The 143,188-nt window shown below is 50.0% G+C and overlaps 1 protein-coding gene, 1 long non-coding RNA gene and 1 other non-coding gene across 6 annotated transcripts; 2 read left to right on the top strand and 1 right to left on the bottom strand.

Annotated features, from left to right (window-relative positions):
* Positions 1-18,399: 18,399 nt before the first annotated feature.
* On the top strand, positions 18,400-82,414 carry Vwa5b1 (von Willebrand factor A domain containing 5B1). 4 transcript variants are annotated; one of them, XM_052716503.1, is made up of 22 exons: positions 18,400-18,653; positions 38,816-38,983; positions 40,860-41,003; positions 42,594-42,864; positions 45,359-45,504; positions 46,355-46,486; positions 46,994-47,118; positions 51,680-51,856; positions 56,964-57,074; positions 59,008-59,210; positions 59,737-59,851; positions 60,204-60,389; positions 62,623-62,794; positions 64,174-64,364; positions 68,769-68,970; positions 69,314-69,628; positions 72,250-72,387; positions 75,994-76,128; positions 78,317-78,391; positions 79,004-79,073; positions 79,876-79,993; positions 81,413-81,526. In XM_052716503.1, exons 2-22 carry the CDS (start codon positions 38,845-38,847, stop codon positions 81,491-81,493), a joined length of 3,246 nt encoding a protein of 1,081 aa, XP_052572463.1. In that variant the 5' UTR covers positions 18,400-18,653; positions 38,816-38,844; the 3' UTR covers positions 81,494-81,526. The 4 variants fall into 4 exon arrangements, with proteins under 4 accessions (XP_052572463.1, XP_052572462.1, XP_052572459.1 ...); XM_052716499.1 differs by lacking the exon at positions 81,413-81,526 and adding an exon at positions 81,533-82,414 and having other exon boundaries at positions 18,401-18,653; XM_052716500.1 differs by lacking the exons at positions 18,400-18,653; positions 81,413-81,526 and adding exons at positions 18,899-19,262; positions 81,533-82,414.
* On the top strand, positions 63,581-63,687 carry LOC128098021 (U6 spliceosomal RNA). Its single transcript, XR_008214068.1, has one exon. It is a non-coding gene; the product is annotated as a U6 spliceosomal RNA (small nuclear RNA).
* Positions 82,415-105,774: 23,360 nt separating the features above from the next.
* LOC128097624 (uncharacterized) lies at positions 105,775-112,585 on the bottom strand. Its single transcript, XR_008213918.1, has 3 exons — positions 112,279-112,585; positions 111,526-111,615; positions 105,775-108,788 (listed from the first exon to the last, which is right to left on the bottom strand). It is a non-coding gene; the product is annotated as an uncharacterized LOC128097624 (long non-coding RNA).
* Between the last annotated feature and the right edge of the window lie 30,603 nt (positions 112,586-143,188).

Consider the following 143,188-nt stretch of genomic DNA (forward strand, 5'->3'; position numbering starts at 1 on the left):
GCTCACCCAGCAAAACTAACCACAGCGTCTTCTCCCCCATCCACAGTGCTTCTGAAGTCTCCTCTCGTATCACGTCTGCTGACAGTGCAGCAGTAAAGAAGTCTGGAAAATGTGTTCTACGTAAAGAAAGCCCTAGCAAGAGCCAGGAAGAGGAGAGAACCTAAGGTCAAAAATACCACCTCCAACACCTGGGCTGCCATAGTAGCTCACTGGGCAAAGGACATCCTTCCCAGGAGTACTAGAATATCTTTGTTTTGAAGGAGAGTTTTGATCAAGTTGGTCTTCTGCTTAAACTGTTTGGGGACAGTCCAGATTCCCAGTGGAATCCTTCAGGGTTCTGCATAGTCTGAGTCTGTACACTGCCTACTCTAGTCATGGCAGTCCCCTTGTGATGACCTGAGTTCAGTGGGAGACCTCCCTGCTCTGGACCCTTGATTCCTGTTTCTCTCCATTCATGTCTGTCTCCATCCCTACCCCTTCCTCCCTGGAAACCTTTTCTAATCCTTCAAGACTGTTCCAGGATGCCATTCCTTCAAGGAGGACTGCCCGACCCCTTTCTCACCCACAACCTTGGATCCTTCTTCTCCATTGTGGGCTAGACTATGCTGCCCACAAATTCTCAGGACCTCGGAATGAACTCTCTTTGGAGGAAAGGGTCTTAAAGAAATATTCAGTTTAAATGAGGTCATTAGGGAGAGTTCAGATCCAGAAAGACTGGTGAATATAAGAAAAGGCGAAGGTGATTAGGATACACATGGGGTGGGGGCAGGAGAAGCTGAGGAGAGATAGTGAGCAGGGAGCACCAAATGAAGACCTGAGGAGGAGGCCATCTACCAGCCAAACAGGAGAAGCTAGCCCTGCTACCCCTTGATCTCAGACTTCCAGCCTCTAGAATCTTAAGAACATAGATTTCTGTTAACCCCCTCTAGTCTGTGACATTTTGGGGTGGCAACCCTATCAAATTAACACGTTTCTTGTGGTTTCTGTCAGAGCCCAGATCAAGGTGGCTGTGCAATTGTGTGTTCCTGTCTCTCCTATAAGACTAAAATGTCTGCCTAGCCGCTCTGGAACCACACATCTGTTTACCTACCATAGCATGCAGCACGTAGTAGGAGTTCCCCAAAAATCATTGAAATGAGTGTGAATAAATGAATGAATGAACGAATGAGTCTCATCTAGATGAGGAAGCAAAGAGGAAGGGGGAGGCTGGCGCCAGGCAGATCCTGCATGGACTCTTGGCATTTCTCAAAAGAGCTGCTCAACGCTGAGATCTGAAATTTGATTTACTCCTGTATGACATCACAGCCATCACCATGGCAACACCCAGCGATGCCTGTCTGCCAGACAGTGTCTCTGCCATCAGCAAAGGGCAAAGGGACTCAGAGGATGGAGAAGAGCCATGTACAAGGCATGAGTGTCAGGTCTGCTACGCTGCAGCTGGGACCCAGGGACCTGCTGCTGATGTAACCTGTGCTCCCAGGGGCAGCCAGGACCACCTCCTCTGACCCAGAAGAACTCATCCTGAGGACAGATCAGCCTGCAAAAAACCAAAATTACAAAGAAAAGGCAAAGTCACATTGGTGGAACCCTCACAGAGCACACAGACAGACATGGAGTCTCTGGTCCCTTGGCTTCGGGTGAACGCTTCCCTTTATCCTCAAATTAACCTGAGGAGTGAACAAAGCTATTCTTTCCAGTTTTATATTTCTTCTGCTTCCTGGACTTCCATACTCCTTACAGCCTTCCTACCCGCTGCTTCTCTTTCCGCCAGCATCTATTAAAAATCTACTGTAGATGTGGAGTGGTAACCGGTGTTTGGAGGGTAAACTCAGTTAACCACAGGACATAGTTCCTAAGGGAAAAGAGTTCATCTACTCTTGCCTCCTGTGGAAGCTCTGAAGCACAACTTTTGTTTGGGGACATTGGTGTCATGAGCAAGCCCCCACATACAGTTCTTGCAGCTGCAAGGTCACAAGTGGCACTGGATGAGGGTGACACCCTACTAGGGCCTCCAAGTATTTAGTAGTCAGGAGTATGGGTGACCAGTCTCAAAACCCAGGCACCATCTTACAGAAGGCCAGTGGAATCCAGATCCCAAGCACTGGACACTGTGAGCTATACTTGGAGGTCTCCTTTTGCCTCTCTCTAAGCCCATCTTACACCCCAGAAGCCAAAGGATTGGAGACTTAGATGTTTGATACAGTGTTGACTCCCAAGCCAGGCAGCCTGACTGTGAAACTATGGCACTTTGAGATGCTAACTAGGCACCCCCACCCTAACACTGCCATTGTCTGGGTGTGAGAGCTCACTCCATTAGCCTCAGTATTTTGATCTGTAAAAAGGGTATTAGCTACATTCCTGGATCATTGTGGGGAACTGGGCCATCACATGTAAGGATATCGGTCCACAGAAGACACAGAACAAATGCCAGCTGTTCCAGTAGCTTCTGGAGGGAGGGTAGAGCTTGCCTTTCAGTCACCCTGCTGGCTGAAGTGTCATTAGAAAGAACAAAGTGTTGAGAGATGCCTCCTGAGCTGAGCTGATGCTGACAGGAGCTGTGACCGTCTGCCTCTAGAAAAAACTCTCAGCAAGCTGTCTGGCCCAGGGGAAATCCAGCCCTGACAATCTGCCCAGACTCTGCAAGATGTTTCCTGATTGTTGGTGTTCTTGAGGACATGCAACAGCTGAGCTCACCCTTCTTCCCATCATTTTGCAGCATCTGCCCCAGTCCTTACCGACAGTGAAAGAGTAAGGACACTGGGGGCATGCCTTTAGACTGTCAACCTTTGACAAGTTAATGGGGCCTCTTACAAGTCGGATTCAATAACAGCTTCCTGCCAAAGCACCAAGAGGTCTTGGTGTATTTCGTTTGGTTGGTTAATTGGTTGGTTTGGGGGAGGGATCTGTAGAGAGCAGCACTGGTCTTCGGGCTCTGTAAGGTTCCTACCCTTTGTTCTGTGTTTCATTACTATATAGTAGGGCATGGCACATAGTGAGCATTCATAAACACTAGATGGATGGATGCCTGAATAGAGGATGAGTGAATGGGTAGGTTGATGGATGGATGCCTGAATAGATGGATAAATGGATGGGTAGGAAGATAGGTGGATGGATGGATGGGTAGATGGATGAGTAGGTTGATGGGTGGGTGGGTGGGAGGGTAAGTGGATGGATGCATAGATGGATGGATGGATGGATGGATGGATGGATGGATGGATGGATGGATGGATAAATGGATGGATAAATGGATGGATAAATGGATGGGTAGGTGAATGGTAGTTGTGTAGGTGGATGGGTAAATGTATAGGTGGGTAGGTGGATAGATGAATGACCAGAGTATTGAGAATATAAGTGAAAATTGTTTCTTTCCTGCTAAAGAATTCCAAAAGCACATAAGATCCTGGCCTTAGGGCACCGTGAAATGTGGGCTCTGGGAAAAGCTGTAAGGACCCTTGACATGGGTAGACCCCTAATAATCTTTAGACCCAGATCAAGCCATTGCTCAGACATATGTAAGACATATATTATAGAGGTTGGGACTGCAAGCCAGCCCAGCCTCATCTGGTTCATTGTAAGTGAAGGTTTGAGCCTCTGTTTCTTCCCCACAATGAGGATATAGATATGGCACCTCCTTGTAGGGTCTTAGAATATTTTTCTGATAAAGCAGTCTGCATAATCTGACAGGTACTCGTCCTCAATCAAAATGCCCTTTCATTTATAATACAAACACCTTGTAACGCACAAACACCTACTATTAATATCATTATCTGGAGCAGAGAACCTTGTAGAAAGAACAAGACATTTGCCTTTATTTCCTTGCATTGTTTCCTGATGCCTTCCCTTCATGATCCTTGGGAACCCCAGGAGACCAAATGGCACCCTCATTCCACCTATCTTGGGGAGACACAGTGACTATATTGTAAAAAGCATGGTAGAGACCCCAGCTTAACTGCATACCTGCTGAGTCAACTTGCACCTCAGTTTCCCCATCTATAAAATGGAAATGACATTGTGCCCTGTATATGACTTTTTTTTAACCAGCTGTTAACAGTAGAATCATCTAGGGACAGTCTCAATGAGGGCTTGCCTACATCAGGCTGGCATGGAGGTGGGGTTGTCTTGGTTGCTTTAATTGATGTGGGAGGACCCACCGTGAATGTGGACGGCACCTTCAGGTCCCAACCAGACAAACGGGCCCAGAAGGAGGAAAGCTTCTCCTTTTGCCCCCTTGGCCTTCACTCTGGCTGCGGAGTGCATCTACCCCATTGCTGCCATCACGGTCCCTTTGCTGATTTCAGAGCCAGCCTCTCAGAGCTTTCAACATGGACTGAAGACCAGCAGCATGTCAGGTCTTTGGTACCATATTGGGATGCCGAGGCATCCAACTTCAGAGACTGAGCAACCATCAGGTCCTCAGGCTCAGGTGTGAGACAGCCATTGTTGGACTACTCTCTCTGTATTGTGTAAATCAATTTAATAAATCCTCTTTTCATGTATGTTAATTCTATTGATTCTGTGTCTCTCCCATAAGCCCACCCAGAAAACCTCAACTAATACACCAGGTGGGTCAACTACAAAACACCTGACAGGAACAACTTCAGGAAGGAAGGGTCTATTCCGGATCACAGTTCAAAGGTGCACAGTTCATCATGGCAGGGAAGGCGTGGCAGCAGACGCTTAAGACAACCGGTCACATCGCATCTGCAGTCAGGAAGCAGAGAGAGATGGACACTTGTGCTTGGCTCACCTTCTCCTGTAGGATGATGCTGTCCACATTTATGGTGGGCCCATTCACCTAATTAGCCAAATTTAGGAGACTCCCTCACAGACATGCCCAGAGGCTTGTCTTCTAAGTGATTCAAGATCCTGGCAAGTTGGCAATCAGTATTAGCGATCGCATCAAGATTAAATCAAGACCCTGGTCTGGGTAGATGCTCTGGCTAATCTGCCCTTTGCCCTAAAGAGGCAATAGGAAGTGAATTCTGATTTGGGCCAAAGTGCAAGAAAGAGGCAGCCAGAGAGGACTCTTCTCTCAGGTGAATCTTACAGGATGGGGCACAGGCTTCAGACAGAAAGCAGCCCTTGGGAGTTAAGTCACCGTGTGTTCCGGAAGCTGGAGGGAAGGGGGACAGAGAGGGAACTCTGGCTACTCAGTCTGTACGTGGTGCTGTAAGCAGGTGGTCACAGCCTATACTCCGTAGGGTTCGTGGGGTTCTATCAAAGTCAGGCTTTTGACTGGAATGCTGCCACCCCAGGCACAGCAGATGATAATCAGGCAAGATCAGATGTCCCAAGTCCAGTGGGGTGGGGGCTGGTCAGAGCTGTGTGAATGATATATAGAGGCCTGAGTGAAGGGGTATGGGGGTGGATTTTAGATGCAGGGTGTCACTACCTCCTGCCTTCTATCCCTCCAACTCCTCCCTTTGTGGCCACATGACCATTTTAAAAAAGATCGGACCACATCTCTCTACTTAAAAGCTTTCTGATGACCCTTAAGTTTAAAGCCAAATTCCTCAACCTGTTCCATGCTGTTTCTTGTTCTCTCTGCTCCAACCACACTGTCCCATCCATGCATCCCATCACAGGGCCTTTGCATATGCTTTCCTCACTGCTAGGAGGCTGCTCCTCCTCCTCTTCTGGTTAACACACACCCATTGGGACCTCAACTCGAATAGATTTCTCAGTTAGGACAACTTCTGTGGCCAGCCAGCACCATATAACTCTCCAGGCATTAATTAGCAGTTCTCTCTTTCACTGAAATGGAAGCTCCATGATGGCGGGCCCTGGGATGTTTTTTGGATTTTTGTGTTTTTGTTTGTTTGGTTTTGGTTTTTGGTTTTTCGAGACAGGGTTTCTCTGTGTAGCTTTGGATCCTATCCTGGAACTCACTCTGTAGACCAGGCTGGCCTCGAACTCACAGAGTTCTGCCTGCCTCGGCCTCCTGAGTGCTGGGATTAAAGGTGTGCCCCACCACCGCCTGGCCCTGGGATGTTTCTTACTCCTTCATTACAGCCACAGTGCTGGACACTAAGCACCAGGTGTGGGGATGCACGGAAGCCAGGTGCTGGGTCCAGCACTGTGGAGGACACAGGCGGGGACTCTTTCAGAACCAGAGCTCAGCCTTGAGAACAAAGATGTCACTGTGAACCCTGTTCCTACCCCACCATTAGCAGCCCCAGAGCCTCTTGGGGGCTGGCATCCTCTGGCAATGTCGACAGCAGCCATGCATGACCTGATGCTTATCTGAAACATATCGGCTGGACCCAGTTGCAGAGGAGCTAAGGAAGACACCATGGCAACGGTCAGCTCCTCAGAGGCCCAGAACAGCTCCCAGGGATATCCAATCAGATTTCTCTGCTCTCTGGAAATTGGCCCAGGGTCCGAGTTTAGAATGATGAAAGTCTTTGAGGGAGTGAATGCACCTTTAAATTGCTGAAGAAACGTCACTGCCACTGATTGCTTGGGAGAACCCAGGGGAGCCACTGGAGCTCTGGCCCGACCCACAGACCTGTCCACAGAGACATTCCTTCAGGGTCCTGAGGTTTCTCAGGCAGGGATAAGGAGCCACACCCTAGAGTAGGTCAAAAAACACTCCCTTCCTCCACACAGATTAGGTGGGGTCATGGAGACAGGTGGGTGTGTCCTTCCACCTGCCTGTGTCCAGGATCCTCATTTACACAGGGAAGATCAAAAGCAAGACTCTTGGGGAGCCATTGTGAGGCCCGGATCTGTTACTTAGGTGAGCACCCTGGAGCATGGAAGGCATGAGTCCTTGACTGTCTTCACTGCCTGGCTGCTGCTGGTGTGAGCAGGACGCTGTGAGGACGGACTGTGACGTCTTCTGTGGAGTCTCCCATTGAGTCAGCAACATCCCAAGAGTGGCCTTCCTGGTGCTCTCAAAAGGCTGGAAGCAAACATTGCTCTTCTGGGTGCTGATGAATGTGGCTCACATGGCCTAGAGGAGGAGACTCTATCCAATTCAATCTCTTAAGTCTTGGGCGGGCTGGGGGGGTGGGAGGGCAGGGATCTTCTTAACAACCACTTTCCAGAGCAAGATAGTGAGGGTCGGAGAGCTCAAATAACTTCCTGGGCTGTCAGGCCATGAAGTCAGACATTCTCACCAAATCAACCATGAAGGCGTCACTGGAGTTGTTCATCCACCTACCCACCACCAAGGACCACTATGAGCCACCCTTGGCCTGAAAGTCATAGCTTCAGGCAGAACGGCTTCTGGCTTGATCACCTTTGCCTGGATAACTATATTGGCTGGCCCACGTGGTTCCCTCAAGTCACCATCAGGGATTAGGAACCTCGAACAAGCGAGGGCTACTGGCAGAATGCACCAGGACAACATCTGGGTGAACAGACACCCCTTGCTCTAAGCACCCCCTGTCTTCACTGTGATTAAGAAGACTCAGCACAGGCCGGAAACAGCCCCCTACAGCCAGCCGATGGTCCTGCTTCCAGCCACGGTGCGTGTGCCACTGTGAGTGCCAACTGTGCTCATGACTAGTCCCCAGAAGGGAGTTCTAGGGCTTTCTGGTCTCTGTCTAAGCCAACTCCAGAAGTGTAGGCTATGCCTAAATCCCCTTTTCAGGATGCAAGAATGGAAGGAATAGAGATGTGTTTACTATGTCAGAACAACTTGATTGTCACCGAGAGCAAGGGGTCATGGTGAAGTCGGCCAGTCACCGGTAGATGTCATGAACATGATAGACATGCTCTAGTCACCTGGACTCCCTACAAGTGGGCAGTAGGGACGTCTGATACCCACAGTTGGAAGTGCATGGTGGGTAGGTGGGGGTTAGCCTAAACATTTTCAAACAAATCTGTTATCTGGTCAGCAGCATACCCTTGGGTTACTGACAGAGGGATGTGTACAGTTTTTTGTGGGTGCTCAAACCAAGTTTGAACCTACATTGGGGTGCTATAGCCCTGGGTTCCCAAAATAAAGGCTCGAGACATTGAGATCATGTCTTTCCCCCTTCTGTCCTTCGTGTGTGACACCATACTGGAGTGACATGGGGGTAGAAGATTTGTTCCTGTGATTCCTAATTGCTAAGTGTCTGTGACATGCCAGGCCCAGAGTCAGAGACAGCCTTTCTGAGGAAGATATAGATACAGATATATAATTTTTATTTATTTTTGTGTGCTTGCTTACTTGTATGCACCACATACATGCAGTGCCTGCAGAAGGGGGTATTTGATCCTTGGAACTGGAGTTACAGGTGGTTGTGAGCCTCCCAGTATAGGTGCTAGGAACCAAACTCGGGTTCCTAGCTCTTAACCATGGAGGCATACCTCCATCCCCAAGGAAGTGGTATTTGTGCTAAAGCTTTAAGGAGCCATCCATACAAAAAGTGAGGAGCAGAGCATTCCAGGAAGGGGAGGCAGGGTCAGAGGGAGACCCTGTATGTTGGACTTGAAGGACCAAGAAGGAAGTAGCTGGACCCCAGGTCAGAAAGGGAGAAAGAGTCGGGGAGGGAGGCGAGGAGAAGAGAAGAGAGAAGAAGAGAGGAGAGGGAACAGGGTTAAGTTCTTCAAGAACATGGCGAGGGCTTTTTTCAGTGTCGTTTAATCCCCAAAGTGTTTAAACAGAGCAGAGGAGTGATTTAATTTTGGTTGTTAAAATGTCTCTCAGCTGCTGAGCAAGAAGTGCGCAGTGTGAGGAGGCTCAAGGGAAGAACAGCAAGGGATCTCTGCACAGGGGCCCAGGGAAGAGGTAAAGGCACAGGGCTCAGTCTAGCAGAGGGCAGGGAGGATGGGAAGAGCATGGATTTAAGAGAGTTTGGAGAGTGAACAAGCATGCTTGTTTATGGACTAACTTATTATTATTATTATTATTATTATTATTATTATTATTATTATTATTATAAAATAGGGACTAGGGAGATGGCTTAGTAGACAAATACTTGCCATGGAAGCGTGAGGACTGGAGTTCAGATCCTCAGCACCCATATGAAAAGCTGGGCAGTTGTGGGCGGGTGTGGGTGGGTGGGGGCAGGTATGGCAGCCTCCTATAGTCTCAGTACTCAGAAGGCAGAGACAGGGCCCCTGGGCTAGTGAACTGGAATTCCTGGAATCTTGGGACTCCCTGTTCAACAAGAGACTCTGCCTTAACCAACTGAGAGAGACACCTTATGTCAACCTCTGGCCTCCACATGTACACGTGCAAACATCCATACGCACATGCACAGGTCACACACATATATACACATGCAACAATTATCATAATACACACCTGTTGTTTCAAGGCCCTTCTCAACACAATGCAGACCTGGCCCATGTGTCTATGCGCAGGACAGGTACTCTACAACCTCCCCTGAACCCAGACCTTGGCCCCCAAGGCTTCTATAAAGTCACCCTTTTCCAAGCAGAGACTAGACCTGCCTCCATGACATGTATGACACATGCCACAGGGAGCAGGACACAGACATTGAGGACCACTTCCAGGCCATGGATAGAAGTCAAGGCCCTGAGAGGCCCAGAGACTGATTCCAAGTTCCAGAGTTTCCATTCAATGAATTTTCAAGCCACAAATTAGAACCACTCGACCACACAGGGCACTTCCAAGAAGCATTACCTAGAAGGCATCCTGAGAGAATTCTTTTCAATAAATAGCTGAGAATTCACTAGTTTCATAAAGCCAGCAAGTCTCTACTGTCTATTCACGGACATCGGCTGTCTGCTGTGTGTTGCTTGTGAGGCACTGGCTAGCTTCTGGAGCCAGGAACACAGAATGGACACAGTCCACTCCCTTACAAAGCTGCGAGTCTGGAGAATGGTAGGCAGGGAGATGGAGAGTTAAGAGAATCTCACCAAGGGTTGGGGACTGAGCTCAGTGGTAGAGCGCTTGCCTAGCAAGCACAAGACCCTGGGTTTGGTCCTCAGCTCTGGAAAAAAAAAAAGAGCATCACCAAACCAAGGGGAGACAACATAACATCCAGGTATGGTATGCTCCAGAAAAACAAAAATTGTCCCCCAGTTCATCAGAGGAGGTCTATTAACGGCATACCACAGGGTCTCACTATGTAGTCCAGGATGGCCTTGAACTCAATTCTTTTTGCCTCTGCTTCTCACATGCTCGGGTTGCAGGCATGCACCACCATGCCCAATTTATAGATACTTCCTAAGGGCTTGAAAAATAGTATTTCTTGGGCTCACTACATTTTTCCTCAGAAGCACCTTTAGCCTGGGAGTATATGCCATGGTAGGGTCTGTGAGGTCAAGGTCAATGGCATCTCCATCTCACCCTGACTCTAAACTGGTCATGTGACTCTGTTTCGCTTCCATGTGGCCTCATACAATAAGGAATCCCCGAAGGAAGGGAACACACTTTTGGATGCCTTTGTCTCCCTCCATTAGTGTTTTACAGTGACTGAACAGATGTGCGTTATGGGCTGGATTGTAGGCGCTGGGCAATGAGCTGCTCAGACCAAGCTTCCCACCCTCACAGGGCTTGCAAGTGGTGCTCAATCAACCCTCTAAACCCATTTGGCATCCTCTGCACTCCAAACTCATGTACAACTTTAGGCTCTGTTGTGGAATATTAGCTTAAGATGTGTTATGTTCATTTATGCTGTGGAGTATTTGTTCAATGATGCAAAGATGTGTTGTATTCTTTTATGTTGTATTTGTTTAACTCTGTGAAGCTGTGTTACTTTGCCTGTCTAAAACACCTGATTGGTCTAATAAAGAGCTGAATGGCCAATAGCTAGGCAGGTGAGAGAAATAGGCGGGGATGCCAAGCAGAAGGAATAAGTAGGAGGAGAAATCTAGGCTCAGGGGAGAAGCAAGGAACGATGAAAGGAGGAGAGGAGGATGCCAGGGGCCAGCTACCCAGCCACCCAGCCACCCAGCCACCCAGCCACACAGCCACCCAGCCAGCCACGGAGTAAGAAGGAAAGAAAGATGTATAGAATAAAGAAAAGTAAAAAAGCCCAGAGACAAAATGTAGTTAAAGAGAAATCGGATAATTTAAGTTAGAAAAGCTGGCTAGAAACAAGCCAAGCTAAGGCTGAGCATTCATAAGTAAGAATAAGTCTCTGTGTATTTATTTGGGAGCTGGGTGGCAGGCTCCCAAAGAGTGAAAAAAAAAAAAGCCACAACTACAAGACAGTACTTGGACGCGTGCTTTGCCATAACTCATGATGTCCGGAACAGATATCTAGATCCCCACCATCATTATACAGCCTGGTCCTCCTTCATCTATCTCACTACTTTAGTGCAGAGCCCACAGCCTAGGAAGCATCCCTGATTCTTTTCTTTTCCCTCCCCCACCCTCATCCAATCAGCCACCATCCCTATCACCTGCACGGTCATGCGGCCATCCTTTCTCTTTACCAGTGGCTTCCCTGTGGACCTCCCCATGCTCTAACCTATGCTGTACAGCGGCCAGGAGGGTTTCATAAAATGGAACCCAAAGCATGTTTCTCTCCTTTTTAGATCTTTTCAGTGACTACATGTCTCCAAAAGCATACATTTCAAGTCTCTCAGGGACCGCTACATTTCCTCACTACTTCTTGCCCGTCACTGTCCTCTATGGACCCCTCTCATTTTGTTCCAGCTCCCTTCCCTGCCGGGCTCTGAGACTCCTTTTCACCCTCTGCACCTGCTGCCCCTGGTTCTGATATTCCTCCTTTGCCCTATTCCTCAAGTAACTGAGATCCCAGACCTTCCCATTTAATCATGCTTGTCATTCCCTCCTGAACAGCCCCTCCCTCCTGCCCCCAACTTCCTATGACCCAGTGACTATAACATTTTACTCCAGTGATTTCCTTTATAGTATCCACCTCTTCGTGGTACAGGACTCCTGATGGAAAGAACAGTGGTGTCTTGCCAGAGCCCAGAGTCTAGCCTGAAGGAAACACTGTGTTTATTGAATTCGGACAGCAAAGGCTTCCCAGGTCTGTTCTGAAGATGGCCTGAGTCGGTGTGGATCAGAACACATGACATGATGCTGGGTATGCTGGAGGTCATCGGCATGTGCACGGCATGTCATGGATGGCCTGGAGACTACAGGGACTGAGCATGCGTTATCCTTCCCTCCATGGAAGAAACACAAGAGACAAGGAGCCACAAGTGCTCCCACACCACATCTGAAAGTCTCTTCCTCTCTCTTTTCCTCTTCACCCTTTTTTGCAACATGTCTATTTTTACAAAGCTGGAGGAGCGTGCTGTGAGATTGACAGCTTCGGAGACTGGCCCTTCTTGTTCCCTGAGCAGCCTCCTGCCTCACTCCAATTTCTTTCCAGCAGCCACCTGTTCTGAGACAACCACCTCTGCCCCATCCCTTCATCATCAGTGAGCTGCCAGCTCCCACCTCACACGAGGCCAGCTGTGTTACTGCTCCCAGGACAGCTTTGAAGCCTGGAATTGTTGCCGTTCATTTGTGTGTACCCAGGCACCACTCATGGCAACAGATCATGAATAAGGAACAGACACCTGACAGACACACAGCTGTCTCCTGCCAGCCCTGACCCCTGTCAGCCAACTGTCTGCAACCCCAGGCAGCCCGCCTCCTGCAGAGAGAATAAGGTGTAGGCAATCGGGTACTGGAGTTAGCAGTAAACCCAGTTCCACTCAGTAGTCATGGAACAGGCCCCTTGATGTGCAAGGAGCTGTACCTGATTCTAGCCTTGGCTCTGCCACTAACCAGGAAATGGGCAAGTCCCTTAACTCTTCTGACCTTCTCTCTCCTCATTCGTCTACAGTGGGTACAATGATAATTCTAAATGAGTGTCTATCTTTATTTTTGAGAAAGGTCTCTTTTCACCATGGGTTCATTTGGTTTCACTCATTCAGCTGTTTGGCAGGTGCCTCACTCTCTGCCAGGATTTAAGCTAAGCACGGTAGATACCTAGCAGTCCATACTGTAAGGTGTTGACTTCCAGGGAGCTTGCACTAAGGCAAGGGAGAAAGACTTCAATCAAATGATCTCATAATAAAATGCTAACTTGTAGTCACAATTAATGCTATCAAATCTACAAATGATAGATACCAAGAGGCCTGGGAATCTGCAATGGAAGATGTGAGCTTGAGGCCCCATGGGAAATAGATGGTTGAGCTGACACCCGAAGAAGTAGAAATACTAACTGAAGATCAGCCAGAAAGGAGCATTTAGGCACAAGGAACAGATCTAGTTGAGGATAAGCCCAGGGACCACAGGGGAATCCATTGTTTCCCAGTTTGCAGAGTAGGTAGCTAGACAGGGAAAGGGACTGGAGAATTCGATGGTGTAAGACCTATGGGTCCCTGTTTAGTTGAGGCCAAGGGCATCGTGTCCTCCTGAGCCCCAGGAAGCCATGTGCGGGTCTCATCAGGTGCTGTGCAAGGCTCACTCTGGCTACTATGTAGAGATTGGAGGTCCCTGGGAGAACACAGGAAGTGGCAGGCTGCAGGAACTGTTCTAAAGAAAATGAGGGTGATGAAGGCAGAGCTTGAGAAAGCATCCACATGGCCAGACACATACCAGTGAGGAAAGGCGATTTGCCAGAGGCATGCAGTGACATTATGGGTCAGCAATCCCCACATATAACCATTGATGGGACCAGAACTCACATTAGCTACGTCATATAACCCATTGGTTGTCACTTTCACTGAGTTCAAAGTAAAGGGGTAGGAGGCACCTTTTACCTTTGGATGAAGAACTGACAAGTCACGTGATAAAGAACCTGGCTACAGAGAAAGGTGAAGAATCAGAGCTTTCTATGCAATTTCCTCACGCAGATAAAGTATTTGATGAGTTCTTTCTGTCCCCTAAAAGTGACTTTTATCTGTTCAGCTGCCTTCAAGTTTGAGCCTTGAAGACCCCACAGTCACACTCAATGGACCCTCAGTAACCATACCGGAACAGAACCTCTCCGGGACACTGTCTGTGCTGTTGGCTCCATGTTCAGAGTGTGGGGAGAGCCCTCTACCATTACCTTGGACTACACACACACACACACACACACACACACACACACACACACACACACACAGGCACACACATACATACAGGCACACACACAGGCACATAGACAGACAGACAGACAGACACAGACACAGACACAGACACACACACACACACACACACACACACACACACACACACACACACACACACACACACATCATGGGCCCTGGTGCCCTGCCAGGCCTGCTCTGAATCCTCTGCCAGCCTTGCCTTGGCCCACCAAGGTGCCTCCCCAGGGACTAGTTTTTCTCACTAAGTCTCTGTTGATCACACATTCCCCAGACTCCCTTTCCTCTGTGTGGGCAGAGACAAGCACATGGCTTCAAGTCCTGAAAGGAGAGGGTGGGTGGGGAAAGAGGTGTATGTTCCCAGGCAGAAGGAATTCTCCTTGGGGAACCCCATTTCTCCTCTGCACTTACCTCCTCCCTTGCTGCCCTGCCAGGCTCCTACCTTAGCTTGTTGGGGAAGGAGACTGGGAGGAAGGGAGTGTGAATTCCCCATACCCTCCCTGTCCACCCAGGTGACCGGGGGAAGTTACCTCCCCATTCGGCATCTCGGTTTTCACACCTATAAAACAGTAGCATTTGTGGAAGGAACATTTGGTGTTTAACAAACACTCGTATGGTGCATACTAAGTGTCCTGCTATCTGAAGTGCTTTGCAAATATTAACAGCGGGGAAGTTGCTGTACAGAGAGGGTAGACCATTTCCCTAAGGCACACAGCTAGAGAATGTCAGTGTCAGAAGCTAAACCCAAGCAGTCCAGCACCAGGCCACACTTAACCTGCTGTGTATGATATCACCTTGCCTCTCATCTTCTCAGGATTTCTGTAGTACAGTGACAAGACCCCCTTGGTGCCCTCCCTGTTCTGTGTCTTTCTTTAATTCCTCTGAATGGATATTGTGGGTTGAACTGTGTCACCTGCCTCACGGAAAGGGATGTTCAAGTCCCAATCTCTGGTTCTGTGAAATGCGACTTGGCTCCTGTGCACACATCATTCGGATATAATGAAGCTGCACCATCAGAGTGAGTCTGATCAGCATCTCTTTCAGAGATAGGAGGGTTGGGGAGATGGTTCAGTTGGTAAAGGCGCTTGCTGCCAAGCCTGATGATCTAAGTTCGATCCCTGGGACCCACACGGCAAAAAGGAGAAAACTGACTCCAGCAAGGTGCCCTCTGACCTCCACTTGTGTACCATGGTACATGAATCCCAATACATACACACGCACACACACACACACACACACACACACACACACACACACACACACACACACACACAAATAAACTGTAAAGTTTTCTTTAAAAAAGAGAGGAGACAGACATGCTGGAACCAAGAGGAGATGGTCATACGAAAACACAGGCAGACATTGGAGTGGTGTGGTGTCGAACCAGGAGCTGGATTACCAACCAGCACAAGACAATGGGTGGGAACCAAGAAGAAGTTTTTGGTAGAGCCTTCAGAAGGAGCACGCCCGCCATCTTGATTTCAGTCCTCCAGCCCCCAGAATTCCGAGACAATAAACGTCTGTGTTTTGAGCCACCCAGGCTATGGAGTCCCAGGAAGAGAATACAAGGGGGAAAAAAATCGTACAGCCTTCAAGAGGAGGAGGCTCTGGAAAATACTTTGAAGGTAGTCATTTGCTGTCCCCAACCAGTGGCTTCTCTGATCTCGCATCTGGCCACATCTCGTGTCATTTTCATGAACCTGTAGCCACTCAGTCAGGCTAGCACCATCCTGAGATGCGCACTCTGGGCTTGGTGTGGCTGAGTAGGCGGGGTGATGGTGGGCGTGCATGCTGAATGGAGCGCCCATTGCAAAACAGATATTTCTTTTTCTTTTCGATCTTTGTGTATGTCCATCCCTGGCTGTGAGTGAAGACACAGCAGTACCACAACACACATGTGGAGGTCACAGGTCAACCTCTGGGGCTGGTTCATTTCTTCTTCCTTGTTTGAGGTAGGTTCTCTTGTTCACCAATGCATACACCAAGTTATCTGGCATGCAAGCTGGTGGGGTTCTTCCTGTCTCAGCCTCTTGTTTCATCATGGGTTCGCCAGAGCTACAGAAGTGCCCTATTGAGTCCAGTGGGGTCTAGAGATCCAAACTCACATCCTTACACTCACAGAGTGTCCTGGTTACTCTTCTAATGCTGTCATAAGACAGTGTGTCTCCGTTAGGGTTTCTGTGGCTATGACGAAACACTGTGACCAAAAGCAAGTTGGGGAGGAAAGGTTTCATCTGTCTTACACTTCCACGGCATTGTTCGTCATTGAAGGAAGTCAGGACAGGAACTCAATCAGGGTCCTGCATCAGCGAACTTGACCTTCATGGGGCCTGAGAACTGGAGAGTTTTGGGGGTCGGGGGGTGGGGTAGAGTTATAGATGACTATGTTCCCTAATCCCTGGTCCTAGGGAACCAGGATCCTCTGTACTAATAAAGGTTTCGTGAGCATTCCAGGCTGCTGGAAGCCATATGGCATCGCTGCCTGGACACTGGACTTGGGGAGTCTCGGGGACTGAGTTTGAATACGGGTCAGATTTCTCCCCCCACCTTCTCAAGCTTGCTCTACACTGGATGAGGGTGAGGGTTCAACAGGCTGGCTACAGGGAGCAGCAGAGTAGCACAGAAGCCTGCTGGGTAGTCAGTGCCTTCATTTACCTCTCCCAGGTTCCTGGGAGTCTCTGTGTTTATCATCCAAACACCAGCCCAGACTGGTTTGCGGTGGGTGAGTATAAGAAGCCAAAGGGAACTTTATCTTGTGCCTCAGGCTGTCCTCAGAGGTTAGGGGAAGCTTGGCATGCCTCAGACCATCTGTCCTTGCCCATGACAGCAGCTTCCTTCTCTGTGGAGGTCAGTACCCCACCCCAGGGACTAAGGAGAATCCAGATGAAGTCATCAATTCTGAACAGGTTGTGTTCCACACCAGGCAATGCTCCCTCCCCTCTTCCTCCCTCCCCCCCACCCCCGTTGCTTCTCCCCAGCAGTCCTCCAAATCCCTCCCTAGACTCTTCTCCCAAGTTCTTCTGGTGTGACTCTCAATATTTATCAAGATGGACGAGACCTGAGACTCCAAGTGGCATGTCTAATGAAAGTCCCTCAGAATCCTAATGTGGCTGTCTAATTGCGGAATCACCGGCTCAAGGACTTCCGGGTAGAACCAGATCATCTATGACCACAAGGAGAAAGCCGTAAACTCTCTATTCCCTTACACCGAAGCACCCACTGTGTGTACTGCCCCACCCTTAGTAGACCTCCAGAACCCAGCCTCTCCAAGCAAAGTCCAGTAAAGTGTCAGATGGGGAAGGCAGGGGAAAGAAATGGAGAGGCAGACCTAAGTGTGAATCCCGGCTCTCAACCTTTTCTACACCTTCAACCAAGAGCCTTCCCCTCTCTGCATTCATTCGTGAAAGAAATGTAGCAGCTACGTCCAGTGTTGATAAGAACTCAGTGCTCCCCAGCCCTGCACACAGGGCTCCCCAGCCCTGCACGCAGGGCTCCCCAGCTCTGCACGCAGGGCTCCCCAGCTCTGTATACAGTGCCTGGCACATAGTGATGTCTGTTAAAGGCAATCGGATAGAATGGGATGTTTCCAGCAGAGTCTGATGGGTGAGCTCGGGCAGCCCTGCTCAGTTTGCCATTGCTGGGCTGTGTGCCTTGGGCGAGTCGCTCTGCTCTCTGTGCAGTTTCTCAATAGCACCAGGAGAAGAACTTTCTTCTTGGAGTTTTCCTTATGGAGTAGTGAGTTGGGGCACACAGCCATTATTCATCCCACCTCGTGTCTCTGGATAGTTGATGTTATTATTATCGGTCACCCTTTGTATCCTCACCTTCGGAATCTTTACTTTGGGGCTTGAATTTCAGATTTGGTATTTCTACCTGTCTGGCCACGTGGATTCTAGATCCACCTGGCCTGATCTTAATAAGCCCTTGGTTCTCTGAGTCACCCAGATTTCTACCCGAGAGGCCCCACTTCCTGGAGCTGCCTAGAAATTTCCCCCCATGACTGGCCTGGCCCTGGGTAGCCAGTGATGGCTTGGGACTCACCAAAGACACTGGCAGATCTGCTTACTGCCTGGGACCACGGTACCCAGGGCCATCTGCTTGCCTGCATCATGGCCTCTTGGGGGGAAATGGAGTGACAGCTTGTATTAGTTGTCTCACAAATGGGCTTGCAGAGGAACAGCATTGGGATGTGGGGGAGGTTGGGTCCAGAGTCAGGACCCTGGGGGCTCTGTCCAGCACTGAATTGCCTCAAGGTGAGATGACCTATTCCCCCCTCCGCCCCGGGAGGGGCTGCCCAAAAGCCTGATGTCCCTGGAAGCCAGACATTTGCTATCAGCCCCTGCAGGGGTTAGCCAAGGCTGCTCCGTGGCCTCCTGCTTCCTCTTGTGCTCAGGAGAAGCGGGGAGGGAGGGCGCAGGGTGGGGGAAGGCTGCACAGCCGTGTGAGCCTGGGGTGATCGTCATGGTTACGCTCCGGCAAAACAAATGGCTGGCTTCCTGCAGGCCACCTCAACAGCCATCGCAATGTTGGCATTGATCAAGCCCGCTGCCAGCGCAGCCAGGCACTGGGCTTGGGTACCAGAGCCCTGCTTGGGAGCCCTCTCCAGTAGCTTGGGGCCCAGGGAGGCAGCTGCTGCGGTTGTCGGGAGAGGAAGTGTTCGCCCTCACACATGTTGCTTCTGGGACAAGGTAAGGGTTGGTGCAACCAGTGGCTGCAGTGCAAGGACAAGGGGAGACGCGTCCTAAGTGCAGAGGGTGTGCATGAGTGTACATGCACGGGGAGTTTGTGCGAAAGTGAGTGTGTGCTGTGTGCTCACTCTGTGGGGAGGGGCTCAGGAGGTTCCAGCATCAGAAGTGAGGATGTAACCACATGTTGCTCCCATGGCTCCCAGGCGAGCTCGCTCTCTCTCTCTCTCTCTCTCTCTCTCTCTCTCTCTCTCTCTCTCTCCTTCTCTCCCTCCCTCTGTCTCTTCTCCCCCTTCTCCCTTTTCTTCCTTAGTGTCTGTTTTCTGTGTGTAATTCTCTCAGCATCTCCTCTGTCTCTGTCTCTGTCTTTCTTTATCTCTCTGTCTCAGCCTCCCATCCCTGCCGCCTCTTTCCACCATCTCCCTGTCCCCATCCTTTCTAATCTGTCCTCTAGCGCTCCAGAGCAGCCAGTGCTCTGCAGGCTGCCCACCCTCGCAGCCAAGCTCCAGGCTCACGCCTGCTGCCCTCTGGGTGCCTGTCGTGTGACTGTCTCCAAAGCTGCTGGCTGAGTGTGCATTCTTCTCTGAGCTCTCACGTCCTGGGGTCCTGGAGGTAAGAAGGTTCTGAACAGAGAGGTCATGCTTGGGTAGTGAGAGGTGGTGGGGCGGGGGACTTGGACTTGGCACTGTGAATAGTGATTTCTGCTAACACATCAAGCCCCTGCTGGAAGTCCCTTCATATCTCCTGCTGCAGCTCCGGAGGTCCTAGGAAGTCCTAGTATTTTATCCTGATGCTCCTGTCCCAGCCAGTGGCACAGGAGGCTTAGGAGTTGGGGGGCCAGAACCCTCTAGCCCCTCCTCCACTCTCAAAAGCAACAGGCATGTCTCTCTCTCTCTCTCTCTCTCTCTCTCTCTCTCTCTCTCTCTCTCTCTCTCTCCAGACAGCGCTCTTCTTTACTTCCTCTGCTGGGACTTAAGCCTGTTTTCTGTGTCCACCCATCTAAACCAAGCAAGTCAAGGAAACTGGGCAGAGGCCAAAGGGCATGGGGTGACCTGCAGCTCTCTCACTCACGTGGAGGAGGGGCACCCAAGGGCACAGAACTCTGTGGCTAACTGGGATCAGACTGGGGGCTGAGCCCAGGGGTACATGATGTATGTGGGCTCTGTCCTGGGGAGACATATAGAAGCACACTTCAGGAGGGATATGTCCCTGGAAGTAGTGATGTGACGTGTATGGAGCAAGCCACATGAGTAGATAGGGGGGTCATGGACACGTCTATAAACATGTTCACATTTCGGGAGTGCACATGCAATATGCTTTTTAACCAGTGATGTGAAGGGAATTATGAGTGTGTGTACGTGCCTATGTGTGAATTAAGATTGTTAAGACTGTGGGTTAAGCCTGACCATGGGGTGACTGAGCAGGACCCCCAAGGTCTGACATATGAATGCAATGTCCTTCAGCTTTGGGATGTTTATTCATCTCCATGGGCAGTGCTTGGGCTGTTTCTAACCCAGCTCAGGTCATAGTCCATGGCTCAGGGCAGTATGGGAACTGTGTCCCCCTGGGTAACCTGTGGACCCCACTGATTTTCAGGCTTGAGACAGGCCAAGATGCCTGGCATGGGGGTGGCTTGGACTGGGAATATCCTTCTACTATAGCTTTAGGAGTTAGGGGCCTGTGGCCTCCTATCATAACCACTATTCCCAAACCTGGGCCAGATGATGCTCTCAGGATATCCTCTAGCCATTGGCCATCTGGCTATGAGTCAAGTTGTCCAGGCTACAAAGAGAAACACCTGGATGGCAGCAATATGCCCTGGTTAGAGGGATTGGGGTGCCCACTGAGATGCCTTTCTGAACTAACCTGGCCAGTTTTGGACTTTGGCTATCTGCCTCTCAGAGCTGTTTTCCCAGAGAGTACCTCCTCTGACTGGCTGTTCTCTCATGGCCAGACAGGCGGTGTTGACTGTAGCCCTGGGGAGGCCATCTATATAGATAGCCTGAGGAAAAGGGTCAGAGGAAGGGGCACCTGGGGGTCCTGGATAAAGACCAAAGGTCTTGGGCTTCTACTTGGTTCAGGTTTTGCTGGGTGCTGTGGTTTCTCACAGGGCCTCCCTGCCGATCCCTCGCAAGAACTTAGCTTCAGAGCCCAATAGCTAACCCCTGTAGACCCTCCTGGTTTCAGGCTCCCTTCCTTCAGCCAAACTTGGCAAGGCCAAGCAATGTCAGTTGACATTCTGGCAGCGGCGGATGTGTGTGTGTGTGTGTGTGTGTGTGTGTGTGTGTGTGTGTGTGTGTGTGTAGAAATGGGTCAGTTGAGTCAGTGGACCACACATGACTCCAGCCCATAGTGTGGGGTACACAAGTCTTTTGATCTTGTTAACTCCCTCCAGCTTCTCTCCTTAGCCTCTGGGGCACTTACCTAGCAGTAGAGTTGACACTTGGGACTCTCTGCATGCCTGGATTCTTTATGGAAAGGAGATTGGGGTCAAAGGTGATCAATGAGGGACTAAGATTGGGGTCAAGGGTACTCATGGGGAACTAAGATTGGGGTCAAGGGTGCTCATGAGGGACTAACAAGGCTTTCAAAGGAAACGGTGTTAGTACAGAGGTGTGGAGGAAGCAACAGAGGCATGTGGCCATGTGGAAAAAGAGGCAGGGAAGTGTGTTTTCTAGGGCTGGCCTGTGTGGATCGGTCCAGAAGGAGAAGAAATGTTTGGTTTCAATAGTGTTGAGTCAGTTTGCAAGATCAGGCAAGGCAGGGTGGGAAAGGGGACAGGAATGAAAACCACTGAGTCATTGAATGCCACCTGATGCCAGGTTGGCTGGGTGTTGGGTTTCTCTTCTCGAGGAAATAAGGGCTCAGTTTGGAGAGGGAGGTAATCTATTTCCTAAGCTTATGTCAACCAATGCCCACAAGAAGGGCTCTTGAATTTGAGCTCTGTGAGCAGGTCAAGAAGCAAGTGACTTAGGGCCGAGACAGTCTGTGGCACAGAAGCCATGGTATGTATTCATGGATCGTCTGCTCACTCCCTGCAGCAGGGAGAGGGTGAGCCACTTAGAGAGAGAGCAGAGAGTTGGTAAGTGGGAACAGCTTGAGACAAGAGTGTGAGGGATGCTCACCTCCAGTCCCTTGCCTCACTGTCTCCTGGCCCTGGGAATGAACTTGCAAAAGCAAGAGGGGACAGTTGGAAAGGAGGCCAGTGGCTAGTGTGTTCCTTGACTGTGCCAGATCCTTACCCTGGTGTCAGACTTCATTCCCATTTTGCAGATGTTAAAAAGGTATCTATATACATACACTCACACTCAAACGTGCATATGCACACACACAAATACACATATGCATACACACTCACACTCACACACACAGTGTCTTATGGTTTCTATTCCAGTGATAAAACACCGTTAGCAAAAGTAATTTGGGGAGGAAAGGGTCTATTTCAGCTTATGACTCTCAGGTCACACTCCATCACTGATGGAAGTCAGGACAGGAACCCAAAGCAGGAACCTGGAGGCAGGAGCTGATGTAGTAGCCATGGAGGAGTGTTGCTTACTGGCTTGCTCCTCGTGGCTTGCTCAGCCTGCTTTCTTATAGCACCTAGCCCAGGAGTGGAACCACCCACAGTGGCCTGAGCCCTCCAGCATCAATCATTAATAAGAAAATGCCCAACAGGCCAATCTTACCGAGGCATTTTCCCAGTTGAGAGATCTTCTTCCCAAATGACTATAGCTTGTGCCAAGTTGACAAAAAACTAACACACACCACACACACACACACACACACACACACACACACACACACACACACACGTCATATACAAAATCCACATCACAGAAGAATACTAATGAATTGAGTGCTTATGCAAATGATCAGCATAAGCACCTGCCCTTGCTCAAAGCCCATGTCAATCCCTGCCTATCAGTCGGCACCTATGTCCATCGGCATCTCAGAGGCTGTTGTATAGGAGAAATGATGGCCATAGAAAGCCAAAGGATTATACCATGGAACCAAAATCTCATGGAAGCCATGAGACTCAGTGAGGAGATTTAGAGGGGATGTTGGATCTTTTATCCCACATAATGCCATAGACAAAGGAGAACCTGGACACTAGGCCAATGAATGACAGAAAAAGAGAAAATTGAAGTATGAAAAGTCACAGTGGGCTAAACAGAGAATTCTCTAGAAAATTCATGCCTACCCAACTCAATACTTGATTTGTTCTTTGTTGAAAGTTGTTTGTTTGTTTGTTTGTTTGTTTGTTTGTTTTGTTTGTTTGAGACAGGGTTTTTTCTGTGTATCCCTGGCTATTCTGGACTTGCTCTGTAGACCAGGCTGGCCTCGAACTCAGAGATCCACTTGTCTCTGCCTCCCAAGTGCTGGAATTAAAGGCATGTGCCACCACTGCCTGGCTTCATTGAAAGTTTTAATATACAGTTATAATCTTATTTTGACCCAATGTAGGATTCTGTTTTCAAGTTGTTGTTTTTATTTTCCAAATAAAATTCCAATGGAAAACTTTCTTCACCATTTCCCGTGAAACCTGGTCACTGTTTTAAGTGGATTCAAGCTTGATCCGGTTACTGGGGCGTGGGGCTGGGGGAGGTACAGAGCCCTTCTGCAGTCTGTGTTTCAGCCCCTGTGAGTTGAGTAAGTGAATGGATGAGCAGGGAACTGTGAACTGTCCCTGGAATCAGGCACTTTTGTCTATTGGGCTGATTGCTTTCATGTGGGCTACTACCACACCTCGCCTCATGTCCTCTGTCCATTCATTCAGCATCTAATGAGCACCCACTGGGTGCTAGCCACTCTCCTGAACACTGTTGAAAACAAATAAAAGCTCTGTCTTTGTGGAGTTTATATCATAGTGAGCCCACTGGTCAGTGTCCTCTTCTGCCACACCTTAGTCTCCTGGTATTGTGGCTTCTGCCCCTGACCATCATTTGCAGACTGGAACATTCATGGCTTCACTAGCCAGGTTTGATTACGCTGCAGTAAGAATAAACACATGTTCCTGCCACATGTCCAAAGCAGGTCACATGTCATCATGGAATGCCATCACTCCTCCACACGTGCTTCCAAGGTTGCTATGGCAGGAAACAGGACACCACTCAGCACACACTGGCTTTCAAAGCCTCTAATCCAGAAGGGAAGGAGTTCACTTCTGCATAGCTCACGGGCTGAAGCAAGATACACCTCAGGTTTTCAAGGGGGCAGGGGCGTGCAGCCTGCCCTGTCTCTATGACAAGGAGAGCCCAGATCTGCTCAGCAGCATGCGGATCATTGTAGGTTTAACCACAAGAACATGGAAGCCTGTCAGAACACTCACAGGACATTGGGCAGAATGGAGAGATTAACCTGGAAGAGCCGTTTCCAGAATCTTAGCTCCCTATAGCAACCCCAACCACTAGCTCTCAGCTCTAATCAGCAATGAGACTTCAGCGGAGTCCAACTCCAGCCGCTTGCAGGTCTAAGCTTAGCAGGGCAGCAGATTAGCTTTAACAGAAGACTCAGGCCTCCTTTGCATCCCATCTGAGCCCAGGTCCACTGACCCTTAAGATAGATCACAGGGCTGCTGGCTTTTGTCTCTTGTTTATTCTCTCTCCTGGATCATAGCACTTTAACATTTATGGATGAGGAAGTGCCTTGAGTACAAATTGCATGAGGTATGAATGAATGAACAGCGGTACTCTGATGACTCACTACTGAATTTGAAAATGTTAATTGGTCACAAGGTAAAAGCTCCCTGGACAACTTTTAATTACATCATTTCTACTTTTTTAAGCCACCGGAGATTTTTCTGAGGTAGTCCGTGTTGAAGAGATCACGCACAAGCCCTTTTAGAGGTCTGAGCTTGGCTACCTTGGCCATGTCCTCCTATGACCCCTACACAGGAAGAAGCCACCAACGTGCCTTTAAAAGTCAGCCAAAACTCTGGGTGTAGAGGTGCACACCTCCCATCCCAGCACTCAAAATGATAGGGCAGGAGGGCTGATCATGAGTTCGAGGCCAGCCTGCACTATATAGCAAATACCAAAACAAAAAACAAAAAACGGTGAGCTGGTCAATGTGTGCAGTGCATCCCAGGCCCGTCGCACTTCCGCCTGACGGCACCGGGCAGCAGGCTTGAGTACTGTGCCCTTCCCACAGGTCAGAAAACAAAGGCTGAGCCAAGTGAAGTAATGTGCCACATCCCTGGATGGCACACACCAGAGCCTGGCTTCAAGCTGAAGTCCTTCGGGGATCTAAGGCAGAGCTTTTGGCTTCCAGGCCGACTGAGCCAGCTGCCTCCTCTCTCACCTAGGACGCCGCTTGGCTTAGTCTCCGTTGCTAACACCTCCAGTTGGTATCTGGGCCTCTCGAAGAGAAGGCTTTCTCAGGTGGCTAAGGGATCCCCTATCTCTGGGTGTTGCTGTGACATCATAGGAAACACAGGAACATGGCATTGCCAGGGTTCTGTTCCCACATCATCACCTCCTACTAGCCCTCTGACCCAGGTGGGTTTCTTAACTTCTCTTATATTTACTCCAATCATCTCTAAATCATAACAAAGTGATGCTCACATTTAGAGACTCCCAAGGAGCCAGGTGATAATCCAGGCACACTGTTCCCATAGCAGCAGTCTGTTTGGAGTCTGGTGGGGAGGGGCTCTGAATCCACAAATCCTGTTTTCATAAGCCTAGTTGGCATGGAGGGCATTCAGCATCCCAAAGGCAGTGACTTCCACCTGTGACTTATTAACTTTATGAGGGCTCACAGGAGCCAAGGGGCACAGCAGACCATGTCCCAGGTTGGTTCTCCGGCAGCTTGGTGCCAGCTCCTGGGGAGAGCGATGTGGAGACTTCCCCCTCCCTTTCATTCAGTCACTCTCCCATAGAGGTCACGTGCTGACTGCAGGAGGAGAGCAATGAGGCTGACCTGCACGTTAGAAACCTTCACCGCACCCCAAGGACGGGAACCAGGGTGAAAGGAATCCCGCGGGGACACCCAGAATCAAGTGAAATCTGAGTAAGAGCAAGCTGGCTGCAGGGACACTTACTGAGCCATGAGACATGAACTGGTTGAAGGCTGCGGCGAGCAGCAGGGGGCCATGGTCCAAACAGTAGGTTCCCAAACTTGGGTTCAAATCCTGCCTCTATCACCATGTGGCTGTGTGACCTGGAGGCTTCCTTAACCTCTCTGGTATCGGTTTCCTCTCTTGAAAAGAGATGATCTGTCTTATAGAAATCAAATGAGGTCATGGAGGGCTCTTCTGAAACTTGCCCCAATCTGACAAACAGACTAAGTAGTGAACAAGCAGTTCCTCAAAAGGTCAGGATGGTGAGGATGCAACACAGGTCGTGACTTCTGGCCTGACCTGTGCTATGTCTCCAAAAGTCCCTCAGACCCTGGACTGCCCGTTAAGGAAGAAAGCATGGCATTCACTCTCCTATTAGCTGTCATCTGGCCTGGGCACAGCTCGATGGGGTCATCCTGTCCAGGTCACTCATTCACTCATTCTGTAAACAAGCACTGAAGGGTGATATGGTTCAGTGACCACCCAAGCCAGAGACCCACCATCCAAGGGAGTGCCACCTTTGGCAGGGGATAGAACCATTCCAGGTCTCAATTTTCTTGCCTGAAAAATGGGGGTGGTAGGATAGTAGCCATGCCTCCTTTCCTGGCTTGGCCTGAGGATTACCCACAACTCCTCATGGAAAGTATTCAGGGTTATATCTGGCTTCATGCCTGTGTATCATTGTTTCTTTTTTTTTTTTTAACTCTTTCAGGCACTGTTCTGTATGCTGGAAAGACACAGACAATGGCATCTCTGGTTCCTACCCCTAGGTCTCACACTTCTAGAAATATTAGGCAGAGAAGACCCTAAACCTGTAACCCTCCAATCTCCACGGCCCACTCTCTATGCTGTGTGTGGCCCTAAGAGGCCTGGTCAAGGTAGTTTGTGTGATAGCAGGAATCCCAGTCTGGGGTCTATACTGAGTGCGTGGCAGATCTGGCACTCAGGCCTGGTGACTTTTACTGTCTGTCCAGTGTTCTCTGCCACCCAGATGGCCTCCCTGTGCCATTTGAACGGGCAGCCTGTGATGGAGAGAGGCCTCACAGCTTGTCACTAATTGACCTAATATCTCAGAGGGAAGCTAAGACAATGAACATGTTCTGATGCCAGCACATGTAGTCAGGAGCCCTGGGATGCCTGGGTGCAGATCAGGGGTGGGGAACTATGGGTGATCAGGGTCACCATAGGAAGTGCCAGAAGTTCAGGGGCCCAGGTAGAGTCTAAGTTGGGGGTTGAGTGAGTGAGATAGCATCCTAAGAAAAGAAGCGATAAATCAGTAGCCAGCCATGGCTGGGGACCAAAGCTAAGTGAGCATCCTATGCACAGCCTCTCTCCTGCATCCTCCCCATAGCCCTGCCACCTCACCATTGCGTGGAGTAGAGATACTGAATTTCAAAGATACTCGCAGCTGGGGAGTGGTAGACATGGAGACAAAGTAAGATTCCAGGAGTAGAAATCAGCTCTCTTGTCTGTTTTTCTACATCATGCAGAGGTGTTTGGAGAGGGCCACAGGTCAGTGATGACTCTATTTTCTTTAGCATACTAGTGCAAAAGGCCACCTCTAAAGGGCAGTTTCAGAATAGCTCTTCCTCTGTCCATCATCCTGTGCACTTCTCCACAGGCAGGTCGGCATGGGCTAGAGACAGGGACAAGGCTGGAAGCCACGTAAGAATCCATTTAGTGACTTTCCACGGGGCTCCAGGGATGCTGGCAGCTCGGCGGGGCCGGGGTGGTAAGTTCACCTTTAAAGACACCGCAGAAGGGCAGCTTAAACTGGATTTGTGGAGACAGAATCCAATTTTCCTAACAACATGTGGTCTTGTTTGAGAAGGCTCTAGCACTGCCACCTTTCTGAGGCCCCAGGGAGCAGGCCACCTGCCAGCCAGCCACATCTGCACCTAAGCCATGCCTCCAAGTAGCTAAGAAAGTTGATGGAGACCCTCTTGGTTCTGGAGTTTTCAGATGCCGCCTGCTCGTTTCTCCCTTCTCCAGCAGGTCACTCCCTCTTATCCAGAAAGTTCAGGAAGTGTGGACAGCCTGGGCCCCTGCCTCCTTGGAGTTGACTGTCCTGGACATCAGCACTGGCCAGACTCCACGCTCCCAAGCAAGTGGGAGGACACCAAGGACAGAAAGGCTGGGCATTTTTCTGTCTTGATCATTTCTCCAAGGAAGTCTACAGATGCCTCTGGGATAGGGTCCTATGAGCTTTGGGCTTCAAGAGAAAATGTTCTCTACTATTATACATGAGCTCACAGCCAACACCTTAGTCTCATCCCTTGATAATGCAGTCTATCCTATCCACTCATCCACAGATAGAGTACATGACATCCATTTATTATTTTTTCGCTATGGTGTCTTGGTATACGGTTCAGGCTGGCCTCAAGCTAAGGTCTTTCCTCCTTTGTCTCCAAAGAATTGGGATTACAGGCATGTGATACCACATCCTGCCCACTCACTATTCAGTATCAACTACTGGTCCACACTGAGGTGGAAGACAAGCATCGTTTTACTATTTAATTTGGTAGGTTCACATACAAAGTAATGGGCTGCATCTAGGCTTCTTCACGCAGATGTGTTGGTATACTTTGTCCTCACTGTTCACTGTCAGGAGCCATTATCACGAGCTATTGTGGGTGCAGGATTATGCAGTGAGAAATTCAGCCATCATAAAATGGCGAGAGAGAGAGAGAGAGAGAGAGAGAGAGAGAGAGAGAGAGAGAGAAGAGAGAATAAAGAGACATGCAGAGAAGGATCACTGTGTGAGCAGATTCATTCCTTCGCCATCAGATATTAGTTTTTCCCTCGCTTATTGTAGTTTCTCCTTTGGACCCTGAGAGGTCTTTAAGGCTGGCCCTTGAAGGCCCCCCACTAGTTCCCCTCTCCCATTGCCTCTGATGCACTCTCTCCATATCCAGCTTCTTGGTCCTTTCATATTCCATGGATATTCCATTACACTCCATTTCCCACCTCCATGAAGATCTCTTCCCACCTGTCATAATCCCCTTTCTGGTTTCATGACCTCCACACATGCATGCAGACCCTACACCTATATGTAACTTTAAATCTAGGTTCTGCATATGTGAGAAGATGAGGTGTTTGTCTTTCTGAGTCTGGCTTACTTCGCTTAACATCATGATTTTCTACTCCACCCATTTTCCTACAGATGTCATGATTTCACTTTTCTTTATAGCTGCATAACATCTGCTATGACTATGTACCACATTTTCTTTATCTGTTCATCTATCGATGGATATCCAGGCTGGTGTCATTTCCTAGCCGGTATGAACAGTGTAGTGATCAATATGGGTGTGCAAGTGTCTCTGTGATGTTTTAACCCGGAGTCCTTCAGGGGAATACTCAGGAATAGCGTGGCTGGGTTGTATGATACATAATTCTGCTTTTCCTTTCCTTTTCTTTTTTTTTTTTTTTTTTTTTGAGGACACTCTGTATTGATTTCCATGGTGGCTATGTGGGTTTCTATTCCCAGAAGGCATGAAGGGTTTTCTCTCTTCACATCCTCACCAGTGTTTGCTGTCATTTGTCCTTCTGACTAGAGTGAGACGGTCTCACAACAGTTTTAATTTGCATTTCCCTGGTAACTAAGAGTGTTGAATATGTCTTCAACTGTTTATTGGCCATTTGTGTTTCTTCTCATGAGAACTGTCTGTTCAGTTCATTAGCCTGAGTACTGATTGTCTCATTTAGTTTTTAGCATTTATTTCTTCAGTTCTTTACATATCTTAGATATTAATTTTCCTGTCTGGTGTGTAGTTGGCAAAGACGTTTTCCCTTCATGTAGGTTGTCTCTGTTGATTGTTTTGTATAATTCTGTTGTATAATAAGTGCTTGCAATTATTTCTCATGCTGTTGGGATCCTGTCCAGAAAATCCCTGCCTGCGCCTGTAGACAGAGTCCCTGCCTCCAGTTCTAGGGGAGTGGGTCCTGGTTGGGTGACTGAGGAAGGGGACACAAAGTATGAGAACAAGGGCCATGTCTGTCTTGACTCTGGCTGTCCGCTGGGCCTGGCACAGACTCTAGCATTCAGTGGGCATGTGTGTGCTTCTGCTGACAAAACACAGCACACCCAAATGAAATACAAGACATGAGAATTGCTGGTTCTCTCTGCAAGAAGGACTTGGAGGGCTCTTTGGAGATGGGAGCCTTGGTGCCGGGCCTTGAAAGTGACTAAGATTCCCTCTAGGGCCCAGGTTAAGCCAGCAACACCAGAAGATAGAGCCCAGTGTAGCTAGAGTTTTCCTGCCTGGCCCACAGTCAGGACAAATCTCTGTCACCCACCAGTCCCACAGCCACTCAGACCCAACCAAGTAAACACAGAGACTTATATTGCTTACAAACTGTATGGCCATGGCAGGCTTCTTGCTAACCGTTCTTACAGCTTAAATTAATCCATTTCTATAAATCTATACCTTGCCACATGGCTCATGGCTTACCGGCATCTTCACATGCTGTTTGTCATTGTGGCGGCTGGCAGTGTCTCTCTGACTCAGCCTTCCACTTCCCAGCTTTATTTTCCTCCTTGTCCCGCCTATACTTCCTGCCTGGCCACTGGCCAATCAGTGATTTATTTATTGACCAATCAGCAACACACTTGACATACAGAACATCCCACAGCAGCCCAGAGTAATGGTGGGAGGTCTTGGTGAGCTGTAAGATGAGATAAATGCAATAGAGCTGGGGATCTGACACACGGATGTGTGATCCTGGAATAGGGAAGCTTAGAGCCTGGAAACCAGAATGTGAGAACCCTAAAATTCTAGAAGCCTGGTACAATTGACTCAGACTCTGGGAACACACTGACTGTGGTCCACTTTGATGGAAGGATTGGGTTGCCAGTCCGTGGTTGGGGCTTGAGCTCCCTAAAGAAGTGAAAGGGCTTTCTAGGGGTAACAGAAGGAATAGGCCCCCAGACTGAGGTAAGAGGATTGTATTAAGCCCAGACTCAAGTGATGAGTTTGTACTCTGTCTAGTACTAGCCCGACTGAGTCCACTCAGTCAAAGGACTCCACCCCTTTGGAACATGATCTGGGGTGGGGGGGATCTGGCCAGGTTGGGGGTGTGAGGCTTCCAGAATGCCAGGATAGAGCCAAACGGCCATATCTGAGACAGTAATGGGTTGAGCTGCTATCAGTTAAACATTTCATTTCCAACATGAGACCCTGATCAGAGCTCTGATCAGCAGAGATCTGTGGGAACTTCTCTACTCTGCATGTATGGAGAAAACTAAGACCCAGAGCGTTAAGTCAGATATTCAAGACACATAGTATCAGAAGAGCAGAGCTGTTGGACCTGTTACTTTGTTAGCAGCTCCCTGGGCGCTAATGCCCAGCAGGGCTCCAGCACTGCTCTGAACACAGACCCAGCCACACTCAGGTAGGTTCCTGTCTTCATGCTTGCTTTTTTTCTTTTTGGACAGTGCCAGGAATCAAAAGGCCCTGCACACATGCTGGGCAAGTGCTATAGCCCCAGCCCTTTCTAAATCTCTTTTTTAAATTGTCAAAGTCCCCTAGCAAGAGAGTATGGACACCCCTGGGCCCCAGGAGCCCGGATGTAGGCACTCCCCATCTTGTCTGTGAGAGCTGGAAATTCAGATTCCAGAAATCTTCTACCTGCTCCTTTCTGTCCCTGTTGCTTTTCCCATCCTCGGCACAAACTGAGAAGCAGCTTAGGATAGGGACAATGGGCTGTAGAACGGGGGTGGGGGTGAGGGGGAGGTGCCCATCAAGGTTGGCCTCTGGAGAGCTGTGACATACTAGGCTTGAACTTGTAAAGTGGTGCATAGATATGAGCCCTAATAGTGTCCGTCAGCACAGAGGGCCTTTAAGGTACCCCTCTGAGAGTTCTTTCTTTGAACCAAGTTTAACAGAGGACACTGGGACAAGAGGCAAAGAGGTCACAGCCAATGCTCTCAGAGAACTCATCAGCCTGTACATGATGGATGGATGGTTGCCGTGCCTTGATATGGAATGTGATAGACGAGGGACCGTGGATATGGAAGCCATGGAGAGACAATATCAGATGGACAAGAGTGTCTAGAACGCGTTTCATGGGGCTGGAGAGACAGCTCGGCCAGTAGAGTGCTTGCCATGTGATTAGGAGGACCTGGTTTTGATTCCTGGAACCCGTGTAAGGAACTGTCCAAGCATGGTGGTGTACATTTGCAGTCCCAGTGATGAGGGGGTACAGACAGACGAGTCCCTGGGGCTTGCTGGTCAGCCATCTAGTCAAGGCAGTAAGCTCCAGTTAACAGTGAGAGACCTTGGCTCAAAAAAATAAGGTAGAAGGTGGCCTTGGGTACAATACCTGGGGTTGACTCTGGCCTCCACACACATGAACATGGACCTGCACAATACACTCCACACACACACACACACACACACACACACACACACACACACACACACCATACAGATACATATACACATATTCAATACAGATATGCACAAATACATACACACATGCTCCAAACAAACACCTACACTCTCCCTCACACACACATACACACACCCATGCAGATACACACACTTCACACAGAAACACATACACTCCATAAATACATACACACTCCATATATAGACACATACACATATTCCATAAAGATACACACACACACACACACACATACACACACTCCATACAGACACACACAACACATACATACACACACCACATACAGATACACACATCCATGAACATGCACGTACACATACTTCACACACACCATTGGAGGAGGGGTTGGGAGAATAGGCCTTGCATGATGAATGGGACTTCGAAAGGCAGAGAACTGTCCCAGAAAAAGGCTCCAGGGTGGCAAAAAAAAAAAAACCCAGCCTGTTTGGGCTGCAGTGAGGTCAGAGTGTCTGGAGGAAGGTTGATATACAGGACTTGGCTGGAGGTGACACTGGTCAGAGAGGTGGGCCCAGACGGAAGGCCTTAAAGAATGTTCCAGGTTGGACAAAGGCAATGGAAGACGATTCAGGAGAAATGGAGGTGTGTGTGTGTGTGTGTGTGTGTGTGTGTGTGTGTGTGTGTGTGTAAGCACACACTCATGTGTGTGGTGACGAGGATCCAAAAGAAAACAGCTGGATTAAAGGACCACTTAGGAGGTTATAGAGGTGGTCCAGAGGACAGCAATGAAGCAACAGGCTTGGGTAGAGGTGGAGGCAAGAGAACCCTCAGGTAGACACACCAAGGCTTAGAGGAAAGCTCACTGCAGAGAGCAGTGTAACCTCAGGGTTAAGCATATGGACACACCACAGCTTAGAGGAAAGCTCACTTCAGAGAGCAGTGTAACCTCACAGTTAAGCAGGTGGACTCCGCAGTCCGGCTGCTTGGGCTCAGCTCCAAGCACCATCACTTCCCAGCTGTGGGATCCCGAACAAGTCCTCTAACCTCTCTGAACCTTGGTGTTTTGTCTGTAAAGGAGGGGTAGAAAGGGGCCAGGAAGAGAGGGAAAAGGTGTTTACAGGCAAACCGGACCACCTGAGTTTGATTCCTGGAACCCACACGGTGGGAGGAGAGAATCGACTCCCTCAGGGTGTCCCCTGACTTGCACGGGCGTGCTGCGTCATGCACACACACGGTAAATGAAACATAATAAGAGATTTTAAGGAATGATGGAAAGAGTAGGTGCCTCTAATACACGTTGCCAAATTATATGTTGAAGGCACTTGGAGTGGGTTTCATCCATTCACCGAGCATCTGCTGTGTGCCGACACTGTTCTCTAGGTAACAGAAACAACAGCAAACAAGGTAAAAGAAAATCCCACCCTCATAGAATCACACTCTGGAAGGGCGCAGAGGCACGTTCAACAAGATAAACCAAATACACATTTGAGCAGGCGTGTGCACTAAGGAAGAGACTCCACACGGGAAGTTGTGAGCAGTACCACAGAGCCGTCACCAGTGGGGTCTGAAGCTGAGGGTGTGCGAGTGGAGATGGAAACAGAGCAAGAAAGGAGCAAAGGATGCTGGGTCAGGACGAAATGCAGGAGCAGATGCATTGTCCCCAGAGATGCTGATGGATGGAGCCAGGATGTCAGCAGAGCTGGAAAGAGAGGCTCCGAGTAAGGCTACGGAATGTGTGATCGGAACCTTGGACACAGAAAACGATAGAAAGAGGGGGTAGCTAAAAGGCACCAGGGCTCCCTCAGAGAGTTTTTTTGTTTTTCAGGACACAAGAGTGGTGTTCTCAGAACAGTATGGGGGACCAAGAAAGGCCTCCTTCTCCTGCTACCACTGAGGTACCAGCCCAGGGAGTCAGTAGCCCATCCTGCAGAGAGTACAGGTTAGGTACATCCTAACCCAGGATGCAGAGTCCCAGGAGCTGAATGGGATGCCAGGACTGGTGGCTGTAGTGAGACCGTGAGAGACGCAACGAGATGGGCCATGACCGGGAGCTGGTCCAGGGACCTAGAACGACCAAGCATCCCCTCTAGGAAACAATAGGCTGTTACAAGAGAGTGGGGCCTGGCTGCAGGAGGAAAGGAAGGTTTAGGGACTTGGTGACGCACACTGGAATGGAACTTAATGATTTAAGCCTCAAGGGTCCCTCAGAGGAGTCAAGGAGGAATGTGGTAGCCACTTCTCTCCCTCAGGAGACCCAATGGCCAGCTTGGGATTGGGATTGTGGATGAATTCATAATGAGTATTTCCTTACTGCCTTATCAGTACAAGGCCGGTTCAAGGAGCTTGGGATTTGGCAATGAGAAAAACCAGGCTCTACCCTGCCCTTTGGAGGGGAAACGAATGCTAAAGAATAGCCAGAATAACCATTTATCTGTAATGTGCCTGCGAGACTGCTACAGAAATACAAAGAGAAAGTCAAGGGAGTCGTGGAGGGAAAGGTAGACAGAGGGCCTGCAAGACTAAATGAAGCAGGAAAGGGGGCTTCTCTGAGTATGTGCCTGCCTGAGCCAAGGCCTGAAGGGGAGCGAGTCATGTAGACATCCAGGAGAAGACTGTTTCTGGGTGTGGAGACAGCCGGTGCAAAGGACCTGAGACAGAAGAGCTGAAGAGAAGAAACTGAGGTGGGGGATTGGGGGTGGGTGGGTAAAGGAAAACTAGTCTGAAGGGTCTTAAGATCCATGGAGCACATCAGGGGATTTGAACCACGGCAGTCACACGACTGGGCCCTTACCTTCAAAGGCTTGTTCTGACTGCCCCGTTGAGCCGTGGCGTGGTGGCTGTGGAGTCAGACTCCAGATGTGCAGTCTTACATCTGTCTCTTGCACTAGTGTCTGTAGTCACACCTCCTTGTTCCCCACAGGAACCCAGAACCAAGTGTCCTTTAGTGTCCTTGCGGCCGCTGACACTCCTCATTCATTTTAACTTTATAAATATTTATTGAACCAAGCATAAACACAAATCATGTCCCGACCAGGCAGAAGGCCATCCTTTGAGATCCAGCATTTCTAAGCCACCAAAGGCCACTTTTGATGCCCTAGAAAACCACACAGCATTCATACAGGGATCTCATCCCGCATGAGATCCAGAGAAAACTGGTCTAACACCCCATGCCATTCCCATTATTCCATCTGCCTCTCAGGGAACATGAAACAGCAAACAAATGATAACTCAGAACATCCCTTCTCTAAAACCCTTCTTCCTGCCTTCCTCGACCTCTCTTAAAAATTTTGTTTTGCGACAGGGCCTCACTAGCCCTCTCTGGCCTAGAAGTTTGTGTCGGTCAGGCTGGCCTTGAACTCACAGAAACTATGAGTACTCATGTGACGCCAGCTTTCTCCCTTTCATTTGTTCTGAGACCCACACTTGGGAAATGGTGCCATCCACTTTTAGGGTGAGCCTTCCCCCACCTAAAATTAACCTAATCAAGATAATTGACTATCACACCCTGACATACTGAACTTCCACTCCATCCTGGATCCCATCTTCAGGCCGGACCAGGGTCTCTCACACATGGACCTGGAGACATGTGGGTGGGTTTGCCCCTGTCTCTCAGGATTTCCCAGAGCCTGCTGCCCACTGCAGGCCCAGGCTGGGAAAGGACATCCAACATAATTGCTTTCCAATAACACCGGCTCCTTCCAAAAGAACATCAGACATGGTGTCCATTGTGGCAGCATGTGTTTGAGATACCACCAAACTCACACCTAGGGCCAAGCATGTCTCTCTCCAGGCCTCAGTGTCCTGTCAGCAAAAGATGAACACCTTATCAGTTCTGCAAAGAGTAGATGAGACAATATGCATGCTTGGTATGTTGTCGCCGCTTAATAAATTCTCCCTGTCATTTGCTGCCTTCGTGACTCCCCAGTTTCATCTGTTACAAGATTATAAACTCTCTGAGATAAAGCCGTGTCTTATCTTCGGCTCCTCGGAGGCTATAGAGGATCTGGAACACAGCAGAAGCTTACCAGCACTGGAAAACGTGCATGAATAAGGGCCCTTGAGGCTTAAAGTCTACCTCTCCCGGGAGGTTCTTTTTAAAATATATCTATTATTTTCAAGCTTTTGTACATGTATACACTGTTGAGAACCCTACATACTTCTGTTCCTCCTTTTTCTCACCCTTTTTCCTTCCCTTGGTCCCCTTTGCCGTCCACTGACAATTTTGCTTCACTTTCACAATACATGAATGAGCATATACACATACGTATATATGATTGTGTGTATAAACATAAGATCTAGGACCCACAAGCGAAAGAAAACTGTCTTTCTGTGCCTGGCTCGGTTCCTGTAATGTGATTATCCCTGGCTGCATCCATTCTCCTGCAAATGATGTGACTTCCTTCTTCTTGATGAATTTAAAATTTTCTACCATGCTACGCACCACATTTTCTATGTGACTGCCATTCTGGTGGGTGGGATGGACTCTCGGTATGTTTTACATTTCTCTGGTGGCTGGCGAAGTTGAACATTTTTTAAATGTTTCCGCCATTTGTAGTTCACCCTTTGAGTGCAGTTCGTTTCCTTGAGTCGTTTATCCATTGGCTCATTTTATTTCTTGTTGTTTAGAGTCCTGGATATAGTCTATATATTAACCCTCTCTGTCAGATGGATGGAGATTTTTCTCCCATTCTGTTGGCCAACCCTTCATGTAATTATTTCCTCTGCTGTACAGAAGCTTTTAATCTCATGGGTCCCATTTGTCAAACATAGGCCTTCCTGTGGGCCAGCATCCAGTGGGTCTTTTTAGCGTCAGCCTGGTCTTGGTTAGCAAAATCTTCCATGCACACCCACTCTCTGGGTGTGAGGTACAGTGTGGGAGGAGTGGGCTGGACAAAATGCCCTTGTCATACTCTACCCAGAGTGTACCAAAGCTTAAGTCCAAGTTCACTGCACATCTGGTTTCCCCCATCCACATTCTGAACAGTAGTGTAACTGGAAGAGAAGAAGGACCACATAGAGGGGAAGGGGATGTGGCTCATACAGGAAATGAAGTCTGGCATCTTTGCTTGCCTCCTGCAAGAGGTCGGCCTCTGCTCTGGCCACCAAGATAGACAACAAAACACTGGAACCAGCAGTGTGCTCCCAGTTCTCGGCCTCCACTTATCAGTCAGCCTATCAGCAGATAAGCCCAGCCGAGCTGTCTGGGCTCCAGCCACAAGGGAGAAGATAATTAAAAAGATGACGCTGGCCAGGCCATGGGGGAGCACCTGACAGTCTCAGTGGGGACATCAACAGGACTGAGACAGGAAGCACGACCTTCCCTGAGAAGGGGCAGAGGAATCAGCACTTAATAGTGCCATCAGATGGCAAAAGGTCATGGGCCGTGGAAGCTTTGCCTGGCTCAGACATAGAGAGGAAAACCCAGAGAGACCCTCACCTCCATGGATCCCACTCCCTTTGCTCCCCACCATTCAGAAGCATCTGGCTATGTGGGAGGTCCTCAGAGACCCATCAGATCTCCATTCACGGCCCTGAAGACTGAGCACCCAGAAGGTCTATATGTTAAAAGGGTGAAGCAATTTGTTATTCTTTTCACTCAGTTGGCGTCCAGAGGCCAATGGAGAACAAATTAGATCCTCCCCACATCCAAGCACAGAGAACAGTTACGAAATAACCTTGCAGGACTAACGGTGCTCCGATGAACTGATAGAAATATAACACAGGAGAGAAGATGGGATGGAGAGAGGGATGAAGGATGCTGGGCAGAGATAGTCTGGCCTCTATCATCCTGAAGGATGAGGAGGAGAAAGGTCCTGGATAAAAGATGGGAGTGAGGCCAGACTTCCAGGCAGTGTGGCAAACACTGTGGGGACGAGGGCAAGCCGCAGAGACGCCAGCCTGTTTGGACTGCACTGCTGAGGGGTGGGGCTTAGCTGAGGACCGGGCCCTGGACTACTGTAAGGGGTTTGGTTTGCATTCAAAGGGCTTTGGTAGCCATTGGTGGGTAAAAGAGGGCGGCAGGGATGATGGGGAGTGCTCACTTGGAGTGCTGGAATGGGCCTGCTGGCCACTGGCACCCATCAGGAAGAGTATGCCAATAAGAGATAAAGTCCAGGTAGAGGTGGCATCTTGGGACCCGTGTGCTGATGACAGAGAAGGAAGACCATGGATAGAGTCAAGGGCTTTCCCTGAGAGAAGTCCCAGCCCTAGCCATGGGTTGGGTATGGGGGATAGCAAGACCCACCCAGAAGGATGGCAACTGTCCTGATTTGGGTGTCTTTGGTGACTTAGACCCCATAACAACCCAAGTGTTGACTGTAGTGAGTTGGTTTTCTGTAGCCAGAGGAAGAGCACATAGAGAGCTATCCCAACCAATACCTTCATTTTGCAGAGAAAAAAAATGTGATGCTCCAGAGATCAGGAGACTTACGGGATGGGGTGAGAAGGGAGTCCCTCATTCCCACCCACACACAGACCCTGGGGATAAGTAAGTCCTTATTGTTTGATCAGCCATTTCAGCACTGGCCCCGACGGTGGGTGAGCGCCATCAGGTTTTAGCTTTTCTACCTGTGATGTGAGATGCCAGTGACCAACTCCCATTCTCTCAGGACACTCACTAACTCTGAAGTCCCCCCAAGGTACATTAAGATCATGAGGCTCCAGTTTTTAGGGCACTCAAATGAGATTAGGCTTGGTGGGTTGTGGGCCTCTCCTCAGTACCCACCTGTCCTGTCTCCTGCAGGCCCTGAGCTGAGCTGAGGAACGAACAGAATGCCCGGCTTGCTGAACCGTGCCACGGGGGCAGCCCTGCCTCTCACGGCATCCGACGTCACCACCTACGTCAGTGGCTATGCCCTGGGCCTGACGGCCTCCCTCACCTATGGCAACCTGGAGGCTCAACCCTTCCAAGGTAACCAACACCATGTGGATTTCCCGGAACCGCCTCCTCCACAGTGAACGCTTGTCCTGTGGTTTACTAGCTGGCCGACACTGGGCAAGTGTGGGACCTTTCTGGTCTGCTCCCTTCTCTATAAAGTGGGATTTCCAGCTCTGCCCCACAGCTTTGAAAGTGAAGGAGAGTGGAAAGCAGGGAGAGTCAAGATCTGGGTTCTGTAAGGAGGGGCAGATGAAGTAACAATACCTGAAGAGGAAACAGGTGGGTGGAAATGTAGCTATGACTCATCACTGGGGAGTAGTCTGGGTAAAGGACAGGGGCTGGCCCCCACACACTCTCTCCCTAACTCCTTTTTGGTTTGCTTCCTTATTTGACTGGTTGGCTGGGTGTTTTGCTTTTAGACAGGGTGTTACTGTATAGCTCTAGCTAGCCTGGTACAGACTACGTAGTCCCAGCTGGCCACATACCTGCAGCAATCCTCCTGCCTCACCTGCTCATTGCTGGATTACAGGCATGTGCCGCCACATCTGACCTGGATCCCCTTCTTATTCAGGGTGATGGAGCCTCCAAATGACTAACTCATTCTCCCAGGCCCTGTCCCCACACTCTGCCCTGAGTGCTGCCCTTCAGTGCTGCCCTGGGGGCCAACACTACCCAAAAGAAACCCACGTGAGAACTTTCTTCTCAGGGACCTGGGCTGCTGAACAAAAGACCTTACTCTTCTGTTCAAGGGAGCCTAGAATTGGTGACTGAAAATGGCCTACCTAGGGTCCCTGGAGACAATACTGAAAGGCTTTGAGATAGCCCCCTCAGCTTTCCTCTTACAGGAGGGACGGACAAGTGTTCCATTTTATAGATAAGGAAACTGAGACTCTGGAGGACAGGAAGTCAGGGTTTGTGGAGGTCTCACCATGGTTCCTTGTGCTGTTTCCATGTTAGAGAGGAGATGAATTCTAAGAGATGCTTCAAGCTCAGCACTGCTTAGAAGCTGAACAGAAATGCAGAATCTCAGGCTACACCCCAAATGAATTCAAATCCAAACACCAACAAGACCTCTAGGACTAGCATATTCTTCACACTGTAGAATCTAAAAAGGTAGCCAGGCATATTGATGCTAGCTGGCAATCCCAGATACTCCAGAGACTAAGGCAAAAGGATTGAAAATTCAAGATTTAGCTGGGCTATGTAGCAAGTTCAAGACTAACCTGGGCCACTTAGCGAGACCCTGTCTCAAAGTAAAAAATAACAAGAGAGGTGGGAATGTAATCAGCGGTAGATCACTTGCTTACCTTGTAAAAGGTCCTGGGTTCAATCCCTAGAACCTCAGGAAAAATAAGGATATAAAAATGTGTGACACCTACTATGTGATACACAGCTTAATAAAGGGCGCCATGAGGCTTGCTGTAGATGGGGATACTAGACTTGGAGTGTCCTGTCCAACGTAGCGGGGTTAGGAAACAAGAAAGGCCTGCATTTGGACCCTTCTCTAGCTCTTTCGCAGCCCCACCCATTGGTGGTCCCAGTGACAACTCAGTGGCCGTGGACCAAATTCACCACCCAGACCTGTCCAGACCTGTACTGTTAGGCCCAGACACAGCCCACACGACAGCCCAAGTTATTTTCCTTGGAAACCGGACTTTCTGGCCCCAGAAGCTCACACATCCAAGAGTAAAAGCTGGTGGGGGTTGGACACAGATGCACTTTTTCACACTGCCTGCTGTTGCCCTCACCTGCTGGCCCCAGCCCGGGGCTGCTCTGTCCCCTCGGGGGCAGTGAGTACAACCCACAGATCCAAGGACAACCCCAGCAGATCCAAGGCTGACCCCCTTCTGGGAGTTGGGTGTGTTGGGTGGGGTTGAGCACTCTGTGACGCTGGGCCCCACTCTGCCAGGTCTCTTTGTGTACCCGATGGACGAGTACACCACAGTGGTTGGTTTTGAGGCGGTCATTGCCGATCGTGTTGTGACCATACAGATCAAAGACAAAGCCAAGCTGGACAGAAGCCACTTGGATATCCGATCTGCCACCGTCACGGGTAAGAAGTCCCCACAGACCATGGTGAGGCTGGCCTGGATGGAGGCCACCTGAGCCAGAGCCTCAGGCACATGGCAAGGCAGCATGGTGAAGGTCTATCATGGTGAGGGTGCTGAGCTAGAGCCAGGAATCCTGAGCTGGAATTGTGTGCCCTCGAGCCAATCATAAATCCCGTGGTCCTCAGCTTCATTGTCTCCAAAGCAGACCATTGTCCTTGTTTTCACATTCAAGGTGTGACGAGGATCCAAAAAGGGCAGGTTACAGATCATTCGGGCTCAGAAGAGGCTGGGTGGGATGAGTCACACTAGGGACCGGCTCCTATCCTGTTTGCACCAGCAATGTGAGTTTAGATTAAAAAAAAAAAAACAAAAAAAAACCCACAAGACTTGTCTGAGGGCTGGGGAGATGGCTGCATAGTAAGAGAGCTGGCTGCATAGGGCATGGAGACGTGAGTTCAAATCTCCAGTATCCAAATAAAAAGCTGGGTGTGTCTGTCTGCACTTAGGACCCCAGCACTGGATGGGGGTAGAGACAGAGATGGGAGTATCCCTGGGGCTTGCTCATGAGCCAGCTTAGCTAAAAATCTTTAAGCTCCAAGTTCAGTGAGAGACCCTGCCTCAAGAGAATAGTGGAAAGCGAAGTGGAGGAAGGCACCCAGCATCCCCTCTGGCCTTGATGTACTCATGGGTGTGTGCACCTGTATACAGGTATGCATGCATGCTCACACACACACACACACACACACACACACACACACACACACACACACTGTAAAATGGAATAATCAGACCCACTCAATGCTAAAACGATGCATACCAAGAACTTCTGGCGCAGTAAGCTCTGACAACACAGCTGGTGAGTCCTGTGAGTGAGGAAGCTGAGGCTTAGAAAGAGACTAAGTGTCAGACTCAAGGCCACACAGCACGGTGGCGGCTTGGCCCAGGCCAAGTAGTTCAAAATGTAAGCCAATCAGACCGCTGGCTGTCGTGGATCCAGATGAAACTGAAGGTGTTGACGTGAACATCCAGATGTACACTGATTTTTAAATTAACACTCATGACGGCACCTTCTGGTGTGTGTGTTGTGATCTTTCATGACCTGGGGGAAATTGCTAGAGTGTTCCCAGGAATGGCCATGATGGGACATCAAAAGTGGCTGTGCTTGGAAAGGCTGGTGTTAGAAGAGGCGGGGAGTCCTGACTGGGGACTAGGAAGGCTCTTATGGGGGGGAGGCAGGTGATGGATGGGACTTTGAGCCTTTCAGATGAAAACAAAGCTCCTGAGCAGAAGTGGGAGGCTTCAGCTGGAGTCTGGGTGGGGTTTGTGAGGTGGGCATGTGATCCCGTGGCGGGGTGCTCTTTGTGGTTCTGAGTCTTCTGATGGAAATCCACAGCCTCCAGTCAGACCCACGAGGGCACAGAATCCAGCCAGTGAGCTAATCATTGGCTGAGCAGCTTAGACAAGCCAACCCTCCGTAGTGGGCCTCAGTTTCCCCAGCAGCAAAAGGGGGCTGCTTAAAGCTACCTCGCAGTAAGACTAGAGGGGGTCAGAGACGAGGTCTGCACAGCACCTGACGCCAACCTGGCACTTAGGGAACATTCCACAAGAGGGGGTTCCCATCGCCCCTCACTCCTGCGCACCGGGAAAGGTGGCCTTGGACGAGGACCTGGAGCGGATTCTGTTCGTGGTCAACCTGGGGACCATTGCTCCCATGGAGAATGTCACCATCTTCATCAGCACCTCCTCGGAACTCCCCACGCTGCCCAGCGGGGCTGTGAGCGTCATGCTACCGGCTATCTGTGCCCCGACCGTACCTCAGTTCTGCTCCCACAGACCTGACTCCTCCAGCCAACAGGCTCAAGGGTAAGGAGGCCCTGCTCAGACCAGAACCTGGTCAGGGGCAGAAGGAAGGAGACAGGGAGGGGCAGGGGAGGCTTTCGGACACTTTTTTATTTCAGAGTCCCCTGAACAATCTACCAGATATGCCCATTTTGGTACTGGCAGAAGTGTAAGGCTTTAGAATTTCCAGGGGTTGTTTCAATGGACGTAAGAGGGATTTTTTTAAGTATTTACTATATGGTAAGCCCTAGAACTGAGTGCTAGGGATAGAGAAAGGACGTGGAGGGGCCTGGCAGTGGTGGCACCCACCTTTAATCCCAGCACTTGGGAGACAGAGGCAGGCATATCTCTGTGAGTTCGAGGCCAGCCTGGTCTATAGAGTTCCAGGACAGCCAGGGCTACACAGAGAAACCCTGTCTCGAAAAACAAAAACAAACAAAAAAGAAACAAACTTGGAGGGGAGCCAGGTGTGGTGGCATGCACCTTCAATCCCAGCATGCACCTTCAATTTCAGCATGCACCTTCAATCCCAGCATGCAGGAGGCAGAGGCAGGCAGATGAATCTTTGTGAGTTCAAGGTCAGCCTGGTCTACATTGTGAGTTCCAGAACAGCCAGAACTACACAGTGAGACCCTGTCCCCAAACAACAACAAAAATTTGAAGGGAAGAGATCATTACTATCATGCAGCAGTCACAGGGGTCTTTCTGTCTGTGGCTTGAATGCATTTCATAATTTCATAAACACTGTGGTGTGCGGGAAGTTCTTTGGGCTAAGACGATGAGGAAGGGGTCTGATCCTGGGTATCCAGAGATCAGACCACGCTTCATCGACAGCCTGACAGTGAGGACAGGGCTCTAGGGAGGAGCTGACACAGGGAACAGATGACAGGAGGCAAGGCTAGGATAGTCCGGGCTGTAGGGGGCGTCCTTCTACAGTGTGGGAAGGGAGGGGGTGCCAAGGCCTGAGAGGTACCTGCCCTGAGACCACTATCTGTGAATACCTGCCCTAAGGCCACTGTCTATGAAAGCAACTGTGGGGGTGGGGGTGGGGGGAGGGGCTTGCAAAGAGGACAGGATGGTGTGGCTGCTGTCTTACAGAAGAGACCAGGATTAGATAGCAGCTATGATCTTCCTCCTCTTTCCCTTCTCTCTTCTCTCTCCTCCTCTTCCTCTCTCCCCCTCTCCTCCCGCTTCCCCTCTCTGCCTCCCCCCTCCTCCTGAGCTGTGGGGATGGAACCCAGACCCTCACACTCGCCATATCAATGCTCTAGTGCTCAGGAAGCTATGGAAATACATTCTAGAGGGGCGCTGGGGCAGAGAGCGCACAGAGATCCCGAGGCTGCAGCGGGTTTGATTGGCTGTTGTCGGGCTGAAAGTGGCTATAGCAGAGTGGAAGGAGGAGCTGGGCTCACAGGGTGGCGGAACAGATCATGTAGACCTTGAAGACGCCAGGAGCAGGTGGCAAAGCTGACCTGGGCAGGTACCATCAGCCCATGAGTCACTTTACAAGCACTGCCCATGGGGCTACAGTGTGGGTTTGAAAGGCAGCATCTTACTGCGGCATTCCAGACTTAAGTAGACCAGAGACCCCTGGTGAGCTGGCCCCTCATTCCAACTGGCAGAGTTGACAGTTACGCTCTTGAGACATCTGTATCAAACCCCCCCCCCCACCTGCCTCCCATGAACCTCACAGCTGCCTAAATCGGACACAAGGAAAATTAAAAAGTCAGCTGACACAGTGTTTGCCAGGGCATGGGAAAGAGGGGGCTCCCATTCACTACCAGGAAAATGGGAATTTGACTATGAACCAGGAAAGCAGTTTGACTATGCTCGGCAGGTGCCCTTTACCTGGGGACCCAAAGAAATGTTCTTTATAAGACCAAAGGAGACACAGCCAGGATATTAGTGCTGGTGGTGACATTGTGAGTCTAGGAATGAAATGAATGCACGGCAATGGTGGCCCTGTGTGACTGTGAGTGACAGCCATACGGACCGAGCTTAGGAACAGAATGAGTGAAATCTTTAAGGGGGTCACTGAGATGCATGATCGATCATAGACACAAGCCAGTGTGACAAGTGACAAGTCACTTCATACCGGAACCAGGCAAACCCGAGCCAGCTCTGCCAAATCCTAACCAAAGGCCCGTGGGTGAGTGGCCTGTTTGCTGGGCCTCAGATCCTCACATGGGAAGTGTTGGGTGCTGATGTCCTGCTCCTGGGTTTGTGGTGAGAAGGATGAGGGCTGAGGCACTGGGAACCCATGCCTGGGTCTTGACCCATCCCAGGTACTCCCCAGCAGCAGTTATAAATTCTCTCTGTATCCAAGCCCTCACTGGAGTCAGGTTGAGTGAGATGACAGATGTCCTGGGCTGGGAGGAGGCTGAGCTATTTGAGACTCATAGTCTTATGCTTGCCTCTGTCCGGGCTTCTTCCTCCTCTCCCTTCTCTCCTTCCTCCTCTTCCCCCCTCTCCTCCATCTTCCTCTTCCTCCTCCCTCCCCCTCCATACACCTTTCTAGCAAAGACCCACACTGCTTCGGCATCCAGACCATGGACTCCTTGAATGGGCTGTGTCTGGCCACTCTCCTGGATACAGAGGTGACCAACCCAATGGAATATGAATTCAACTTTCAACTGGAGATCCGTGGGCCATGCCTGCTCGCAGGTGAGAGGGAGCTACCCAGGCACAGAGAGACTAAGAGGAGGTGGGGCTTTGGGCCCAAAGCCTCCAGAGAGATTGGGGGAGGCAAGGCAGAGGTCGTGGAGACCACCTAAGCCAGATAGAAGTCAAGCTGAACCACTCAGAGCGGGACAGGCAACCTTTTCCTAGGACAGCTTTCAAGTTAACTCAGTCCTACCTACCCTGTGACTTCCCTGGGGAAATACCTTTCAAAGAGTGGGAGGTTGCTCAGCCTTCTCCAGAAGGCTGTGGCTGCAAAGCTGAGCTCTGTTTCCCTCCTGGGGAATATTCAAACCCCCACTACAGCTTCGCCACCACCCCAGAGATTCTGGGGGGCATCCCAGTTATGGACCATTGTAAAATTCTCTGTGTAATTCCAACAAGCAACCAAGACTAAGATAAGAACTGGATTGGATGGTGGTTCTCCCAGCCAGCTTGGGGTTTTAAAGGGTACGGGGTGTGGTTTCTTATCAGTGGGTGTTTATTGTAATGCAAGATACACTTGAAGAGCACCCACCGAAAGTGTCCCACCCATGGAGCATTGAGCTCTTTCTAGTTGCTTAGCAGCATTTGGGGAACACCCTGTGCCCCAAGAGCAAGCTAGATCCTGTGGTCAGGAAAGGAAGGACCACGGGGCACCGTCTACGACATAGTCTACACTGTGGGGAAGCCGAGGAAGGTATCCATGCTCACATGTCAAGACAGGAGTCCATGTTAGTTAGGACTGGGCTGCCAATCATCTCCAGCCTAGGTCTCATGTCCCCCTCTGAGCTCCTTTCTCTCTTGTACGCTCCTAAACCTGCCCTCCTCTGTCCTGTCTCTCTGTGTTACTCAGGGGTGGAGAGTCCCACGCATGAAATCCGTGCAGATGCTGCCCCATCTGCACATTCAGCCAAGAGCATCATCATCACCTTGGCCAACAAACACACCTTTGACCGGCCTGTGGAGATCCTTCTCCACCCCAGTGGTATGGTACCCCACAAGGGGCTCTGCTGCCCTTGTGGAAGATATCTAGTTAGGGCAAGAACTGGGCTGTGTGGGAGATGGGGAAGAGACCAGATGCTTGCCCCCAGGGAAATCTGTCTCTATCCAGAAAATTCCCAGCCCCACGTATCACCTGCCTGAGAGGCCTTGAACCCTTAGGCTGGCTGAGCAGAGTGCTGTGACACTTCCTATAAACTCTTCGAGTAATTCTTTGCCTCCTTAAAAACTCATAACATGTCCAGCCCTGAAAAGACGCCATAGGCATTTGGCTCAGCCTCAGTCCATTTTCTGTAACTGAGGCCCATGTAAAGAAGGTGGTGCTAGGGCTTCCTCTGCTGAGGAGTCTTCCCCTGGCCCCTACTGCTTCACACGTTCAGGGATGTCACCCTCTTCTCCAATTCAGAACCCACCTCACCCCCCCCATGAAGAAATGGTCCCTAGACTCCAGTCCCCGCCGCGCCCCTCACACGTGTTGATCTCGTTTGTGCAGAGCCCCACATGCCACATGTCCTGGTGGAGAAAGGGGACATGACCCTGGGGGAGTTCGACCAGCACTTGAAAGGCAAAGCAGATTTCATCAGGGGGACCAAGAAGGACGGCAGCGCCGAGCGGAAGGTGAGCCACAGGTGGCAGAGTTGGGTGGTACTGGGGACTTGGTCTCACTGAGCCATTGAGACCTCTGAGCCTGAAGTGGAGGGCATGACTCCCCCGAGGTCATATCCTAGGTTGGTGGCAGGATCTGGACAAGAAGTGAGAGGTGTTTCCTTCTGGGGTCCCAGACACCACAAGGGAGGCAGGAGTAGACTCCCCAACGCAGCAGTCACCCCAGCCAGGCCTGCTGCTTCTAGCACCCTCCAGCATTCCTTAGCCTAGCAGAACTCACAGCTACAGATGCCCTCTTGGCCATATTTCTCCAGGTCACTCTGGCCCTACAGCTCCCTTTTCACCTCCTGGGCCTCAGTCTGCTAAACAGGCTCCCTGTTCTTCCTCTGCCTGGAGTCCTCACTATCTGCTACAAAATGGATGGAAGAGGGCCAGGAAAGCAGGTCAAAGGTCCTTTCCCTTTGCCCTTCCCCAGCCCCGACACTGAAGGGGTACTGACTGTAGGAGGGCAGGGGAGAGGGTGCTGAACCCACAGCCACACGCCGCCGCCGAGCCCAGTGATCTCTCCTCCACACATGGTCCCCCACACAGCGCATACCCTGAATGTCGAGTTTCAGTGTGATGGCACGTCTCTTTCCATCAGCTCATTTGCTGCTAAGTAGCCTGAGGTCTAGTGTCCAATGTTACCTCTAGAGTTAGATCTGGGGATACCGGGGCTAGAGGACTGGTAAAGGCTCCTGGAGTGGGGTACAGTGCCAGGGTGATGAACCGTTCCTCACCTTCTCTCTGCCCTTGCTGGTACAGGGCAGTGAGAAGGGAAATGGGCAGGAAAACGTGCATCACCTAACTGAATGCGCCAACCCCACTGTGGGAGACCCCAGTGGAAACCCCTGCTGGGGAGATGTAGGGGCGTAGTGCCATCAGTGTGCTTACAGAGAGAGGCGGACACTTCCTTGCAGATGAATTTGCTAGAAGGGGAAGTTGCGCTAGGTCCCAAAGATGAGGGCAAGCATGGCATGCCAGAGGGGCCACCGAGCTCCCAGAACAAATGATGGTGTGGAGAGGGTCACACACACACACACACCCACGCCTGGAAATGGCTGTCCTAGCTATCAGACCTCAAATCAATTAGCTCTGGGACCTCTGTGCGAATGAGAATTAATTTACCACCTTGGGTTAGTTATGCAAATAGCCTGTATTCTCACGGAGCTCTGAGAAGGACAGCGATCAGGAGGCAGCTGCTCAGAAGTGATGAGTTTATTGTAATTGGATAATGGCAGCTCAAGGAGCCATTAGGGAATCCGGAGCCAAGCACCCATTCGTCCCTCTGAAAGGCAGAATCGGGTTGCTGGAAGGAGCTCCTGTGGCTGGCAGAGTTGGCTGTTTCTGCTCTGGGCTCTGTCATCCAAAAAGCCAAGCTGGGCAGTGGCCTTTTGGCAAAGGGGGCTCTAGGTGGGCAGGAGAGTGGGACCCACAGGTGGGAAAGAAGTCATCAGGTCAGGGATATTCAGCAGGCGAGCGTCACCCAGGAAGGATGGGTGATGAACTGTCCGTAGCTGATTTAGCAAAGAAAGGGCAGGACACCGAATGGAGGAGATGGAGGAGATGGAGGTCCAAAGAGAAAAGAAACCGAAACAAGCTAAGGAAAATGACCCACAGAGAGGTCAGTAACAGACAAGGCACACACAGAGAGGGGGCGGGGCTGGAGAGAGAGAAAGATCCATTGTCTCTTTTATTCATTCAGCAAACGCTAAATGCCCAACCAATGCCAGCCTCTTTCTCGGTCCTAGAGAAACAACTCTGGAAAGGACACATAAGCTTCCTCCAGGAGCTTATATCCTAGAACAAGAAGACCAGCAAGTGAGCAAGATCCAGAGAGGGGTTGAGACCAGGGGAGAAGTAGGAAGAGGTAATATGATGGCAGGTGCTCTTTAGCCAAGTGCCAAGCAGACGCCTATCTGAGAACAAGATCTGGCTTGCAGAAGGCCCACGAGGAGAGAGGAGCTGGCAGGAAGCACATGCATCAGAACTGCAAACAGAATAGCAGTGTGTGACTGAAGCATTCAGAGCCCAGCAGGGGACAGACACCTGAGCTTCACAAAGCATAGCTTAGCCAGGCAGAGGTGGTGCACACCTTTAATCCCAGCACTTGGGAGGCGGAGCCAGGCAGAACTCTGTGAGTTCGAGGTCAGCCTGGTCTACAGAGTGAGATCCAGGAAAGGCACCAAAACTACATGAAGAAACCCTGTCTCAAAAAAACAAAACAAAACAAAACAACAAAAAAGCACAGCTTAAGCTCTATACCTTAGAGTTTTGGGGGAAGCTGTTGCTGGCTGCTGTGTGTGCAGGGACCCCAGGGAAGAAAAATGAGACAGCAAGAAGTGTCTGTGGAGGCAAGAGAAAAGCCTGCCCCAAACTTGTGCCCCCAATGCCACAGAGACAGCAAACAGGACAAGTTCAGGTGTCCATTAGGTAAGGAGTGTGAGCCGCTGGGAGGGGTCGGGAAGAGAGGAACACTGGGGACAACCACTATGCTGTGTTGTGTGAACCTGGTGTGAGCACAGGATGAGTGCTGATGCCCACTGTTAAGATCGAGAGGGGACAAGGGTGGAATGAGAAACAGACACGGAGAGACTGGTGGATGCAGACATCCTGGGGTGGAGGGAGTGGGGATGGCGGAAACACATCCAGTTCAGAAAGAGATGAGTAGAGAGTCAGAAGAAGGGTTCTGCAGTAGCATGTAGCCTGGGGAAGGCCCCAAACCTGAATAAAAATAAAAGACCAGGGGACAAGGGCACTGCCTGACAAGCTAAGTTTAATCCCCAGAACCAACATGGCGGAAGAAGAAAACTGATTTCTCCAAGTTATCCTCTGACCTCCACACGTACACCCTTGTATGCACATGCACATGCAACAATAATAACAATACATCAACGTAAAAACAAATAAACAAAATAGAAAGTGAGCTATTGAAAGGTTGGCAGTCAAATGCCTGCCATGTAAGCATGAAGCCTGAGCCCCATCACCCGAACCCACATAAAAGCCAGGCACACAGAGGTCACAGGCCTGTGATCCCAGCCCTGGGGAGGCACACACAGGGGGATCCCTGTGGTTTTCTGACCAGTCAGTCCACTTGAATGAGTGATGTCCAAGTTCAGTGAGAGATCCTGTCTCAAAAGCTATGGCGGAGGGCAATTGAGGAAGTCACTCAAAGCTGGCCTCTGGCCTCCGTGTGCATACACACACACACACACACACACACACACACACACACACACACACACACATACAGATAAGATAGAAAAAGAAAGACTAAATTCTCGGTCCCTCTGACGATCACTGATCCATTACCTAACTGAACACCACAGGAATCCCCGGCCATACAAGAGACGAGGATGAGGCCCATAGCTAGAGGGGTGGCAGAGAGCAGAGCAGATGCTGCATTCAGTATGAGAAGTGCCCGAATCTTCCAGGACAGGCAAGAGCAGCCATAGCAACAATAATGGCATTGACTCTGCCAGGCGGCCATCATCACAGGTGTGACATCCCACCCACATGACAACTCCATGGGGCATGCACATGTGCTCACTTCATGCATGAGGAGACTAAGCAAGTATATCCATGTGGAAGAGTGGGGAAGGCTTTCCAAACATGAAAAATGTGAAGAAGGGGCAATTTACCACTAGGGGGGATCCAGTAAGCTGAGGGAACCAAGCTCTTGACCAAGGAGAGCCAGAGAGGGGCTTACATCCACTGTGAACATGAAAGATCATTATTCAGTGAGGGGGTTCCCCCCTCCTATGTGCTAATGTAACTCATCCTCACAACCACCATAAGTGGTGAATGTTTGCACCCCACTGTCCATGTGAGGAGACACCCAGAGGAAGGACTTACCTGATACCACATGGTTAGATGGCGTTGGAGTTGGGGTTCAAACTCAGAAGCATGAAAAGCTGCGCCTTCTGCTGCTACCTGTTATCTTCTAGCAAGCACAGGAGCCAGGGGCAGCCAGCCTGGAAGCTTTTGGCATAGAGTAAAAACTCACTGATGCTTGGTGAGTGATGGGGGGACCAAGATGAATCCCCAGGATCCCTCAATTGCCCAAGTGTTGTATGACTTCTTCTGGGGTGATGTGAACAAGTGTCTGTGCACCAGATAGGCCACCAACAATGGACTAAAGAAATGACTCCATGTAAATGAGTGAATCCGTGAGTATGGGGTTACTTACAGGAGCATGATTGACTCAAAAGCTACCTCAATAAACAGCCCAACTGAGCATGAGTAATGACTCCACAAAGCTGCATCCCTGGAGCTCCCTGAAAAACTTGGGCATATTGAAGAGTCTCTTCTTCCCAGCAGTTAATACTGCTTCTAGAATCCTAGGCAGGTGCCTTGTGAATCCTGTAGGTTTCAGGAACCACTGAGACCTGTGACTTGTGTGGACTTCCCACGTCTTGTAAGTTTAATCTTCTTCCTGGGTCTTAAGGAGCCTCCCTCCCATTGGAGGAAATGTTTTAGCTAGGTGGAAACAGCTACACCCTATCAAATCCAAAAGTGTTCCCTTCTCCTCCAGACAGAAGTCATCCGGAAGCGTCTCCACAAAGACATCCCCCACCACTCAGTCATCATGCTCAACTTCTGTCCCGACCTCCAGTCTGTGCAGCCCAACCTGAGGAAGACCCATGGGGAGTTCCTCTTCCTTGTCGACAGGAGCAGCAGTGTGAGCAGGACCAGCATCCAGTGTGTCAAGGTACTGTGTGTGGGACCCTGCCCCCGGGAGCCAGGGCTCAAGTACATCAGCTGTGCTTCCAGAGGACTTTCTGTTCCAAGAAGCCACTTGTTCGAAATCAGTTTAAGCAGAGACACTTTAACTCAATTTGTTCCCAAAATAAACCCGTCGAAGTGATGGGAACAGAAGTAGAGAAGCTGTCCATTTACAAGTGAGGTCCTTCACTTTCTGCAAACTTGTTCTGCAAGCCTGACCTGGGCTAAGCACCCTCTTAGGTCCTGAGTGGGAAGGGGCACAGAAAGAGGGCATGGGGGAGAATTGTACATGTGCTGGGAGCCTGGAATGTGTGGGATACTGGGCTAGCCCCTCAAAGTGCCTGTTGGTGTTTAATCCAATTATCTTAAGAGACTGCTCTTGTCACCATTTCCACATGAGAAAAATGGTTCTTGAGAGTTGTATTCACCTACCCAAGATCACACAACTCACATAAACCAATGGTTGCCTGACTATACCACCCCACCCCCACCCCTGTCCAACATCACAGAGACACAGGACCTGGCCCCTGCCACCTGTTTGTAGAACCCAATAGAAAAGATTGGATTTGCCAAGTGGCAGTGGTGCACACCTTTAATCCCAGCACTCAGGAGGCAGAGCCAGGCAGATCTCAGTGAGTTCGAGGCCAGCCTGGTCTACAGAGTGAGATCCAGGACAGGTACCAAAACAACACAGAGAAACTCTGTCTCGAAAAACCAAAAAAAGAAAAGAAGAAAAGATTGGATTTGCTCTGGGTAGTAGCCAACTCAGTAAATGCTTAGAAGGACTTGAATTAGATTCCCAGAATCCATGTCTAAAAGAAGTTTCCAGTTGTGGTGGTGCACACTTGTAATCTCGGCACTGAGAGGCAGAGACGGGTGGACCTGTGTGGCTTACTGGCCAGTCAGCCTAGCAAGCTGGCTCCAGTTCAGTGGCAGGCCTTGAGAACAGTGCCCAAGGTTGTCATCTGGTTTCCATGGGCATATGCACACATGTATGCATACACACAAAAATAAAAACATTTAGTTATTCTTTCTCCCAAATGACTAATGGTGGGCAAAGTCATCTTAGGAAGAAAAGAAAAAAACACCCAAGATGCTAACATACTCAATATCCTCCCAGAGCTCACAGTTCAGTGTGGCGTGCTGGCTTCATAGCCAGTCAGAAGGCCTGAGAGTTTGATTTGGTCTCCCTGCTTAGGAAGCTCAAAAAAAAAAAAAATACAGCAGAATGATAGCACCCTCTTCACACACCACGAAGCCCCTCTTTCCTGCTTGGAAATCATTAAGCTTGTTATGAAATTATCCAATGTTCCCTTTTATTGTGACTTCTGCAGGTGTCTGTCTCCCCATCTGGAGTTATGAACTCATTAAGGGAAAGAACTGTCTCGCCCTCGTCTGTCCCCATGTGGCCTAGCTCTTCACTTCTACGTAACCCCCCCTCCATTCTATTTATTGGTTTGAGGAATGGATTGTAGCTCAGGAGAATGAGAGAAGGGGAACCAGAAAAGAGTGGGCTCTCCTGCCACGGAGATTCCATTCTTCCTCCTTACCTTGCCCACGGGGCAAGCTCTTGTTTCCAGAGCAACAGACTCAGCAAGGAGAGGAGAACTTAGGTGGAATCCATGAGGCCAGCAATCTCCTAGTCCTCTTAGTCCCTCCTAGTCTTGAGTAATGGCAGAAGCATCATAGATGGGAGCCAAGAGCCTTCGGGAGGCAAGTGGGGAGCTGTCCAAGGTTCTGGAGTGTTGAAGTGTACTTCCGGATAGTGTGGCTCTCTACATCCTGTTCCATACCCACATTGAAACACCCCCTTGATCACCTAAGACTAGCATTGTAAACCTAAAACAGTCTTTGGAGAGCATTTCATACCCTGTCCCTCATTTCGAGAGTAAGGAAACTGAATTCTTAAGGGGTGAAATGCTTTTCTGAGTATCACAGGGCTGGTGGGGGACCTGAGCCTTCCAGATCTATGCCGGTTTCTCATACACTGCTTATGAGGAGTGAGCCATGCCCTCTGGCTTTACAAAGCTCTCTTGTTTACATATGTCATTTCTGCTGCATGGCATGGTTGAAGGAGCAATCCCGGGGTCCACAATCGATTCTGTCACAATTGCTATGTAGTTTTGGACAAACTGGTTCTCAATTGTGGCCTTCATTCATCCTTTCTATGAGATGAGAAGAAATTGATTCAGAGAGGGCAAATGTGTGTCACGTGGCCCTCTGTTTCCTTCTCCTCAGCCCAGGTAGACAACAGTGATTCATCCTGACCCTTCCCCAACACCCTCCCACCCCTGCTAAGAATGGACTGAGTCTCTGTGTCTTCCTCACGCAAGCACTCCAGGAAGTTATTATCGTTAAAATGAAATTGTTTATGAGCAGGAATCCACTTCATTAGCTGAAGCCCTCTCCACCTTTACCACTTCAGAAATCTCTGACAGTGACTTTCTCTGGTCCCTCCTTCAGTCTCCTTTCCCTGTGGAGTCTCCCCTTGCTTTTTTCTAGTTCCACTCTCTGGGCTCAAGGTCATCCCTTCACAAATGGCTCTGTGCTGGTGCAATCCACTCAGCTGAGCATGACCCTTTCAAAGAAAGGCACAGAAATTACTCGGGGAAAGCCTTGCCAAGGAAAAGGCTGGTGGGGGGTGGGGATGTGTGAGTCACTCATTATGGTCCATTGGGTAGAACTTTTAGGGAAAGCAAGGCTTAGGGAGGAGGCATGGGGTAGAAATGCAAACAGCCCACGCCAAAGGGGAAAGTTCAGGCAATTTAATTTCCGGCAGCTGCTCTCATTCTTCAGCCCCCATTTGCTGCCAAAAGCAGAGCTTTAGAATTCTAATAGGTGTGAGTCGAGACGATCTGTACGGATCAGCAGAGTCTCCTGCCAACAGGAATATGCATTAGTGGCTAATGAAAAAAAGCAGATATTGACTTCTTTTGTAGAGACACTGGCTGAATTGACACGGGCAGTGCAGAGAGGCAGCGGGGACATTAATGGAAGCATTTAATGTGAGTGTTTGCAGAGGGGACAGAGGAGGGCTGCAGGGCTGTCGCGCTTAGAAGGCTGTATGTTGTGGCAGTTGCCAGAATCAACTGGCAATGTTTGCTTCCATATTTTAGTGTATTATGGTCTGTTTCCCTGAAACTATGCTGAGATGCTAGGGAATGGGGAGCATAAATATACTATATGGGAGCAAAGGGGAGACCTTTCATTTCCGCCTCTGTGCTGAGGCGCAGGCAACATAAATGAAGACTTCAGAGCTGCAGTGGGGGATTTTTTTCTTTTTATTATATTTTATTTATTTTGTGGACATTCTGGGGGGGGGGTGTGGATGTCAGGGGACAACTTGTGGGATTCATTTCTCTCCTTCCACCAGATGGGTCCTAGGGATTGGCAGCAAGTGCCATCTGGGCAGACCCAGAGCTGGATTTATGAAAACCAAAGTCAGACTCCCAGGTTTTATGACCCAGAACAATGCCTCAGCTCTCCTGAGCCTCCATCCCCTTCCTACAAAATAGGGGCATTAGTACTAATACAGAACTCATTGTCTTGGTAATGACTCCACTTACTGTTTCCTCTGTGACCTGCCGAGGGTCAGACAGACCCAAAGTCAAGTGAATAATGGGAAGGTATCAATGCCCCTCTGTGCTATAATTCAGGTGATAGTGATTGAGTGAGTGTGATTGTTAGCTGAAGCTGCTTAACACTATGGTGGCACATCCTAGCGGCGGGTATTGATCACCGCATGGTCATCATTGTCACTTTTCCTTCCCACTGTCACACCCACTGTTTTGCTTCCTTTCTATATTTTGGTTAAGAGTTGAGATATGTAGCTCAGTCTGGCCTAGAAGTTCCTACATAGCCCAGGCTGGCCATGCACTGATAACTCCCCTGCCTTCAAATTCCCAGTGCTGAGATTTGGGACATGCGCCACCATATCCAGCCTCATTGATTTCCCCCTATTTTCTCTTTCTCTCTTTCTCTCTCTCTGTCTCTCTCCCCATCTCTCTCCATATCTGTCTCTGTCTCTCTCTCTCCTTCCTTCCTTCCTTCCTTCCTTCCTTCCTTCCTTCCTTCCTTCCTTGTGTGTGTGTGTGTGTTGCATGTATGTGAGATCGCAAGTTCATGCGCCCATGCTCATGCTTGTAGAAACCAGAGCAGAATATTGAGTCCGTTGTTTCCTTATCATTTTCTACCTTGTGCCTTTAATACAGGGTCTCTCCCTGAACCTGAAGCTCACCTTTTCAACTAGGTTGGCTGGCCAGCTGTTTCTCATGATGCCCCTGTCTCCACCCACCAATGCTAGGGTTACAGGTACCCACAGCCTCACTCAGCTTATTATTTGGTGCCGGGGATTTGAACTTGGGCCCTCATATTTGCAGAGAAAATACTCTTCATCTCTCCAGCCCCACACTATTATATTTAGCACTTTTATCACGGTCTCCAGATGGTGCGTAGCTACAGAAGGTAGGGATCTCTAATGTTCAGACTTAGAAGGCCAAGAGGCAAAATTGAATCCTTGCTGCACTGTTTACTAACTGGACGCTCTCAACCAATCATTTGCCCGCTCTGTGCATTGGGCTTCTCATCTGTAGAATGGGGATAACAATGGACTTGCTGCTGAGGCTGATTAGCAAAGCAAATGAAGTCTATCATTTGCATCTAATAAAAGAGAGCTAAAGAGACCTCCTTGGGGATCTGTCACTGGTTAATGACAGGATGACGCTGATGCAGGGGCCTTGGATGGGGGCCAAACACCATTGGATCAACAATGTGACCTCCCCTCAATGTCAAGTTTGCTTTGGCAGAGCGGCATGGGCAGACCCTGCTCTTCTCACCTCTCAAAGTCAGCAAGAGGTGATGGGGAACTCCAAGGCCATTGCAGAGTGACTTTGATGAGTCAGGCCTGCTGCATGGGTGAGGAAACATGCTGATAGCTTTGACGGGTCAGCCTCTGGTCAGGAGCAGTAGATTTTATGATACATGGAGGAGTGCTGGGTGCAGAGAAGGTGACAGGTCCCTGTGAAGGTGGCTCCACGCTGGAAATGGCAGTCTTCCCTGTCAGAACCCTGAGAATCCTTTTTCTTGCCCGGCAGGAGGCCATGTTGGTGGCCCTTAAGAGCCTCAGGCCAGCCTGTCTCTTCAATATCATTGGTTTTGGATCCACATTTAAGACAGTCTTTACTTCCAGTCAGATCTACAATGAGGTAAGGAGAGGGCAAGTCTGGGCCTGGGTGGGTGATGGGCAGTGGTGAGCAGGGGAAGGGGAAGGGATCAGCCAAGAGGTCATGCTGGGGACATGCCTCAGATGCTGCCTACCCAAGGAGAGCCCAGACCACAGCTGGGGCAGCAGACAAAAACAAAACCATGTTTGCTAATGCCTTCAGAAATCTGCCCTCCCAATAATGTCTGTAAGAACATGGGCACGGAGAGCAGGACAGGGGACACATCTGTCATGGCCACGGGCTGCCACCCACCACAGCCCCTATCTCTTGAAGACCGTGGGTTCCTCCAAGGCTGAGCTACAGAAATGAAGGGTGAAAGACAGAACAATTAGATGGCCTAGTGGCTGTGGGAGTGGCGGTGGAACAGAAGGACTCTGGCCGCAGCAGCAGAATGGGGACACTCTACCCAGAGCTGAGAAGAGGGGGGGAAGGAGAAGCGGAAGTGAGGAAGGAGGAAGGGGAGGGACATGATTGGCTACTTACTGCTAAAAGTAAAGGATGGATTTTTAAAATGAAAGAGAAACACATGTTGAGGAAGGGGTGGTGACACATGTCTGCGATCCCAGCCCTGGGAAGGTGGAAGCAGGAGGATCAGGAGTTCAAGGTCAGCCTCAGCTACATAGTGAGTTTGAGGCTAGCCTGGGCTACATGATGCCCTGTCTCAAACAAGCAAGAATTAGAATGTCTGCTTATTGTTAATTTTTAGATCTAGATAATCAAAAGGAAAAAAAATGTTTAAATCTCCCTTAATGATGTCAGTCAGACAAAAACAAAACTGATAAAGAAGTGCTGTTTCCAGATCACCTTCTGTGAGTTTACGCACATTTCCAAGACGGGGATTAGGTCCTCCATACTGTGACAGGATCTGCTTTTCTAGTCTATCAGGAACACATTTTCATGCCAGAAAATGTCCATCTGTGACATCATTTTAACAACTGCCTGGCCCAGGACACAGACAGTGTGGGATTTATTTATGAAGCCTGGAAGCTGGCCTTTCCATGGCCCCCATGTTTTTCTATTTAGTCATTCGGCTTATAGATTTCCTATGCATCTTGCCTGTCCCCTGGGCATGAATTCAAAGCTACATATTTATCATAAGACTTGATATTGACAATATTGACCATTACTACTATTTTTTTAAGATAGGGTTTTGCATAGTCTAGGCTGATTCCAACTCACTATGTCGTTAAGGATAATCTTGATGTAGTGGCCCTCCTGCCTCTACCTTCCGGAGTGGATTACAGGCATGCTCCAGCACACTTTGTTTATATGGGATTGAGAATGGGACTCAGGGCTTGCCTGTGTGCTAGGTGAGCTACCAATTGAACCACATCCTCAACCTCAGTAGACCCTTCCGTCTAAGTCCCTCCAAACACGGTTATAGGAAGAGAATCTTCCTAAGCCAGGGGCAGGAGACAGTATCCAGAGGGAATCAGCTCCTACTGTAATGCCATCTACCTGATGCCAGTAGTTAAAGTGTCACGGGAGTCGGTGCCAGAGTCGGATTCCCATCCCCATGAGGTTGGTCTAGAAGGACAGGAATCTGAAGCCCAAGCTGGAGAAGCAAGTGTCTCTCCAAGTGTCACAGGAGTCGGTGCCAGAGTCAGATTCAGTGTTCATGTCTGAAGACGTCCAGTACTGTGTTCTTTCCTCCATCACCTGCTTCCCTTACCAGGCAGGGAGCTTTATTTGTGCTGAGGAATTAAGAGCTCAAAATTCTTATATTTCTAAAGACGAATCTACAAACGACAATATTTTCATTATTTTGCAAATGGTGACATTTCCCCATGAGTGGGCAGGGGTGTAGCTGAACTAAGAGCCAGAGAACAGAGTTCATCCTCAGGAGGCACTTAGAGACTCCATGCCATGTGGTGAACCTAGGACCTGTCTGCCCTGCCATGGTCCTTCCCTGCAGGAGAACTTGGCCATGGCATGTAACTGCATCCAAAGAATACGGGCTGACATGGGCAGCACCAACATCCTCTCCCCTCTCAAGTGGATCTTCCGGCAGCCAGTGCACCAGGGTCACCCAAGGCTCCTCTTCCTGTTCACGGATGGGGCTGTGAGCAACACGGGGAAGGTTCTGGAGCTGGTGCGGAATCATGCTTCTTCTACCAGGTCAGCCCAGCCTGCAGGTCTAGGGCCCGATTACCCCAGGCTGTCCCAGGGAACCCAAATCAGAACAAAGTGTGCACTGTGCCAGAGGGAGAGGATAGCACCTACATTTCCCAGAATGCTTTGTTCCCAGGATGCTGAGTGATGCTTTTCATGTTTGCTTTTTTTTTTTTTTTAACCTCTCATAAGATGAGGAGGGGCGGGTTGTCCATGGCTCAGCATGCAAGTCCAAGTACAGCTTAAGGAGAGACTGCTGCCAGTGCCTACTGGGAGTTGATTGTAGTGTGCGTGCAGCGTGCGTGCATGCGTGCGTGCGTGTATGTGTGTGCGTGTGCGTGTGCGTGCGTGTGTGTGTGTGTGTGTGTGTGTGTGTGTATGTGTGTGTGTGTTTCATGATAGCTCCTCCTTCTCCCCAAGCTTTTGCCTGAAGACAGAGCCATCTCTACGCTGTCTCTGCTGGGCCATGCTCTGTCTTCTTATCCCACTGGGGACAATGATACAGAGCTTCCTCCTTGTCCCTGTCCTCCAGGTGCTATAGTTTTGGAATTGGACCCAGTGTCTGCTACAGACTGGTGAAAGGGCTGGCGTCTGTATCCAAGGGCAGTGCGGAGTTCCTGACGGAGGGGGAGCGGCTGCAGCCAAAGGTACACCAAGGGGCCTCCAGTATCTCCCAGTCCTGCAGCATCCGCAGCCCAGAGAGGGTGAAGTTGAGATGTCGCCCCAAATCTGAGCTCTATGCCGGGCTGTTGAACTAATCACAGCCACACTTTGGTCCTCTGATTCTCTCCTTTTTAAAATGCTAAGCTCAGGGATGATGGCAAAGGTCCATCCCAAGAGTCTCAGGAGTTCAGAGGTGTGTCTGCTGCTGGGTCAGCTACCCAAGTCTGCTGTGCCTCCCTCCCCTCAAGTTCACATTCTCACCATCTTTTTATCTCCTCATCTCTCCGCACCCTCCTCACACATCCGCCTACTCTATGTTCTCACCCTCTCCAACAGATGATCAAATCCTTGAAGAAGGCTATGGCCCCAATGCTGAGTGACGTGACTGTGGAGTGGGTCTTCCCTGAGACCACAGAGGTCCTGATCTCACCTGTCAGCACCAGCTCCCTTTTCCCTGGGGACCGGCTGATGGGATATGGCATCGTGTGCGATGCCTCCTTGTACATTTCCAATTCCAGATACGTAAGTACCCCAGACCTACGGGAGATGGTCTAAGGAGCTGCCTCCTCGCTGCTCTCCCATTGCCCATCATGGTGGGTTTTTAAGGAGTTACAAACTCAGGGCCTAAAGTATAACATGAACTTGGTGCATTAAAAGACAGGAGGTGGGGCGTGGCTCAGTCAGTAGAAGGCTTGCTGTGCTAGCAAGAGGACCTGAGTCCAATCCTCTGTGTAGAAATGCCAGGTACAGTGGCATGCACTTGTCTTCTGGACTTCACATGCGTGTGTGCACATGTGCACACATGCACATAAGAACACAGATGCTCACTTGCTTGTAAAGCAGATATGTATTAAAATAATAATAATAATAATGAAAGAGGGAAGCCATGAAGGACGGCAACCATGACTGAATGCCTAGTAAGGGACAAGGAGCAGAGAGGACATGTCCAGTGCCTGGGGTTCACTTTACTGGACTGGAAAGCTTCCGTTCACTGTATTGAAATGTTTCCATACTGGGACACAGGCCATGTATTGACTGTGTCTCTAAGAATAATTGGAATGCTATATGAAATGTCCAGATTTTTAATGGTCAATATGAATGTGTTATGGAAGGTGGGCTCTTCAACTATGCAGAGAAAATTCTAAACAAAACACTGGCCATGTTTTTTTTTTCATAGTCCGTGTTTTATTTAATTTTAATTAAACGTGGAGCCTTGAAAGACACTAGATTATCAATACACATTCCCATAGAGGGACTCAACCAAGTCATTGATTCATTCTCTTGGGCTGATGAAATAGTTCAGGCAAGGTAAAGTGCCTGTCTCACAAGTGTGAGGAACCGAATTTCACCCCAGAGCCCACATATTCAGGAAGCATTATGGCTGCTTGTAATCCCAGAGCTGGGGAGGTGGAGACAGGAGGATCCATCCCTAAGACTTTCTGGCCAGGTCTTGAGTCTAATGATGGACTCTAGAACACTGAAAGACCCAGTCTCAAGGAGGTAGACAGTGATGAATGTTGCTAAGGATGACACCCAAGGTTGTCCTCTGACGTCCACACGCAGCCACACACATGTGCATTCTCATGTATATGAACAGGCATACAAACATGCACACACATGCTCACACTATTTTTCCAAGTTGTTTTCTTCACCCATGAGACTGTTACTGGCAGATGTTGGATAAACAGCACCTTCATATGCTGTTGATGTAAGTGTGACTTGCCTTTACCCTCCTGGAAGGCAATCTAGAAATAACTTGTGAAATTAGATATACATAAAATCTTGCAATCCAGAAATGTCACTCCTAGGATGCTGCCCCAGAGATGTAACAGCCATGGAATGTATTTATGACCACAGATCATATGGTGGTAAAGACAAACAGCCATGAAGCAAATGCTTCACACTGAAAGGTAGTGGAATACTATATATACAGATGCCAAAGACGATGGCTAGCAGGCAGGATGCTTTAAGTACAAAATTCAAGATGCTGATAAATGTGTATGGTCTGGTTTTTATAAAATAAAACATGACTTCCATGAGTGTGCTCTGTGTGTGTGTGTGTGTGTGTGTGTGTGTGTGTGTGTGTGTGTGTGTGTGTGATGAAGAACAGAATGAAAGGACACATAATTCATCTATTAGGAGACACGAATGAAATTTAGTATTATATTTTTTTTTAATTTTCAGTGAATGAAGTCAATGATTAAATATCACCATAATATAAGAAGAGATTCTAGCCGGGCAGTGGTGGCGCACGTCTTTATTCCCAGAACTCAGGAGGCAGAGCCAGGCAGATCTCTGTGAGTTTGAGGCCAGCCTGGTCTACAGAACAAGATCCAGGACAGGCACCAAAATAACAGAGAAACCCTGTCTCAAAGAGAGAGAGAGAGAGAGAGAGATTCTATTCCCTCTCTCTTTCTCATTTTTATTTTTATGTTGTGTTGTTGAGACAGAATTGTACTTTATAGCCCAGGCTGGCCCAGAACTCACTGTGTAGCTCAGGCTAGCCTTGTACCATAGTTCCCGAGTTCTGGGATCACAGATGTGAGCCACAGTATCCAGCTCCATGCTCACAATCTCTTGATCAGAAATTCACCTCAGTTCTCCAGACAAGCAAGCAAGCATCCCTTCCTTATGCTGTTCGGTCCTCAGAGGTGGACTCCTCCCCAAGCCCCACCACACACCCTTTGCTGCCCATGGAAGTCCTTGCTGAATCTAGCTTCACGCTCCTCACCCTTCTCTCCTCTCCTGTCCCCAGGACAAAAGGCGAAAGTATGGCATGCTGCATGCTCAGGACTCCAGCAGCTCTGTTTTCTACCACTCTCAGGATGAGGGACTTGACCCAGGCAGCGGGACCTGTGCCAAAATCTTCAACTCGGAGCCGACCCAAGATGCCCATCCATGCAACGGAGACTCCCCCACCCATCACGGTTGGGCCTCTGCTTTCTGCTCTGTTTTGTTCCCTTTTCCATGAATGCCATAATGATTGCTACCTTATAGTGAGCATTTAGAATGTGTTAAGCATTTGATAAAAAAAAAACATCTCTGGGACCAGTTAGCAGCTATGGGTGTGGATACAGTGATACCCACTGTACAGACAAGGAGACAGAGACTGCAGAATCTCAGCAACTGGCTAAGTTCTTGGATGCTAAGGAGGGGTCAACCTAGACCTATGCACCTTTGTAGCGTTTGACGCCCTTTTCAAAGAGAATTTACTGATTATCTGACAAAGAGCCAAGTGTGTGTGGTGGGAAGTAGAACCGCCCCCACCTGGCACCTGCCCTCCAAGGTCCCCCCTTTAGATACAAAGGCACAACTGACCTTAACTCTGATAAAGCAGAGGGACAGAGACCGCAGTTGTGGGAACCCCAGGGAGAGAAAAGCATATAGATCATAGACAACTGAGGGCTGGCTCTTAGTCGTGGGAAGGGAGAGGAAGTGTCTGCCAGCAGAAGTCCTCAAGCAAAGCCGTGGAGGCATGGCATTGGCTACTCATCTGGTAGTTCTAGTTTCCTCTGACCACACAGCATCTCTAAAAGGGGCTGGGAGGGGGCTGGGGAGACAGCTCAGTAGGTAAAGTGCTGTTGAGAAAGCAAGGCCCAGTGTAAAGTCCGGTGTTGAGAGGCGGACTCAGGAGGATCCAGGGGCATGCTGGTCAACCTAGCTTATCGATGGGCTCCAGTCAGTGAGAGAGCCCGTCAACAGCGGACAGTGGGCTGCTCACCTCGGCAGCACATATACCAAAATTAGAGTGATACGGAGGAGATTAGCGTGGCCCCCGCACAAAGATGACAGGCAAATGCATGAGGCATTCCATAGGGTTGAATAAATCCAACATGAAATAAGTGCAAATAAAAGTACAAGTCATAAGAAGATTGGGGCTGGGGAAACGGCTCTGTGAATCAAGTGCTCACCACACCAGCAAGAGGGCCAGAGTTTGGACCCGCAGAACAACCCATCTAAAATGAGTTGAGTGGAGTACAGCTGAGGAAGATTCCTGACGTCAGCTTTGGGTCTTTTGTGTGCGTGTGCGCGCGCGCGCCCACACACACACACACACACACACACACACACACACACACACACACACACACACACATAGGATGGAGAGGATAGAAGAAGACAGTTGTGAGAAGATAGACCAGGGCCAGACATGGCAAGGCTTTGGTTACTAAGGGAGACACCTGCACATATTTCTGTAAGAAAACAGGAACTAAAGACATTTCAAAGCAGGAAGGCAGCATGTAAGCCCCTTTCTTTCCCCACTGCCCTCCACCCTGACAGCTCCTCTCTTTCTGCCCTTGCCCAGGTCTGGATGTCTTCAGGCGACGGAGGGCATACAGTACCAACCAGATCTCCAGCCAGAAGGCCTGCCCAAGGGCCACCACAGCCAGCGATCCCACTGGGACTGACAAGAGACACCCACTTCGAAAAGCCAAGGTGCAGGACCTTGCCAATCAGAGCAGCTCAGGGAGCCAACGGTGGCAGATTGATCTGCAGGTACCCAAGCAGCGTAGGGTGGGAGGGGGTGGGAGGGGGTGGGAGGGGGTGGGAGGAGCTTGGCTTGGCTATGGCTCACACGTAACCACAAAGATGGGGTGTTTATCACACAAACATTGAGTATCAGGTAGAAGGCAGAGTCCAGATCCAGATAATGCCAAGCCTTCTGATGATGTTGGTTTTTATTTGAAATAAATGTATCAATCATCCCTCAGACTGGTCATCTCTGGCTTAGTAAGTCACTCCTCCATCCTTAACTGGACCTTTATCTGCCAGCTCCAAACGACTTCCTAATCATGATGCTCACTGGTCAGTGAGCTTGCCCGGCACAGGGCACCTGTATAGACTCTTGTCAGTAGGTTTTATGGTACCTGAAAGAGAGGGAGTCTGGAGACCATCCGTCCTCACTTGGTACAGATGTGGCAATTGGAAGTTAGAGAAGTAAGCAGACTTACCCGGAATAGCCAGCCACCCTTGGACTTGACCCAGGAAGCCCTGGTCCTCAGGGTTCTTGCTTTTCCTCCATCACACTGCTAGTCCTTCCATGGCTGGACAGTCACCCAAGGCAAAGGAATAGGAGTCAGAGCCACCACAGGAAAGGTCACCAGTGTCCTGTTAGGTCAGCCCTCAACAACCTTAGCATTGTTATTGTCAAGGCTCTGCCATAGGGGTTGGTCCTAAGCATGATAGAATGTCTCTGAGGTCAGGGGGATAAAACAACCCAGTTGAGACCACTATGCTAAACCGCATGATGACTTAAGCATTTTCTTCTAGACAGAAACCATTTGTCCTAAGTGTGCGGGCCAAAGCAGCTTCCCACCATCTCCAGTGTGTCTTCCCGCTTCCCTACCACACCCTCTCCCAATCTACACATATGCGTGGGCCACATGCCACCTGGCCCCTGGGGACTTTCTTTTGTGCTTCTCCAGGGACCCTCAATGTTCTTGGTGTATGTTAGCTAGTCTTGGAGTCAGGCACTCTTCTCATATATTTCTGAACTTCTCTGAACCCCACTGCCTCATCTACAAGATGGGGAGAATGTAAATAGACGAGTGAGTTACCATCAGCCACCAGCCACCATCAGATATGGAATGGGAGCATACTCTGGGTGGGGGAGGCTCCCAGGCTTTAGTGGATGCAGGATGCAGTACTGGCCCAATGTCTGGCTGTAGCTGGTGTTCTTCAAAGGCAGTTCCACTCACTGAGTGCAGGCTAGCTCCTTTCTTCCTCCCATCTAGCTCCATCTCTTTCTCCTCTCCTGCCTGGCTGTCTCTTGCAATCTGTCTCTCCCCAGCACTTCACTGTGTGTGTGTAGAGCCCCCCAGAGACTCTGGCTGGGTGAAAAACTCGCTTGTAGATGCCTCTGTTACCATGGAAACTGTGGCAGAGTTCATTTCTCTCTGACCCATTGTGGGTGGTAGTGAGGTCAGCAGAGAATATCTCAGTGGAGGGGTCAGAGAATCGTGGCTTGGCACCTGCCCCCCGCCAGAAGTACCCTAAAGTGGCCAGTCTCCTTTTCTTTCCATACCTTGAGCTATAGGTCCTTGATTTAGAGACAGGAAGACACCCCTTCTATGGGAGGCACACCCCAATACATACTAATACATAATAATGTGACAAGATTCCCCAAGGTTTACTGATACCCCCCCCCCCAGTTCCATTACACCTGGTAAGTGCTTTTTTCTTCTCATCTTATTTACCTACCAGGTCATGTGTATGGTCTAAGAAACTGGAAGTTCATTTTAGCTTAATATTCTTCCATCACAAAAGTAATGCATACTACTCAGCATTTGGAATTAAATCTTTCAAACAGTTCAGTTAGGTATAAAGTACAAATAAAGTCTCCCTCCCCTACACCAATGCACACTTGATTCCAAGTATGTCTTTCTAGAAATATCATGCACATACTCGTATATACAGAACACATGTATATTTTAATAGCTGCTTATGTAAATTGTGCAATTATGCATAGTGTCTTAATGCTTTTTAAAAATAAATTTTTATTGCATTTGTTTCCTCTGTGTACACATTTGGGTGGGTGAGTGGGTGTGCATGCTTCTACCCTCATGTGGAGGTTAGAGGACCATTTCTGGGAGTAAGTTCTCTTTCTACCATGTGGGTCCAAGGGATCAAACACTGGATGTCAGGGTTGGTAGCAAGTACCTTTACCAACTGAGACATCTCCCTGGCCCTCTTACTGACTTTTGAATTCATGTTTACATACAGTAAAATTACTCTTCCTGATGAACAGTTCTCTGAGCTGATAATCACCAAGTTCACTCTTGGTCATCATTGAGATACAAATCTGTCATAATTTAATATTTAAGGTAATTTTTCCTCAACTGTCTTCTCGCAGCTGTATGAAGAAATCCTTCTATTCAGTATTGTGTGATACTCCATTACATGGATATATCATAACCTACTCACTCTCCCCTACTGATGGAGACATAGTTTCCAGAGTTTTTTAAGTCAGGCTGTCACTGTGTAGCCATGGCTGACCTGGGAACTCACTGTGTAGACCAAGCTGGCTTCAAACTCACAGAGATCTGCTTCCCTTGCCTCCTAAGTGCTGGGATTAAAGGCATCACCACCTCACCCAGCTAGTCTCCTGATCTTTACTCAGACTGTCAATACTACAACAAACACACATGTGTTGCACATAGGCCCTCGAACCCCTATGACTCCCACAGGGTTGAATTTGTAAGAGTGAAATGGCTGTCTTGGGTAGCCTGTGGATTTCAATTGGTTATAGACAGCCCATTGTCCCAGTTTGTACCACTCCCATTTACCATCCATAAGAGACCCTGACATATTGAGCATCATCAAACATTTAGATATTGATCAATCTCCAGTATGGAAAAATGTGACTTGTTTTAACTGCCATGACTCTGAACATTTCCGCTTAGCTTATTGGTATGTTCGATCCAAGCTACTTGTAGATGAATGCTCCACAATTCTGATTTTGTTTTTTCCCTCCAGTTACATGGGAGAGATTTCTTTTCTTTTCTTTTTAAGACCAGAATAAGAATAATTGTTTATTGAGTACACCAGAAGAGGGCAAATAGGCTGGGCAGTAAGTACGGTGCCACCTGTCCCTTAGGGCAATGCCTCACGAGGCAAGGGGATGGGGTGTCTTCCTGTGCTTGGAAGATGTTTCCTTGTGTGTGCTTCTGGGCATATAGTTTGTGTCATGAGGAGGAGGGCAGTCCAGATTGGTCGGTAAATGATCCTAGGATCTTAGCATGAGTCACCACAGACGTGCCACCCAGTCTCGTAGTCAGTCCCTGCCATGCACATCAGGGCAGCCCTGGTCCAAGGCTAAAGTCACCTGGCACTGGACTGCAGTTCCCTCACGATCCTGAGTCCCATATGGTGGAAGAACTCCTTTTGTGTGTGTCCTCTGACCACACATGCTCAGTGGCACACTGCTTTACACACAAACACACATGGTAAGGAAATTAAAATGCATTTTTAAACAAACAACATGATTTTACAGAAGTCGGTGGTTGGGTGGGACTCAAAGGATCCTGAATTCTCAGGAAACCCAAACTATACCAAGAGCATTTTCTTAAAAAAAGAACTCCATCATACATGTTGCAAGGGCATTTCCCATTTACCCCTTGGCTTTTAGACGCTTGTTTATACCAAGCCTAAGAACAGATAGATGAAATCATCAAAACAGACTGAAAAGCCGGTAAACAACACCAAACACACATGCAAGCTTTGTAAGGATAGTGTAGCGAATTGATAAACCACAGAGAGCCCACTGTGTTCAGTAAACAGTGCTGAGATGTACACCATTTGGAAAATCAAAGTAAAAGCTGGTTTCTATCGCCTAACAGGAAAATAAATTGCATATGAATCAAAGACTTAAAACACACAAACAAAAATAACAAAACTTCTAGAAGATTTTTTTGGGTGGGAAAGACCTTTTAAGCGCGACATATGGGAAGACATATGGGAAAGGGTTGGTAATTTTAACTCCACACAAAAAAGGTTTTAAGCTTTATGCCAAAAAGGAAAGCGGGTGTGGAATTCTCCATGGCACACAGTTCTCTGTGCCTTGGAGTTGACCCGTGACCTGGGAGTTTTCTGGTTTCTATTTCTCATGGGTGGTGGAGACAAAGTCATGAGTTCCTGGGTCCCTGAGGGGCCTGCTCTGAGAAGAGAAAGAGCTGTGGGGCAGAGAGAGAGAGAGAGAGAGAGAGAGAGAGAGAGAGAGAGAGAGAGAGAAGGAGGAGGAGGAGGAGGAGGAGGAGGAGGAGGAGGAGGAGGAGGAGGAGAGAGGGGAAGCATTGGGGGGTCAGAATAAGGAGGCTTCAGCCACCAGTCACCATGGGCTTCACCTCCCCCTTCCTCACTTCTCTTCTTTCCCCTTCCCCTGCTCTCTGCTGTCCTTCTTAGCCCTTACTCAACAGTAGCCATGACCTGAGCCAGGGCCCCAGACTGCACGGCCCGGGAGCCCGCAGGCCGTCCCTACTGCCTCAAGGCTGCCAGCGCTCGCTGTTCTCTGGCCAGGAGCCCCAGGCCTGGAGCCCTAAGAGGGAGATGGATCCTGGCTCCAGCCCTAAGTCTGCACCTGATAGCCGAGGCTCTGAGAACCTGGGTAAGCGCCCAAGGTCCAAGATCTGAGGGGGCAGAAAGGTTAAGGCCCAATTTCAGATGACAGGGACAGAGGACCAGGGCCTTCCTCTGTGCCTTCGTGAAACTCTTGCTCTGAGAACCTCTCTAGTCCCATCTTCTCCACTCAACCTGACTGTCCCACCCTATCAATCCAGCTCCTCAGGGACAAGCTTCCTGAAAGGTAGATCTATCCCCCACTGGGAAGTTGTCCTCTACTCCTTAAGCGGGGGTTAGCTTTGACTGCACCCGGGGAAGGGGTAGCATCCTCTATGGATGGCTCCCTGTCTCTGGCCTCAGGTTCAGCCCTCTTGTTCCTCCACCCACAGAGCTACTCCATCACCCCTCCACCTTGGAGACGGAGACATCCTCAGACTGGGAGCCCATGGCTGAATCGGAGGAGCAAGTCAGCCCCTGCAGGCCCGCCACCCCCGGCCCTGTGCTGGGCAAGGCCTTGGTCAAAGGCCTGTGCGACAACCAGCGTCTTCAGTGGGAGGTGAGCTTTGAGCTGGAACCGCCGGCCCTGCAGAGGAGGGACGCGCAGGATGCCGACATGTGGAGCGAGACCTTCCACCACCTGGCAGCGCGCGCCATCATCCGCGACTTCGAGCAGCTGGCCGAGCGTGAGGACGAGATTGAGCTGGGTGAGAGCCCAGGATTGAGGAAGGGGCGGTATGCCCATACCAGAAGCCAGCCCTTTAGCAGCACAGTGCCCAACCCACTGCCCAAGCCCTGTCCCATTCCTTTCCAAAGCCCCACCCACACCCCAAGGCCCGCCCTCTAGCAGCCTAGTGCCCCACCTACCGCCCAAGATCCCCTCCCCAATCTTCAGATTCCTGCCCACACCCAAAAGTCCTCAAAGCCTTTGCTCGAGGGGTTCCAGTAACCCAACCGCTTCTCTAGGTTAGCCACCTAACCAACCAACTCCACCCAGTGTCCCCTCCCATCCCTAAATGTCCACCCTACCTGTCACCAAAGCCTTGCCCTTACCACATGCTCCTCTCTCTAGCCTCCCAAGGCCCTGCCCAGTGGCCTGTGTATGCCCACCCCTCTTCACAGCACCTCCCAATGCCAAACCCATACCCCCCCCCAAACGTTCATCCCTACCCTTCATAAAAGCCCCTCCCACAGCCTCGAAGTCTGCCCTCTGGGCACAGGTTTTGCCCACCTCCTAGATCCACCCATTCTTCATAGAAGCCACACCCCATGCCCTGCCCACTCTTGGAAGCGGAAAGGAGGGATCCTCATTGTGCTGGAGGTCCCACTATTAATTCTTCCTCCTCTGCCTCCAACACTTACCACCGTCCCACACTCCTGCAGTGGCCAAGGCTCTCTACACTCCACACCTCTCCCCAACACATTTAATGGTGCGTGGGCTTCTATCCTCCCTTCTCCAGCCCTGGCCTCCTCCATCTCTCGCACTTTGCTGGTGACCCGTGCTCCTCTCCTCCTGCTGCCTCCTCTTCTGTACTCCCTCACCCCCATGCTCCCTTATACCCAGCACTTTTCTGCAGTGGCCCATGTCTGGTTCTGGAGACCCAGCAGTGATCACGGCTCCTCTGAGACAACCTTTCCTACAGAGTCCCTAGACCTAGCCAAGACCCTGCACTCTCTCATCAGCCCCACTGACTTCCTGGTCAGCTGGGGACCCAACTGGGGGCCAGGCTAGGTGTCTGGCCCTGTTGATGCCTGGCATAAAACAAAGCCAGTCCATCTTTTCCCAGGGGCACCTGGCACTGGCTAACAGAGGCCAGCATTAATCAAACAATTACACAGATAATTAAGTGCTGTTCAGAAACACATGAATCTAAGCCATGTATAACAGGGATGGTTCGGGAGCTAATTTAGCTCAGGAACTGGGGCAGCCTTTCCCTAGAACATGACTATTGAGATCTGGATGAAACACGCTTGGAGAACAGAGATAAGAGCCAATAAGAGTTACATGATTCCTTTGTTCTAAGTTTATGCTTCATTTACATACTATGTGGCTTATATTTAATTTGTATTTTGGGTTAATGCGTGATACTCTTTTCTTCCTGTGAATACTCCTCCACCCCTCATTTCCCTGGGCGGCTTCTTCTTCTTCTCCTCCTCCTCCTCCTCCTCCTCCTCCTCCTCCTTCTTCTTCTTTTTTTTTTTTTTTTTTTTTGGTTTTTCAAGACAGGGTTTCTCTGTGTAGTTTTGGAGCCTGTCCTGGATCTCGCTCTATAGACCAGGCTGGCCTCGAACTCAGAGAGATCCACCTAGCTCTGCCTCCTGAGTGCTGGGATTAAAGGCATGCACCACCACCGCCCAGCCTTCCCTGGGCTTCTTGAACAGCCTCGGAAGGCAATAAGCTCATAAAGAGGACTCACTATTTGGTAGAAAGGGCCTGAGCTTCCTGGTCAGGTCATACTAAATCCTAATCTCAGGTCCTTGTTAATTTGCCGCATGACCCTACATGGATTCATTCTCTGGTTTTCAATCTGTGTGTGCATGTGTGTGGGGGTGGGGGGGGGGGGGGGTGTATGGTGTGTGTGTGTGTGTGTGTGTGTGTGTGTGTGTGTGTGTGTGTGGTGTGTTTGGATGGGAGTGGTGGGAGTGGATAAGTAGATACAGAGGCCAGAGGAGGATGCTGAGTGTGACCCACTCTCTTCCTTATTCCCTTGAGACAAGAGTCTCTCACCAAACTTGAAGCTTGGGACTTTTTGGCTAGGCTGCCTAGCCAGCAAGTCCCATGGGTCCTCCTGTCTCCCCATCCCTGCATCCCCAGCACTGGGTTCCAGGTGGCCATGGTCACACCCAGCTTTTCAGTTGTATGCTAGGGATACAAACTTGGGTCTCCATGCTTTCTTAGCAAGCACACTTACCCATGGAGCCATCTCCCTAGCCACAGATGTTCAATCCTCTCATCAGGGTGGTAGGTCCTGTCAGGCTGGGAACCCATGAAGCCCTGTAACAAGGTTCCCATTAGTCATCCGTAAAATTCAAATATAAAATACAGACAGCATAGACTACCATCTAAATAACCGTTATTTAAGGGAATTCACTATCTTTTATTTTAAGATAATGACTTAATTTTTTACATTAAAATACCCTTTATCTTAAAATGATGAATTTTCTTGTCTGAATGTCTTTAATTAGTACATTCACAGACCCTTGGTTTTTAAGACCTATTTGATCCCAAAGATGGAGACTGCTGCTCAAGCTCTCCATCTTTTAGCTTCCAGAGTCTCCAAAAATACTTTCTGAGTCCCAACAGTGACCCTCACTCTTCCTCCCCCAGGGTCCAATCGCCGATACCAGGTGAACGCTGTGCACACCAGCAAGGCTTGCAATGTGATCAGCAAGTACACAGCCTTTGTGCCTGTGGACATAAACAAGAGGCGGTACCTGCCCGCGGTGGTGAAGTACCCCAACTCTGGTAAGGCATGTACGGTGCAAGGGTGGAGCACCTCAGCGCGTGGGCCTGAGTTGGAGCTGAGATACAGGAAAGAACAGCCCTGCAGACAGGGGTGCCAGGCAATGCAAAAGCCAAAAGGTTCCCAGCAGGTGGCTCGGCCACCAGAGGGAAGAAGAGCGTAAACGCCTTTACTGTCCTTTGTGATGGAGGGTCCCAAAATGTCTCGACTGATGCAGACTAGGTACAGATGGGTCCGAGTGACAGTCACCCAGAAAGGAAAGCTTGTCCTTCCCTGCTCTTCGTCTTCATTCCTCTTGATGGGTTATTCTTGGAGGGAAATCAAGGGACACATAAGGTTGTGTGAGTTAGAACACACTGATACATGCTATGTTTTTCAAAACGTGGGTGTGAAATACTCTATCCCTGGAAGGAACATTTAAATGTTTGTTTTGATAATGTAGTGTATTCCACTGCAGGGAGCTCCCATCATCCATCAGGCCCAGCCTGGGGACACAGGCCATTCATTCTAGCTACTCAGAAGACTGACGCAGAGGATTGCAGGTCAAGGACTATCTGGGCTACACACTCAGTTTCCAAGGCTAGCCTGGGCAACTTAGCAAGACCTTGTCTCAAGATAGAAAGTGAAAAAGAGAGTCAGGGATGTACCTCGATGGCGCTGCTTGCCTAGTGTGGGGGTCCCTGAGATCAGTCCCTAGAACTGACTTCTTTCGTTTTTACACCCATCCATGTTCTAAAGCATATTTTAGATCATCTAACTTTCAGAAAAAGGTTCTACAAAGTGACTCCATTATTGCCCAAAGTGACTTATTATTGGGACATGGAGGTGGAGGCAGAAGAGGTTTAGAAACATGGCCTGAGGTCACAAAGCAGGACAGGCAGAGCTAAGCTTTGAATCCTAGTGGCCTGGTCCAGTCTGTGTTCTCCCCACGCCTCCATACTTTCTCCTAATATTTATTGCAAGCTGGGACTGGCGAGGTGGCTCAGCAGGTAAAGGTACCTGCTGCCAAACCTGAGGAGCGAAATGTGATCCCTGGAACCCACATGGTTTAAGGAACCGACTCCTGAAAGCTCTTCTCTGGCCCTCACATGTGTCCAGTGGCAAGCTGTGTGTGTGTGGTGTCTGTGTCCATGTGTGTGTTATCTATGATGTCTGTGGGTGTCTGGAATGTCTATGTATATCTGTGATGTCTGTCTGTGTAGATCAATGGTTCTCAACCTTCCTAATGCTGTGACCCTTTGATACGGTTCCTCACGTTGTGGTGACCCCCAACCATAAAATTATTTACGTTGCTACTTCATAACTCTAATTTTGCTATTAATATGAGTTGTAATGTGGATATCTGATAAGCGATCCCTATGAAAGGGGCTTGATCCATAGGTTGAGAGCCACTGGTGTGAGGGGACAGTTTTCATGGTTCTTTGCTGTGGTGGTGGTGGTGGTGGTGGTGGTTGTTGTTGTTTTTGTTTTGTTGTTTAACTCTAGGGTTTTTCTTTCCTGAATTCCACTTTCTTGGCATTTGCAAAGCCTTGTCCTGGGTTGGTTGGTGGCTTGTTTTGTTTTGTGTTTATTTGCTAGTCTTACTGGAGATGGAAGCTGTTGTTCAAATGCTAAACGATCTTATAATAAAAACCCTGCACCAGATATTGGGGTGAAAGCTGAAAGATCAGAGAAACAGAATAAGCCACAGCTACCTCACCTAGCCGACTCCTTGGTCGATCCTGTTTCCACAAATCCTCAGACTGAAAGATTCTGAGTCCTCACCCAAAAGGCCTCAGCCAAAAAGAGCCTTTAGTTCCTGTCTCCTCACGCCTTATGTACCTTTCTCTGACCTTTCGGATTACTTCCTGGGATTAAAGGCATGTGTGCTTCCCAAACAAAGGCATGAGATCTCAAGTGCTGGAATTAAAGATGTGTGTCACCACTGCCTGGCTCTGTTTCTCTCCTAGACTGAGTCAATCTCATGTAGTCCAGGGTGACTTTGAACTCACAGAGATCCAAATGGATCTCTGCCTCTCAAGGGCTAGGATTAAAGGCATATGCCACCCCTGCCTGGCCTCTATGTTTAATCTAGTGGCTGGCTCTGTCCTCTGATCCTCAGGCAAGCTTTACTAGGGTACACAATATATCACCACAGGAACCCAGGGCCTTGGCTTGCTGGGTAAGCACTGTAATCCTGAGCTACAGCCTCAGGCCTGCAGTTCTTTTTTTTTTTTCCTTAATCAGATCTCCAGGAAGATGTTTAGAAACCAATCATGCCCTTCCTCTCTCCTTCTTCTGCCCCTCCTCTCTCCTTCCCTTTCATTTCCTTATCCATATTACCAAAATGATCCCTCATTCCTGCCTCCCCATTTCCAGCTCAGACCACCAGCGCTGGACCAGAGGCTGTGGCCCTGATGTAATGTCATTCCTGTTTCAGGGAAGCCTCTCTCTCTCCGCTCACCCAGCTCTTACTCTGTGGCTGGCATGTGTAGCACAGCCTTAGAGATCAAGGACCCAGGCCACTTCTTACTCCAAATCCAAAAGGCCCTGTAGTCTAGCCCAACCCTCCCCACACCCCCACATGTGTGCTAAGAAACCAAAACTCCTATTTCTTAGCCTGTAAATAGCTGTCTAATGCAAAAAATAGAAACTATCAAGTCAGGAAGTGCATTCAAGGACCCTGGGTTAAATAAAGCTAGGAGCTTTCTCTGCTGCAGGAGCCCTCAGAGCCCTTAAAGTGTTAGTTCACATCAAGACGCCAGGGGAGCATGGGCCGCAGCTTTTCCAAATGTATTCCCCGGTGAGACTATTCTTCTGTTCATGTATTTGTAGACGTGTGACCATATGGGTGGGTACATGTGTGTGTGCACATACATGTGTGCATGTGTGCGTGCCCACATGTGGAGGCCAGAGGTCAGCCTCAAGTGTTGCTCCTCAAGTGCTGTTTGTCTGAGACAGTCTCATTGGCTGGAAGCTCAGTGAACAGGCTAGCTGGATGGATGGATGGATGGATGGATGGATGGATGGATGGATGGATGGTAAGTCCCAGGCATCCTCCTGCCTCTGCCTCTCCAGCACTGGGATCATAGGTGTGGACCACTACACCAAGCTTTTTCATGTGGGTTCTGGGACTCGAACTCACATCCTTACACGCTTTCCTAACTGAGCCGTCTTCCCAGAAACACAGCTTCTATTTTTAAGGAACAACTCCCAGGCTAATGTTCTCAGGCCTCCTAAACACATTTTGAGAAACTGACTTCACCCTTCTGCCTTCCAACGGCAATGCTTGAGGCTTTAAGGATCTGTGTAGGAGAGGGGGCTGGGACATTTCACAGTATGTCAGCAGTTATATTCACCTGGTAAGACAATTGTCCCCATTCTCTAGATAGGGAAACTGAGGCTCGAAGTTCACATCCTCTCCAGCTAGTGAGGGATGGGGCTGGAGTTCATACCCAGATTTTTCTGGCCCTAAAGCCCATGGCCTTGTGTTACATCACGCTTGCCTACCTTAGGTTAATTGAAAGACGAAAGAGGCATTCCTTCACTGCCGACAGCCTTGGGAAAATGTCAGAAATCAACAGGCTCACACCCACCTGATCCCTTTTCCCTCCTTGTCCTCCACAAAGGTGCCATGCAGCAAATGGTCAGCTTCCGGAACCTGACTCGACACTGGAAGAGCTCATCTGCTGGTGCTGGAAGGTCCCAGACCGTGCTCAGAGAACACGCCTCAGCTGCAGGAGACAGCAAATTCCAGACCCTAGGTAAACGCCATCTCGTGTGCTCAGAAGTCCAGGCATCCCTACGTCCAAGGCCTCGGGGACCTCTAAGCAAGGAGAGGGCAAGGCCAGGCCTCTCGGGCTCTGGAGGACTACCATAGACGCAGGGGATTGGTATAACTCCAGGACACAGCTTTGTACAGAGGCGGGGAGCAGGAAACAGCAGGCAGGGCTTTCTGCAAGGCTTTCCTGCACAGCATGCCCTCTCACCCTCAGCTGCGGCTCTCCAGCCTCTGGGTTCTCCCCGACACCAAGTTCTGGGAAACCTAATGAGCAGGAGCAAGTGATGATCATGGAGACCATTCAGTCTGCCTGGGTCACACCATCTGCTGTTTCCTCAGTTCCTAGCATCTCCCTTTCGGCCTTCGCCTGATCGATCGCCTGGTGCTTAGGCAACTGTGGCATGACCTTTGTGTGACCTTGAGCTGATTGACAGTCTGGCTGTCCTACATCTTTCACCTATGCCTGTCTTCTGTGCTCGTCCTAACCCCTTCCCTTGCAACCCTGTATACACAGTGGGGACATCCTGCCCTCTGCTGAACATGGGGAGGACACCAGCAGCCACACCCTGACCCCAGGCAGTCACTCACACTGTAAGAATGTTTCCTCAGAGGAAAGAGATAGTAAAAGAAAGACTAGAGTACTGGATGTGCAGAGCCGCTTTCCAGAATTAAGGACAACGTCTTTGTCTCTTTGTGCCCCAAGCACCAGGGACCAGCTGAGCCCAGTCACTGAGTTTCTAGAACTTTCTGGTCTAACCATTCCTTCTCTGCATCTCAGCCCTAGTCAGGCAGAGGCTTCCATGGAAATCGCAAGCCCCTTCCTTCCTGCCATGCTTTGTTCAAGCCCCGTATCTCCAGCCCCTCACCTCTAACACTACCCCTCCTCGTTCCCCCACCAAAGGTTATCAGCACTGCGCTGAGAAGTCCCCTGCACTTAGCTCCATCCTCACTACTCAGAACCCTTCACAAGCATCTCAAGGGACTTTCTGTTCCTTGGTCAAGAGAGGAGAGAAACGGGCCTCGGAGAAGCTAGTGACTCACTCACGGTGGCAGTATGTGATGGAATCAAGGCTTGGGCTCAGTGCTTGGCAGTGAACTGTGACATTAAATGACACTGTGTTTACCTCCTGGTTGCCTCAGTCATTCAGCCACTCCATCTCTAGTTCGCTCTCGTGCTGAGTGCTGTGGCAATGAGCCCCTCCTCATTTGGGGAGACCGAGGCTTTACTGGATGTGTTTGTACACGAACCTCTTTTCTATGATTTAGAGCTTCCCTTATGTCAGCTTGGCCCATCAGTCTGACTCCAGAAGTGACAATCCCAATAGTCATCAACTTGGTTCAGCACTGTATTGGTTACTCTTCTGTTCCTGTGATAAAATACCCTGAGCAGAGCAACTGAGGGAAGAAAGGACTCATCGTGGTTGGCAGTTCCAGAGGGATAGAGTCCCTCACGGTGACAAAGGCAGGGAAAAGAGCAGAGGAAAACAGGGGTGGGAGCAGGAAGTTGGCTGATCACGTTTTCATCCACACACAGGAAGCAAAAAAGAAAGAGAACAGGAAATGGAGCCCGCCCTAGTGACATATATCTTCCAGTTAGACCTGACTCCAAAAGGTTCCATAACCGCCCCCCAAACTTTCCCACTAACTGGGGACCTGGGTGTTCAAATCCATGAGCCCATGGGGAACATGTCTCATTCAAACCACCACAAGCATGTTTGTGGACTATGACTAGCATGTCTATTTTACAGACAGGGAAACTGAGACTCAAAACCTTCTGTTGAGTCGAGGCTATGTACTGGTGCCTCCTGGAAATGAACATCTCGGTGGGCACAGACCTGGGCGGGAGGTGGGGAAATACCACTGCATCTAGACTCTGACTCCCATTCTGAAGCCCTCCCAGGCTTGCCTCAGATTCCCTGTGGGGTCTGTAGTTGAAGATTTCACTGAGTACATGGCTGAGTACTTAAAGCACTAAGCGTTATCTGAATGATGTCTCACTGACTCCTCCAATGTAAGACAGGTACCCTTAGCCCCAGTTTACAATGTAAACTGATAACATTACCAGGAGCCCGCTGCTTAGGGAGTGGGAGTGTTAAGTCTTTGATGCCAGCATGGTAGGAAGAAAGGAAAGGTGAAGGGTGCTCAGGCCCCACTGGCCTCCTCTGTTGCAGCCCTAGAAGAAAGCCCTACTTCGACCTTCAATAAACCCCTGTCCCCCGGCCGTGAGAAGCAAACCGCTGAGGAAGGTAGGTAGGCAGCTGGGGCTGGCCCTCTTTCTGTGTTAGTGGAATGTGAGAAGTACTAGGGGCAGGGAGGCGTCACCAACAGAGTGCCCAGAACTTCACTGATGTCTCAGAACAGTTAGCAAGAGATGGAGGGGATTGTCCCCAGTTTAAAAATGAAGACATGGAGGCGTGGAAGGGGGGAAGCAATTTGCCCAGCGTCACTTAGCAAGTTCGTTACAGAGCTGGGACTAGAGTTGCGCCCCCGCCCCCCCGTTCCAGCTGAGAGGCCATTGTCCCTTGGCACCCATCATGGCATCCTCCAGCAGAGTTGCCACCTCAGTGTCTAATCCAGAAATGATGTGGTTGGTGTGAAACTGTAACAGTCCCTTCAGGCACCTCCCAGAAGATGCCAGGCTCTGCCTGCAAGAACCCTATAGGCTCCCCTGCCCCTTACCCATGTCACCCTTATCCACTGCCCCTGGGGTGTAGCTGCTCAGCAAGCAGTTGACATCCTGGTACCATCTATACATAGGCAAGTTCCTGTCCCACTCAGAACCTGTTTCCCCAGGTGGGAGGTGATTCAGTGGACAGGTCCCCTATCAAGTCTCAGTCTGTCATTCTGTGACTCTCTAGGTCCCCCTCACAACACATCCACCAGTACCCCATCCTCCATGAAGACCTCCGAGACTCTCTTTGTATCCAAGTAAGTGGCGTTTCCTCTGAGAACATGGTGCTTGCTTTCCTTTTCCTGTCAAAGGCAGAGGCAGCCTTACCTCAATGGTGCTAAAAAGTCAGGCCACCTAAAAGATGCCACAGTGTGCTGGGTCTCAAGCTGTCTAAATATTCCCTCCATTTTCAAGGTCTCTTTAAATATAAACACCCATGGGAAGGCCAGAAATAGTTACTTTTTTCTTTGTTGTGAAAAAAAATCACCTAAGCAAAGCAATTTTTAGAGGGTTTGTCTTGTGCTTACTTAGTTTGAGGGTACAGTCCATCACGGTTGGGAAGGCATGGCGGCAGGAGTGTGAGGTGGCTGGTCACATCGTATCTGCAGTAAGGACGCAGAGAGATGGATGCTGGTATTCAGCTCGCTTTCTCCTTCTCATTCAGTCCAGGACTCCAGTCCATGGGATAGTGCTGCCCACATTTAGGGTGGGTCTTCCCTCCTCCATTAGCCCAGAGAGTTGTCTCTTCCTTGGCCCTAGATCCTATCAGGTTGACAATATTAACAGTCACAACTATCTTAGGAGTTTCCCCATCCCTGGCCTTGGGTGGATACAGTATCCACAGATAGTATCCACTGACCTGATCATTACCCTGTTGTGGCTAACAGATGAGTTAGGAATGGACACTCCCCCTTTCTCCAGGCCTCCATTTCTCTGGCTGTCAAATGAGAAGATTGAGGAACACCATCTGTTGGGTCCTTCTGGCTTTGCCTTTCAGTGGCTTCTGGGCAGGCACGAGAGGGCTGGGATGACCCAGAGAACCTGTTTCTATCTACGCAGGTTGAATCTCAGCAAGCCGAGGTTGCTGACCCGAGCCGCCAAAGGCTTTCTCAGCAAATCACTGGCCAAGGCTCCAGAGCCAACTCGGAGCACCCAGAGCTTCGACTACATACCGCTGGTAAGTACCAGACCTCAGACCCCTCCCACCCAGCTCATCCCCTGTCCATGCCTTCCCCTCTTCCAAGGGAAGGAGCTCTTGTCTCAATGCCCCTATCTAAAGAAATCCTGAGCTTCCCAGAACTCCCCACCCAAGTAGCCACCAAGGCAGAGGGAACAGTCAGGAATTCCCATGTGGGGTGTCCGTATTAGCCAGTGCCAGCCTCAAGATGCTTTTCTGCGCTCTGCTATCCTCGCCTTAAAAATTCACGGGACTTGGGCACAGCCGCGTGTCTGTTCTCAGTACATAAAAATAAGCCTTGAAATGACTCTCAGGTGAGTAAAAGTCCCATCCTAAGGACACACCCTTGCTCCAAAAGTGGCTCTGTAGGTGGCCCAGTGTGCCATGGTACTAGAGGAGCCTGGATCTGCAGCCTGCTGCTCAGAGTCAAGGAACAGGGTAAGCAGTGTTCTGCCACCGCTGAGTGTCCCTGAGCTTGGGGTTTGTGGGGTGTGGGAAGGAGAGGCACAGTTTGGCTACATCACCTCATGTCTCCATCCTTCCACACCCAGGCGTGTGCATGGTGTCATTTGGAATCCTCAGAAGTCCAGGGCGACTGAGCACTTACACATGCCATCACTCTACCAGTGTTGACTGAGTCAGACTCAGCGCAGACCCTGAGGAGATGGCCTTGAGTTAGATAAGTGTAGTTCCTGGAAGGAAGCACCCAGTGGAAGGCAGGGTAGGAACCGGGCAATCCCACCCTTTGAGAGCAGTGGGAGGTTCTCTTTGGTGGGAAATACAGGTATGACCCTGAGGCCTGAGGTCAGGGGTCAGGGGTATTAACAGAATGGAGTATGACTTCCTGAAGAAGGCAGTGGCTGAGCTAAGACCTGAATCTTGAGGAGTCATGACTGAAAGCCTAGAAAGGAGACAGCTTGGCATCTGGAGAAGGAAGTGGAGGGAAGGGGAGTGCAGAAAAAAAAATGGAGGCAGGTGGTGCAAGGCTTTATAAATCACACGCTGGACTTAGTCTAACAGAAAACTGAGTAAATTTGAAATTGAGCAGGGCCTTCAGAGAATGTGTAATCTAGGCTTTGTAGAGGGAGGTCCCTCTGAGTGCAAGACAGATGAACAGATGTGGAGGAGGAAAGAGAGAGGGGGTGGGGAACGTGTGAGGAGGCAGACAGTGGACTAAGAGAGTGACCTGTTAGGACTTAGAGAGTGACCAGTCCCCATGCAGGGATAGAGGTAAGCAGGCTAGAGTCTGCAGGACAGGTCTGCACAAGCCCAGTGGCCAAGCAGAGCCTGCACAGGGTAAGAGGCAGGTATGGAGCCGGGAGAGTGAGTGAGTTTGGCTTGGAGAGTGATTAGCCCGCTATGCAGAAGGGTCAATTAAATAAGAGCATACCCAGTTGACTTGGGGTATCCCGAAAATAGGCAGAATGGGCAGGAGAAGATGAACAAGCAGACATTTCATGTGGATCCGGATTTCACGTGGCTTGGGGTTCCATGGCCTGAGAGGTTTGAGACCCACGAAGATGGCTTCCCTGCCCACAGGTGTCTCTGCAGCTGGCCTCAGGAGCCTTTCTGCTCAACCAAGCCTTCTGCGACGCCATCCAGATCCACATGGAGAAACTCAAGTGGACCTCACCCTTCATCTGCCTCCGAATGTCCCTCGTCAACCACCGGCATGATTCGAAGAACCAGAGTCCACAGCACTGCCCTGTTCTGTCATCTCTGTCCCCACCCTGTGAGGACACCTCCCTGGAGTCCCAAGCTGAAGGCAGCTCAGGCCTGGACTCAAGTGCACTGTTGGAGTTCACAGGAAAGCTGTGGGCCACCGTGGTGGCCCTCGCATGGCTGGAACACAACTCAGCTTCCTACTTCATTGAGTGGGAGCTGGTAGCTGCTAAGGCCAGCTCATGGCTGGAGCAGCAGAAGATACCCGAAGGACGCACACTGGGCGCACTCAAGGCCACCGCTCGCCAGCTGTTCGTGCTTCTGAGACACTGGGATGAGAACCTGGAATTCAATATGCTCTGTTACAACCCCAATTACGTGTAGGGGAGGGGAAGAGGGATGGGCCATTTGGGTTGGTAGGGGAACTTTTTGAAAGCTGTAGACAATATAGTGTTGCTAGAAAGAATCTTGGACTGGCAATGGTGGGCTTGACTTCAATCCCAACCTTGCTACCACCTACTAACTTTAGACCAGTCACTGCCCCATCAGGGCCTTAGTTTCCAATCTACAAAACAAGAGGGTGAGATAAGGCCATGTACTAGATCTTTAAATGGACCCAATCTTCCTTTCCATTCAGACCTTCAGGCAGCTTCAGGACTTGCTGCTACTAGGCCATGGCGAGGGAAACACACACACACACACACACAGAGAGAGAGAGAGAGAGAGAGAGAGAGAGAGAGAGAGAGAGAGAGAGAGAGAGAGAGAGAGAGAGAGAGAAGATGAGTTTTCCCTGGAGAAAGACCATGTTGGCATGCACCGGGAAGGGCAATGCCCCTCTCCAGTAAAAAGGTAGATAAGAAAATCCATCAAAGATAAGCAACAAGAACCACAAGCTTATTCCAGACACCAAGAAACCTTCTCTTGTTTATTGCATTGTGGGATAGGTTTGTGTCTCCATGGTAACAGTGCAGGGCCTCCAAATCCCACTAGGAAGCCAACCAAAGAACCATCCCTACCAAGACTTTGCAAGAGATTCTTCCTAGTAGTTGAGTACTGCATGACTGGCACTAAGTTTGGCTTCCTGTCTAAGAAAATGAGGGCAGGACCAGTGGGGGATAGGTTCTTTTCCAGCCAAAATAGTAGATTGTAGCTGCGGTCTGTAGAACTAGTTTAAAATAGGCAAGCCCACAGGAATCGGTGAAGAAACCAGACTTAAATAGTTTCCATGCTTTCCATTGTTGGATAAAGTGACTCCATCCATTTGTACGGAGGGGCTAGAGTGCCTCTGTGTGCATTGCACTCTGGGATAGTCGAGTCTCTATCAACGTGACCATATCATATTGTCAGGCAGAGGGAAAACTTCACTGCAGCAGAACAGGTTAGGCTGCAGTGTGTCTGAGATGGAAAGGCATAAAAGGCTCTCAAACCTTTACAGCAGGAGCTGTGTGGGGCCTCCCCCAATGCAGGAGCACCACGTGATAACCCTGGACTCCTGACGTACTGTCTAGGCACCACCCCTCCCCCCTCACACTTCCCCAGAAGTGTGTCTGGATCTCACCAAGGACACTAGCCTGGGACCCTAGACAGAATCTATGGACCCCATAAATCCCCTATTTCTAAGGTATTAACAACTCATGTTTGTCTCCAAAAATAGTCCCTAAGACCCTCGATATGAAACCCTACAATGTTTCCTTGTTGGTGAGACAACTCTTGATTAAACCAACCCTCGGGTTATGGGCTCTGAGCCAGGTGACAGCTCCATGAAGATTCTAAGGGACACACAGTCTCTATCGAGAGCTAGAGGCAGGGCTGCTTCCACAGAACACCAGCTGAGGGACGGGACAAGAGACAGGCCCAACAGGATTTGGGTGCTCTGCTCCCCGCCCTCACACCCTGCCTTGCCATGGGGCCCCTCGCTGTCTGAACGACCCTCTTGAGGAGGCAAGTCCCTACTTCACTGAATGTTTCTGCTTCCGATTCACCCTCTGGGGAGAAACAGCTCCTGACCTCAGAGGGGGCAGAATGAAATCTTGGGCACTGGCTTAATATCAGTGTCACCAAGAGGGACAGGGATTTAGATTAGAGAGACTTGTCAACTCCCTTGCTCTGTCAAAACCCCCACTACTTTCGCTACACAGCCAACAGCCCTAGCTTCTCCATTATCTGGTCATCATGAAAGGAAAAATGGTCAGGCTGTGAGTCAGGACATGTGGACTTGGATCTCAGTCTCGATGCTCTCTCAGATAATAAGAGACTTCCCTTCTCTCTGTATTCTAGAGTTAGACCCGCTTCTTTCTGCTAACATTCCCAGATTCCCTATTGGTAAACATGGATTTACTCTATTTCTGTGTAACTTTGAACATGTTGTGTGTGCACCCCAGGCCTCTCTCTCTTCCTCTAGCAATGAACAAATTGGACTATCTAGCCAGCACCTGCCCATGAGCTTGATCCCAGAGCCTCAGGACGTGGAGAGGACAATGGCCATGGCTGGGGGCCATCCAGTTCTCACCCAGCATGGAATCAGCACTAGGAGATGCCTAGAAAGATATGCCCATGTGTCAGCTGCCAGAGCTCAGCAGTGTGTTTGATACATAATTGCTGATCTCTGCAGCCCTGGACTCACCCTTCTAGCACCATAGTACCAAGGAACAGATCCCTTGGTGTCCAATAACCCAAGGACTTGGGGGAGGGAGTGTCCGAACAAGAGGCATTTGTCAAAACTACTCCATTTGCAGCCTCAGCACCCCACTGCCTGGCTCACCAAGCAGATGGCCGATGGGTTGGACCTTGAGGAAAAGGTGAGAGCCCTAGGTAGTGAGCACATGCATAGACACTGAAGCGGTATGAACAAAGATCCAGGGGTCCACGGTTGTTCCTGTGATCTTTGTGAACTTGAACTCATCTCATTTAGTTTGTTGAACCAGCTTTATTTTCAAGGTCATGTCAAAGGGACACTGATGTCCTCACTGTGTGAAGAAATGTCCCCTGAGACTGTCCAGCCAGCCTCTATACTGCTTTTAGTGGTAAAAACATGGGCCAAGAATTGAGGAACCTGTGAGTTGGACCCAATCCAACTATCACTGCGCTGTGTGACTTCTGGCACATTGCTGTCTTCCTCTAAGGCCCTGTTTTACTTTTTTGTAGACTGGTAGGATTCTATTAGATGCACACTTCCAAGCTTGTTGCCCACCTACAAGAAACTTCTGTGTGTCAAACACACTGGGGAAACCCCCAGAAAACAGACTTATGCAGGCACGAAAGATAATCGGTAATGGCACCACCACTTACTGGCACCACTACTTTCCAAAGAGATTACCCAGCACGCAGCTCTTTCAAAGGTACCCAGTTGAAAAAATGCCAGTCTTTGGGCATTTCCCTGGGTTGGTACTAACATCCAAACAGCCTTTATAGAGTGCTTGCTGTATGTAAGGCATGTGAAGTGCCCCTGTGAGCACACTGGCTGCCACCCCTGTCCTTTGGAGTTTGACAAGGAGTACTGGAAGAGCTCTCATGACCCCTCTGGCACTCCTTGGTCCACGGCTGGGTTTATCTTGACTGACCATACTCCAGACTCATGGTCTTGCTGAGTGTGAGTATAGCCTCAGCCTAGCACTGCCTGAGCACCGCCGATGCTAATCTGTAGATCTCTGGGCACTCTGACATTCTTGATGGTGTGAGGACAGCTGGTCATGGAACAGCCAAAGAGGAGCGCCCGATGCCCTTCGGGTCTACCTCCTGCCATAGGCAGACCACATCTCTAAGGCTCCTCAGCTGAGGAGGCCAACTCTGGAGCCGGGGGAAGCTCAGCCTCACACTCAGTAACTTGGCTCACACTGCATGTGTAAATATGTGGCCTTGGTTTCCAATCTGTCCCCTGCTTGAGGCAAAATGAGTGTCTGCGGTGACCTGAGCTGGCATGGTTGTGGCTGATGAGTGGAGCAGCCACTCCCAATACCACCAACTGGTGATTTTCATTTGTCCTTTGGATGAGTGAAAAAGCAAGCCCTCCACCCCAATCCCCCTGCTTGCTGGTTCACTCATCCAATAAAGATTTCTACAAGGTTCCTCTAAATCCTGCCTGCACCCCCCACTGACATCTTTATTTGAGGGACAAATGCCTCCACCCTCTCCCTTGGCAGGGACTCTTAAAGGAGAGAGCATAGGCCGGGCGGTGGTGGCGCACGCCTTTAATCCCAGCACTCGGGAGGCAGAGCCAGGCGGATCTCTGTGAGTTCGAGGCCAGCCTGGGCTACCAAGTGAGTCCCAGGAAAGGTGCAAAGCTACACAGAGAAACCCTGTCTCGAAAAACCAAAAAAAAAAAAAAAAAAAAAAAAAAAAAAAAAAAGGAGAGAGCATAGAAAAGGGTCTGCTCCACCTGACCACAGTGGCCTCCTCCCCAGAGACTCGATACCCCATCCGTCTGCCTGGCTGGATGACACCCCAGCACTTGTCATTTGGGGTTCTAAGTCCTGCCTCACTTCTGACACACTGTAACATCTCAGAGAAACCCCAGGCAGAAGTGCATTCTCCATCCTTAGTGCCTCAGGTGGGAGAGGGAAGATATGAGGCATGTATCCATTACCTCAGTACTTGAAGATGTCTTTTTTTTTCCCCATAGCAGGAACTAAGGACAGCAGAGGAAACAGAGAGGCAGACCCCTCCATTGTAACGTGGCTCTCTCTACAGGGCCACTAAAACTAACATGTGTGGCATTGTGCAGCTGAGTAACCTGATCCACAGAGGTCTGTTCCCAGGCCGTGGACTTGGTAACCTTGCCCAGCCAATACTATAGTTCCCTACTAGGGAAGTGCCCTAACCCCTATGTCCATCTCTGCCCTGACCTGGTGACTCTAACCTCACACCAGCACTGCCCTCCCCAGGTGACCTAACAATGCCCGTGTGAGACGCCTCCTGTTGACACCGCAGTTCTCCCAGACTTCTTGGTCCAGCTGTCCTGCCTGGGCTTGCAGCCGCTTCTAAGGCAAAGTGCTGGTCTCCATTCATTCATGTGGTAATGTGGTATAACTTCAACTGTTTGCTCAGGTGGCTTTGGCTCAAGTGGCATGGCTGGTGCTTGTCCCTGTCAGAGCCTCAAGTGCCTATCACATGCTGCCCTGTGTTTTTCTCTGCTCAACCCAATGACCCCCACAGTGCCTGGGACACTTCCCGCTTCTTGGAAAATGCATTACCATCTTGCCTAGTGTAGCCAGTTACACTGATGTTGCCGAGGTCCTAGATGCCAGCTGTCGAATTCCACCAAGACTTTGCCATGCCTACCCTGGGATTATGTGTGTGTAGCTGTTTTCAAAGGAATGGCTGCTTTGCCCTGGTGTCTCCTGTCCTCCTCCAGGCTTTTGGCTCATAAAAAGTGTCAATGTGACAAGATGATACCTGTGTCTGCTGTTTTTGTTCTCAGAGCACAAGCTACCAGGCCAGGGACCGCTCACCTTCCTTAGTGAGCTGCATCTGTCTTATCGAGGGCGCTTCTTACGGTGACCAGTGAATCATCTAGGTTTGCCTGGGACTGAAAGGTCGCCAGGGTATTTTAAAACTGGGACAGTCGTGGTCAAATAGAAGTGGATTCCTGAGAAGTAGATACGGATAAATTGTATGCAAATGCATGGTTTAATTGGGGATCCCAGGAAATACCCTGGGAGAGGTGAGAAGAGGAGTGGATGTTGTGGTATATTTTCTGGAGAGACGTACAGAAATGTCTATTCACCCCAGAAAGGGGAAGAAGTGGGGGAAAGATTCTAAGTCCAGCTCAGCGAGCCAATGAGTTTATTGGGATTACTTAACAGAGGCAAGGATGACAAAGAGGAAGCAATGCCACCAAAGAGTGTCACCGAAGAGTGCCACTGAGGAGTGTCACTGAGGAGTGCCACCAAAGAGCTGAACTTCTGAATGCTCCCCAGGCAATTATTTAGCTTTTATATAACTTCAGGGAAGGAAGAGCCTTAAGAAGAAGCTCCCAAGCCTCCCCACCCCTCCCTCTGGAGGGAGTGTTAATCCACCAGATCCCCTAGGGCCACCAAGGGTGATTGCTTCTGCTGTGGTTTCAAGACTCCAGCCACACCCAACCCAAAGGAAACAGCCACCCAACAGATAAATGTGAAGGGTCACTGATAGAGGGAATGTTGCTGCTCAGGTTACTACCATGGCCGCGGACCCTCATCCTAACCAGGAATTCTGGGAGCCAGAGTGAGGAAAACCTCAAGTTTGCCATGACCAACTGTATGCCCTTGAACTGTAAGCCAAAAAGAACCCACCCACCCCCCTTACATTGCTTCTTGTTGGGTATTTTGGTCGCAGCAACAGGAAACGTGATGGACACAAGCCCTTTGCAGATTACAGGGGAAATGGTTGCCTAAAATAGGAGTTCCCATCAGCCCTCAAAACATCGCTATAAGGCACTACCTGTCCCTGCAGATAGTGTGGGATGCCAGCAGGCTGAGCTAAAACAGTCACCAACACCCTGCTGGCCTGCAGCAGAGAGCTAGCTTTCAGTGCGACCAACAAGCCCTGTCACTGTCCCATCTCCACTGGAGGCCCCTGTGACACCACCTCTGCCATTGGGAGGAACTTGGTACTTCATCCTCTGACCCTCCTGGATTGCGGTAAGGATCCCCCAGCCCCTCACACTGGAAAGATGTGCTGATGGATAATCGGGACTCCTGGGCTATCTCCAGGAACTCTGCAAGACAGGAGTGACTGCACCCCAGATTCTGGGCCTGCTGTATTCCCTCTCCTGAGACAGCCTGTTCCCTGCAGGGCACCGTTACCCCTGTCACTCTACAGCCTGAGCTGCCCTGGGCTCTCAGTTCACCCTCACCCTGATCTGCCAGGTGGACTCCAGCCCCGCGTTTTCAGCCTCCATCATTCTGCTGGAAACTCCAACTGTACTCACTCCCCGACTGTGACCCTCTCCTGGGAGCACCCAGCCCACCCACACCCAAAGTCCAGCTAGCCCAGATCTAGGGCCTTGGAAGAAGAAAGGGCCACATATCCTCTATTGCACAATGAACCCTGAGTCATCTTAGTGACACGTGATGGAAAGGGGTCCTTTCCTATCCCAGATACCTCCGATGTTGGCCAGACCCCACTCTTAAAGCCAGCTCAGAGGACAGTGTTTACTGTGGCTTTCTCAGCCATCCTAAGACAAACTGGTCCCAGAAAGGCCTCAGACCTTCCACAGAGCAGATATGCAACCTTGCAGGTGTTGGCCCATTCCCTGTGTACCCAGCACCAGTGCCCTCAGAACCTGGGCCTCCACAGCAGGAAAGCAGGGGCTGTTTTGCAGGCCTTGCTGTGTTCAAGTCGGCAATGTCGTTCTGACATCCAGCAGAGAGCGCTGTGTACGCTGTCTTTCCAGACCAGGGCTGTGTGCCGGCCTGGATGTGGGAATTGAGGAGCAAGCACAGGGGTGGAGGCCTGCAACCCAAGCTGCTCCTGCTAAAAACAAGCACTTCTGCAGCCCAGAAGCCCCCTGATGTGTCGTATGTACTCAGCTGTGAGTTCAGACCCCAGGCTGGCTCACCTATGCCTAGAAAGGACAAAGTGGCCATGTGGTCCTTGCCTGTTTGGCCTAATCCTCCTTCTCTCCTCCACCATACTTGTACCACTCCCCACAACCTCATGCAATGCCTGTTTCTTTCAGACAAGCTTCCCAGATCTCCTCTCAGTAGCCACTTCATATTTTACTGGGGCTGGATAGGGAGCTGGGAGCTCCCTATTGGACTGGGAGCTCCCAGCTGTATATATTCAGGGAAATCCTTCAGGGCTAGTGTACCTGCCCAGTGCTGTGTACCAGCCTGCTCTCATCAGACTGGAGGTCTTCCAAGAGCAGGGCTTTTATGTCCTCCACCAGACAGGGGGGTTCTCAAATAGAGGTCTCTGTCTCCTCCATCAGACTGTACATCCTTCAAGGCGGAGCTCTCATAGCGCCTGTTCAAGCACTGTCTCCAAGCAGTGATCAGTTTGAGGACAGTCTCTTGGTCATTCACTCAAGAAGGAATCTGAAATGACCCAAGTCCCATGAGCTTTGCACGCTGCGTATAGGGATTTAGACACACAAACATTACCAGTGTAGGGGGAGAAAAGGAGGGGACAGATGGAATTTTAAGAGTGGAGACCCTGGCTGTCTTATACGTGCCAGCCTTCACTCTTCCCAGACAGATCTCCTCCATCCACGCTGTCACCTCACACTGTGCTCACATCCCTGCTCACCTATGCGACCTATTCTCCCTGCCTGCAGATGATGGCTTTGCATCCAGCCTCCACAGTGCCACCAGGGAAACCTCAAACACCCTCCATGGCTCCCACAGCCTCTGGAGGGAAAATCCGAACTCAGTCTGACATACAAGCTCCCTCGCATAGACTGGGGGCGGAGGTCTCACTATTTTTTGTCACTTCTTACATGTCATACCAGAGTCATTCCCTTCATCTACAAGCCACGTTGCCTTCTAAACCACAGGGTCCATGGTAGACTTGGAGATACAGCTAGAAGCAAAATGAAATCCCTGCCTGCATTGTGGCTGGACTGCCACAGCAAAGCACCCCACCTGAGAGTTTAATAAGGTAGCTACCGTCCCACAGTTCTGGAGCCCCCCAAGTCCAAGGTCACAGCTCCATTCTTCACACTGCATTCTCCACAACAGTTCCTGTCTCCGCTACTCCCTTTTTATAAAGACACTGAGTTAGCACCCACCTAGATGACCTCAATTAGCTAAACTGCCTCTTTTCTAAAATTTACTATTATTATTATCATCATTATTATTTATAATACATTAGTGTGTGTGTGCACACAGGCTTGTGTGCACGCATGATAAGAGAACATGCACATGCCATCACACAGGCCCCAGGGATAAAATTTAGATTGTCCGGCATGCACACCAAGCACCTTTACCCACTGAGTTCTCTTGCTTACCCTAAATTATCACTTTAATACCACATTCATACACCAAAAAAATGGAAGGAAAAAAGATCTTATCTCCATATCAGGTCTCATTCTGGAAGTTAGAATTTCAGTGTAGGAATTGAGAGCAACACTGAACCTGTCCGCTGTCTCCATGGAGCTGATGTTCTAGGAAAGAGAGACAGATGAGCAACACAAAACCAAGTCACTATATACCAACACGTCCTGGTGAGGTTTTGGGTTTTGCCATTGATGTTTGGGTTTTTGTGTTTGTTTGTTTGTTTTTGTCAAGTTGACACACACAAGTGTCCTCTGAGCAGAGGAAATGCCCCCATCAGACTGGCCTGTAGGCAACCCTGTAGGTCATTTTCTTGATTACTGACAGCTACAGAAGGACCCAGACCACCGTGGGAAGGGCCACCCCAGGATAGTATACAATAGTGTAGTATAGTATATGGATGGATAGTATAAGAAAGCAAGCCAAGCAAGCCACGGAGGCAAGAACATGGAGGCAAGACCATGGAGTTCCGCCGTGATCTCTGCTTGTGTTTGACTTCAGATTTCCACCTTGAGTTCCTGCTCTGGCTTCCCCTCATGACAGACTGTAACCTATGAGCCAAATAAACCCTTTCCTCCCCAAGTTGCTTTTGGTCATGGTGTTTGTCCCAGCAACAGAAAGCTAACTAGAACACGGGGTAAAGGCTGGAGGGCAGCCTGGTGATGCACCGTTAGAGAGCAACAGGGTGGCAGAAAGCTAACTGAGGCAGAGCTGCTTGATGACCGAGCCCAAGGCCAACCCAGTCATCTTTTCTTCAGTAAAAATTAAAAAGACAATAATCAAGCTATCATCGGAGGGGCCGTAAGTGTCAGGAGGGCAGATGTGGCCTCACACTCATTCTATTTGCTCCTTGGGACTCTAGGAAGCACCATTTGGTATTATACACAAAGACTCTGAAGTTCAAAGACATCATGTATTCTGTCCAGGGTCATCCAACTAGAAATCTAGGTGGGAAGGATTCAAATCTGGGTCTGCCCATCCCCGGGTCCATGCACTCCAAGGCATGTGCTCCACACCTCATATGCTCAGCTAAATGGGCCAAGGTAGCTGGGGTTTAGGAAGGAGGCCTTTTGACTAAGCTTTTTGCTTTCTCCCATGTTTAATTAAAGGAAATCTGTTTCTGGTCAGTTACCAGGACTGCTGCGGTGATATTATGTTCCCCCAAAATACTGTGCACCCTAATAAACTTATCTGGGGTCAGAGAACAGAACAGCCACTAGATACATAGGCTAGAAAATGGTGGCACTCACACCTTTAATCCTATCACTTGGGAGGCAGAGATCCATCTGGATCTCTGTGAGTTTAAGGCCACACTGGAAACAGCCAAGCATGGTGACTTACGCCTTTAATCCCAGAAAGTGAGCCTTTAATCCCCGGAAGTGATGTCCGAAATCAGAAAGGTATATAAGGCGTGAAAACCAGGAACTAGAAGCTTTTAGCTGGTTAAGTTTTCAGGCTTTGGAGCAGCAGTTCAGCTGAGATTCATTCTGGATGAGGACTCAGAGGTTTCCAGTCTGAGGAAACAGGATCAGCTGAGGAACTGGCGAGGTGAGGTAGCTGTGGCTTGTTCTGCTTCTCTGATCTTCCAGCGTTCACCACAATAACTGGCCTTAGGTTGATTTAATTAATAAGACTTTTTAAGATTCCTGCTACAGACTGCAGACTCAGTCTCAAGTGGCCTGAGTTCTGCTCCCTACACTGTCCCCAGAAGATAAACAGAACCCATTCCCTTCCTCTTCCCCCACAGGGAGGGGACCAGGAGGTTCAGAACCCAGGAGAGATGGAGGCAGGTCTTCCTTCCTCTTTGCCCTAGTCATCACACACTGCTCCCTAGAGCCCAGTGCTCACTCCCATTGCTGTCCCAAGCAAAGGAAGCAGCAGATAGGGAACTCGGAACCTAGCTGCTCCCACTGTGGGCAGCCTTAAGCTATCAGAAATGGAGATGGTGTGTAGAAACTTCCAGGTGCCCATACCACTGCAGTTTATAGCTGGAGACACTGCAGCCCCAGGAAGAATGGCACCTGGACAAAAGCTACTCAGGTCCCCCCAAACAACTGTTCTCATTAAGTTCAAGAACCAAAGATACCCTATGGTGACGCTGTTAGATATCGTGGAGGATATGCATGCACACACCTGAGGGCTAGAAGTGGGGTGTTTCCGAAAAGCCATGGCAGAAGCTAGATGCTCAGGTAAAAGGATTCAGGGGGAATCTGGAACTGGAAATCAGTGAAAGAAAGGCTGGGGCACACAGACATATCTCATCAGCACCCCACCCCATTTTGTGGAAAGCCTCCCCCTAGTACTGTAACAGACACTTAGAAACTGGTTTAGTAGAAAACATTGACTCCTGCCTTGGGCCCACCAGAAATAGCGACGTCTTCCAGGCTGGACAGCCCACCCCTAAGGTGAGAATGGTCGTCTGTGATGGAGAGGCTGCACCCTGGAGCAGATCGCCTTGTAAACTAAACACGCCACCTCTCGATGACAGCCAAGGAATGACTTCTCGTCAGACCTCCTCATAGGTCTAGAACTGAATGAGTAAGACCACGTGTTGACCACGCCCACTTAATTATGCATACCTCTCACCCTTGTCCCAGTTCTTCCCCTGTTTAAACCTAGAGCTCTCATCAGTGCCCTGGTGGGGAACCGGGGGCACTGGATACCTCTTCCTTTACCTGTCTCTCTTCTCGATACACATTGATTAAATCTCTCTGCCTCTCACCTTGTTTCTTTGAAGTGTGCTGTGGCTGAGCCCTGCCCGTTGGAGCTGCTGGAACCAGGGCCTTAACCCTGAAACTCTACTTACAATACTGCAGTAAGATATGAGCAGTGCTTTCCTTACATGTCAGTGATCAGTGGACAAAAGTATGAGGCATTTCAGGTACACAGACTGCAGAGCCTTAGTTTCCCCATTTTTTTTTAAAAGAAGATGGACTTGAGCCCTTCCTCCAACTCGAGGCTCTAAGTTCAAAATACCTTAATTCCAGACTCTTGGACTTTCAATGAAAGGGTGATGAGTCCAGTCTCCACCTCACCTCAGCCTTTCCTAGGTTGTGTCACCTTTCCTGAAGACAGGCCTCTCCCTTTGGACCAAAGTCCCCAGCTTTAAGGATCCAGAGTCCAGCCTGGATGCATCTGGACCAGGGATGAAGAACTGAGCTCTGAGGAGCCTGGTCATGGAAACCAAGCAGGTTCCATCCCAGAAAGCTCCATGGTTTTTTGAGGTCATCACTCTAAGCAAGGGACTGAATGAAATTCAACCACCACCCGTCGGAGGCTTGGCCCTGGGACAGAAGAACACAAGGACTTCTGGGCCAGCCCACCAGCCAGCATCTGACTCTCTAGGCCAACAGGTCCTTTACAGGGCTCCACTTGGCCCGCCCTAAAAATCTCATCTTTGGCCAGAACTTGGCCTGGGATGGCTGGGAGGATGTCCCAGAGACCCTGCACAGCTGTTCTTCAATCAGTCTGTATAGAGTGGAGTGGGGGCATGGTTCTCTGGGTGTTATTAATATATATTGTTCCCAGTTCAGGGAGGGACATTGGGGTAAAACTGACAAGGCCTGGAGACCAAGAGATGCCTTAACCCACAGGCCCAGTAATACAATTAAATGGATAGATATTCCCAGGTTAGGAATCTTCCAACCAAGGTATGCAACTGCCAGGAGACAGGTGGCCCTGGGAGACGTGAGGGCCTCCACCGGGAGTGAACAAGATCTTGGCAGGAACCAGCCTGCACAGGCCACTCACTCCAGTCTCCAGTGACTCCATTTGTCCACTGACATCTCTCTGCATCTGCTGCTCTCTCTCAGTTGGTCACCCACCCCTCCTCTGTCATCTCTCTCTCTCTCTCTCTCTCTCTCTCTCTCTCTCTCTCTCTCTCTCTCTCTCTCTCTCTCTCTCTCTCTCTCTCTCTCTCTCTCTCTCTCTCTCTCTCTCTCGTGCGCGCGCAGTGGTTCTCAATCTGTGGATCTTGACCCCTTGAGTCACCTAAGACCATTGGAAAACATATTTACCAGTGGCAAAATTACAGTTATGAAGTAGCAACGAAAATAATTTCATGGTGGAAGGGGTCACTACAGTATGAGGAACTGAATTAAAGGATGGCGGCATTAGGAAGATTGAGAACCGCTGATCTAGAGCCTCTGTAAGCTAGGGTTTCCTTTTTCAATCTCACTCTCCTCCTCCTGTCCCCACTCGGGTGCGCACACTCCCTTTGGAACCCAGAGAATCCACAGCTGTCTTTAACCCAAAATCCTGCCAATTAAATAGTTCCTTCCGGCTCCAGTGGCGGCTGCTGACGTCGGGAATAACGAACGCAGAGGCCGCCACCTACGCGGGTGGAGCAGGGAGAGGCAGCCGCCTGCTCCTCGGAATGCCTGATGCATTGCCGTCCCTCTGTCCGCCCACATCGGACCCTGCTGAGACCCAAATACGGCTGGTCTGAACCTTACTCCCTCCAGCTTTGTGCTGGTGAAGGAGGAGCACTCCACACCCCACAAGACCTCCCAGTGTCACCCCCAAAGTCCTGAGGTCCCCAGCCCTGGTTCTCTGACACTTCCCTGACTCCCTAATTTTCCCCAACCCTATAGGGCACCAATCTGGTTCTTTGATCCACTTCTTGGCCCTTAGGTCTTCCACCCTTACTGAACCCCAACCTGACTCCTCATGCCACCCTTAATCCCAACGTCGCCTATGGGATCTAGACCCCACCCCAAGCCCCTCTCTCAAGACTGCAAGCTGTGCCCTAGACATGAGCACTAGCTTCGAGACTCCCACCCAGCGCTTCCCTGGTCCCCGCCCTATAGGCTGCACCCTCTCCACCCAGACTTCGCACTCTGAGCACCCCTGCACTCCTGTCCCTCGAGGTCCCCATGCTCTGTCCTTGGCTTTCCTGCTTAGAGCAACACTGGCTCTGTAGCCAGGAAGATGTCGCCGTGGGAACCAGAAGGGGGCACATTAAAAGCAATTAGCCCGCGCACAGTTGGCAGCGATACCTTAATAAATAATAGTCAGAAAGGCGTGTAAATAAATATTAGAGCGCATTATGCGGGCAGGAGGCGCGGCAAGGCAAGGGGACCCGCAGGCCGGTGGCGACGCCTCCACCTCTGCAGACTGGCACAGGCCTGTGACTGCCAGGGATACCTGGAAGTCTGAGACCCCAGAAGCCTGAGATCTATGGCTAGGGGCTGAGATGGAGAGTGAGACCAAGGGAGAAAACCAAGAAGAGATAAGAAGAAAAAAAATACAGAATGAGCCAGGCATAATGGTGCCTTTAATCTCAGCACTCAGGAGGCAGAGGCAGCCAAATCTCTGTGAGTTTGAGGCCAGCCTGTTTTACATAGTGAGTTCCAGAACAGCCAAAGCTACATAGTGAGACCCTTCCCCAAAACAAACAAACAACACAAAATGGAATGAGCTGGTCTGAGAGAGTGTGGAAGGAAGGCCTGGAGGAGACAAGGATCAGTGCCTGTCATTGGCTAGCCTGGGCATCCTGCTCCTCCTTCCCTGCTGAGTCTCCTCCTTGGTCTAGGATGACATCCACCCAGGCTCCTCATAAGGAGGCATAGGGCTCAGCCTTCCGGCTCTCAGCTGCTCTCGTGTCTTGCACTAGGGATAGCCATCAAAGGCTTCCTGCTTTAAATGCCATGTCTTGAGGGGCCTCCATGTATCCCTCCAGGCAGATCTGCTCCTCTGACCTAGGGAAGAACACCTTCCTTGGGATCCCAACACACCTGACCCAGGTCTTCTGGTTCAAGAAATGGGCAACTTCCCTTTCTACCCTTGAGACAAAAACCTTAGAATCATTCTTTATGTCTCTCCTCTCACCAGCCTGTAGCAGTCAGATAACCTAGCCATCTCTGCCTTGGAGATGTTTCCAGAATCTCCCCCACTCCTCTGCTGCCTGGTGTTAGTGAAGCTCTTTTGGTTACAGCAGCTCTTCCTTGAGCTCCCTGCTCCCATCTTGACCTCTCTCTCACTGACTCTCTGTGGAGCTATAAAAACAAGGAGCCAGGGGACCAGACCTCCACTCAGCAGGTTAGTGCAATGGAAAATCTACTGTCCTTAAAATGGCCTGCCAGGCCCTGGAAATCCACCCCCACCTCCCTCCAGCCCTGACCTCACTCCCCTGCTCCAGCCCCCCTAGCCTCCTCCCTGTTCCTCAACCATGCCAAACCTGTTCCCACACTAGCACTCCAGCACTGGGTGTTCCCTCTCTCTGGAACATTCCCCAGATGGCATAAAGTATAGCCCCATTTTGCAAATTTGAAGGAAAGAGAGGAAGAATGGAGGTTGGAGGGAGGGGGATGATAAGAGATTCCCAGGTGGGACGGAACAGCACTGGGCAAAGGCCAGGTGGCATGGGCACATGCCCAGTGTGAGCAGGGCTAGGCTGGGATGCTCACTGGGTGGAGCTAGAGATGACTCTGAGGCTGAAGTATGTGAGCCATCCCTTCACCAGCCTGGTACCCAGGTTGCAGAGGGCTAGACTGGACATTTGAAATGAAACATCTCTACCAATACAGCCCTGGGGCATGGAGCCCCAACTCCACCTCAAGCCCCAGCTGGGAGTTGGACCCTGGTGCTGCCGGCAGTACTGCATGGGTAGGCCCCTGGTAACAGCCACAGTAATTACTGGTTGTGTGTGATTAGGGGATAATTATGCTTAATAAGTCCAAAAGTAATGACTAGGCAGGCTGCCTGCTGCTTTGGAAAACAGAGGCCCCCAGTGAGCTGGTGCCAGGGCGTTGAGAGGGGGAAGAATGGGCATTGTTGGACATCCAGGTGCTGGCCCATTTCTCCTGCAGATGCCCACATCCTCTAAGCAACATCTTCACCAGGGCCTTGCTCACCTCCACAGACAGGGAGCTCACTGTCCCACAGACAGCTCCCCCCACCACTGGAAGTCTACGGTCCAATTCTGCATATCATCTGCCTATGCCCACCTCCCTCTGACCCCTCTCCTTCCTTACTCAGACAGCTTAGCATGGAAAGGGACACAGCCCTGAAGGATAGTCATTGCAGATATCACCATGATTGTCTTACAGAACTAGAATTCCTTATTAGTCCCACTGCATGATAGAAAAACTGAGGCTCTAGGGGGTCTAAGTTCAGAACAGTAGAAGGGAGCAAAGTTGAAACCCCAATGTTATTTATAGCCAACCCCGAGTCTCTGCTTTCTGAGTCCCTCAGAATCCATCCAATCCATTTCCTAGAGACCCTGATCACCCCTTGTCTTTTTTTTAATGCCAGTGCCGGACTGGTAGCAGGAGCCTAGCAAAGCCCTACGGTACAATGAAAAGCATACCCTGGTTTTGCAGCAAAGTCTTTTGACCACTTTGGGCTTCCATGTTCCTATCTGAGGCATTTCTACTCCTTCAGGCTAACGCCAAGGCCTGTGCTGGTCCAGGACCCCTGTGTCAGGTACCAGAGAGAGACTCGAACACAGACACCTGAGCTGCCCTTTAACAACTCCTGGGAAAGGTACCATAAATAGGACAGTGAGCAATACCCTTTTCTGGTCACACAGATACCTGCCTTCAGCTCATGCTTAGAATTCAGTTTTCATCCTCGTCAAATGCAGTGAAAGTCTGCAGGACTCCAAGAGTATCATGTAAAAGTTCACTTCTATGGTTATAGTCAGCTATGGTGGTTCATAGGTTAACATTTTGTGTCTTTTTCCTATTTGATGTCTGAGGCTCTAGGGGACCTAAGTTCATAGCTGTGGTAGGGAGCAGAGCCAATACCCCATAATAACCTACAACCAACCCTGAGCTTCTATGCCCTGAGCCCCTTAGAACCCATCCTATCCCCTTTCTTAGGCCCCCTTGTCTCCCCATATCTTTTCTCATGCATCAACCTTTGGGGGGCATGGATAGTGCTGTCTTTATTTGTACGCATTAGAAAACTGGGATGCAGGCAGTATAAACGATTCTCCAGGTTCACAGGGAATTCTAGTTACTCTTCTGTTGCTGTGAAGAGACACCACAACTAAGGCAACTTATAAAAGAAAGCATTTAATTTAGGAGTTTGTTTACAATTTCAGAGGCTGGGTCCATGTCTATCGTAGTGGGAGCATGACAGCAGGCAAGCAGGCATGGTGCTGGAGCAGTAGCTGAGAGCTTACATCTGATCCAAAAGTTGGAGTCAGGAAGAGAAAGACTAGGCCTGATGTGGGCTTTGAAAACTTCAAAGCCCACACCCAGTGGCACACCTCCTCCAAAAAGGCCACACCTCCTAACCCTTCCCCAAACAGTTCCACCAATTAGAGACAAGGTGTTCAAATAGGAAACTATGGGGGACCATTCTCATTTAACCCACCACACAGGATTAGCAAAAGACAGAGCCAGAATTTGAACCCAGGTCTGATTCCAAAGTTTGTACCTATGACCACATCTCTGTACTTCCTCGTGACCTCAAAGGTACCTGCTCTGGGATATCAGATAACAGGATGAGACAGGACCCAAGGGTGGAATCCACTGTTTTCCACAGTATTAGAGATGGAAGATTCCTCCCAAGCTATTGAAGCTTGCTGGCCCCACCCCGTGGTATCCTTCTTGGTAGATAGCTCAGCACAGCTCTTTCTCCACAAAAGAGAAATTCCCTCAGTATCCCCTGGAAAAGAAGAGTTAGTATTAGGTGCCAGGTTAGGTGCCAGGCACCCTATGGTCAATACTAACCTGGCACCTTCTTGTGCCATTGGGGGGCAGTGCACTGTGGGGAGAGGGAGCACATGAGAAAAACTAGGACATTTCAGCTCCCAACCACTAAGCCTGGAGGCCAAGGAGAGGGGTAGAGCAGGAATTGCCTCACTTAGCTTCTGGGGGCCTCGAAGGACCCACTCTCACAGGACCAGGAGCTCCCATTGTATGAATAAGTTGCTGCTACTGTAAAACTAAGGGAACAGACTGTAAATCTGAGCTTTTAGACATTTATATGAAATAAATATCACTAGCAAACAGTGATCCACGGGAGAGGTGGAGTAGAGTTGGAAGGTATAAATGCCTCAAAAAGTGCATAGTGTTCAAAAATGACATCTGATATTGACCTGATATTGATTAGTGGAGTTCTAAACCACTGCCCCCAAAAGATTTTTCAGCATCCAGAGACAGGCACCGAACCCAGAGGATTCTGGCTCTTGGGGTGAGATGTGAAGTCTGGGAGGCATAGTATTAAGTTGGATGCCCCCGCAAGGCCCACCCACCCCTAAGTATTCCGTAACAGCTGTTCCAGTCAGAGCTGGAGTTGGAGACCACTGCCCAGAGAAGAGAAGCGTTTCAGCACCATGGACAGAGAGGAAGCCTCGGCTGTAGGGGCAAACAGTCACTCTGGCAATGCACAGGGCTCTTTAAAAAGGTGGCGCACGCCTTTAATCCCAGCACTCGGGAGGCAGAGCCAGGCGTTTCTCTGTGAGTTCGAGGCCAGCCTGGGCTACAGAGTGAGTTCCAGGAAAAGGCACAAAGCTACAGAGAGAAACCCTGTCTCGAAAAACCAAAAAAATAAAAATAAAAATAAAAATAGGATTGGGCAAATAGATCAGCTGGTATGGTGCTTGCCTACCACACACACAAGAGGTCCCAGATCTGATGCCCAGAACCACATAAACTGGACGTAGTGGCACACACCGGTAATTCCAGTACTGGAGAGGTAGAGACAGGAGAATCAGGAAAGTCACCCTCAGCTGTACAGTACACTGAAGGCCAGCCTGGCTTACATGAGACCCTGTCTCAGAAAAAAAAAAGATTAGTTAAATCCTTTAAAGTAAACCAATAGTCGGGAAGACGTGAGGGCTTCTCACATTCCTCTCTGATGTGCAGAAACGCAGATACGAGCTATGTGATTGCTCGAGCCCAAGTCTCGAAGGAGAGGGGGGGAAGTTGTGTTTATTTGATAACCTAGGAGAAAAGAATGAGAGGGTGGGCTAGCCTTAGCCTGGAAATCCTACAGAACACTCTTGAGTCTCTCTCTAGGTGACAGAGTGGTCTTGGGAACGTCATTCCCTTCTCTGGGCCTGTCGGTGACATTTCTGGGCCCTGTAGTCAGTGATGGGAAAGCTGGCACGCAGCATATTTGGTCCCAGATCTCTCGAGGGACTAAAGCCACTTTTCCCATCTACTTTACTGAGTCATCTCAAATGAGCACTTCTCAAACCGTGACCTCGACAACAGGAGCACCCCAAGACAGGTGTTTCATGAATGCAAAGAAAGAAAGGGGGAACTGCAGCCAAAGTAAGTGTTGGGATTATGGAGGTAAATTAAGTCAAACGGGCCTTTTGCCTGTAGAACTTCGGGACCCTCTGATGTGTTGCTATGGCGTGTTTATTATTTCTGAGACAAGAGCAGGAAGTATTCAGTGTTCCCAATCTTCCTCCCATGGAACAATTACAGGAATAAATAACATGTAGTGAATTTCCCTTAAGGGTCAGGCACTGTACTCTCCTAGGAGGAAGGTACTATCACTGTTCCCATTTTGCAGAGAGGAAAACTGAGGTACAGAACAACAAAGGACTTGCCCAGAGTCACATATTCAGTGTACTACAAAGCAAAGATATGAACCCAAGTGGGCAGGCTCCAGTGTCTATACTTCCTACAGCTTGGCTCAACTGCCTGCCCTAACTCCAGGACTTGAAGAATAGTAGCCAGTGTGGGAAGTGTTGGCCTAAATGCATGTCTGCTTAGCTCTGGGTATTTTGAGCAATGGATTTTTTTTCTTTCCCTGTAATTTTCCTTTGGGTTGATGTTTAGATTACGGGCAAATGGAGGCAGGCCCAGATGGTGGCTGGGAGGCAGAAGGAGCCCTGTGGGCTTTTGAACTAATTAATTAATTTTAATTAAGATTGGCTTTGCGGCATGTGACATGGAGAACTGCTATGCTTCTGGTCAGCTGATGGGAGCCAGAGAAAGGAGAGGAGAGAGAGAGGCCACAGGAAGGGTGGAAAGAGAGGAGGGGAAATAAAGGGATGGAGGAGACGAGGGGACAGATGTTATGGGTGGGAAGCAAGGGGTTGGAGTATGAAGAGACAGAGACAGAAAATGCAAAGGAGAAAGAGAGAGAGAGAAGCTGTTACTGATTCACAGAGCCCTCTCTAAAGAGAAGCAAATGAGGAACAGCCTCCCCTAGGATCCTGGACTCAGGACACTTCCTGCCCCAGCTTTGTTTTCTCAGCCAAGAGCAGCTGAAGGGTGTCCTTCATGACAACAGGTGAGACCCTGTCAGCACAGGGCTCTTCCGGGATGCCTGGGGCAGGTCCTGAGACTGGCCCTGCTCTTCCGGGATGCCTGGGGCAGGTCCTCAGACTGGCCCTGCCCTCCCTTGATGCTCATTCTGGCCCAGCTCCTCTCCAGGTACTTCTCTGTGCTATTTGCTGGTCACCAGCCTGCTCCTGTCACCCACCACTTACAGCCTCCGCTGCTCCCCTGTTCTCTGCCTGTAACTTCAAAGGAGCCTGACACAATTTCTCTGCAGCCGTTCCTTGCCTGTCAGGTGGCTCAGTCTGCACAGGACTCAGCTCTGCCTCATATCTTCAAGTTTAAAAAATAAAAAATGAACCCTGGATCCTGCCTCTCTTCATATGGGAGCATAGCTAGGCACAGGGACAGAACTAAGTGTCACTGGTGACAATTCAAGCGCTAGGCTGAGCCTCAGGGCTTCCTTGAGGGCATCTGGATAATATAATCCCAATGTCCTAAACCTAGTGGACTCCAGCCCCATCCAAGCCGGCCCCCACCCTCATCACAGGCCTCTCCAGTCCCTCTAGGAGGAAATTTGGGATGATGTTGCCAAGGCAACTGTGGTACCAGAAATTGCTGCTCGTTATGCTCAGGGGATAGAATTATATGACCTGGAATCAAAAACATGCAAAGCAACTGACATTATGGAAAGAGCAAAGTTGCTCTCAAAACAGAGGGACTCAGAAAGAAACACACACACACACACACACACACACACACACACACACACACACACACACACACACACCTTTGCTGGGCCTTAGCAGGTCCTCCGTGTTAAACGGCACACCTGCTGAGTTTGGGGGAGCCTGACTGCCAGGCATGATCTTAGAGTCAGCAATGCCTCCGGAAGCACAGAAGCAAGCCGAAGGCATGAGAGACTCTCTGGAACTACCACCCTCCTAAGCAAGGCGTGGAGGTCAACAGGGAACCCAGAAACTCTGCCTTAGATAGAAGCCAGGAACACCGACTAGCCTCCTATGAAGGATGTCATCCTCTGTGGAGTGGACTGCCATCTTGCCACCCACCCACTCCTCAATCCAGCCCTGGTCTGACCCAGCCTCTATCTGTGTCCAAGAATCCCAAAAGTATAGAAAAATCAAATCTGGACACAAAAGTTCATCTGGAAAAAAAAAATGCATGACTTAAACACTTTTTTCTCCCTGAACTCTATTTTCCAACATTTAAGTTTTTTATATTTTTGTGTGTTTGTGTGTTATGGTACATGTATGTCTATGTACTACATGTGTGCCTTGTACCTGTGGAGGCCAGAAGTGGGTATTGGATTTTCTCAGAACTGTAATTACAGATGTGTGAGCCACCATGTGGGTGCTGGGAACCAAACCTGGATCCTCTGGAAGAGCAGCCGGTGTTCTTAACCACTGAGTCATCTCTCCTACTCCCACTTAGCATCTTAAGACAGCATGTATCATATTTTACAATAGTCAGTAAGGCCTACACAGAAGGACAGAAGGCCCCCACAGGCCACAGAGAGGGAGGCTCTGACGTCCATGTTCGAATCTTGATTTTCCTTCTCCAGCCATGGACTTTAGGATTTTCTCTAGCTTCCCATCCTGTGCTGTTCTCATACAGAGGTAGTGTTGATGTCTACAGCAGAAGCTAGAGAGGGAATGGAATGAGTCAAGGTCCTAGAGTACTTACTCAGCATGGGCCCTGACACACAGTAGGTACTCAGCATGGGCCCTGACACACAGTAGGTATGTAGGGGTTTTGTTGTTGTTGTTTTAAAAAGGAGCTGTTAGCTAATTCCCTGTGGCCATCATGTGCAATTAGGGCAAGATGTCATAACTCTCCTAGACCTCAGCATCTACCTCTTAGTCTGCAAAAGTGCTCTCTCTCTCTCTCTCTCTCTCTCTCTCTCTCTCTCTCTCTCTCTCTCTCTGTGTGTGTGTGTGTGTGTGTGTGTGTGTGTGTGTGTGTGTGTGCCTGTTTCTCTCTATGTGACTGTCGCTCCCTGTGTCTCTGTCTCTGCCTCTGCCTCTACCTGTCTTTCCTAGCTGGCCTCCACTTCATCTGGAATGTCTGTTCCTCCCTCCTCTGCCACCTGCACCCATCCTCCACATCCCAGATCCCCTGGGCCTTGCCCAAGGAAATGCCCATAAGTGGCTCCAGAATTCCCAGCAGAGTCAGTGCTCTGACAGCTGGACCACCTCTCACTTCCCTCAGCATCCAGGAGTTCTGTCCCCTCCACCTCGGCCAAGGCTTCTCTGACCCCTGTCACTTGATTTTACAAACCAGTGTAGCCTACGCGGCTTTCTGAGTTGGGCTACCACCCTCTTGCAGAAGTCAGGAACATCTGGGCACACTCAGCCCGCCAAGCTGGCTTCTGCACCCCAGCCTGGGGGTGAAGAGCATCTTCCGATGAGTCAGCCCCACCCGGCCTGGTGTCAGACAAGCTTCACCTTGATGATGCCACCCTCCTTGGCACCTAAGATGCAGAGAAGAGCCGAGTAGGCAAGAGAACAATGAATAGTTTTTGTAAGAGCCAGAGGTACTGAAGCCCTGGCGGGGTGAGATTAAAGGGGGGAGAGTGGGCAGGGGAGAGGAAGCAGGCTTGAGGGGTGTCAGTTCTGTGAAGTAGGGGGCACCATGAAGGCCTGAGCCAAAGCTATCCCTCCACCTTCTTGCCCTACCCATCTCTTCTTTGAATTTCTCCTTCTCTCCTTTCTTTTCTTTTTCTTTCACGTTTCCCTTTTTCCTCCTACCCCTCCCTTCTCTCTTCATCTCCCCTCACAGTTCATTCTAATCATTCAATCTTTTTTTAATCTATTGTTTCAAGTGATTTTCCTGTGGTTCCTTGTTCTGTGCTGAGTCCCATGCTGGGTACTAGGACCTTGGTCCACACTCTGGCCGTGTCAAAGCTTACCTCACTATTCTAGTCACACAGAGACTCCTAACAGATCCAGATCCAGCTTCCCTCTGAGAGAGCAGGTTTCCCTGAGAAGAAATCTTCCGAGTCAAAGATTGAGACCTCTGGTCCGAAGGAATGGCCTGGAATGGCATCCAGGCAGAAAACACGTGTGCGAACAAGCGGGCAAGTGTGGCCCTGCGGTTATCAGATCAATCGCTGTTTGCACTGCTCTCGGGCACTTTGGTAACTTCCACTTTAAGGATGTGGAAACTGAGGCTTGAGGAGGTGTGTCACTTGCCTGATGGCACCTGGTCAGTACAGGGCAGAAGTGGGACTCAAATCTAGACAGAAATGATCTTGGAGCAGGGATCACGGCCCTTGACTGTGAGAAGCAGCTCAGGGGTTCTCAGAGCAACTGAGTCCCTGAACCCTGAGGGGGAGATAGGAAAGCTGGCTGCCCTTCCCTCAGCACCTGCAAGCTGTGTTATTCTCCCGTAACTTGTCAAGAATGGCTGATGTAGGACCCGCCTGCCTACTTGTCCTCCCTCCCTCCCTTCCCTCTCTCTCCCTTCCTGCCTCCCTCCCTCCCTTCCGTCTTTCCTTCCTTCCTTCCTTCCTTTCCTTCCTTCTTTTCTTCTCTTTTATTGATAGAGTCTCATCATGAAGCAGCCCCCAGGCTGTACTCAAATTCTGAATCCTCCAAAGTACTAGGATAACAGGTGTGTGGCACAAGCCTAGTCTTTCTGTCAGACACTCAATGCTGTTACTTCTCAGGAATGACCTGAGGACCATCTCATCCCTTTGGCGGGCCTCATCTTCCCCCTTAGCCTCTACTTGGTCCTGCACTCTCCCCCCTTACCCCTTGCCCCCACATTACACCTCAGCTGTACCGTCAGTCTCCCTCCATCTCTTCTCTTGATTCACCTCTTCCCGTCATCCCCCATCACTTCACCCTCTCTTCTCCAGGTTAGCTAATTGGTTGGTAAAGTAATGATTGATTGAATGAATGAATGAATGAATGAATGAGTCTCAACAGATTTCTAGGCAGATTAATGATTTACTGATTGATTCTCAACAGATTTCTAGGCAGACTGATTGATTCTCAACAGACTTCTAGGCAGTCTATAGAACATGAACATGTAGAATTTAAGCTCAGCTATGATCCAATCTGTGCTTAGGGATGGCCAGACTCAGCCCAGGAACTGATGCCAACAGCCCCAAGTTAGAAGAGGGAGCAATGAACCAGCCCAGGATGTTGTCTTCCAAGAGATACGCTGACCACACTGAGACAGACTAGAGGCGATGCTCTCCTTGTGTGTTCCCAGAAGTGTCTGAAGGGCAGAACCCCAACCCCATGCTGCCATTTCCATTGGCTTCCCAACTTCCCAACTGAGGACATCAACAGGTGACAGCTGAACTTCCCTGTACAGTCACTCACCAGGTGACAGTTGGATACCTCCTGTCCTGTGACAGCTCAGGTACCCAGACCTGGGTATACACAGGGGGAAGAATGGACCCAGGATTTGCCCCTACAGAGCTCCCTTTGGCAAGATCCTAACCCAAGGCAAATCTCAACACCTATTCTACATCCCCTGTTTATGCCTGCCTCGGCCCTGCTGTTCCTAGAGCCCTGTGCCCAGCTGCATGCCTCATCTGGGTCTGTGAATGCTCTGCCTCCTCCTTCTAGTCACCAGTCATTTTCCGTGCACCTCTGTTCCATCCACTGAGAACTCACCCCCCTCCCAATGCGTTTGGGTGCAGGCCCTCACCCGACAATTTACTAACTGTATAGCATCAGAATATTTACTCAGTTTTTCTGTGCTTCGGTTTCCCAATCCGTAAAATAACAGTAGTTCTTATTTCCTAAGGGTAAGGGTGAAATGGATGAGTCAGTAACCACAAAGACAAGCACTGGAAGTGATCCAATAGGAATAACTGAGATAACGTGGGTACCAATGATCCAGCTTGCAAGCCATTCTCAGGGTAAAGCTCAGTCCATCCAACACCGGGTAGCCATCCCTAAGCACTGCCATTATGACACCCCAAGTCACTTTCATGTTTTCCTAGCAGCCCTTCCTTGGAGGAGGGCCCCAAATTGTCTGTAATTGCATTTCCATTTCCAGTAGCCATGGGAGTGCAGTACATCTGCCCTTCACTGTCCTGATGGTAGAATCTGCCTCTGTTTTGTCCTCTCCCAAGGGTTCTTTCCAAGCGCAGGTCCTGGTCCTTCCAGAGGAGGTCAGAAAGTATTTGTCAAATGAGCAAAGGAACCAGTCGAGTGTAAGCTCTTGGAGCTAGGCCATCTTGCCTCCTCCTTGAAGACAACCTGAGCATGAGTCACAGCAGAAGAACCTCAGTCTAATGTGCAGAAACCTTCAAAAGGCACGTTAACTGCTGTGCTGCGGTCTCTTGAGAGAGCGCCAAAAGGTGGGAGTTACACTCGTCATTCCGACCAGACAGCTTCTAATCCGTCAGCTCTCCCTCTTGCCTGCCCAAGGCTCTCGGGAAGCAGGCCAGCTGCTGCTTGGGCAGAAGGCCAGACTGAAACTGCTGGCCTGTTTTTCTGACCCAGAGGCCCAGATGTATGCTTGGGACCCTCACCCACTAAGGGAAGGATCACCTCGCCAGCCACAAGGAGTGTGCACTCCTGATGGATGGGCGGACGAAGAATCTTGGCCTCTTCCATGATCCACACAGGTGCCCTGAAGTCCCCTTGAGAGGCATCAGGGAAGAGTGACAAGGAGCCATGCCCCCCCCCCCAACTGCCACAGTTTACTACATAATCCAGCTAATGAGGGTCTCCTCCCATTCTTGATAAGCGTGGAGAGCCTATAAGGAACCGAGAGGAACTCAGCTCTGCCCAAAACTGATCTTTCCCTCACAGTGTCCGACCATCTTGCTTCCCTTTCCCAGAGGAAACCAAGATGGTGGCCTGGGAAATACACGCAAAAGACCACCTGGCCAGGCTGTGCAAGGCTAGAATTGCTGCAGGCTTTGCTTGAGCTGACTGGACTCTGGACAGTGCAAGACAAGAAGGCTTTTAGATAACCAGAAGTTGGGACACCCTCTTCTCAAAAGTGTATGTACAGCGCCCTCTCCACCACAAATGACGCCTTTCTCTGGCCCTCGGGGTACCTCATTCGGGGTAACTCTCATAAGACACGTTCCTTTAGGCTGTTCTGTGTTAATTTCATTGTCTGATGTCCCTCAGAAAGCTGTCAAGATCCCCATAGCCGGGAGATACACTCATTTCTGTGTTCCTAGCAACGGGAGGCACTGTAGCTCATAATAAACACTGAACACCTGCTGGCTTGAGACTTGGTGGTGGTGGTGTTTCTTGGGGGAGGGGATTGTTTGTTTGTTCATTTGTTTTTGCTTTTGCTTGTTGTTGTTGTCATTGTTGTTGTTGTTTTCAGACTAAGCTTAGCCAGTACTTGAAAGTACCATGTTGCACAAACTCCGTAACTTCTCTTAGTTTGTTCTCTCATCCGTAAAATAAGAACAAAAGGCTAGGCACGGTGGTACACGCCTACAACCCAGCATTTGTGTAACCTTAGTATTCAGGAGGGTAGCAAGTTCAGTCTGAGCCACGCAGTGAGGCTGGCCCAAACAGAAGAAAGCAAACCAAAAAAGCAAGACTACTAGAAAGCTTTCTGCTCCTGTGGTCATTTTGAGGATTCCATGAAAGCATGCACATGAGGTCCTGGACACCACACCTACCACGGGTAAAGATGCCAGCAACACTAATAATTGATGGTAGCGCTCCGCGGCTGAGATGGGACGATGATGATGATGATGATGATGATGATGGTGAAGATGATGAAGATGATAATAATGATGACTAACAATGCTGGTGGTAGCGATGGTGGCATACAGGAAACAGAGGTGAGGAGTACAGTCAAGCTGGTGGTGGCAGTGGGGTGGGGGGTGATGTTGATGGTGCATGATGGGTAGACGTGAACAAATGTCTACTCACTCCAGATAGGGAACTAACAACAGACCAAGTGTGGACACCGCCAAAGTCCAGCCTGGTGACCAATGAGTTTTATTGGAGTTACCTACAGGAATATGGGTGAGGGGTTAGTTACAGGAGCAGAAATGACTCAAGGGCTACATCACCAAAGCCCACCCCAGCAGGGTTAACAGCCCACCAAACTGGAAGCCTGGAGCTCACCACACAGCCTACAGGCAGCTCAACAGGTTGGAGTGTGTCTTTTTCAGGTAGTTCAGTTTGTCTTGAGAGTCTCTCCACAAGTCTTACTACATAGTGCATCTGGTCAGTTTCAGGAGCTTCCTGAAGCCATTGAGTTGTTTATTTCCTGAGCTTAAGGAACTTCCTTGCAGGATGGAATGTTTCACCTCTCTTGAATGTCCTGTGTCTTAAGGAGCCTCCCCCTACAATGGAAGGTTTTCATCTAGAAGGAAACTGCTACCCAACAGTGATGGTGGTGATAGTGGTGGTGTTAATGATGGTGCTGGTGTTGATGGCAGAGGTAATGGAGTTGGTGATAACCATGGTATGACGGTGGTGGCTATGGTGGTGATGCTGAGTGGCAATGGTGGGGACAGCGATGCTGTGACAGTGATGACTTCTCTGCCTGGGTCAGTTCCAGCTAATCCAGACAGCTCCCTCACCAGCCTGGGGTCCACTCCCTCCTTGGCCTAATAGGCACTTGGAACCCCGGCAAGGCTTCTGGGCCTCGGCACGGTGGTGGAGGCAGCAGCGGGAAGCAGACACCCACACTCAATAAGAGGTTGGGATGTTTCATGTGGCATGTTCTGCCAACAAAAGGTGAACATAATAATTTTGAAAGGAATATGTGTGCACTCAAGCTGCCGAACAGCCATTTAACACAGTGCTCAGCAGGGGAGGGGAGCCACGTGGGCAGCGAGAAATACATATCCATTACATCAAGCGAGGCCGGCAGCCGCACACAGGAACCTAAGCCTGTTTGAGACAGGGCTGTGTATTGGGGTAAATTGCAGATGTATGCTAAGCACCAACTGTGCTCAGGCCAGCTCTGTGAAGAGCACAGGTGGGTGGGAAACCCAAGCCAAACAGTGTGGAGCTGGCAAGGCAGAGAATTTCACACAAAATGCTGACAGCCAGCCACTCACTCAACAAATACAGACTACACCTAGTATATGAGGCCTGTGGTCAGCAAGGAAAACTCTGAGAAAGGCTCAGTCATCCAGGTACTTGTAGCCTGGAGGGGAGAGAGATGTTTAAACACTCCCAAGAACAATGGTGCCATTTGCCAACGTCCTGCCTGCTCTTAGAAATAAGCCTCAGCTCTTAACTACAGACAAGTGAGCCCCAGCACTTCTAGAAAGTAAGGATGAGAGCGGTTCCTGTGGCAGGTGGGGGTGACAGTGTTAAGTGGGGGTGATGGCAGCAGCGGTGGGGGGCAGTCACAGAAGTAATGGTAGTGGTTGGTTGGTAATGGTAGTGATGTTCATGGAGACGGTGGTGATGATGAGGATGGTGGAGACAATGACTGTGGTCATGGTGGTGGTGGCAGTGATGGTAATGATGGTGGTGGTCTTTGTGGTGGTGACGGTGATGGTGGTGGAGATAATGACTGTGATCATGGTGGTGATGATGATGATGGTGATAATGACTGTGGTTATGGTGGTGGTGGCAGTGATGGTAATGATGGTGGTGGTGGCAGTGATGGTAATGATGGTGGTGGTCATTGTGGTGGTGATGGTGATGGTGGTGGTAGTTTGTTGATAGTGGTGGTGGTAGTAATGGTGGAGATAATGACAGCGGCCGTGGTGGTGTTGACAGTGATTGTTGTAGTGATGATGGTGACGATGGTGTTGATCAGTAAATAGAGCCCAACACCCATATCTACCCTTTCTTGTCATCTAGACTCTTGCCCAGATGCGGCAAGGCTGCCTCCGAGGCTGTACAAACCCGACAGAATCGTAATTCAATCTCGGTTCTTTTTCCCCAAGTCTGGTCTTCCCTGACCCACTATCCGCCACTTTGGTTGAAGGTTCACCTTCCCACTCAAACTCCAGGCTTATTCACACACACACATGCTATTCTTGGGGGCCTGCCGTGAACTGTCTAAGTAGGTCACCACTGGGCTTCACTTCTTCCTGTCCCTCTAGCTCCGTGACGCAGCTTGTCAAGCCCTTGCTCCTCTCTCTTGGGGACCCCACAGCCTCTCCGCTGGTGCTCTCCACCCATTATTCACATGCTCTTCGTCACTCCCTTGCTTAATCGCTCCATTGCGCCCAGAGCAAGGGCAGCTCTGGATTAGAGAGCATCTCCCAAGGACCAGTACGGTGGCCCACGCCTACAGTCCCAGCACGTGGGAGGCTAAGCAGGAAGGTCACAAGTTCGTAGCTTGCTTGGGCTATGGAGAAAGACCCTGTCTCTGAAAGGGAAAGAGGGAAAAGGAAGGACGGGGAGGAGAAGGGGAGAAAACCTACAGTGATCCAGGAAGTTCCTGGGGCCTTGGCAGTCCTTCCTGGCTGCTCTCACCTCACACCCTCTCCATTCAGCCACACTGCCTTCCTCTCCCACCTGCTTTTCCTACCCCAGGCCCTTCGCACATTTCTCTGCTGCCTGAAAGACTCCTCGAGCCCCTCTTTACTTAGATGACACTTTCTCCAGGAAGTCTCCCATGACCTTCGAGGCTCATTCTGAGCTCCCATATTGCACAAACGGGTGGTCCTTTGAGAAAGGCCAGTCTTCCTGAAACGCTGGGGCCTGGGATGCTGTACTCAGAGCGCAAATAGACTCACCCTCTATCCTGCTCCCATGACAAGCACCAGACTCACTCAAGGACAGGTGCAGACACGGAGGCTCACTGGTCACACTGGTCACACTGCTCCAGGGGCAGAGGGATCCTGGCCTCCTCTGCTTGCTGGCTGCTGGGTAGGAAATGGGGTCAAGGCTCTGACATGAGGGGAGGAATTCAGGAGCAATGGTCTGGGGGGGGCACGGGGGGGGGGTGCTGGAGGGGAATGGAGAGCCTTGGTCTCTTTGCACCTGGGCTCTAATTCAGAATGAAAGCACCCTGGTGAGAAAAATGTGCTTTCCACATGTTATGCTGGGGCCTGTGACACCACATGCAAATGTATGCAAATTATGTGTAAACACATTCCCTGGTTGGGAATAGAGAAACCAAAAGCCTGGTCTCAGGGAAAGGCCTCTGAGAGGGGCCCAAGCTGCAGCCCCTTCTGGCCTGAGAAGAGCTGTCTACAGCCCTGTTAGCTGTGCAGTGGGGGAAGTGTCCACAGGTGGAAACTCACGCCCCATCCTCCACTCTTGCCCTCCCGACTCCAGGGAACCTGGGCACCATAAAGAGTCTCTACCCACAGTGGCTTCTTTGGGCCTCACCCTGCTTTGTCTGAATCCCCAGGAATGCACCCTCAAAGACAGATGCCATGCCCACCTGCAGAACGGAGTCTAGGGCCCCTGTGGCTTGACTGACATGATCCGATTTCTCCCCCTAGAGACAGTTTGTGTTTAACCACCCCCAGATCCCTTGTTTTCTTTATCCAGCCCAGCCAGCAAGGTCTCCTGCCCACCTCAGGTGGTCCCTAAGCCCGTGTGCCTCCAACCGGTGATTCTGGGTCCGCTAGGGGCAGCTTTCCACATAAGGATCTGTCTTCCGCACCTGCCTGGCACGTGTCTGGAGACCATGACCCAGAGGGAAGTCTGGTATATGAATGGATAAAAGAGGAAAATGGATGAATCAGTGGAATGGCAGGGGTAACAGAGTCAATGTCCTGAAGACATCACTGATACCTTCTCAGAGGGTTTGAATGTGCCAGTGAAGCCCTGGCAGTGGGGACTGGGTAGGTCTGACCCCAGGTGACCAGGAGGCCTGGCCCTTCCTTGGTTGACATCTTCCATGGCTCTTTTCCTCCCCCCACCCCTGGCAACTCACCCCATGCCTCCCCCACCCCTGGCACCCCACCCCACGCCTCCTCCGGTCCTCAGTTGCCGCCTAATTGGCTGTCTGTGTTGCTTCATACAGAAAGGGAGCTGTTCCTTGAAGCCTCGCAGCCAGTGATTAGATCTATGGCAGCTTCCTAAGCGGCTCACTGGTTCCCATGGCAACCGGGCTGGTACCCGACTGGCAGTGAGTGGGCCACCTGCAGGAGAGGGAGGGAGGAACAGACAGGTGTGAGGTTGCTGCCTGAGGCAGGACTGGTGGAGCTAAACCTAGAGATCTAGGGGGAGAGAGGCGCAGGGACACGGGATGAGCTGTGAGCCTGAGAGAGAGTCAGATGGGGTGGGGATGGGGGTTGTAGGAGTCTGGGACTTTGAAATAGCAAGGCCAAGCAAGGAGGGAGAGTGTGGAGAGAACGCAGCAAGTCCTAAGGACAGGTAGGGAGTACCTGGTTAGTCTGGGTAAAGAAGCAGGGAGCCACAGATTGCAAGTTGGAGAAACTGAGGCAGGAAGTGGCTCTACCTCATGCTAGCACACACCTTAATTTAATAAGAAATTAAAGGACACACCACTGGCCCTGAGGCCTTCACCCATCCCCAGCTGGCAGCTGAAGGCCTTGGCCTGGTCGATAATGGAGCCTTCAGAAAGTCTCCACATGGCTTAAGGACCTCAGCAATGAGACTACATGGTGCAGATCATTGCCACTTCACAGCAATGGCAGCAGAGCAGGACCATCTCTAGATACCTATACAAGGACCACCACTGTCGGTGGCACTGAGGTCCCAAGTCACCTTGTCAGGATGTGACAGCAAGAAAAGGTGCCAGTCTGGCATGGAGGAGTTGGAGCACTGTCCAGAGCCACTGACCAGTCTCGGGGCCCCTGACGGTCACTCTCATAATAAACAGCGTCAGACTGGACCGTCAACAGAATGCTTTACACTTGGCGAAAGGAGCCCACTCAGGTGAGATGCGCTTGCCCGTGTTTGGACAGGTCTACTGGCTTCTGGCTTGGATCCAAGTGCTCCAAAAATGTCTATGGTAGCGCTGGGGGTTTAGTTCGGTTTGTTGAGTGCTTGCCTGTCCTGCACAAAGCCCTGAGTCCAATCCCCCAGCACGGAATAAAAAGCAGCTGTGGTGGAGCACACCTGTAACCCCAGCATTCAGAAAGTGAAGATGGGGGACCCAGAGGTTCAAGGTTATCCTTAGCTACATAGCAAGTTCAAGGCCAGCTTGGGATATGTGTAACCTTAGTTCAAAACAAACAAGTCTTCCTGTGGCTTCTTTCTTATAGCTTTAAGCTCAGGCAAGCTCGCCCCCTGAAGCGGCATTCGGTCAGCAGCAGCTGGGGCCACACATCCTGTCCCAGGGAAGAGAGGCACTCCTTTTACCAGCTGATGACAGTAGAAGTCCCAGGGCTTACAGTCATTAGGTAGGATGGGTCACGTCTGTCTCTGCATTAGGGCAGTGGCAGCACCAGGGGCTGCTCTAGGCATTTTATAGGGATTAACTCAAGCCTGCCATTACCCCACTTCATGGACATGGAAATTGAGGCAGACCACACACAGAAGTTACCCACAGCTATTGAATGGAGGAGCTGGATTTCTGGCCCTCTCCCAGGCAGATGGCTTCAGGACCTGGAGGCTGTGGAAGTCCAGATGCCTGGGTCTCAGCCCCAGAGACTCTGCTTCTGAGATCCGGGGTGGAGACTGTGATGGGACTCTGCTGTGCTTTGAATGACACTGAATTACCCTCGACGGCTAGGACCAACCACGGTGACTCTGACTTGACACACCTTTGTCCCACTGCTAACCCTGGTGTGACAGAGCCATAGAACCAATCCCTTAACTGTGTGGGCCAAAAAGAAAGGGAGAGTAGGCATAAATGAAGATACAACTCTAATCCCAAGAAGGGATGTCGAGTGACTTTATGCTCTTCCTTTGCCTCTGTCCCTTGCCCCTGGTGTGGGGAGATGAGTGTATCTGCTGATAAAATTAATTGATACTTGCAAATCACACAGGATTGTACTCAGAACACAGGGAAGAACCCAGCAAAAATCTGACACACACTTAACATGAACACAGACGTGCTTATGGCTAATAGCAATAATAATACAAAAGCCCTTGGCCACTCACTTGCACACATATGGGGGAGGATGCAAGCATGCAGAACACATAGTAGATGCATGTACAGACATGCAAGAGAGCATACCACTGGCTATGTGTTCTAAGGGCTTTTCACACAGCTTCGCTTCCTGAGTGTGTTCTTGGGGATTCTGCAGAAGTCTGCTGATGGTTTCTGCTCACAACAAGCTTCCTTTGGAGAGGCTGGGAGGGAGGAAGCAGGTCCAGGCAGGGCAGCATTGTGGCTCCACCCTGGTGTTTAAATCTACCCAAGTTCAAGCAGGGTGGTAGTGGCGCATGCCTTTAATCCTAGCACTTGGGAAGCAGAGCCAGGTGGATCTCTGTGAGTTCGAGGCCAGCCTGGTCTACAGAGTGAGATTCAGGACAGGCACCAAAACTACACAGAGAAATCCTGTCTCGAAAAACCAAAAAAAAAAATAAATAAATAAAAACTATCCAAGTTCTTTGGGGGATCGTCTCCACTAATTCCTAGCAGGATGACCCTGAGTGAGTTGCTTAACCTCGCTGAGCCTGTTTCCACCTGTGTAAAACGAGGGTGGCAAACGAGGTACCTACGTCTCAGGCCTGTAGCCTTGCTTCTGACTGCAGAAAGAGCTGTGGGAGACGGCTGTGACGATGGCTTTCTAAGAGTCATCACCCCTGGGTTGTGGCTCTGGAGGGGCCTCCAGACGGGCGTATTTGCAGGACTGAATCAGTGCTTAAATTCTCCACATAGCCAGGTCCCCCGCCCACCCGCCACTGTGGCTGTGGCAGTGTCAACACTGAGTGACTGCCTGCCTTCCAGAACCCAGCGGGCCCAGCGCTGTTGACAGCTTCCCAGAGCACTCCGCGCCTCCCCTGCAGCTACAAATGGCGGGCTGCTGATTATAAATTGCAGTAATATGTAATTTTCATTTAGGGGGCTGTGTAAACTCATAGGATCCATACTGGGTGTGGGCAGCTGTAATTTGAACCGCTCGGTCTCCTCCTGGGGAAAGGGCACCGGAGGCCTTGGCTTGGTGATGACAGCCCCACATTCGGGGACATGCGGTGTTAGAGACAAGACTGCCACCAGGGCAGCTCCAGAGTCCTCCGAAGAAGACTAGCTCCTGCAGACCCTCATGCCACCCTCCCTCCCCTCCCCCAGCAGTGGAGCCAAGTGCCCAAGTTCAAATTACATGTTCATCATCTTCTCCCCTGGGAGAGACTCCATGAGCCTCATAATCAGCTCCTGGGGCCTCGGTGTCTCGTCTGTGAAACGAAGCCAATAAAAAGCCCATGTTAGGGGCTGGAGAAATGGATCAGCAGTTGAGAGTACACACTGCTCTTGCAGAGGACCCAAGTTCTGTTGCCCAGCATCACAGTAGGCAGCTGGGAAGTCTTTAACTTTCCAGCCCCAGGGAATCTGACTCCCTCTTCTGGCCTCCTTGGGTACTGCATTCACATGAATAAGTACAAAACACAGACATATACACACAAAATTAAAATTAAAATATTAAAAAAAAAATCTGCCGGGCGGTGGTGGTGCACGCCTTTAATCCTAGCACTCGGGAGGCAGAGCCAGGCGGATCTCTGTGAGTTCGAGGCCAGCCTGGGCTACCAAGTGAGTTCCAGGAGAGGCGCAAAGCTACACAGAGAAACCCTGTCTCGAAAAACCAAAAAAAAAAAAAAAAAAAAAAAGAAAAAGAAAAAAATCTACATTGTAGGATGCTTGGGGTACACAGTGTCAGTGGAAAGCATATTCATCCTTGGCTATCTGCTATGGTTTTAGGGTCCCTAAAGAGCCCCAAATCTGCAGGTGATAAGTATATGAAATGGTGCAATATTTGCTTGTGACCTATGCACATCTTCCTATGTACTTTAAATGATCTCAGTTACTTATAATGCCTGTCACACTGTGAAAGCTATGCAAACAGGTGTCATACTGTATTGTTTAGAGAATCAGGAAAGGGTAAAAGCCCACATTTGTTCAATACTGGCACAAATTTTTTCAAATATTTTTCCTATGGGTTTGGTTGCATCCTTAGACATAAGACCTGTGGATGAGGACATCTGATTGTAGGTGCACTGGCTGTGACAGGGGCTTCATAACTGGCAGTTAGGATTCTCCAGCTAGTACCTCTCTTAAGTACTGCTCTCTCTTCATCCCTATTCCCAAGACACCATCACCCAGAGACTCCAGCCCACACTGCTTCCCTCATAAAGACAGTGTATATGCTGTGAGAGTCTTGGCTCGCTGGCGTGTTTCTAAACACACTAAATACTGAATCAAGCTCCTATGATGGAGGGTTGGTCTCATCTACTGTAAGACGCAAAGCTGACAGAATAGTCCCTGGCGTACAGCAGGACCTCAATAAGTGTTTACTGACTAGTGGGGTTTGCCCATTCGTTCACTTGATAGGCACCACTGAACACCAAACACTGTAAGCCGAGAAAGCAGTCCCTCAGAATGAATATGGAGACACAGGGCCAAAGGCTGATGAGAGATGAAGGCTCCCCCAGAAGGCCTAGCCCCATACCATGGTCCCAGGCAGGACTTCGATCTTGAAGATCAATGATCAGTTGCTACTCAAAGACAGGAGCAGGGCCTGGGAAAGTGGCTCAGTCAGAAACATGCTTGCCTTGCAAGTATGAGGACCTGGGTTCAGATCCCCAGCACCCCCATAAAAAGCCAGACACTGCCACATGTGTCTATAATTTAGGCGCTGAGGAGGTGGTGACAGGAGGGTCCCTGGGACCTGTTGGCTAGCTGAAAGGGTGAGCTTCAGGTTCAAAGAAAAACCCTGTCTCAAAAAGTGCATAGTGATCAAAAATGACACCTGATATTGGCCTCTGGCACAGATATGCACATACACCAACACATACATATGTGCACAAGCATGAACACATGCACACATAAATATGTACACACACAAGCATTTGAAAGTCACTTCTCCTACATGAATTGTTCCTTCAAAAAGGGCTTGTCATTTAGTCCTGAACACAACAGAGACCCAGAGAGATGAGCTGGGGCTCCCTCCTGCTGTGGGATGTTCTGTATGTTAAATGTGTTGCAGCTGTGGGACTGGCAGGTGATAGAGATTTGTCCTGACTGTGGGCCAGGCAGGAAAACTCCAGCTACACCCTCCATCTCCAAAAGCTCTTGAGAACTGACAATCCAGACCATTCTATCTGCTGCCTGCTGAGATCTTTGTTCCAGACATGACAACCACCATCTTGAGGCAAAGAGCTGTGATCACCTGACCGAGGCCATTTTGAGATGGGGTCTTAAATATTCCCTTGTAGAAGAAAGGAGAAGGAAGGGCCAGGAGATTCATGAGGACTTCATGAGGTCCTCCCAAGGCCCCTCCCTCTCTGAGGCCCTGTCCCCTCCCTGAGATTCCAGGTGCCTTTATATAAGGGGATAAATAGCCAACTGGGTGGGACTTAATGGTGGTATAGCTGTCCCAGACGACTCCAGTGTTACCGCTGTTCTGGGGTTACACAGACTGGGGGTGGCACTGTTTGGTGACATGGCTACCCAAGAGTCACCTATGATTCTGTAAGTAACCCCAGTCAACTCATTGGCTGGCCAGGCTAGAACTGGATGGAAACCTTTCTTTGGTCCATCAGTGCCCCCTCTCTCTGGAGTGAACAGATATTTTTCTATGTCTCCTGGGGAATTCACACAATATCTGCACTCTAGAGTTAGTATAACTTGGGTAGCAATCCACCATTCACGACAGTGCCATCTGCTCCCCGAGGCTCCCTAAAGCTGGCATGCAGATAGAGAGTCCCGTTCTCAAAGTCCCCCTTCCTCCGTGATCTACAGATTATGCCTTCCTGTATCCCTGTTAGCTTCCAGCGTGCACACAAACTGTTTGTGTGCACTAACCTCCCCTTCACGGCAGCTGTCGTAAAAGACAGCATCTGGTCTTAGGTCTCAAAGCTGGCATTCAGCAACCATGTTCAATCTGGCCTGCATGGGCCGATAGGTGGGTGGATGGATGAGTGGGTGGGTGGATGATAGGTAGATGGATTGGATGGGTAGGATGTGAGTGGGCAGAAGAATGTGGGAATGAGTGACTGGGCAGGTAGATGGATAGACTGCTGAATGAGCTGCTGACTCTCCTTTTGTCTCTCAGTTCCCCCGCCCCTCTTTATGTCTTTCCTGTCTTTGCTGTCTTCTTTCTCCTTTTGTCTGGAGACATAACAACCTGAAAAATCACCCTTGGGTGGGCTCATGGATGAGTGAACAGGTGGGCAAATCCATGAATCAGTACATGTATATCTGAGCCAATGGGTGAATGGATAGATGGTTAGCTCTTGGCTGTCTTCTCCTGTCTTGGTAGGCTTACCCATCTGAACACAAAAATCCCCGCACCAATGCCTGGAAGGTTCCCTGCAGACTGCTCACGTCAAAGCCCCAGGAGAATGGACCAACCCCAGACTCACTCATTCATGCAAACCACCCGTCAATAACAGCTAGCAAAGTAAAGGCTGAACAGGACCAGCAGGAGTAACACAAGGCCTGCATCTCTAAGCATCCTCACACCCACCTTTGATTGACACATTCCTACAAACGCTGATCTCCTAACCCCATTTCCAACTCGGCCAGTGAAAGTAGCTTCCTTGAAGTTGACTGTGCACTTCCTGGGTGGAACCCCAAGGCCATCTTCTTCTAGGTCTAAATTTGGCTTCTCCACTCCTCCACCTTTTTCCTTCGGGAGGCTTTGCTCTTGTGGTAACAACACTAATCCCATTGCTGTGCCAACTGTAGTATGTGGCACTGCCCAAACCCTGCAAACTAGTAGGCATTGCTTCCTGTTTCATCCTGCAGAAGCCAAATTAAAGGCAACTGATCTGTCTCCATTCGCTTTCTGAAGCTTGTTTCTCTTGGCTTAGAGCTACCTTTTTTAAACACTTCTAGAACCTAGAGACTTTGGTTCTGAACCAAGATATATTTCAGAACCATCAAATTCTGAACCCAAGCAAAGCAGCCAGACTTTCCCCCTTCTTATTACTGAGTACAGATCGGATGCTTGCGCGTGATGTCTAGAAGAAGCATAAATAGAGTCCATATGGGAAGGAAAGCTTAGGGACCTCAGGGACTGAACAGTGACACGTGGCCAGTTCTTTGAGCTCTCTTTGTCTTGACTGGCTTGGGCTAGGTGCTGGATATGCCAGCATACTGGTGGTGCCATCAGGAGAAGATTTTTAAAATAGCTCCAAGGGAATCTTGCTGTGCCTAAACCAGGAAAGGGCAGGAGCCCCAGACACAGGAAACTTCTAGATATGAATCAGCCATGTCAGGCAAACAGCAAGGTGAGGCCAAGCAAGGAGCCTGGTACCCCAACCCCACCAGGCTGTAAGGAGGACATTCTACCTATTCTTCTGCAGAGTATCAAAGAAGACTGTGAACAGCTAGGACTCCCAGCATACCAGGCGATCACACCCTGTTATAATGTGACCCAGAAAAAACTTACTCCCCAGATGATGGTAGTTCAAGTTTAGAAGGTTCTAGAAACTTTAGGATAGTAGGCCTAGCTGAAGGAATCTATATCTTGTTCCAAGACTCTCTCTCTCTCTCTCTCTCTCTCTCTCTCTCTCTCTCTCTCTCTCTCTCTCTCTCTCTCTGTCCTGCAACATAATGTCACACACACACACACACACACACACACACACACACACACACACGCCCTTCCCACCATGTTGACTTAAATGCCCAAAGCCATGAACTTGAATAAGTCTCCCCCATACCGAGACACCTCTTCCCCTCTTCTTGGCACCGTCATGGTGACCACAGTCAGCAGAAGCTGTGCGGGGGTCACAGACTTCCACCCACCCCCGGGGGGGGGGGGGATGAGGTATCCCTCCCCTCCCAGCTCAATGGAGATATAGCACTAAAGACCAAACTTGTCACAACCATCAGTCGTCCCGAGGCCTCCCTAACGCCACTGGCGATGGGGAGCCATCAAAGCCACCCTTCCCCGTTCAGCCAGAGTGGTGTCACTGGACACTTGATGAGCGCCTCAAACTCTGCTTCTGCCCAAGAGCAGTAGTGGCCCTCCCTGGAGAGTCTACAGAGGCTGAGCTGCAAGGCTGAACCTGCACTCACCCCGAACAAATGAGGTGGCACCGTGTCAGAAAATGTAAGCAAGATGGAAATCTGCGTAGTACTCACAGTGTCCAAAATATAGATGAAAATCTCTCATCTTAGCAAGGACCAAGAAAGCTCAGCTTCACCGAGAAAAGACAGTCAGTTGAACCCAACAAAGCAGATCAATGGAGATGTTAGAATCAGCTGAAACGTTTTTCAAAGTAGCCCTCATAAAAAAATCCTTCAACAAGGGGTTAGGGATTTAGCTCAGTAGTAGAACACTTGCCTAGCAAGCACAAGGACCTGGATTCGGTCCTCAGCTCTGAGGGGAAAAAAAATCCTTCAACAAGACAGGCCTGCCTGGAGCCAATCAGCCCAGGCAGGTGAAAGACACCCACAGGCGCCAGGCAGGTAGGTGGGTGCCATTATAGTGAGCAAATATATGGTGGAGAAATGGGAGAGAACGGGAAGCAGAATAGTTGATGTGCTGTGGAAACAGGCAGAGCTGAAGAGGCAAAGACTGTGAGGAATAGGCTGACATGGGTGGCCTGCTTGTCACCGGGCCAGGGTGACATCTAGGTCCAGGCTCCTCCCAAGGGACATGTCTGAGTCTGTGGCCCTACCAAAGCCAGGGTCTATGTTGATGTTCATGGCTCCTGTTACCATCAAAGGCCATACTGATGCCAGGGATCTGAGCGAACACCTGGGGCCATGTTGGTGTCTGAGGGCCACACTGCCTCTGGGGCCATGCCGATCTGAGTGGCCTGCACTGACACCCAGGGCCATGGTATCATCCTGAGATGCTGCCAAGAGCCGTGTCTGGGTCCTGGCCCTACAGTATCCAGGGTCAGAGTTAATGTCTGTGGCTCCTGTTACCACTGAGGGCCATGCTGATGCCCGGGGTCTGGTCAGCCACCTGAGACCATGTTGGTGTCTGAGGGACATGCTGCTGCTGGGGCCATACTGATCTGTGTGGCCTGTGCTGCCACCCAGAGCCATGGTGACATCTAGCCCAAAATACTGCCTAGGGCCATGTCTGAGTCCATGGTTCTGCGGCATCTGGGTCTGCGCTGTTGTCTATGGCCTGTATTGTCCCGGGGGGGGGGGGGCGACACATAGGAACCTTGCATGTTGAAATCTGAGGGCTGTGCTGAGCTGGCCCTGCCCTTCATTGGCCCTGGGATAGTTGACCCTGACTCTTGCTAGATACTGCAGCAGGAGAGCTGGCGCCACCCCTCAGGGGAGAGCTGCTCACCCCCACCCCCGACTGTTGCACTAGGAAGAGATGGCCCCACCCCTCACCACTGGCATGGGAGAAATGACCATGATGGCATGAGCATAGGAGAGCTGGCTCTGCCCCACACCTGAGGGGGTGGTTCCATCATCCCGGACTGACCAGCGCAGCGACCACCTAGGTCCACATCCTGGGCCTTGGGTTGGCCCACCCTACCATCTACCTATAACACCTATGATCTGCTAGAGCACATGAAGAGACTGGTCCTGTGGAATGACAGCCGCAGAATCTCCATGACTTAGGCAACAGCAGGATATCTGAGAGGAGTTCCAGTCTAGTCATGATGGTGTGCCAGAGGCCAGAAGCCTTACACCAGACTCACTGAAATGAACATTTGCGGATGGGGCTGATTGGACGAAAGGGTATACTGTGTGACACACCCGAGCTCCCAAAGCCACTAGACAAATGAAGAGGTGTTAGAGAGATGGGAAAGGTGGAGGGATGAGGTGGGGTTTGTTTTGTTTTGTTTTTCATTTTGGGGGGAAGGAGTTCTTTGAGGGGGACACTACAGGGGTGAAGAGAGGATATGGAGGGACTGGGAGGTAAGTGGGATTTGGGTGCATGATGTAAAATTCCCAAAGAATCAATAAAGAATTATATCATAAAAAAAACACACCTGAGACAGATGGAAAAAGCAAAAACAAAAAACAACTGAGAGTCTCAGAAAGAAATAGGAAAATCTTTAGAACATCTTTTCTTGATCCTTTGACAATTTTATACACGTACACACTGTATCTTGATGGTATGCATCCCAGCTGCCCCCCACTCTACACACACACACACACACACACACACACACAGAGAGAGAGAGAGAGAGAGAGAGAGAGAGAGAGAGAGAGAGAGAGAGAGAGAGAGTGTGTGTGTTTCTTCCCCACATCCACATCCTCATCTTCTTTGCTTTTTGTTTTTTTAACAGACTGAGTCCAGTTAGTGCTGCCTGGGGGAACTGATTGCTCTTGTTGGCTTGTCCTTGTGAGGGTCTTGTGTGCAGGTCATCACACCTGCAGTGAGTTTGTGAGTGCAATGGCCAAGTCGTGACCAAAAGGCAGCAGCACTTCACAGAGACAAAATAATTTTTAAATATCCAAATAAAAAATGTTAGAATTAAAAATACAGTAGTCAAATTTAAGTCTCTCTCTCTGTCTCTGTCTCTGTCTTTCTCTCTCTCTCGCTCACACACACACACTATGAACTTGATAGCAAAATGGACATAGAAGTGAAATAATCAGTGAATTTGAACATGCAAAGTAATAGAGATGGCCCAATCTGAGCAAGAGAGAAACTCACTTCAAAAAACAAGCTCGGGGTTGGAGAGATGGCTCAAAGTTAAGAGCACTAGATGCTCTTCCAGAGGACCAAGTTCAATTCTCAACACCCACAACTATCTATAATTTCAGTCCTACAAGAGCTGATGCCCTCTTCTGGCCTCCTTGAGCACCAGGCATCCACGTGGTGCACAGACACATGCAGGCAAAACATCCAAACACATAAACACTTTTAAAGCATCGTGGATATGTAGAACTCTAACAGATCTAACATTTATGCCTTCACAGAACCAGCAAAGGAGAAAGACAGTGACCAAACTAAAAAATTGACTGGCAATTTCCCCATTTTGGTCAAAGATATAAAACCTATAGTTTCAAAAGCTAGGATAAGCTTAAGGAAATCCACACTAAGACACACCACAAATCAAAGCTCAGTAAACTAGAGACAATGGAGAAGATGCTGGGCTCTAAGTGTGTAGAGTACTCTACTATCATACTCCAGGTCCTGGTTTTGATCCCTAGCACTGCACAAATGGAGGGAGTGAATGAGGGAGGGAGGGAGTGAATGAGGGAGGGAGGGAGGGGGGACAGAGGGAGGGAGGGGGGACAGAGGGAGGGAGGGGGGACAGAGGGAGGGAGGGAGGACACTGAAAGCAGAAGGATTAAATAACTCAGAGAAGAGAGTCCAAATGACCATGGTTTCTTAGGAACCACAGAGCCCAGACGAACGTGGTACAGCATTTTCAAATGCTGGGGTAGGGGGAGAGACAGCCTGTCAACTCTAAATTCCATGTCTGGTGAAATTATCCTTCAGGAATCAAGGGAAGAGTCAAGATATTATCAGACTGGGATTGGGGTATAGCTCACTGGCAGAGTACTTGCCTAGTATGCACAAGGCCCTGGCTTCAATCTTCAGTATTACTTTTTAAAAAGACATTATCAGGCAAAAGGAAAATAGGAGCATGAGAAGATCACTCTTTGACTAATAAGGAGACAAAGCCATCTTGTGATATCAGGAAGAAAGAGCCTAAAAGTAGAAATATAGATCTGCATTATGGGCATCTTTTCCTCTGAGTTTTCTAAGTTATAGTTGGTAACTAAAGCAAAAAGGATAACATTGTCTCAATATATGCAGAGGAAATATTAGGATAATTGTAATCTTCAATTAGGAAGAAAAGAGACTTCAAAGGAAGTAGCTTCGACATCTCACTCATGCTGGTAAGATGGCAACAACAGCAGACAATAAGTTATGCATAGACAAAGTAATACCTAGAAAAGTCATTCTAAAGGTGTACAAAGAGATGTACTCAAATACACTGTAGATACCAAAACATAATTTTAGAAAATGCTCCAATAACCCACAAGAAGGCAAAAGGGAGAAATGGGAATTAAATATAGAGAATAAACAGAAAGCAAAAAATTTAAATGGCAGGTGAACCCAACCAAATCGATTACATTAAATGTAAATGGTCTAAATACATTCACTAAAAGACAGGGATTTGCAGAGTGGGTTATAAATAGAAATGATCTAACTATATACTGTGTACAAGAAATTCACTTTAACTATAACAATGAGAAAGGGTATGTGGCTCCACGGTAGAGTCCTGACCTAGCGTCCCAGCCTTGAGTTTAATCCCTAGCACTGTAAAATAAAATACAGATCAATATAGTGATTAATGATAAAGGCATGATGAGAGAAAACATTAAGGAAAATATATGGCTATAGTTATCAAAAGGAAGTAGGGGTGCCTGTGTTAAAGTAATACAGGGGGGGTTTGGGGGGGTGGGTCGGGGCGGATACCAAAGGAAGTAGGGATGCCTATGTTAAAGTAATACAGGGGGGGTTTTGGGGGGGTGGGTTGGGGCGGATACCAAAGTAAGTAGGGATGCCTATGTTAAAGTAATACAGGGGGGTTTTGGGGGGGTGGGTCGGGGCGGATACCAAACTGAAAATAATCAAAATGTTTTCTGATAGGCAGGTGGTTAAGTAAATTATATGTCCACCCTATGGAATACTATTCAACAATAAAATGGAACCAAATATTTATCCAAGAAAAAACTCTGAAATACCATTACATCCATCCGTTTTTAAATCTTTTTCTGCTATCAAGTCATTTTTGGACCTCCTTCAACTTTCTCTCTCCCTCCCTCCCTCCTCTCCCTCCCTCCCCCTCTCCCTCTCTCCTCTCTCCTCTCTCCTCTCTCCTTCCTCCCTTTTTGGGGGAGTGCTGTGCCTAGAATCAAAGGCCATGGGGAGGAGGGGGAAGAAGGGGAGAAGGGGGAGGGGGAGGAGGGGGAGGGGAGGAGGTAGGGCCTTGTGCCCTCTGTTACCACAGGAGTCTTCAGGAAGGAACTACATCAGGTTCCACTGTCAAGGCCACCTAACAGTGGAGGAGAAACTGGAGTCTTGGGGTAACAATGGGAGTGCTCCCTTCTAAACTGGGCATATCCGCCAATCTTCCTGCTCAATCCCCAGCTCTGAGCAGGAGAAACACCATGAAATGAAAGACAGGGGTGATTGTCTTGAGAACTTTGGGTCCTCACTTTATCACACTGGGGATGTCATTAGCACTTACAAGTACTCATCTTATGCTGGGAGCAGGGAACAAACACACCCTTTCAATGGTATTTTGTACTTTTACAACAGCCCTTGTTTTAAGGACTTGCTTTTAATCATATATACATGTGTGTCTGTGTATGGGTATGTTCGTGTGACTGCAGATTTCCCTGGAGTCCTGTAGTGGTCATCTGATGCTCCAGATCTAGAATCACAGGTGGTTGTGAGCCACCTGATGTGAGAGCCGTCTGCTAGAGGTGCACACTCTTAACCTGGGCACTGAACTGTTTCTCCAGCCCCACATTGACCCATTTTTCTGATGAGGATGTGGAGACTCAGAAAGATTAAGTGTGATCCAGCTGATAAATGGCAGAACCTGGATGTCTTCCCCTCCCTCTACCTCTCTCTTCCCCTTCTTGCTCCTCCTCTGCTGCTTCCTCCCTCCTCCCTCCTCCCTCCTCCCTCCTCCCTCCTCCCTCCTCTTCCACAGCCTTCCTACAGGGCAGGTAAACCCCCTATCCAAGAGTAGAGCCCCAAGAGCAACACTGCCCTGAGACCAGGATGGAAAGGAAGCGGGTCCACAGTGACTCTCCAGGACCAGGAGCCCAGGATCTGAGTCCTCATTCAGCCACTAACTCACTTTCTCTCTCTGATGTAAGAATGTCTTCTATGCTCCCTAAGGGCCTCCCACCACCAGTCCAGGGCACCTCTGCCTCTGCCCAGCCCTTCCTCCCACGCTCCTCTGCCACCCAATGCTAATTACAGCCCTGTGTTCACCTCCTGAGTGGTAGCCCCAGTGCTGCCCATAGCCTGTGTGAGTTTGGCTTGGACTGCTAGGGCTCCCAGCAACCCCAGGTACTCCTTCCAGACCTGTGCTAAGCAACACACACCCCCTGCCCCAAACCCCACACACAAATGGATGCCACCGTTTCAGCATCCGTAGTACCCCAGCCTCTTCCTCAGAGAGGCCCAAAGGAGAAGCTTCCACCTGTCAGAGCCAACTGCTGCAGGGGTTGGCCAGAGACAAGGTTTAAAAATACGAGTGCCTCTGGACCCTCCCTGCCAGCTGCCCACTCAGCCCACAGGCTGCGCTGCCCACTCCACAGATGCTTTCGGGCCACTGTGGGCGGCGCAGAGGGAACACAGTGGGGGGTGAGTCCAGAGCGGGTCCGGGGGTGGCTAGTGAGGGGGATGGACACTCCTAGAGCTCAGACCACAGAACAGTGTGTTTAGGCCATCTGGCCATCCCCACTTCTGTCCCTAGAGAGAACCAGGCAGAGTTTGCTCTTACTCTGTCATGGGCCCTAGAGCCTGACAAACCGGAAATGACACAGTGGCATGGCCATGAACTAGCTGTGTGACTCTGGGTAGGCCACTTGCCCTCTCTGAACCATCAGATCCTATCTGTAAAATAGGGCTGGTGACAGTACAGATTTCATAGGGTTTTCCTGAGGGTCGGATGGTACTTGCAGCACTCGGCTGGAGGAAGGGCTCAGCCAATGGTAGTGATTGTTGTCATGAATGTTAAGATGGGTGTGGCATCAGATGTAATCAGAGGTGAGGGGATGAGATACCCCATCCTCTTTCTCGCCAATCTCCAGAATCCCAAAGTCCAGGCACCCCAGTTTCAGGGAATCTGACATTGGATTCCTTTCTGGGTAAGTGGGCCCAGAGAGGACAATGCCCAGAGAGGAAGCCGGAACCTATTGATGTGAGCCTCCTCTCCAAGATAAAAGCGCTGTACCCCTGGAGCTGGGAGGGGTGCTGGAGAGCTCCAGGTCACCCAACAGAGGCCCAGAAACGAAGTCATGAAGAACAAGGAAGGCCCCAACTAGGGCCCTGACCAGGCTACCCCAAGGCTATACCAAGCAACCTATGCTTCCTACTCACACCAGGCCCAGCCCCAGTTAGTTCTAGGCCTGGGTGGATAGCTGAGCAGCCCGGGTGTGGGAGCCAGGCACTCTGCTGGGCTTCAGCTGGATGCTGAGGACCACTGTTCCCAGCCCCACCAGGGCCCATTCCACCCTTATGTAACCTGCTGCTCGTTACGTAACCCGCGGCTGCTGCCTGCTGAAGTGCAGTTTCAGAAGCAGAGCAGGGCTGGGGAGAGGCCTCAATAGGAAGCAGACTCATTCCCTAGCACTCAGAGTCTGCGGCCAGTTAAGGACCTGCCACAGCCTGAGGAAGAGAAGACTGGAGCCCGACAAGGAAGAGTGGGGATCTACCTCTTCAGCAGAGGGCAGGGACTCCAAAGTCCCGGGCTAGTGGAATGCCCCAATGGAGTCCCTGAAGTGTCACTCAAAGGCAGGGGAGGTGAGGAGATTGGAAGTCATGGAAGTCCAGGCTGAGTATGAACTGGACTAGCCTGCCCAGTAGCCAGGATGCTTCAGGCATGTCAACCGACTTCTGTAGTCTAAGTTTCCTCGTCTGGAGAATGGGACTAAAAAGCCCGAACTCATTGGTTGCTATGGAAATTAAACAAAATTCTTACTACCAAGTATCCAGTCCAAATAAGTGCTCAGACTCAACAGCATCCATTTGGCATATAGAAAAACTGAGGCCCAGGGAGGGGCCCACACTGATGGACTTTGCAGCTCCCCGAAACAGTACTTGAGAATGGATGCGAGCACTTCCATTTGACCAGCCCAGACCCCAGACCCCGAGCACACAGACTTGGGAAGTGGCAAGGCCAGGACTTGAACCTACATATCTGGCTCACAGTCTGAGCTCTTCAGAACCAATAGACTGAGATTGCAGTAAGAGGGAGTTAAGGTAGACAAGTGATGGGTAGGTGCGGGGAAGGCTTGTCACCATCCTCTAGAAACACAGACACCCTCTGCCTGGCTTCCTTTTAGCAATGGCTATGCTGAATGACCTGGAGGCAGTTAACATCTCTGGGCTCTCATCTCCCCCTCTGAACAGGGAGCCAACAATTACCAGAGCTGTTGTGAGGAAGCATTAAGATAACAAGATAGAAACTGCTTTTCAGCAAAGAACATGTCCCACTTGTCCCATGGCTGCCACAGATCATCACTTCCCCAGCCTCCAGCTCCCTCCGACTCAGCAGGAACCGGGCAAACAGACACCAGGGGCCCCTCAGCTCCTCTGGCAGTGTGAGGCTCCGGTTATGAAGGCAAAGCTCCCATCCATCGTTCTCACCAGTGCTGATGTCCGGGCTGCAGCTGCAGGCCCACATCACAGCCCCCACCCGATCTTCCATCAGCACAGCACATGTTTGGGAAAGCCCCTACTCTGTGGTTTGTGACCATCCTCACACTGGGTCTTCACAGCTAACCCCAGGCCACTAAGATCCATCTCCCCATTTTGCAGATGAGGAAGCTAAAGTCCAGAGAGGTTACATCACTAGCCTGGGGTTGCAAAGCTCTGTGAAGCAGAATTAGAACTCAAACTGTTTCTTCTACTCCATGGTCTTATGAACCTACTCCTCCATGAAATGGGCCTTGGGCCCTTCCTACAGAGACAGAGGTTGGTGCTCAAGGAGATAAAGGCAGAGCTGGTGAGATGGCTCAGCATGTAGAGGCGGCTGCCACCAAGCCTCAGGCTCTGAGTTCAAGCCTGGGACCCCACACGGTGAAAGTGGAGAAAGAACTCCCACAGTTGCCCTCTGATCTTTGTGTGAATGTCATGGCACATATACATATACAAAGAAAGAGAAAGAACCAGGGAACTCACTCTGTACACCAGGCTAGAGATCCGCCTTAAACTCAGAGATCCACCTTCCTCAGCCTCCAGAGTGCTGGGATGAAAGGACACCATACCCAGCTGATATTTTTTAAAAAGGCAAGACCTGGGCCAAGCTGCAAACCCAGGGCAGCCGTCCAGGGGTCATCACCCACCATCCAGAATCTTGCTAGACCCACAGGTGAGGGCTAAGACCTTCAGCCCTCAGGAGGAGCCAGTCTGTGACCATGAATCAACATGGAAAAGCTGCAGCCAGAGAAGGCAGGAGGCTGTTCAAATCAGAGCGCCCGGGGTGCCATAAGAATGGAACTAGTGTTGGGCTGGAGGGATAGCTCAGCCATTAAAGGCTAGGCTCACAACCAAAAATATGAGTTCGGTTCTCAGCACCTACGGCTGTCCCTCCAGCTATAAAAAAAAAAAAAAAAAAAAAAAAAAAAAAAAAAAAAAAAGAATGGAGCTAGTGCACATCCTCCAGACTCAGGCTCCCTGGGAGTACAAGAAGTGCCTGACGCTGCCTCTGCTTGGGAGACCCACCAAGACCCCTCCATTTCCAGTAACCATAAGTCTCCAAGTCTGGCTAATCACCTGGACAATCCTGAGGTCCTTCCTAAAACCTTAGATGCTTGGCCACACCCCTGGGAGAGTCTGATGTGGTAGATAGAGACAGGGAGGGGCTTAGAAACCTGTGTGCATTTTACCCTCTACAACCATCAAACAGACCCTGGACTTTATGAACAGCCCAGGCCAAGATTCCTAACCTAGTACAGTTGTCTCAAGTCCAGATCACATGGTCCACTGACCACCTTCACAGAGGCCACAGTGGCATGTAGGGGTGGTACCTTGGGTTTAGCCATCCTGGGGTGGGTCAGAGGTCAGGTCCAGGGAACTCTGATATGGCTCTAAGTCAGTCTGTGGAACTGGATGTTGAGTTAGGGGGAGATCTCTGAATGCCCCCACTCCCTAGTCTGATTCTACACTTGGCAGCTCCTATCCAGCACATACTGGGCATCAGGCACAGCTTCCAGGGCTGAGGTCACAGCCATGGCTTTGCCCTGTGCTGCTGCAATGTTCATGGGTAGACAGCCATAAAACAGTCACATCATGTGACCCCTCTGCGGCTCCAAGCAGCTGTCCCACCCATGAGCCCTCTACCTAGGACAGGAAGCTGGTTTCACAGAGAGGCCACTGAGGTTCCCAAAGCCATCTCACCAGGCTGTGTCCCCATCTAAGCAGGCATCACGCCATGCTTCCCAGCAAACCCTGGGTGTCTCTGCTGATTAGAACTTCCTTGTTGCCACGGCAACCCCCCTGGGGAGGCCTGCCCTACTTTGCATCCCTGGCATAGGGCAGTCAGCCTGAGCCCACCCATGAGACCAAGGAATGGGAAAGAGTCCACTCCCTGCAAGAACAGCCTCCCCTGCCCACCCCCAGAGAAAATGAAAAACTCCCTCATTCGGATGCTGGTCAACCTTGAGCAACGTCAGCAATACTCCAGGACAGAGCCAGCTCTGAGAGAAGGAGAAAGAGCTGGTCCACACCCTTGTAGGAGAAATGGACAAATAACTGAACTTGCCTGCCAGGACTCTCCCAGCATGAGCAGTGAGGAGAGAGGCTGAGCGGCAGGTGCCTCTCTCAGCCCTTTCCCAGAAGCCTCCAGGAGTCTTAGGAAGGTACCAGGATCTTCCCCACGCAGAGGTTCAGAGACATTGAGAAACTTGCCCACACACTGGGGAGATGATCTGTCAGTAAAGACTTACCTTGTAAGCTTGAGGACCCAAGTTCAAGCCCCAGAACTCACAAGAAAATGTGGGGTGTGGTGGCATGCAGTCATAATTCCGGTGGTGGGCAGGTGGGGACAGGCAAGGCCCTGGGGCCTTTGACCTAGCTGATGAGGTCCAAGCTAGTGTCTCAAAAAAAAAAAGCAAAGATAGAAGAGGGAGGGAATGAGAGGAGAGGGGAGGGGAGGGCAAGGGAGGGGAAGAGAAAGGGAAAGGGGGGGAGAAGGGAAGGGGGAGAGAAGAGGAGAAACTTGCCTAAGATGACCAGCTGAGAAGCTGGACACAAGGAGCTCTGAGCCACACTGTGGGGACTTGGTAAAGACGGACTGACTCCATCCAGTTGGTTCAAAAAAGTCCCTGGTGGAGGTATTTGTCCCAAAGGTGACAGGTCTCTATAGAGAGAAGGAGGCAGGCAGTGCAGGGACTCAGCTGGGACATGCCGTCTTGGTGGTCAGCGCTGGAGAGGCAGGTTCAGCGGCCACAGGGTATCAGCCTCAGAGAAAGCTAAAGCACTCCAGGTGGCCCCAGGGGGACAGCTTGGGGCAGGTGTACACATACTCAGCCACCTGCCTGTCCCATACTTGTGGGCAGATCTGTCATCCACATACATACCTGTGTGGAGGGAACGACCCAGGCTCAGGACTGGTTTAACCCTTGGAGTACTGACACTGTAAGGTATTTGTTTCCAGATATCCAAGGGCTTGGGAATGTGAACTGTGGAACCACTGCCTGAGTTCAAACCCCGGTGTTCCAACTGGTTTCTGAAACCTTGGATAAGCTATGGGACCTTGTCAGCTTCCTGTAACAGAATTCATGAGACAGTCCGTAAGAGAAAGGGCTTACACGGCAGTTTGAGGAGTTTCAGTCATGACATTCACGTTGGTTGCTTTGGGTCTGTGACAGCTGTACATCGTGGCAGGGGTCTACTGTGGGAGGAATTCTCCCCTTGTGATAGCCAGAAAATTAAGAGAGAGGAGACCCCTTCAAGGGCATGTCCCCAAAAGACCTCATTTCTTCTCACTGCCTCTTAAAAGTTCATAACCTCCAAACAGCCCCTTAGGCTTGTGATCAACCCATGAGCCTTTGGGAGACATTCAAGATCTAAATTATTAGCATTATGTAATCTCCCTAGGCCTTGTTTTGCACGTGTGTGTGTGTGTGTGTGTGTGTGTGTGTGTGTGTGTGTGTGTTCGTGTTCACGTATATGTGCAGATACATAGAAAGATACAAGTGCACACAGAGACCAGGGGCCAGCCTAGGCTGTATTCCCCAGACGCCATCCACCTTGTTTGTTAAAAGTCTTTTATTAGCCTGAAACTCCCAAAGTAGTCTAGGCTGGTTAGCCAGCAAACCCCCAGATCCACCAGTGTCTACCCTCGAGCACTGAGATTACAATTGCCATCATGCTACGCTTTTTTTTTTTTTTTATCATGGGCTCTGGGAAATTGAACTTGGGCTCTCGTGTTTGCAAAGCACTTTACCAACCAAGCTACCTCCCCAGCTCTCAAGTTTCCACACCCTTAAAAGAGGAAAATAACACAGTGCTGTGTATAGCACAGTATCTTGAGGGCTCTATGTATTGACCAAGGTTCACAGCTCTACTTGGCCTTTTCATGGCACCTGGACATGCCTGCATCAACACCTCCACACAGGCAGGATGTGCAGACCTATAATACTATGCATATAGCAAGTCTCCCCTCTCCTGCCATTGTATAGGTAAATCAACCTCCTGCAGGAGGCTCCAGTGAACACTATAGCTCTGGGGAGTAATGGGGTGATGCGACAAGGTATGGAAGTCCCCAGGAGCCACCCTCCAGGTGCTCATCTCCATGTGAGTATGGGCTTTTGCACGCAGGCACCAGGAGCAGACACTCATGGAAATATGGTTTGCAGATGACACACGGTACGTGTTTTCACTCTGACTGATGTGAAGAAAATAATCAAAGTTTTCTCCTTGTGCTTTAAAGAAATCTCAGTTCTGGAAAACAAAGACCAATTGGCAAGGAAATAGTGCTTAAAGCTTACAGCTCCTACCTCAGGCCCCCACGGAGCCACAAAGCCACCTTCAGGAAAAAGATGGAAGTCAGGAGCCACAGAAGGGGTGTCGGAAAGGCAAGGGCTTCCCTGTTCTTGCAGGAAAGAGACTGTCTCTGAGGGAGCCACTTGCCCTCAGAAAAACTTAAAAGCCCATGGGGTCCCAGCTGCCCTTACTTACTCACTGGGAAAATGAGTCTCCTCAGAGAAAAATAGCCCCTGCCCTGTCCTCACCAGCACCTGGGATCTTTCCTGGGAGTGGAGACTAGAAGGAGAGAGTATCTTGGAGTGTTGCCCTGAAGCAAGCCCTCCCCTACTCCAGAGGTGAGGGGAGAGGAACCAGGGAGGAGGAGGCACTGGAGTGCAAAAGAAGTGACCAGCCATTACTGTGGCCTGCTGTTACTCACAGACACAGCAAGAAAACAACTAGAGAGCAGCCCCCTCCTGCTGGAGCAGCCCCCTCCTGCTGGAGCAGCCCCTTCCTGCTGGAGCAGCTCCCCCTGCTGGAGCAGCCCCCTCCTGCTGGAGCAGCTCCCCCTGCTGGAGCAGCCTCTCCTGCTGGAGCAGCCCTCTCCTGCTGGAGCAGCCCCTTCCTGCTGGAGCAGCCCTCTCCTGCTGGAGCAGCCTCTCCTGCTGGAGCAGCCCCCTCCTGTTGGAGCAGCCCCCTCCTGCTGGAGCAGCCCCCTCCTGCTGGAGCAGCCTCTTCCTGCTGGAGCAGCCCCCTCCTGCTGGAGCAGCCTCTCCTGCTGGAGCAGCCTCTCCTGCTGGAGCAGCCCCCTCCTGCTGGAGCAGCCCCCTCCTGCTGGAGCAGCCCCCTCCTGCTGGAGCAGCCCTCTCCTGCTGGAGCAGCCCTCTCCTGCTGGAGCAGCTCCCCCTGCTGGAGCAGCCCTCTCCTGCTGGAGCAGCCCTCTCCTGCTGGAGCAGCCCTCTCCTGCTGGAGCAGCCCTCTCCTGCTGGAGCAGTCCCCTCCTGCTGGAGCAGCCCCACCTGCTTGGAGCAGCCCCTCCTGCTGGAGCAGCCCCCTCTGCTGGAGCAGCCCCCTCAGCTGGAGCAGCCCCTCCTGCTGGAGCAGCCCCCTCTGCTGGAGCAGCTCCCCCTGCTGGAGCAGCTCCCCCTGCTGGAGCAGCCCCACCTGCTTGGAGCAGCCCCTCCTGCTGGAGCAGCTCCCCCTGCTGGATCTGCCCCACCTGCTTGGAGCAGCCCCTGCTCACCTAGTATCAGCTTCCAGAGGCATAGTCCCGCACTGTGCACATTCACCTCTGCAGTTCAGCCAGGTGAGGTCCATGTTTCCCCCCTAAAGCCTGACACATCCCCACACCCTACCCCACCTAATTCTCCCTTGTCATGGCTATTGGCTTTATATCACAGCCACACCCAAACACAATATGCCACTTCAATATATAAAGGCCATTGAGCCAGGGGGTCGGGGGCCACGGAGACAACTCCATGGATAAAGTGCTTGCTGCTTAAGCTTGAGGACCAGGATTCAGATCAGCAGAACTCATGCGCGTGTCAGGTGGGTAAGGCAGCCTTCCAGCCATGACAGTGCTCAAAGGGTGAATGGAGACATGGTGAAGCAAGCTGGCTAGCAAGACGAGCTATATGGAAGAGCTCTGGATTCAACTAAGAGACCCTGCCTCAATATAAAAGGGGGACAGTGATGGAGAAAGACTCCTGTCATCAGCCTCAGGCCTCCATGTGCGTGCATGTGCAACCACTCACACGGGAATATAATTATACGCATACATACTGTGCACAGAGACACATGGGAGGAGGGAGAGAAAGAGGAAGGAGGTAGAAGAGGAGATAAGCAGGAGGAGGAGCCTTCTATCCAGTGCCTGAAGGCTCTCTGGCTTCCTTCTGACTGCCCCAAAGAGGCTCACCGGGCTGGAGGTGAGGCTTAGTGGTAGAGCACTTGCCTAGCATGTTTGAGGCCCTGGGTTTCATCCACAGAGCTAAACAAGTATTAAACTTTAAAGTAAAAGAAAATAAAGTAGTGCAGTGGTTTGAAAGAAAATGGCCCCCATGGGGGTGGCACTATTGGGAGGTGTGGCTCTATTGGAGTAGATGTGGTCTTGCTGGAGGAAGTGTGTCACTGGGGGGGCGGGCTTTGAGGTCTCATATATGCTCAAGCCACACCCAGAGTCTCAGACCACTTCCTGTTGCATCTGATCAAGATGTAGGATTCTCAGCTACCTAAAAATATGCTGTTCTTTGTGGAAAACACAGCATAACCTGGACTCCAAAAGCGCTAATTCCCTGAACATCATCCATGGTTTTCTCCTGTTCATCTCTCTTTTGAAACAAGGGGTTTCAAAACTAGGAGCCTATAGAAGAAGCAAGCTTGCATGGATGGATAGACCCATGGAAGGATGAATGGACAGATAGTAGATGTGTGTGTGTGTGTGTGTGTGTGTGTGTGTGTGTGTGTGTGTGTGTGTGTGTGTGTGTGTATGGATAGCACAGGGTAGGAGAGGTCAATGGAGGTCAGCAGGGGCTGTAGACAGAGGAGAGCTGAAGGGTACCTGCTTCGCCTGTGGGTCTCACCTCCCCACCTGTAACTCACAGGTGCCTCTCCATGGTTCTTTAGGCCTTTTTAACCTGTGGGTTTTGTGGGCAGAAGGGGGTTCTACCAAGTAGCCAGCAGCAGGACTGTGCCTTGTTGGTTTAAAAAATGCCCACATAGGAGAAAGCCACTTCTGAGCCTGCAGAACCTGGGTTGAGGCCCAGCTCTGCTGTTAATTGGAGATCCCTTCCTGTTCCTGGACACAAGTTTCCAGCATTTTAGGATTCTGAAAGCCTTGTCTGAAGGCCTGAATTGAGAGTGGAGAACAGCCCCGCCTCAGCCATCCCTAACCCCACTCACAGGAGCTGAAGTGACTTGGGTAAAGCACTCATTCTCCTGGAATTCACTTTCCTGGCAGATAAATGGGCCAAAGCAGATGCTGCAGCTGCATTTAAATGGAGTGCGGCAAAAAGGAGTTTATGAGATTGGAATATGCTTTGGGGCTGCCTTTGAATATTCATGTGCCCAGGGGAGAAAATTGGACAGCTAGATCTATGGGCCTCGGGGGAGGTTATTTAAGGTTAGGGGGAAGGGAGGCACAAAAAGAGAGCTGGCAGAAATCCCTGTTCTTCAGCCTCACAGGGGCAAACTGTGACTCTCCACCAGCTAAAATGTCACCGGCTCGGAGTAAATTCTGGTAGTTGATACACCTCCTAGTTACTGTTGCCATAGCAACTGCCTCCCTATCACCATGCATACCAGCAGATCACAGCCAACAAGCCCATGAGGTAAATGATGGGGAATCATCCCAGGATTCTAGCAGGCTTCCTGAGTTCTGAGCAATGCTCCTAGAATGCCAGAATGTAGCCCAGGCTTCCCAAGCATCCTTGAGAATTCTAAAACAGCCCAGAGTCCTGGGACAGGCCTGGGATTTTGAAATCTACCCTTAATCTCCAGAACATTTAACACAAAGTTCAAAGAATACCCTCCATTTCTGGCAGTCTCCTGCATACATTCTAGGTATGCACCCACCCCTAGCCTCTAAAATATGCCCCTAGCCCTTAAATCCTTACCCTCTTGAATGAATTCTTCCTGGAGATAGTATTTTTGACCTGCAAGGATGGTAGAGAACTCTGGCCTGTGCTGACGAAAGAGACCAGATGAGACCACCTGCAGAGCTACCCCAGAGACAACCACGTCTCCACACTGTAGAAATACAGACCAGCATAGGTATGCCCAACTATGCTAGCACACGCGGTCCGGATGCAGGCCCTGACACTCCCAGGGCATTCCATACTTAGCCACGCCTCTACATGGGGGCGGGGATTCCGTTGACACGGAGCCATCCCTGCTCTCTGCCAAGGCTCCTGAGTGACTGACTACTAATATGTTAATCCTGAGGTCTATGGGAAGTGGCCACCAATGATCTCATCAGCCCAGGCTGCTTGCAAGCAGGGGATGGGGTGGGAGGAGCAGCTGAGTCGCCTAGCTCACCCTCCAGCTGGGGGAGTGGGTTTTTCCTGTCTCAAACCCAGCTCTCCCTCACATCCCAGCCAGCAGTGACCTAGAACAATCCTGACCATTGACATCGTCCTATGCTGGGTCAGTAGCAGTTTAGAGACCATCTCTCCTCCTCCACCACACTAATGTCAGCTCCATCTTACTTCCTGCCTCTCCTGGGTCCCCTTCCACACTCCATCCCTACCATCTTGGCCCAAGCTGCCTCATCCACAACCTCCCAGCCCTTCCTGCTCAGCCCTACCTTCTCTGCTTCACTGCCCAGATGCCAGGGCCCATGACATCACTGCTGTGGTTGATATATTGTTGTACACCCCAATAAACTTATCTGGGGTCAGAGAACAGAACAGCCATAATATTAAACATAGAGGTTAGGCAGTGGTAGCACACGCCTTTAATCCTAGCATTTCAGAGGCAGAGATCTGCCTGGATCTCTGAGTTCAAAGCCACACTGGAAACAGCTAGGCATGGTGACTCATGCCTTTAATCTTAGGAAGTGATAGCAAGAAGCAGAAAGGTATTTAAGGTGTGAGGACAAGGATCTAAGCCCTGGTTAAGCTTTTAGGCATTTGAGCAGCACAGTTCAACTGAGATTTATTCTCGATGAGGACTGAGAGGCTTCCAGTCTAAGGAAACAGGATCAGCTGAGGAATTGGCAAGGTGAGGTGGCTGTGGCTTGTTCTGCTTCTCTGATCTTCCAGCATTCACCCCAATAACTGACACTGGGTTTGTTTTCATTAATAAGACCTTCTAACAATTCATGCTACACACTGCCCTGCATAAAGCATCAGGGCCCACTCCCAAATTAAACCCAGTCATCTCCCCTCAGCATCCAAAGCTCCTGAATAGCCATCCTTGTCTCTTTCCATGTTAGCTCCTCTGGCTTCAGCCAGCATGGTTGGCTCTATTAGCTCCTAGCTATCTGCAAAAGTCCCAAATGCCTCTCCTCTTCTTCTTCTACAAAAGCTCTAGACACCATCTTTAAATGTCCATGCCATCATAAGGACCATTTCCTTGAAGATGACAATGCCATGGACCACTGCTTTTTGAGATCCCTAAGCACCATCAAAATCTCAAGGAACCCTAGAACTGGTTCAGGTCCAAGTAGCTTTCAGACTGGGCTTTGGAATATCCTCATGGCAGGGATGGGGGCTTGAAGATGTAGCTGGACAGCCCTGAGTGATGCCCAGCCCTGGGTACACAGTCCTTCACATCTATGCCAACCCAAGAAGTCACACGAGGGTTTGTTTTGCATAGTCATTCATCTGTTGGAAGAAGCCACCCATTAGATATGCAGATATGCAGGGAGTCCCTTTCCCTGCACCCACTGCTGAAACAGATGAGCAAACAGCAGGATAAAACCTCTGTCTCCTCAGGAAACTTGCAAAACAAGAAACACCTCAGTGAACAAGACACTGCCAGTGAGCACAGCAAAAGATAACACAGACCAGGGCAGAGCACAGGGGTGGGGGTGAGAGTCTGGGGTTGGGGTACAGGATATTGGGGAGACTTTCCAAAAGAGTCTTCCTGAACCTTCCTAGGGTCTCGAACCCTTTGGGGGTTGAACAACTCATTCACAGGAGTCGCCTAAGATGATCAGAAAACATAAATATTTATATTACGATTCATAGCAGCAGCAAAATTACAGTTATGAAATAGCAATGAAAATAATTTTATGATTGGGGGTCACCACAACATAAGGAACCATATTAAAGGGTCAAATCACTGCTAAAGGATGACAGCACAGGTCATTCTAGGGAAAGGCTATGAGGAGCCATGCAGAGGCCCTGGGGCAGAAAAAAGTCTACTATCTTAAACCATAGAGTAGAGCCGGGCATATGGGAAGGTGCATCTATAATCCAAGCTCCTTGGGAGACTGAGGCAGGAGAATCACTCAAGCCTAGGAGTTCAAGACCAGCCTAGATTATATGATAAGGCCTCTCTCTGAATGAATGAATGAATGAATGAATGAATGAATGAATGGATGAATTTATTTTAAAAAGAGGAAAGTAGAGGAGCTATACAAAGTGAGTCTTTACAGCCAATCCTACTTGGGAAAACTGGACTTTGTTGCTAAAAAAAAAAAAAAAAAAAAAAAGATGAATGGAGATAGACAGATAATAGATGATTGGTGGATAATGATAATGAAGATAGATAGATAGATCGATAGATAGATAGATAGATAGATAGATAGATAGATAGATAGATAGACAGACAGATAGACAGACAGACAGGTAGAAAATCCATTGACCTACCCTATTCCTGCCACTTTACAGAACTGTGGCCCAGCATATCCTAGGGTCACCCAAGGTCTAAGACTGGTAGCAGAGCTGGGACCAGGACCCAGGTTCCAGGATGCCACCTGGCTCCATGCTTCACCTATGTGCAGGTCCCCACTACCAGCCTGCCTGGCCTCTGCGTCTGCCATGTGGCCTCCAGCTGCTGCTGGCAGCACACCAGCCCTGCCCAGTCCTGCACACAGGTGAGAGCGCGATCATGCCTCCCAGGCAAGCCAAGCTCTGGGAAGCCAGAGCCAGACAAATCAAAGGCTTTATTGGATTTGTTAAATGACCATCCTGTGGCCAAGGGCCCCCTGGCATCGACCAGCAGCCCAGAGGGAAGAGAGAGATCTGATGAGAGAATTAAGAAGCATTTCATTTCCAGAGCCAACACCGACACGCAGAAATAGAGAACGTGCCTCTGCCTGGCTCCTTACCCATCCAGCCTCCACATCTGGCCTCTTTCTGTGGTGCTGCCCATCCACCGAGGGACCATGTGGCACACAGTGGCAAGGCACCTCCTGGGCAGCCATCCTGAGCTGAATCACCTCCCCTAGAAACTGAGGACCAAAGGGATTCCGAGGAGGAATGCGCAGGAAAGAGTCACCCGAGAGGCCACATCAGCCCCCTCCCCCACTGTCTAGACGTCTAATCAGAACTAGATTAATTGTCTCTTCCATATAAAAGAGTAAGCCCCAAGCTGAGACGGGAGTACTTGGGCTGAAGCTAGGGAAAGAGATTGGTGGGCTGGCCTGTACCTCGACTGATAAAGTGCTTTTGCTTAGGATACACAGTGTCCTGGGATCAGTCCTAGGCACCATATAACCTGGATGCGGTGATGCACACCTGTAATCCTGCACTTGAGAGGTACAGGCAGAAGGGTCAGGATTTCAAGGTCATCTGCAACAGCATACTGTACCTCAGGCAAGCCTGGGCTAGAGACTCAATGGTGGGGCAGGGGCAGCAGTGGATACAGGGAAGGGAAGGAGAAACCTAAGGAAAATGAGGCAGACAAGCAGCTTCCAGTCCAGTCCAGCTCTACAGATCAGACACCCCACCTCCATGTGCCTCAGTTTCTCCTCCTAGAATGGCCACGGTGAAGACAAAATGAGCTATTTAGGCGCAAAGCCCTGGGTGCACAGCAGGCACCAAGGGCTATTTTTAGTGGTCTCTGGAGCTGAGGGCTTCTGCGAGCCCTCCCTGATGAAGGGAGTCTGTTTTCCAGTTCCCACCCACACCACCAGACTCTCTGCAGTTTCCCTGGAGCCTCTGAGCAGAACAAACTCTTTGTGTGCAATTACATTAAATGGTATAATATTCTCACCGCATCCCTTCGAGAGCATCACCTCATCTCTCTGCTCATTCCCTGCAGTCAGGCCACTAAGATGCCTGTGTGCAAACACGTGGCATCTCCTAACCATGACTTGGGAGCACAAATGTATGCACATGTCTCTGGGTATGGTAAATGGATGTTTTAAGACCAAGGCTGCCCTTGAGGAAGGACCAGTGGGCACTGACAAGCACCCTAGGGTAATAGCTTCATTTGTAGATTTCTGTCCAGACAGCTCCAGTCACTGATGGGTCTCTTCGTTTTTGCACTCAGTGTGTGCATGGTGGTGTATTAAACAATACAGAACCTCCCTCTTTTCCAAGTGAGGCTCCACGTCTGTACTGACAGATTTATGAGCTTTCAAATGACCTGATTCGAGGGGTGCTGGGAAATTACTCCGAGTCAGCCTTGGAGGTCTCTGATGGCATTCCACAGAGTCTGTCTTTGGTCCTTCTCATGGAGGATAGAATGACTGAGGGATTGTGGATGCAGGTGAGTTCAAGATATTCATGCACATGGTTTTGTTGGGGGGATTGTTTGTTTGTTTGTTTTTCAAGACAGGGTTTCTCTGTATAACTTTGGAGGCTGTCCTGGATCTCGCTCTATAGACCAAGCTGGCCTCGAACTAACAGAGATCAGCCTGCCTCTGCCTCCCAAAGGCATGCACCACCATCACCCAGCTCATGCACATGTTTTTGCTTACGTGCTTGTTTTTATTATTTTTGAGACAGGGTCTCTTGTAGCCCAGGCTAGCCTCAAACTTGCTATGTAACCAAGGATGACCTTAAACTTTTGATCCTCCTGCCTTCACCTCCTTAGTGCTAGGATTCCAGACAAGGGCCATTTAAACCATTTAAACCCTGTTGACACAACTAGCCACCACCGGTCACCTCCGTTAAGTCACTCAACAACTAGTCATCTGTGTGTTGCTCAACAAACTTTTACTTAGTATGATAGATGAAGTCTGATGCCATAGCTCCCCACAGATGTGTTGAAAGGGTGGGATCTCAGGTGAACCACCAACATAGCTGGCCCCTGAGCCTCTTATCTTCACCCCAAAACAGAAATTACAACCACCTCAACATTGCTGTGAGTGCTCACTAAAAGATAACTATTATATGTTGCTGTAATAAAAATACCCCAATTTTGGGTGTTTTGGCAGCTTTGGGTAGGAAAGGTTTATTTTATCTTAGAATTCCAGCATACAGTGAACCCTTATGGAGAAGCCACAGAGGCAGGAGTTTGAAGCAACTGTCTACAGCACATCTACAGGAGCAGAGAGAAATGAATGTGTGCTTCTCATTTAGCTGGCTTTCTCCATTCCTACACAGTCCAGGGCCCAAAGCCAGTGACTGGTGGTCATCCACAGTGGGCGAGATCTTCCCATGTCAATCAAAGCAAACAAGACAATCCACTCACTCGCTCGCCAACCCCCCCCCCCCCCCCCAAGCAGGCCAGCCTGAGCTAAACAATCTCTCATTGAGACTCCCTTCCCGGGTGATTCTGCATTGTGTGAAGCTGACAATTAAAATTAAGCATCCTACGTCTGGAGAGATGGCCCAGTGATTAAGGGCACTTGCTGCTCTTGCAGAGGACATAGGTTTGGTTCCCAGCATCCATGTGACATCTCACAGCTGTCTGTAACTACAGTTCCAGGGGACCCCATCTCTTCATGTAGCCTCCATGGGTACTATACATACATAGTGCACATACATACACGTATGCAAGTAAAACATACATAAAGTAAATAAACCTTTTTGAAAATTAAATAAACTACCCATTATACAATCCATTAGAACCCAGGAGATACACACTATCAGGTCACAGCTTGCACCCAGGAGCAACACAGCCCCAAATTTCAATGCTTCAAGGAAAGAACTATAGAGCACCTTCCTCAAAGGCTTAGGGACCCCAACAAGAGCTGGAGCTGACAACCTGACAAAGAAGACTGGTGTTTGAAGTTGACACACCAAGGCCTGGGGAGATGGCTGACTCGGTAAAACGTTTGCTGCACAAACATGAGCCCCTGAGTTTGACCCCGTACTCCATATCTAAAACAAAATAAAAGCAAAAGGTCAGC

This window comes from Peromyscus californicus, unplaced genomic scaffold (assembly GCF_007827085.1).
Source record: "Peromyscus californicus insignis strain IS unplaced genomic scaffold, ASM782708v3 Scaffold_5__1_contigs__length_169319896, whole genome shotgun sequence".
Lineage (NCBI taxonomy): Eukaryota > Metazoa > Chordata > Mammalia > Rodentia > Cricetidae > Peromyscus > Peromyscus californicus.

What these genes read in the sequence shown, in the direction of transcription:
- Vwa5b1 (XM_052716499.1), top strand. Translation starts at nt 38,845, where the DNA reads ATGCCCGGCTTGCTGAACCGTGCCACGGGGGCAGCCCTGCCTCTCACG. An exon ending in CCAGCATCCAGTGTGTCAAG is followed by an intron (nt 51,857 to 56,963) that starts GTACTGTGTGTG and finishes CTTGCCCGGCAG; the next exon opens with GAGGCCATGTTGGTGGCCCT. An exon ending in AATCATGCTTCTTCTACCAG is followed by an intron (nt 59,211 to 59,736) that starts GTCAGCCCAGCC and finishes CCTGTCCTCCAG; the next exon opens with GTGCTATAGTTTTGGAATTG.